Source organism: Copadichromis virginalis, linkage group LG15, assembly GCF_057382275.1.
Source record: "Copadichromis virginalis isolate Kocher_CV1m ecotype Utaka linkage group LG15, C_Virginalis_male_GT1.1, whole genome shotgun sequence".
Taxonomy (NCBI): Eukaryota; Metazoa; Chordata; class Actinopteri; order Cichliformes; family Cichlidae; genus Copadichromis; species Copadichromis virginalis.
Window position 1 is genome coordinate 5,478,346 of NC_140632.1, and position 144,179 is coordinate 5,622,524.

General features: G+C 40.6%; 7 protein-coding genes and 1 long non-coding RNA gene across 11 annotated transcripts; 4 read left to right on the plus strand and 4 right to left on the minus strand.

The window, feature by feature from the left end:
• Window positions 1-29,197: 29,197 nt before the first annotated feature.
• rps29 (ribosomal protein S29) lies at window positions 29,198-30,231 on the minus strand. The gene is made up of 3 exons (XM_085433490.1): window positions 30,119-30,231; window positions 29,542-29,641; window positions 29,198-29,301 (listed from the first exon to the last, which is right to left on the minus strand). Exons 1-3 carry the CDS (start codon window positions 30,178-30,180, stop codon window positions 29,293-29,295), a joined length of 171 nt encoding a protein of 56 aa, XP_085289616.1. The 5' UTR covers window positions 30,181-30,231; the 3' UTR covers window positions 29,198-29,292.
• A 2,760-nt stretch (window positions 30,232-32,991) lies between these two features.
• Window positions 32,992-37,338, plus strand: mgat2 (alpha-1,6-mannosyl-glycoprotein 2-beta-N-acetylglucosaminyltransferase). The gene is made up of 2 exons (XM_085431487.1): window positions 32,992-33,159; window positions 35,550-37,338. The coding sequence occupies exon 2, from the start codon at window positions 35,802-35,804 to the stop codon at window positions 37,209-37,211; it is 1,410 nt and encodes a 469-aa protein (XP_085287613.1). The 5' UTR covers window positions 32,992-33,159; window positions 35,550-35,801; the 3' UTR covers window positions 37,212-37,338.
• Window positions 37,339-41,728: 4,390 nt separating this feature from the next.
• wdr20b (WD repeat domain 20b) lies at window positions 41,729-50,513 on the minus strand. Its single transcript, XM_085431488.1, has 4 exons — window positions 50,214-50,513; window positions 47,458-47,640; window positions 43,915-45,321; window positions 41,729-43,557 (listed from the first exon to the last, which is right to left on the minus strand). Exons 1-4 carry the CDS (start codon window positions 50,460-50,462, stop codon window positions 43,501-43,503), a joined length of 1,896 nt encoding a protein of 631 aa, XP_085287614.1. The 5' UTR covers window positions 50,463-50,513; the 3' UTR covers window positions 41,729-43,500.
• Window positions 50,514-52,595: 2,082 nt separating this feature from the next.
• hsp90aa1.1 (heat shock protein 90, alpha (cytosolic), class A member 1, tandem duplicate 1) lies at window positions 52,596-57,060 on the plus strand. Its single transcript, XM_085431490.1, has 11 exons — window positions 52,596-52,818; window positions 53,632-53,781; window positions 53,902-54,268; window positions 54,357-54,490; window positions 54,609-54,914; window positions 55,001-55,166; window positions 55,292-55,482; window positions 55,599-55,746; window positions 55,840-56,108; window positions 56,224-56,557; window positions 56,655-57,060. Exons 2-11 carry the CDS (start codon window positions 53,632-53,634, stop codon window positions 56,762-56,764), a joined length of 2,175 nt encoding a protein of 724 aa, XP_085287616.1. The 5' UTR covers window positions 52,596-52,818; the 3' UTR covers window positions 56,765-57,060.
• A 335-nt stretch (window positions 57,061-57,395) lies between these two features.
• hsp90aa1.2 (heat shock protein 90, alpha (cytosolic), class A member 1, tandem duplicate 2) lies at window positions 57,396-64,535 on the plus strand. The gene is made up of 11 exons (XM_085431489.1): window positions 57,396-57,573; window positions 58,621-58,770; window positions 58,936-59,302; window positions 59,393-59,526; window positions 61,884-62,201; window positions 62,337-62,502; window positions 62,616-62,806; window positions 63,023-63,170; window positions 63,281-63,549; window positions 63,641-63,974; window positions 64,073-64,535. The coding sequence occupies exons 2-11, from the start codon at window positions 58,621-58,623 to the stop codon at window positions 64,183-64,185; spliced, it is 2,190 nt and encodes a 729-aa protein (XP_085287615.1). The 5' UTR covers window positions 57,396-57,573; the 3' UTR covers window positions 64,186-64,535.
• A 2,326-nt stretch (window positions 64,536-66,861) lies between these two features.
• Window positions 66,862-95,189, plus strand: ppp2r5cb (protein phosphatase 2, regulatory subunit B', gamma b). 3 transcript variants are annotated; one of them, XM_085431491.1, is made up of 16 exons: window positions 66,862-66,972; window positions 67,487-67,546; window positions 70,557-70,722; window positions 82,360-82,559; window positions 85,500-85,610; window positions 85,702-85,794; window positions 86,424-86,554; window positions 86,765-86,824; window positions 88,261-88,369; window positions 88,854-88,907; window positions 89,307-89,477; window positions 89,586-89,713; window positions 89,834-89,935; window positions 90,212-90,284; window positions 90,661-90,777; window positions 92,200-95,189. In XM_085431491.1, the coding sequence occupies exons 1-16, from the start codon at window positions 66,946-66,948 to the stop codon at window positions 92,332-92,334; spliced, it is 1,737 nt and encodes a 578-aa protein (XP_085287617.1). In that variant the 5' UTR covers window positions 66,862-66,945; the 3' UTR covers window positions 92,335-95,189. The 3 variants fall into 3 exon arrangements, with proteins under 3 accessions (XP_085287617.1, XP_085287618.1, XP_085287619.1); XM_085431492.1 differs by having other exon boundaries at window positions 70,560-70,722; XM_085431493.1 differs by lacking the exons at window positions 66,862-66,972; window positions 67,487-67,546; window positions 70,557-70,722 and adding an exon at window positions 77,541-77,985.
• Window positions 95,190-99,099: 3,910 nt separating this feature from the next.
• On the minus strand, window positions 99,100-102,195 carry LOC146691611 (uncharacterized). 2 transcript variants are annotated; one of them, XR_014915079.1, is made up of 4 exons: window positions 101,750-102,195; window positions 100,792-100,947; window positions 100,615-100,707; window positions 99,100-99,827 (listed from the first exon to the last, which is right to left on the minus strand). It is a non-coding gene; the product is annotated as an uncharacterized LOC146691611 (long non-coding RNA). The 2 variants fall into 2 exon arrangements; XR_014915078.1 differs by having other exon boundaries at window positions 100,792-102,195.
• Window positions 102,196-118,839: 16,644 nt separating this feature from the next.
• Window positions 118,840-122,877, minus strand: LOC146691612 (thyroxine 5-deiodinase-like). Its single transcript, XM_085431494.1, has one exon. The coding sequence runs from the start codon at window positions 122,780-122,782 to the stop codon at window positions 121,976-121,978; it is 807 nt and encodes a 268-aa protein (XP_085287620.1). The 5' UTR covers window positions 122,783-122,877; the 3' UTR covers window positions 118,840-121,975.
• Window positions 122,878-144,179: the final 21,302 nt, after the last annotated feature.

Below are 144,179 nucleotides of genomic sequence, written 5' to 3' on the forward strand. Positions count from 1 at the left end.
GAATGGAGGTGTTACCTGCAGAGGGAGGCAAGCCGGTGACGAAGTCCAGGGCGACGTGCGACCATGGGCGTTTTGGAGTGGGTAACGGTCGCAGGAGGCCAGAAGCAGGCGAATTGGTGGTTTTGTTCCGTGCGCACACTGGGCATGCTGCAACATAGTTCTGGACATCGAGAACAAGAGAGGGCCACCAAAACAAACGTCGTAGAAAGGAGACAGTGCGATTTTTACCTGGGTGGCACGAAAACTTGGCAGTATGTGCCCAGTGAATGACCTGACTACGCGCTGTGGCCGGAACATATAGTCTCCCTTTCGGGCCCGTGCCAGGGTCGGGCTCCTGTCGCTGGGCGTCCCTGACCACCTTTTCAATCTCCCATGTTAGTGCACCCACAATGCAGGTGGGGGGCAGGATGGGTTTTTCCTTCTCGTCCTCATCGGTCACGGGTGTGAACTGGCGCGACAACGCGTCTGCCTTAGTGTTCCTAGAACCGGGCCTGTAAGTAATGGAGAAGTGAAAACGAGTAAAAAATAAGGCCCACCTGGCTTGTCGGGCGTTGAGGCGCTTGGCTGCCTGGAGATACGCCAGATTTTTGTGGTCCATCCACACCACGAAAGGCTGCTCAGTGCCCTCCAGCCAATGTCGCCATTCCTCAAGGGCCCACTTGATGGCGAGCAACTCCCGGTCGCCCACATCGTAATTTCTCTCGGCCTGAGACAACCTGCCGGAGAAGAACGCACAGGGATGCAACTTGCCGTCGATCCGTTGGGAGAGAACCGCCCCCACGCCTGAATCGGACGCGTCCACCTCGACGACGAAAGGCCGGCCGAGGTCCGCCTGGACGAGGACCGGAGTCGAGGAAAACAGGTGCTTGAGCCGATCAAACGCTTGCTGGGCTGCGGAGGACCCCTGGAAAGACAACTTAGGAGAAGTTAGGTTGGTTAGAGGAAGGGCTACCTTGCTGAAATCCCTGATAAAGCGGCGGTAGAAATTGGCGAAGCCCAGGAACCTCTGCACCTCCTTGCGGGTCTTGGGAATAGGCCATTCCACTACGGCTTTGACTTTGGCCGGGTCAGCTCGCAAACGCCCCTGTTCCACAATGAAACCCAGAAAAGAAACAGTTTCCACATGGAACTCACATTTCTCCGCTTTCACAAAAAGGCGGTTCTCCAATAGGCGCCGTAGAACCAGACGTACATGGTTGATGTGCTCAGTCTGCGACCTGGAAAAAATCAGAATGTCATCCAGATACACGAAGACAAAATGGTTAATAAAGTCCCTGAGCACATCATTAATCAGGGCCTGGAAGACCGCAGGGGCGTTAGTGAGACCGAAGGGCATCACTAAGTATTCGAAGTGCCCCAGGTGGGTGTTGAAAGCCGTCTTCCACTCGTCACCCTTGCGGATGCGAACCAGATGATAGGCACTCCGAAGATCCAGTTTGGTGAACAGGACTGCCCCCTGTAATAGTTCGAATGCCGAGGCCAGCAGGGGGAGTGGATATTTATTCCTAACAGTGATCTTGTTCAGCCCTCGAAAGTCAATGCAGGGACGCAGGCTCTTATCTTTCTTCTTTACAAAGAAGAATCCTGCTGCTAAAGGCGAAGTAGATGGGCGAATAATACCTGCGACCAGAGACTCCGTTATGTAGCATTCCATGGCCTCGCGTTCCGGTTTAGACAGACTGTAGAGCCGACTTGCTGGCAGGGGAGCGCCTGGGAGTAGGTCGATTCCACAGTCGTAAGGCCGATGTGGAGGCAAAGACAACGCCTTACTTTTGCTGAATACCTGGCCGAGGTCGTGGTAGTCGGCGGGCACCAAGGAAAGGTCGGGGGGTGAGGAGCTTTTCGCAGAGGCGGTCCCAGGATTGTCCGGGACAGCGGCAAGTAAACATTGTTCATGACACCGCGTGCTCCAGCCAGTTACACACCCTTTGGCCCAGTCGATTTGGGGGTTGTGATGTTGGAGCCAAGGAAATCCCAGTACCAGTGGGGTGTGGGGGGCTTTGAATACCAACAAACTGATTTTCTCAGAGTGATTTCCCGAAATAATGAGTGTAACCTCCTGAGTGCGATGTGTGACGGAGGCTAGATGGCCGCCATTTAAGGCTGAGACCTTCAGGACCTCTGGAAGGGGAAGTAGGGGCAGGCCTAAGATGTTGGCTAACTCCTCGTCTAGGAAATTTTGTTCAGAACCAGAGTCAATGAGTGCGCAGCAGGAGTGAGTGAGGGAGTGAGACATTAATTTAGCAGGGCAGCTGAGGTGAGGGAACACTTTTGTTGTGGCGCCCGCCAGTATCCCCACAATTACTGACGGGCCGACTCTTTTACTCGGTCTGGGCAGGAGTCAACAAAATGTCCTCTTTTTCCACAAAGAAAGCACTCACCAGTCCGTTGTTTGCGCCCCAGTCTAGAGAAGGAAAGCTTGGCTCCGCCGAGCTGCATGGGTTGCTCTTCATCCCCATGTTGCTCCTCCTCACTTCTCCACATCAGAGTAGGAAGGTCCCTAGATGTACCCGTGCCCCCAGCAGGCCGCCGACCATCCCCGGCTCTTCTGCCGAACTCCCGCATGTGGTCGTCTAAGTTAATACACATATTGATTAGAGCAGACAAAGCTTTAGGCAGTTCCTTGGTTGCTAACTCACGCTTAATATTCTCATTAAGGCTGTTGAGGAAGGCTCCACGCAGTGCTTTCTCCTCCCAGCCCGACTCCTCCGCCAGGATCCAGAACTCCACGGAAAAGTCAGCAACACTCCTCCTACCTTGCTTCAGAGAAAACATGCGATGACCTGCAGCATCCGAGCTAGCGCCTTTATCAAACACACAGCGAAACTTGCTGAGAAAGACGTCATATGACACAGAGGGCTGGGTATTTAAAACTGCCTGAGCCCATTGAAGCGCCCGCCCAGTCATAAGTTGCACCAAATAAGCGACTTTAGCAGAATCAGAGGCAAAGGCACAAGGTTGCTGTCTAAACACAAGAGAGCATTGCGTCAAAAAACCCCGGCTCCTCCCCAACTCGCCGTCAAATTTTTCGGGTGCGGGGAGTGAGTACTCCCGCTGCCGCGGTGGAGGTGAAGGAGGAAGCGGACAGGCTGCCGCGGCTTCCAGCGAAGGGGCGGGCTGCGTTGGAGCCGTATTAGGTGAGGAAATCAATATACCTTTAAGCTCTGTCATGGCTTGCAGAAGCGCGGTTTGTTCCTTTGAAACGTGCTTCAGCATTTCCTCGTGTCGCTCCAAAACCTCCGCTTGGATAGACAGCTGGCGTGAAGCAGAATCCGCTGGGTCCATGGTGGTGGGATTATTCTGTCACGGAAAAGAGGGACCCAGGCGCGGTTCTTGCTCACAGAAACACAGTGCGTTTATTTACAGTGAAACAGACAAGTCCAACAATCCATTCAAAAGTGCAATTTTCCAATCGTGCTCGTCCCTTGCTCCCAGTGCGTTCCGTGTAGTAACTCCCTTAGTGTGTGTGCTCCCCAACTCGCTTCTCCGCTCGCCCCTCCTGGAGGAAGAAGGAAAATCCAGCGTTAGCCACACGCTAGCCGAATAACACACTCACACTGCTCGCACAGACTATACCAGTTCGGAGTAATAATCCCACGTCGACTGTCGCCGTGAGTCCAGGTTAAATACCCCTTTCTAGCCTGGAGGAATGATTACCAACCACTGGTCAGGTAATCAGCTGCAGGTGGGCCGGCAACAGCGAAGAGGGACTCCCAATGACGACAGTCGCCAGGACACGCCTCTCCCACGGCGCGCACTTCCGTAAACAACCCCGAGGGCCAGGGAGGGAGAAGCAAACACATATACAGAAAACATAAACACAAGCAGGGTCGTCTGGAAAGGGCCGTCCGACCGTGACAGAAGGTAGGTAGGGTTTGAATATATGACAGTGCTGTAAAAGTGAATTACCTTCCAGAACTGCACAGTGTTAAAAAAAAAAAAAAAAAAAAAGATCTTAGGTTAATAGTATGAGTTTGACATCAGTTCTGTCTCTTTATTAGCTTTTCAAGATTTCGGGTTAGGGTCAAATACACACAAACTGTGAAAATCAGTAAGAATGTTATAATACCTATAACTTTTTATAGATGATCTTCAAACTTCACAACAATATGCTAGGCCTTGGGGACATGAGTACCTAGGTTGGCTTAGCATTAGACCTTGACCTTTGTTATTAGCGTCCAAGGTCAAAGTTGACCTTGAAAAAAAAACACAGGCTAACGTCATATCATAAAAGATCAAAGTTTTAGTAAAGCCATTGCCTTCTGAGAAGTTGTGCTCTCTGAGTGCTCTTGTTTTAAATGGGCTTTAAACAGCTTTTGGATAGATGGATGGATGGTAAAAATATATTTTTTGTAATTTTTACGTTTATTCTGACATACATGAATCAAGATAAAGACAGCAGAATATAAGCCTGTTGGAAGGGTTTTAAGATTTCCTCTAAATGATCACATACAGGAGCTGTTGGCATTACAGTTTCATGAACAGTAATATATAAACAAAACCATAATCTATTTCAAGACCAAATAGTTGTGGTGTTTAGCCCAAAAATGAGTAAACATGAAATAAAATAGGAAGGGGAAAAGAATTAACAAGTGATTAATTACATATTGAAAATAAGTGCAAAGAACAAAGCTCCCACAGGGGACACAAACCCCGGCCTTCTGACAGTATTGGGTTTAATGCAACTGTCATGGGAATGAGTAAATTACCCAGGACTGCAGTTCATGTCTTCTCTCGCTGTTTTATTTTTGTTCTCTGTTTGGCTCAATTTAAAGCACCAGAAATAGTGTTTGGTGAGGATGAGGAAAAGATCAAGGTTTGTGTTAAAAATCAACCCTGCATGTTGGAAATTATGCTAAATTGTACCCACAGCATTCAAAATTAACACTAAGTGGTTCTGAACAAGCGTCCCATGTGTGACGAGTTGGGAATGAGACCAAGCTCATAACGCATAAAAGTTCCATAATGTGAGCACATTCAAAGAGACAAACGCTCATATATGCACCCTTGATTTGCTGTTTTCCATTGGTATAAAGTATAGACAGTCACATGCACCATGATATAACATCAGCTGCTCTAAATGAGGCCACTAAATGCTGTGTACTAGATGCATAATAAAAAAACATGCAACTGTGGATTCAATAAAAGTGTCCTATTTTCCTGTACTGTGGAGCTTGAGACAGGGTATGGATTAATGGGGGGAGCTCATGGTGTTCTTTTAACAGAAGCATAGAGGCATGCTGAGTGTTACCGTGATTTGCTATGACAGCCGTGCCCCAGTGCAACATTCATTTAAAGCACAAAGTAAGCTTTGTCCATTTGTTTCCTCTGGTTTGTGTGTGTCAGAGTGGGTGTGTACTGGGCAGGGCTTGGGGTAGATGGATGCAGAACAGTGTGTGCATTTCCCTGCCAGGTGGAATCAGACAGTCTCTTCTTCAAATGACAGATGAGCTGCAAGACCATCATACATACATACATCATGTTGTGCTAGACTGATCAGGAGAAAGACTGATGGCAAGGCAGAGAAATCCCTACAGGATTTTTTTTTTTTTGACTTAATAATTTCATGACAGGCTGAACACTGTGAGAATTACACCTGACAGGCAAGAGAAGCTGCTTATTTTCAGCACCAGTTGGGTGGTATTTTTGCTCAGGCTCCCTGACTGCTTTTTCTGTTAAAATGCATTGCTAGGTCAGACACACAAGCACCGCGCTGTTCCCTCCATTTTGTCCCATCTGTTTAACATGGAGCATTACTAACACAATCAGCAGATCCCAGTACAGTCTGTGCCAGTGTGCCATGGTAGTAGAACAACTACCATAGACAAAAAAAGAAAAAAGAAATCGCACATTTTCTTTCATTTCACTGCTGTGTCAAAAAGTAACCTGCAAACTCATTTCTGGTATGTTTTTATGTTACAAATACACCTCTCAGGTTAAGGTTCTGAATTTCTCAAGCTATTTATACATCCAGGCTAAGTTATAAAGTAAGCCCTTCTTAAATAGAGACCGGAGGTGTGTATCAGATCTCTGCCTTTTGGGGCCAGATTTGTTAAGCGTGAGTGCAAAGAGTGCTGACAGGTGTCAAAATAGCATGCCCATTCTGCCAAGAGACCCGCAATTTAGAGCAAGGCTGCAAACCAAGAGATGATATTCAGCTGCGCGCAATTTACTAACAGGGCAAGCGCAGCTTGTTAATTGTAATCAGAAAAGCACATAAATAAAGGTCATACACATGTATGTTAAATGTAGCCCTATGGTAGCCAGTGTAGGACTGTAAGCCGTACAACAATATTTTCACATCGAGTTCTGTAGCAGTCTTGTCTTGTATTAAGACAACGTGCATCGCTTCAAGGGATAAAACAAACCAGAAGTGTCTGATTGCCTGTTAGTGTTAAAAATACAACTACAATTTTTTGTGCTGGATTTTAAAAAAAAAAGATGTATCTCACGTACTGTCAAACTGCATGCAGCTGAATTAATGCAGGTTCACCTCTAAAACCGATCATCTGCGTGCTGTCCATGGTGCTGACACGTTCAACTAGGACAGTGATTTCCAAAGTCTGGGCTGGGGCCCCCTAGTGGGACATGAGGATACTGCATGCAGGCTGCGATAATAACAGAAATTCAGTTTGAAATTACTTGTAAGTATGTAGAGTTACATATTCTTATAAATTTGGTTGAAAGTGAATTTAAACTCATAATAGGAAGTGTTTAGTTAGTTATATTACTCATTACGCTGACCCTAAATCACTGCTTTTGTATTGAAGTTTGTGTCCCAATGGCAGGTCTACACGTTGACCTTAACACTTTGCATATGACTGGGTAGTGTTAGCAATTGATAGCAAACAGCCTGCTTTGTTTATGTATTTTGAATACACTTTTTCAAGAGAATGCATCGCTTTCTGTATTAGGGTGAAGATTTCAGCTTGTCTTCAGCTTGAATGTAATTGAGATAAAAATGTGTTTTTAAAGTTTATTACAGTATAGGGATTGCAAAAATTGAGACATGCGTTTTTTTAAGTGTTGAATATTGGGACAATTAGCAGTAAACTGCATGTGGCAAACATTAAGCATTACTAAATCAGTTTGCATGCTTGATTTAAATATTCCTCGCCCCATATTTTTCACCTTGAACATGCAAACTCCCACAAATGCATATACAAGGGTCAAAACTCTCTGAGTTCCCACCCATTACATGCAATCTACTCACTGTGTTGTCTTTCTAAAATATTGACAGTGTTATTTTTTTATTTTTTAAAACACAGTTTGTTCTGGCACCGTGCCTCAGTAAATCTGGCAGCTTGGAGGCTGCCTGGAGGAAGCAGGTGGAAGCTGTGTGGATAACTCTATGTGGTCATCAAAAATGGATGGAAGGCAACACATAGGCTCCCATGCACCTTCCCATGTTGAAATACATGTACAGGTACAGGGTACAGATTTTCCAAGGGGGGGAATAAAAGCCTAATGTGTCGTAACTTCCTGCAGAAAAAAATGGAGATGAAGAAAAATTAAGAAAGAGAGAACAAAATGAGAAACAGACCATTCTGGAAGATCATTAAAGGTTCTAACACTTGAACCTTGAACCTTGAAATGAATAATAACGTCTGTTATTAGAAGCCTTTGTGCGATTAGGTCACAGGTAACAAATGCAGATCGTGAATCTAGGATTTTTAATAATTCAGATCTAATGTCATGAGCCGAGCACGCCTAAGTCCAGCTGAGGCAGCTGAAGCAGCAGAGTGGAGCGCTATGTCTGCTCTCATCTTGTTGCACCCCAAATCAAAATGTATTCTTCTTAGCAAAAAAAACTTGTAACACAGCTACAACACGCTAACTGTTGGCTGTGTTGTCTTATGCATGTAGCTATCAACTTCTCAATAATTAAAAAGAAAATGCAAATCTTGAAAAACAAAGGCTATACTCACTAATTGAAAAGCACTGGCTTTACTACGCTTATTGACTACTCAAAGCACTTAGCCCCATTAACCCATATATTGATACAACACTTTGTCCAATACACTTTCTCTCATTTTGAGATCAATTAACATGACATGCATGTCTGTGGACTTTTGGAGGACGCTGAAGAAACCAGCACAGCTAGAAGGCGAATACTCCACACACAAGCCCAGTATTTTTAACTTAATCAAGCTAAAATTAGTGAATTGGCATCATACAAACATAATGTCAGAATTTTATTGTGGTTATTGATTGGTTAAAGACATGCTCCATTATATTCTCATTTTAAATCTCGAACAGCTTTAAGCACATTAAATTTATACCAGAGATATAAAACCTTCTCTGCCCCAAACACCACTTTACATAAACTACCCTTTCCCTTTGTTATTGTTGTTTTGTTGTTGTTTTCAGACGCAAGAGGGAGATATCAGTCTATCTAGATGCCTTCCTCTTACACCTCTATGAACCAGCCTGCTCTGGTGTAAATCAATTGCAAGAAAAAATCTATAGAGCCATCCAGTCTGAAGCAATCTGAATCAACAAAAGGTCAACGTAACATTACATGCTGTAGCATAATTTCCAAAAATAACCGTTTTAGTGGGCATAACAATGTGCAGTATTCTCTAGAGAGCCATCTGAAGTTCCCACTGCACAGTTACAGCTGCCCTGAGGCCAGACATTCTCCTGGTCACAGAGGCCACCAAAAATATCACACTAGTGAAACTGACAGTGCTGTGGGAGGATCGCATGGAGGAAGTGCAAAAAAAAAAAAAAAAAAAAGTAAAAAGACAAAGGTCCTCGGATGAATAACTGGTCATCGTCTGCCAGTAGCAGGGTAAAGTGTCAGGATGCATGCCCATTAAAGTTGGATGCAGAGGAGGATTTCTGGGGCATTCTCTTCAAGGCCCTGAGCTAACTCAGTTTCACGGAACTGTCAAGGAGCTGAACTATCAAGAATATCAGCGAGGCATCTGGGATTCAGAGAGGAGACCCAACCTGAAGTCAAGCTGTGGCCCAGTCAGCCACAGCTGAGTCACCGGTGAGAGGAGTTCAAAGACCTGAAACACGTGACCACCCCGGAATACTCCAATAATAATGTTTACAGTTGCATCCAAGGATGTGTTTTATGGGGCAGAAATGGTTTAAACAGTAGTACACCGATAAAGGCCACTTTTTTAAAATGATGTTTACATGTTATTGAAAAAAGCTTAAACATATAGCAGAAAGTGTTAATGCAAGTGGTGTCTAAGGAGAGATCCAATGAACAATGTGTTTTACTGAAAATGATTTATTGACACAAAGAGGTTTTGATCAGAGACTGACTGCAACATATTCATGATTCAGGAAATAGTGTCAGCCAGGGGGGCTTGAGAACCCTGGGAGAGAGGAAATGTGCATTGGTTTAGTAAGGCTACTGTGGAGCGATGGTACAGAATTGATCCTGAGGAGATTTTGGCTTGGAAGAGTTTGGCTTACTTAGAGAGGTGGGGCGGGCTATACTAAGGATCAAGGGACATGAGTTTGTTTCCTGAAGCCACTGGGGGACATTGGGGGCTATTTTCCACCAAAAAGGACGAACTCAACTGGAACAAGTGAGCAAATCTGGTTGGAAGATTGTCCATCACCCATAGAAGAACACAAACGTAAACACCGGGGAAAGCACTAGAATGCAGAGAAGCTCTCTCTGAGCCTGGTTACCACTCTCAGGAGGTTTGGCAATCTATTAAGGAATGGAAGCTCAAGCAGCTCAGGATATAAACTGGTCCTGCTGAGGAAGTGGGAATCAGGCTGAAAGACAGGAAGACTAAATCTACCACCCAAGGGCGGAGACAGAACCTGCCCAACCCAATCGAGAACTCTAGAGACCATAGATAGAGGAGCACACCAGTGCAGGACTATGACAAGAAGCAAGTCTATGCAAGTTTGTCACAATTTGGCTACTTTATTTAAACAACAAGAAGCAAAATCATTAAGTCGGTAGAGTAGTGCTTAGGTAGGTGTGGGAAGACGTGCATGCATGTGGCAAAATAAAAAAAGAAAGCGATTCTACACTCTAGAATGGGGTGGGTAGTTAAGCTTCCATGAGGCCCTATGAGAATCAAGGACTGTTGTGGAGGGCGGCACCAATGAGCTTGTAAAGAGATCAAATTAATATTGAGCAGAACTGGTAATATTAATTGCTCACCCCTGCCTAGACCAGCCCTTTCTCAAGTAATTTCCACTTCCACTCAGATAAACCTGCAGGCTATGTGTCATATGTATTTCTATTTATGGTTAATAGATACTCTGCTGAAAAAGAAAAAAGACTTTTATTACTCTCACTCAATATTTTTTCTGTTTCTGTTTGATTTTTTAAATTTCACTTTATTATTCCCAAGCTGTTGTCTTTTTAAATGTTTTGTGACTGATGCAAATTATTTTGTGTTTAGTGGGGGGTTTTGGCGTGCGTGCGTGCGTGCGTGCGTGCGTGCGTGCGTGCGTGCGTGCGTGCGTGCGTGTGTGTGTGTGTGTGTGTCATGTGAATTCCTCAACCTTTCCATCTCTCACGGCACTGGCCATGTCCGTGGCACTGAGATCCATTTGTTATGCAGGTTCATGAGATCAAGTGGGTGTTTGTCATTCCAGAGCACACTCCTTCACAGTGGTTGGCCGCCTGCCTCTCTGTGATACCACAGTGAGGAGAAAACAGCATGACACAGGCCACGGTCGTCTGCCTCACAGAGGAGGAATGTACAGAGGCCACTTCTCATATGTTGCTCTGATTTGCTCCAATGTTACATTGATTTGCCAGCGAGATGGTCAGGCAGACGGTATTTGCTACACTGGTTTGATTCTGCTGTCAGTCATGCAGCAGCTCTTCATGCTCTACCAGTGATAAGAAAGATGCACGCTTGGAAAATAGGACTCTCTCTCTCTCTCGCTCTCTCACATTCACACACACACACACACACACACACACACATACACACACACGCTGACACATCAGCAGCCACAGCAGGCATGAGTGTGACCCCGCAAACAGTGATGAGGTCATTACAGGCGACACAGCTAGGGCTGGAGACCGGAGCCTGGAGGCTGTGCAGCAGTAAAACAGAAGAGAGTACAGCGTGTTCCTTAGCAAGGCGAGAGGTCAGGATGTGCTAGTCGCCAAGCTTGTCCTCAGTGCGGGATACAGAGAACGGGGGAGCCAGTGACATCACACAGGGCCACTCGTAGTGACTCACTGACACTAATTATGGTTTCAACCTCCTCTCGCTCTGTTTGACTCCTCTTCACCTCACTGCTGACTTTTCTACCCGCGACATTTTGACAATCTCTCTCAAATCTCTCATTTCTCTCTCTCTCTCTCTCTCTCCCTCTCTTTCATTTTAACTTTGTCCTCTCACTTTTCTCTCATTCCCCTTTTCTCTTTCTTTCTGTGGCACACAGGCACAAACAAAATTTCAGAATTTAAATTCCCATATTTAGTGTATGCCACCCTTTGTCTGTGTCTTACACAATCACTTCCTCCCTCCTCATTTTTAGCTTCTGTAAGAGCAGAGAAGAGGTTACAGAGTGCAAAATGACTTCTCTGCTCTGTCACTTCACTTTAAGACACACACACACACTTGTGTTTTCATATCTTAGTGGGGACATCTTATTGACATACTGTTTTCCCTAAGCGCTTACTCTAACCATCAAAAATAAGGCACTAACCCTTAGCCTTAACCTAGCCATAACCTAATTGTAACGCTGACCCAAAAAACACATTTTGAGCCTCAAAAATGCCTTCAAACTTGTGGACACTGGCATTTTGTCCCCATAAAGGCAGTTGGTCCCCACAAGTATAGTGAAATTCCAATTTCTGGTCCCCACAAAGATAGATAAACACGGTACACACATATAAACACACAGGCTGGTGTAGAGCTATTTGGTCAAGTCTGTTGATATCCTGTTAAAGGATGATTCACTTCATATCCATTCCAAGACAGGTGAACAGAGTGGCAGAGTGGTTACAGACTAAAAGGCAAGCTGGGAAAGGATGAGACAGGAAAAGTAGCTAAACTCTGAGAAAAAGAGATTTATATATAGGATGAGGTAATAGAGAGGGTTTTGGTTTGCAGCAGCAGTGGGTGGGTTTGTGTTTGTGCTCCCGGTTAGCTCTCAGCTGGCTGATATGAAGGAGCCTTGGCAGAACAGTCAGCCAGCAGCCAGCACACCTGAGGAGTAAACATGACAGATGCTGATAGACCCTGACGCAGACTGATAAGCTCTCTCCCACAATCCCCCAGTGCTGTCCACAGTGGTGCAGAAACCTTATCGTGTATTGCTCCACGCCAAGCCTTTCCCCTCCTCATCACCACCATCGTAAGTCTGCGTGCGGCCACCCTCGATAGGCAGGCGTCGCTGCACGATCCCTCCCTGTGTACGACAGAGGTTGCACGAAGCTCAACCTGGCGGGGCTCGAAATAATACTCGACTGCAATTATTCATTTCATCTTGGCAGCCATCGTAATTTATGAACATCCCAAGGCTTGATTGAGTACCACGTTAACTCTAAGTGTAATGATGTAGAGCAAGCTATCAAAGAAAGGGAAGATGAATGATGAGATGCCAACGTTACACTGGTAACATGCAAATTTTCAAAGGGATGCACCAAAAAAATAACTAAAAAATGTTTAACAACCAAAATAACATCAGCAGTCTAAATAATTATTTCAACATTGTATCTGCGTCAGATTTTTTATTTCCTCTTTTTGTGCCAGAGGAACATGCGACACAACAACATACACCCACTACTTATATTATCTGTTGATATATCATTGAAATGACTGGTATATGGGTGCATCCCTTAAGATGGGATAAAGCTGTTGTTCAATTCATCTCAATTCAATTTTGTTCATACAGCGCCAAATCACAGCAGCAGTGGCCTTAAGGCATTATGTAGGCTATGATAAAATAATGAAACCAGATTCTGTTTTCACTTAAGTAGCAAAAGCCACAGTTATTTGTGAATAATCACTGATGATAAACATACTTAAAAGGCAGGAATCTTTTGGCCATGCCTACACAAAATGATTTACCTCATGTCTGCTATCCAAATTGACATTATTAATAATATTTGACAGAGATAACCTGTGTAAATACATAATTTTTTAATTGATTATTTCACTTATTAAAGGAAAAAAGCTATCCAAACTACCTGGCCCAAAGCAAAAAGGTAACTGCCTCCTATAGCTAATCGATTGTGCTATCCTTGGTAGGAAGATCTGCACTCAAGTGTTTGTAATAACTGGCAAAGAGTCTTTCACATCTCTCTGAAGGAATTATAGCCCACTGTTCTTTTCAGAATTGTTTTCGTTCAGCCACACTGGGGAGTTTAAGGTCATGCAAAAGAAGCTCAATATAATTCATGTTCAGGCTTTGACTCGGCCTCTCTAAAACCTTCATTTTCTTTTCTTTTTTCTTTGTTTTAAACATTCATTGGTGTGTTTTGAATCATTGTTCTGCAGCATACCCCAAATGTGCTTTAGCTTCAGGGCACAAACTGACTGGCCAGACATTCTCCTTCAGGATTTTCTGTTAGAGAGCAGAATTCATGGTCCCATCGTTTATAGCAAGTCGTCCATGTCATGAAGCAGCAAAGCAGTCCAAGACCATCACTCTACCACCACCATGTTTGACTGTTGGTATGATGATCTTTTTATCAAATGCTCTTAGTTTTATGCCAGATGTAACAAGACTCAAACCTTCCAGAAATATTACCTGTTGTCTCGTCCACAGCATATTTTTTATAGAATTTTACAGTCAGAACTGTAAGTTTCTATCCAACTTTAGATTCATGAAGGACTCGGAGTTGAGTCATTGCTCATCTAAACGAGTTGAGAATAACAGCTAAGTTGAGGTGATTCGGGCACCTGATTAGGATGCCTCCTGGGCACCTCCTAGGTGAGATATTTCTGGCATCTCTCAGTGGGAGGAGTCCCTGAGGCTGGTACAGGACAGACAGATGATCGTGTTCCTCTGCTCGCTTGGGAAGAGCTCCCAGAAGAATTAGAGGGGAGGGGGGGTATCAGACTGCAGACCGCATGACTGAGACCTGGATAAGCAGCAGAAAATGAATGGATGGATGGATGGCACTGAAAAGGCAAATGCAAATGTGTAATTATTATTTGCATTATTAACTGAAACATTGGTGACACTAGCTGTTTTTAACTGCTACTTACATAATGCTTAAGTAAGGCCACTGCATTAATCCAGTGAACCTCTTGACTCCTGGTACCGCTCACCGATGTTCATTCAGATACTTCTGATTTCTACTGACCTGTCTTCATTGATTTCTCTACCTGTTTGTAAACACACCTAATCAGCTGCAACCTGCATCTGACTGATCACCATCATTTTCAATTACTCAAACCAGAGTTCAGGCCTGCAGTACTCTCTGGCCTCTGAATATGTGGACTCTGCATCATGTTAACTAGCATCGGATCCTCTGGTGGGTGGACAGGCTGGAATCAATAAATCCTGAGAGATCCCTGCACAGCAGTAGCAGAGAGCCAAGAGTGGGCAGGTCATGCTGCTGCAGGCAAACAGACAGCGCATCCACAGGGAGGGACATATCTTAGCGCCAAACAACAATGCACTATGCTATCCTTTTCTGTGTGACTCCTTAATCCTACACTTGTCATTGCTATGGGCAAGAAATTATTTTGCTGTAACCAAGCCAGTTAACCTCTTGAGACTGCTGAAGTTACAGAGAATATGTGTACCACAGAGTGTTATGGTGTGGAATGATAATTCGAATTTACCTGGTTTATTATCTAAAGCATTTTCCTTTACAAGAATATGTCATTTCTACTGAATCCGCTCTGTTGGACAGACTGTTGCAGAGGCATCCTTTCAGTGCAAGTATCCCTAGCTTTAAATAAACATAATTAGTACCAAGTTCTGACAGGTCAAAATGGTAGTGTGATATTTCAAATTTGGTATCGATCGGATGCCAAGTAAATACAGGGCCAGTATTGCCAATACCAATATCGATACCAATACTTTTACCCCACCAAGGCACCTTATGTACTGGAGAGCAGTGTGTCATGACTTATTCATTTCATTTCATTTCATTTATTTATTCATTTTCAGGCACAACAAATACCTATATTGAACATAAAATACACAAAACAAAAAACAAAACTTGCCTGAAAAAGGAGTGGGACGAAGAAAACTTATTAAATCCCACCCCTATACTCACTCATCAACAAAAAAAAACAATAAACTTCCCGCAGCTACGCCCATCATTGCATACAGACCCATCAACAGCCCCGGGCAGATACAAGCATCTAAGCGGCAGCTCGCAACCAACAATTAGAGCCTTCATAACTGAATACAGAATATATAAATTATAAATTGCATTACCACAGGTAACAGGCAGTAATAACTACAAGTAACAAACACACATACATATACATACATATATATCTACACACACAAGTACATATATGTACTTATGAAATTAATCATCACCAATTTGCAAATTCTAAACACATTTTGATGACCACTACATCATTTTGACTCCCCAAAATCATTAGCTTTTGCAACAAACCTTTCAGTTTTTCATGGATTTTGAAACTCTTTTTTTTGTAGACCTAGAAAGTAAAGACTTTTGGTTCATTGCATGTTAAATGTGCTGTAGGCTATAAATGAAATAGATGTAACAATCAACACAAAAATGCTCTGATATTTTTCACTGTGTATTTTTTATGTAAATTTTTCATTGCCAAAGTAACATTATAGATAGAAACAAAGAATCAATCATCAACAGTATTGATCTGATGCCAAAAGAAGCGCTGGTATCGGTATTTGGATTGATCCACTCACTTCTACAGAATGGCCATTTGATGGCAGAGACAGTACAGGTTGGGCAACATCACCAAAACAAATGCTTGTTGATGTGCATTTCAAATGTAGCTTTGAGTGGCTACTGAGTCATTAAAAGAATGCTTAACCACACAAAACAACAGTGATCAGCCTGGTGAAAGGCTTCATCCTGCTGCATGTATGCATGAGGAAAAGCAGCAGTTTGTTGTGGTTCTCGAATGTAAATGCAGGTGGGAGCCTGTGGAAGTTATATGACTCAAACACCGCATTAGGCCTGTTTGTCGTGAAAAAAGAAAAAGAAAAAAAATCCGCTCTGCACCATCCTGCATTTCACTCAAGAGGAAAATGGCCCTCTCTGCAATGATGGTATAAGGACTGTGTGTCATATTTAATGCCAGTCATTTTCTGGCATGTTGGTCGGTCTGGGGGGATCTTGTGCGTAATAGCCAGAGGGATAATGGTTATGGTAGGAGTGGGGTTAATAAAAAAATAAGTACGAATGGCTGGAAGTGGAGTGAGCGGGGAAAGTCTGCTCTCTGTGCCTCCGTCTGAACTGCTGGGTTTTATGGCGCTTTCTCTGATTCTCCCTGGGCTGCATCATTTTTACATTCATCTTGAAAAATGGAGTTGCATCTGTCACATTGTCGCTCTGTGAATTCGGCCTCCATTTGAATTACCACTTTCAAATATTGAAAAAAAAAAGTCTTGCCTGCCCATTACTCCAAACCCAGCCGGTGGAGGTGTTGTCACGGAAACCAGCAGCCACTTTTAACAATCAAACATGTGTGACAGTTCATTTTCTCTCCTGGATTAGAAGTACTAGCGTTGACATGTGAGCAGAGAGACAGCGAGCCTGAGCCGTAGCACAGTGTGACAATTGGGTGGCAAAGAAACAGACACTTCCCAACTAGAGGCGCAGCAGAAAGAATTAGCAGCTACTAATAAGATCAGTGGCTGGCAGCTGTTCGTCATCTTGAACATCTGCTTATCATATCAAACAAGTTGGGGAATTCACAGTAACTCTGTAGGAACAATTCAGCAGCGACCCGTGACCAGTGCTTACTTGCTGCTACTGGAAAAGAGCAGAGGGATCAATATCAATGTGAGTACTGAGATTGGATCCATACTAGCGCAATAGTTTGTTTCTATCATCTAAGTTTAGTATGTAGCCCACTGTTAAATAATTAGTATTAGGTTATATTATATTTTATATTATGTATCGACCTAAAAACTAGGGGTGCAACGATACTCGTATCGATATTGAACCGTTTGATACAGTGCTTTCGGTTCGGTACGCATATGTATCGAACAATACAAAATTTTTAATTTATTTTATCAACTTTCCTTCTGACGATGCTGTCTGTGTTGAGCGCTCAGTGAATCTGCGTTCGACTACTCCGCCTAGGCTGCACTGTCGAGCGCAGATCCACTGAGCGCTCAACACAGACAGCATAGTCAGGAGGAAGAGCACAGGGCAAGCTAGCGAGACAGAAGTTAAGCTCTCAGCAACATGGACCTCCCCCACTCTCATTCAGATCTGGCGTTTGGAATTATTTTGGTTTTCATGTGAGGTATGACCCTGAAGGTAAGCGCGTCATGGACTAAAGTAAAACAGTATGTTGGATGTGCCACGCAATGCTCAATTACATGGGTGGGAACTAGTGTGTTAGCGCAGTTAGCTCGTTAACGTGTTGGCCGTCTAGCCCCACACACGGGCGATCAGGGGTAGCTCGTTAACGGAGATTTGCCGTGTTGTGGCGTTAACGTCATTTCAACGAGATTAACGCTGACAGCACTAGTGGGAACACAACGAATATGACTGCACATTTACTCCTACATCATCCTAGTGCAAAGACAAGTGGAAGCAGACAAAAACAACAAGCATGCATGCTACAAACTTTACTCGAGTCATTTAGACAGCCGTTAGCACATGATTCTCCTTATGGGGACCTGATATGTTTAATATTGTGGCGAGCTCAGACAAGGTGGAGACGGAGGTGTCGTTTGGTCTTGCTTCCCGTGAGCTAGCCAGGGAGCACAGCCGTTTATTGACATTTGCAGAAGAACACTGCCGCTAGCTAACGGCTCAGCGCGGCAGCCGCACAGCAACAACAACAACAACACACAGGGCGCCCTCTGACCCCGGAAGGACACACCGTCGCAGCGAGAGGGCGTCACCCGTCACTATGGCAACATAAACAAAACATAACTGTACAAACAGAACCCCGAACAGCCCTGACCCGCTACATAGCCCCCACCTAAGGGGTCAGTCGTCCCCGACGACCCCATTACCCCACACAAAGTCCTGCAAATGTCCAGGTGCCTTCTTCTGGCGCACCGGCCGGTCACGACCGGCGGGGGAAAAGTCACTCGGGTCAGAACATGGGGTGCCACCATCATCCCACTTCTGACACCAATGTGGCGAGCTTAGACAAGGAGGAGACGGAGGTGTCGTTTGGTCTTGCTTCCCGTGAGCTAGCCAGGGAACACAGCCGTTTATTAACATCTGCAGAAGAACACTGCCGCTAGCTAACTGCTCAGCGCGGCAACAGCACAGCCACAACAACACACAGGGCGCCCTCTGACCCCGGAAGGACACACCGTCGCAGCGAGAGGGTGTCACCCGTCACTATGGCAACATAAACAAAACATAACTGTACAAACAGAACCCCGAACAGCCCTGACCCGCTACATAGCCCCCACCTAAGGGGTCAGTCGTCCCCGACGACCCCATTACCCCACACAAAGTCCTGCAAATGTCCAGGTGCCTTCTTTTGGCGCACCGGCCGGTCACGACCCGCGGGGGAAAAGTCACTCGGGTCAGAACATGGGGTGCCACCATCATCCCACTTCTGACACCAATGTGGCGAGCTTAGACAAGGAGGAGACGGAGGTATCGTTTGGTCTTGCTTCCCGTGAGCTAGCCAGGGAGCACAGCAGTTTATTGACATCTGCAGAAGAACACTGCCGCTAGCTAACTGCTCAGCGCGGCAACAGCACAGCAACAACAACAACACACAGGGCGCCCTCTGACCCCGGAAGGACACACCGTCGCAGCGAGAGGGCGTCACCCGTCACTATGGCAACATAAACAAAACATAACTGTACAAACAGAACCCCGAACAGCCCTGACCCGCTACAATATGCTGCTGAGAATATAGCCCAGAAGAAGTGTATAGTATAGCTTTTATTTTGGAAAGAGCCATTTCTCTGTAATAAACTCTCTTTTCCAAAGATGAGTGATTCCTCAATCAGATTTATTTTTATAATTACTTTTGTTTCAGCAACATTCAATTTAAAAACTGTACTTTTGAGTTAAAATATATGTTTATAATTTTAATAAATGACAAATTAAAAAGGCATGAACATTTTTTGTATCGAAAAAATATCGAACCGTGACACCAAAGTATCGAACCAAACTGAACCATGAATTTTCTGTATCCTTGCACCCCTACTAAAAACCTAATATTATATGTGGTTTATATTAGGTTAAAAGTATCAGTATCTGTGTTGGTATCAGCAATACAGGTTATATAAGTATCACACAGAACTATTGCAAAAATGGACGTCGCATATGAACTTGCCCCTTTGTTTTTCTTTGTTTTTATTCTTCTCTACCTGCATGGACTGCTCCTTTAATATGCACTGCAGTGTAATTTTATATGCAAATCTTCTAAACTATTCAATTCCACGCAGTCTCTGCTGGCGATTTATAAATGTGAGGAATGAAAAATGTTAGCATTGGTCATGTTCATGCCGGGCACTGACAATTCAAAGGTTAACATCCAAACCGGTGTAAAAAAGAGATTGACAGACACGCTTATGAGTGGGTATTTCCATACTGCATAAAGGCTTGTGGTCATATCTCCTCATTTATAGGCAAAAGCTGTGAATATATTCACACCACTATGTGGGTGAATATATATGGTGCATGTGCATGGCTGTAATAGGGGGATTATAGCAGTAAAATAAAGTATTTGGAGCCACTGACCTGCGTGAGAAATATTTCAATTCTGACAGAACATCACGTCCTTCTAGCCTGAGGAGATATGACAGATGAGTCTCCTCTGTGACACCATTTCTCTGCAGACTTTCAAATGCCAATATGTGATCTTTTCCATTTATGAGTAATATTTTTTTTCCACTGCCCCTGAGCACTCCGGTCTATTGAGCTACCAATGGCAGGCCAGTCAAACACCGAAACAGCCGCTGACCTCCATCGCCGTATTATGTTTCCTGAGAGCAGAGTTTGATATCGTTTAACCTGCTTTAACACAGAGCTGTGACTAATACTTCCATCGCTATTTTGCATGCATTTTCAAATCAGGCCTGAAATGATGAGGTTAGTGACAAAGTGGCGCAGTCTCCTTCACCTTTTACTTATTCCCCAAATTACATTTGTTGAGATTTACAGCCTCTCTGCTACTGCAGGTACTAACAGCACATACGTAAAGACAGTACATGATGTTGGACACAGAGAAAAGATCTGGGCTGTCTGCTTGAACATTTCATGTGTTTACTCTTTGATTTGTCTTTTTTTGTTTGTTTGATGAGTGCTACTCTCCCGCTGTGCCTGCCCTACTCTGGCTTCTCTTTTCTGCTCAAGCCATACTCTCCACTTCAAATGGCATGCTGTATTCAATTAGGTATAACCCAAGCTGACAGCCTGATCAAGGTTGCTTCTAAACATTCTGCATTGCTCTCTCTCTGGTTTTGATAGTTTGTTTTTTTTCCTCTGCTGTGACTGGAGAGATCTTCCCAAGAGAGATGCACAGCACCTCCTGTCACCTCACCTTTCACTGCTCTGTGCCTGCTCTGACTGGCACTTCCAGTCTCAGCTGCGGGGCAGCACTGCCCCCACAGGCATATTTAAGATGTGCAGCATCTTTTCCCTGAACTGTGGGAAGCAGACAGTGTTTTGCACATTATGTTATATCTTATTGGTTTTTAGCACAGTTTTAGAAGATTTACTCTAGAATGTAATGGTTTAGCTAACAGGATTTGGGACATTACAACAAACCCATTCACATTTGAGCCGTAGATTGTATACAACAGGTGACATCACTTACTGGCTTCAATTATAGCTGTTGTGGATTTGTTATATTAGGAGCCAGAAGTGACCATACTTGGATGGGTGTGGAGTGCTCAAGTCATCAGCTAACAGTAGCAAGCCTGGTTAACGAGGTACCACCAAAAGACCTTAGAAACACATTGCACCAGTTAGCAGGTTTATGTTTCTGTGCAAAGTGACATAGAAATAAAATAAGTGAATCTCACTTACCAAAACTGAAGAACAGACCTACTGGATAGAAAACTTGACATTTCAAGTTTTTATCAAAATGTTCCTAAGTGCTTTTTTGATAGAGCAAGGGATTTTCAGTATAACATTTCTAAACATACTAGTTTTCTTTAGAAAGCACAAATAATTTTTTTTGCACACAATAACATAATAATTTCAGTAAAACAGCCAATATTAACAGGGTGTCCGTGTGTTTATCAGTCATTATAAATACTGATACCAATAGCTAATATCGACCTACTGACAAATCAGTAGGGCTCTAACAACCATATCTGTTTGAAATTTGGCCAATCAGAGTCATCTTTTTTCATGCAGTACTGTATAGATTTCATAGATGCTAATTTTTTACATCCCTCTTTAGGTCACCGATGTTAAACTTGCATGGAAAGAAATCTGAATTGACCCTGTTTTCACTGAAACATGCTGATGTGTCTGAGGGATGATATTCATGCATACTAGCTTCAAGTGAAATTCTAGTTGAATGGTCAGCACTGTGACACACTGCCAAAACACCAGTGCAAGTGGACAGAATGGGACTTCCACACTGAAATCTAAATTTAGCAGTCATCCTGAAAGAGCTTGAGAGCTGCACGAGAGGATGACCATTCAGATAAAATCACATTATGTTTTTTTATATTTATTGGTGGAAACCTAACAGTAAATTTTAAAGAATTAAAAGGAAAAAAAGGAAAAGGTTCCACATCCATATCTTCAAAAAGACAGATCCTCTTATGACCTTCACTGTGGACCGACTCTCCACAGATGTTTGATGAATCCCATGGGATGCATGTATAGTGTAATTCATTAAATGCAGCATTGTGCCAGCCAATACAGTACAGACTGAATACCAATAAACCTTTTCCAGACCGTCTTTTGTATTTGTCATATTTGGTAAGCAACACATTTTTCATGTCTGGCTCTGTATTTCAGCTCTGAAATTACAGAGTAAGTAAAAAAGTTAGTGCTGATCATACACCTACCTTTGCAGAGAGGTGACATATTTCTTGACCCTGGTTATTAATATTCAGCCAGCCTATTTTTATGTTGTTTCACATTTTCTGTAACTGGCATTACAACAACAGGCTGTTGTCCCATGACTGAATTTTGGTCTTGTTTATTATGCTCGAGATTCTACAGTGTCTTTTAACTGGACAACCCCCTTCATGTTTTCATTAGTGATTATAATTGATTACAACTGGTAGTTTCTCTTTGCTAGTCTTAAAGGATTTGTTTGATTGCTCTCATTGGACTGACCGATACTTAGAACAAAGCAAAAGGCCAAGGAACTCAGTGAATATATAAAAAATGAGAATCATAGATTTATATGATTCTCATTTTTTATATTGGAGACATTTTTAAATAACTGCATATTTCAGGATCATTACTTCAAATAACTGTAGGTAAGTGCAAGTTATTCAGATGTGTCACCACTTTGCCAATATCTGGAGAAGACCCAAACTGTCACTTAGAGGAAATTGGTTAGGATGTTCAGGAACAACCCAGGAACCATCAAACCTCCAGCCTTAGACTATTGAAAATTTGTGGACTGTGTTTAAAAGCCAAGTCTCTGCCAAGAAACGAACCAATTTAAATGAACTCTACCGATTCTGCCAAGTAGAGTGGTCCAGCTGGAATTATGCCAGAAGCTTGTTGACAGCTACCAAAAGTGTTGACATGCAACTTGCTAGGGGACATTTAACCAAATGTTCATAGGGTGTATGTATATATATCTGAGCCTGTTTGGTTAGAGCAAATCGGGTGCACCCAATTCCTCCTTCTCCAACTCTCCAACTCCTTCTTCCCCACTGTTATCAGACTCCTGAACAGCTGACCTACCTCAACTGCAATTTGCACACTAAGTTCATTTCGCACATTAAGCTCCTTTGTACATCCTTTTACATTGACAACTGCATACCTCATTTGTCTTCATTTACTTATTTTTGTGCTTATTTATTTATCTTTCATTATTTTTATCCTTATTTTTACCATATTTATCTTAATATCTTGTCTTATTTTTATCCTTATTTATCTTTGTTCCTTCAACCCTACCTAACTTGGCATTTGTGTATGGACAGCAAAGGAAGAATTTCATTGCACAGAGAAATGCTATTTCTTCTGTACACATGACAATAAACACTTTGAATCTTGAATCTTTGAGTCTTGAATTCCTTTTTAATAAAGTCATTAAAGATGTATGCTGTATAATCATTTCACCTCGAAAAAGAAATAGTTCTAAAAAAAAATTAAAAGCTCAAGATTAGGATTCATACCCATGAGTGTATATGAACTTCTGATCAGAAGTGTGCATCATTCAGCTTGGAAATATCAGTTTCCTGAAGATTTTGGATTTTCATTGTCTTTATAGAAACGCTCATGTAATTGGATTAAGTTTGGCTAGTTTGAGCTGCGCTCCATCGGCAAACGCAGCATTCGGTGCTCCCACTCTGACATGTCAGTGCATCTCTGCCTGCTGTTTGAACCCCTCCGCTATATCATGTTTGAAGTGAGCAGTGAGCTCAGAGGATTGTCACAAAACTTTAACAAATCAGTCGTTTCAAACACGAATTGTCTTATTTTCTCAACGTATTTCATTACAGGCCAACTTGCTCTTCTTCTCTCCTCTCAACAGCACGTTTGAGTTGTCATTGGGAAAGCGCAGGTGTTACAAATAACATTAACCATCGTTCCTTTCTATAACAGTGAGCTGTGCTGTGCACGGGCATGGCTGCAGTGTTCACTGACTTCTAATTAGGAATTTGTGTTGTCCAGTTCATAGAAATACTGAAAGCCGAAAGTGAAAATATATATATATATATTATTTTAAGCACCATCTTCTTTCATGAGGTGTCGTGTGGCTCTTGCCAACCTCCGGAGTCGCAATGAAAACAAAGTGAATGTCTATCAGCCTCCTCTGGCCTAGCAAAAACACCATAATTGATCTCTTTCACAGCGGCGCTCATGACGGCTTTGTTCATTTAAATGTCCCACTAAGCAACAGCTCTGAGCCAGACTGCAGCAGGATTCTGGCAATACAGCATCTAAATGGATGACGGCCATTAATAATTACACCTGCGCATTTCCTGTGGTGACTTGTCAGCCATGGGCTTAGCATGCGATTTCCATTTAGCCTTGGAGACTTTCACAGCCAGCTGATGTTACTTTTGGTTTTATTTAATATCTGCCCGACATTATAGGCTGCACATATCTCTGTAAGTCTAATATTGGCCACACAGCTGACTTTAGGTAAACAAAGTCTGCATTGCTGAGGCAATTCCCTTGAAATTTATGGAGAAATTAATGTTTGCTGAAGTCATCTAAGCCTAAATTGGGGCTTTGCAGCACGCTTATTCCATGGAGGCTGGAGAATTAGCTTCTGTTTGACTGGAGCGATTGAGTCAGCCAGGTGCTCCGTACTGGACTGTAATAAAGCTCAGTGAAGTGCGCAGCTCACGTCTCAAGGGAGTACACTGAAACAGAAAAATATCTGAGATAATAATGTAGTCAGGTGATGTTTGTGGGTAAATATATTGCTGTTTTATAGCAACTGTGGAAAATAATAACAAATATGTTTTATCTTCAGTCCTCTAGCTTACTATAACATAAAGAAAAGGAGAATATCAGGAACAAAACATCCTGTAATTATCAGCTATTATTCTTAGGGCGTCTTACACAATAGCCTGTTAATCATTGCATAATTTCACAGGTTCTGCTTTTACTATTGCTTCTTTCTTCAATTAATCTATTTTTTTCTTTATGTCTCTGGCTGCTGCTCTTTTCTTCATATTTTTCATTTGCCATCCCTCAGTCAACATCTTTCCCAATCTGTGGAAACTGGGAGAGGGGGAGCATGAATGAGTTGCATGTTTGCCCACAGCCGTTTGGAGTAACCTAGCAGAGAGAAGTGCCTCTTGGTCTAACAATCAAAAGCAGGTAAACCCAGAGGAATGTTTCCATGCCAACAGTGTGCTGTAACGTTTTCAATTCACCTATTTTTCGCTATAATCTAGGAGATGGATGGCAGACCTCTGCAATGTATCTGGCAGTCAGTCACAGTAGCTCAGAGACTTTGGGTCCCAAGCCATCACACCAACAGCTCCCTTCTGGTTTGTTCAAACTAGTGTTCCATTCAGGTTTGCTTTCGGCGTTAAGATCTGGCTGTGACCACAAAGTGCACACAATAACATATTTATGTGTGTGTACAAGCATGGCACACATGAGCGATCACAGAGTCTTTTATAGCCACAAACAGTCGATTTTACCAGCACGTACATCACTTAGGGATAATAATATTAACTGCTACTCCCAGTAAACTGTCGACCAGCCCCTCCATGTACAGATGCAATTATCTCATCAGGTCACTAAAATAAAAGAGACTTCACAAATTTATTTGCAACATTGTTTCTAATAAAACCCATAACTCTTAACTTCATTCAGTTTAGTTGTATTAACAATATATCAAAAGAAAACGTATCCTTACCCCCTAAGTAAACAGTTAACTGACCTTATTGTCATATTTTAGTTATATTGGTTTTATAGTTGATAACTTTGCTGAGTAGATTTTTCAAATAATTTCTAAAGGGGAACCCCTAGAAAGAAGAAAAGAAGTCAGTGATTATGAGCTACTAAAGATCCAGTTAAATATGTTATCCATCCATCCATTCAGTTTCAGTGGATTCAGTTTTTCCATTTTATTTAAATCTATGTGAAAGATGATCATAGCTTTTGTGATGTTGCCAACACCACTGATTTGAGAAGTCTAAGTTTGAGCATTGGCAATAAATGAATTGGATTTATATAGCACTTTTCAAGGCACCCAAAGCGCTTTACAATTCCATTATTCATTCACTCTCGCATTCACACACTGGTAGAGGCAAGCTACGGTTGTAGCCACAGCTGCCCTGGGGCAGACTGACAGAAGCGAGGCTGCCATATCGCGCCATCGGCCCCTCTGGCCAAATGTGTGAAACAGAGGGACACTGCATCCTCATACAGTAGCAAGGTGCAAGTCCCAAGGTAGGTATGTACCCTGCTTTACCATTTATTTTGTCCAAAACGGGAGCATAATTTGCAGAGCATAACCATTGTGCTTATTCAGGATTCTCTCCCTGCCAGCTACAGGAAATAAATGCAGCTTTAAGGCACATCTGCATGGGCTTCCCTTTTCAGACCAGGGAACCAGGTCCATTTCTTAAACACTGTCTATGTTAAATATGCCTCTGTGGTTCTCCTCCCTTTACAAAATGCAAGACTAAAGTTGAAGCAGTAGCCCAAAAGGAAAAGTGAACTACTGTATGTGCTAAACCATTACTGTTTGATAATAAATGCGTAAATTTAGATATCTACCCAGTTACTGCTACTCACTGTGTCACCAAAACTGCATATGTCTCTGGGGAAACTCCAGCTCTTCACACATTTGGATAAAGAGTTGACCAACAATAGGTTTCCACTCAGTTGGTTTGTTACAAATTTTAACAACAAAGGACTGATAGTCAAAGTTAAAATGTGGATCGTCATGTCAAAACAGCATTTCTGGTAACAATATTTCAGATTTGATAAGATTTAAGGTTTACTTCCTGAATCATTAACTTTTATAACTAAAATAAAAATGTGAAAAATAAGTAAAAACTATAATTATTTAAGGACATGGAGGCAATTTCTTAACAACTCTATTTTCACTTAAGTCAACTGCCCAAATTCTTTTGTACCTCAGAAAATGATTGTCTGATTCACAAGCCACTGTGTACTGAGGACAAAGGACTTAAACAGAGCTATTTCCCAAACACATGTGAACCTAACTATATGTAGGCTACATATATAAAAATAGCACAGTGTAAGGCAGAAAGTGGAGCTGGAGCAAACTGTGTGACCACACAAAGCCAGTGAACGGTAACAACGATGGGAGACTTTTTGAAAAAGATTCAGGTTGGATGAAACTGATTTTTCACTGAGTCAGTTGTCGTGGAAGTTGTGTACTGAGGAGACAGCACAGCGAGAACATTGATGCGGTGCAAAGAAGAAAAAAAGGCAGTTGAACTGAACATCAAAGACAACACCTTCCACCCGCCAACATGGTGCAGTGATGCAACAAGGAGCGCTTGTGTGTTCAGCTCCAAACTGGCCTGCCCGTTCCTGCACACAGGCTCCTTTTATGCATAACTTATTGGCCTACTTTTAAAATACCTACAGATCTGAGGTAGACATCAATACACCCCATAAAATACGCCTTAGCCTTGCAGAATGTTTTGCACACGCTGTGCTTCCATTTCTAAAGTTCAGTCAGACAGTTATGGCCACATTTGTTTAAAGTAGCTATATCGCATATATTTACTGCATTTGGCAGGAAGTACCTTTTATTTATTTCCTTCATTTAAAAAGTTTCACTTGTTCATTTTGTGTATGTACTGGACTTCCGAAGACTCTTTATAATGAGGGGTGCTGCTCTACTTTTAAACATCTCTATCACTATTCATTCATCCTTTTATTTCTAAGCAGTTTGTTTTGTTGCTAGAATTATAGGTTTGAGTGTTTGTGTCAATTTCATTTTTTTGTCATTTTGTTTCTTTTTTACAATTTCCCCAATGGGAGCATTAAAGTTTCATCTTATGCCTGCTGAACAAAAACAGATTTATTATTTGTGATACGCTAGCACTTCCCAACCATATTTTAGTTATTGCCTTGGATTAAACAGATTAAAATCTGAACCTCGAGCATAAAGGAGTAGATTGACTATGCTTTTTAAAAAATCTAAGTAGCTGCACAACTACAATGTATTTTTAGACTTTTCAATCTGCCACAAACATCTTTTAACTGCCCACTTTAGACCCCATGAAGCTTCTCTAGTACCTGATGGCAAAATGTATATAATTATGATGAATGAAAGATTTTTTTTTTTTTTTGAGGGGGGGGGGGGCAGCAGCATAAATAGCATTACCAGCAGTCAGTGGCATCATCAACGGCACTGAGCATGATGTGCTGCTGCCATCTAGTGCCTAACACTTCACACTATTTTTTTTAAAGGTGAGAACAATAATGACAAATATTTTATAGTAAATCCTGGCAAAAAAAAAAAAAAAAAAAAAAAAAAAAACAAGAAACAGAAAAACAACTCAATATCAGATTGCACAGAATCCCATCTACCTGGGAACAGCCTTAAACAAATAGCTTCACTTTGGTAGCTTCAGTCACGAGGCGCTAAGCAATTAGGCACACTACAGGGGACTTATCAAATTTCATTAACTTTGAGCAAGACTATTATCTCAGCATGTTAGCAGTCCTTGGATGAGAGCTGGGGGTATGTTGTTTTACGTGAAGGCACGCTGAATTAAAAATTAATCAGCTGCACTTTACGCCGCTGCCATGATGCACAACTGTGAGGATTAATTGCACTACTTGACTTCTTGCAAAATAGCTCAGCGGATGTCCCATTAAAGGTTATTAACAAAGAAATGTGACCACTCAACCACAAAGCAACCTTAAAATTGAGTTTCCACCTGAAATATTTTACTTCCATGCTCCTGGTTTGTTTTCAAACGACAGGCACAGCCGACCTGTCTAAAAGCTTCCCCACCCCATTATCAAGGCTATTCCATTCCTATTGTGTTTTCTTCCCATCAGTCTTTCCCCACGCACCAGTTTCCATGGATACAAACCATTTCTCTGCAGTTATCTACCTATTACAAGGATGTCTACATTTCACCTAAATGAAAAAAAAAGCTATAAGGCTTGCAACTCAATGTTCATGGTTTACTACACAATTATAATCTAATGACATGAAGTCACTAAATGCTGCTGAGTAGCCATAACCCCAGTTAATATCGATCAAGTTTCAGTTTTACTCATATTTAAAACCTCTTGCTATATAAAACCTGTTTGCTTAACTCTTAATGAACAGCAACTCAAAGTAGGTGACCAACTAAGTTATTTTATTTAAAATGGAAACCTCTAACTGCCTGACCAACATGACTTTGCTGCTGAGCAAAACCAAAGGTCATTAATAGTGTTTGATCGCTCATCTAAAAGTCCTTTTTATCCATTGTGGAAAAAAAATATCAAATTCATGCCAATTAATAACCACGCAAAAATCAATCAATTGGACAAAATTTATTTGCAATGATTAATTATCCCATCATGGCCAGACTTCTGACAACTTGACCCATCCGAGGACGTCAGCACAAGACATCTTAGTCCAGCTGTAAGAACACAAAACAGGTGTTAGTTATTGTAAAGAGACGGGCATATAGCATGCTTGTGAGGAGCAAAAAGCAAAACAGCATGAAACTCATGCAAAATTAAAACATTTAATTCATGGGCTTCATCCTCAAATCAGTAAAGCCAGTCCTAATGAAACTTTATACAGTGGGAAATTCAGTTGATGTTCTGTGATGTAAAGTTATGATCAATTTGAGAGGCAACAGAAAAATACAACTTACCTTAACGAAGCCGATGTCTTTAGCGTACTGCCTGAAGCACTGGCGGCACATGTTGATCCCGTATTTACGGATCAAGCCATGTCTGTTAGAGCACACTCGGCTGCAACAACAACAGAGTAGGATCAGTCAACGTATATATACGCTTTTATGTACCAGTTATACAAAACCCTGGCGCCGATTGTCGTAAACTATGAGCCGGTGTGCATTTGGTGTGCTCTTCTGAACACCGGGGCTAACTTTTAACAGTCCTGTAATAATGCTATTCTCAATAACGTTAAACATTTGTTAAATTTCTTCCGATCAAGCGACGGAAGAAATTACACGCCTAACTCATATGCATTAAGGGCTTTCGGTAACTCTAGCCGTTATAAAACCAAATCCGGTCAAAAGACACACAAGGCTGATGCTAATAGGGAAGGAGAGAGTATTTGCCTCCGCCATATTAGCTCAGGTTCAGGGCACATGCGGTGCACGTTTGGTAGCGTTTTTTTTTAAAGATGGGGAGGCCAGAAACACCTTATATCACCTCAACTTGATCACGTTAACCGATAAACAACGCAACAAAGTAGACACTGACCAGGAGCGGGATCCCTGTCCGAATTTTCTGGGGTGACTCCAGTAGAGCTGCTGATGGCCCATCTTGTCTCTTTTCGCTCGAGTGTCGGAAAGGAAGAAGAACGGGCGCGCGTGCGCAAATAGGCTTTCTGGTGCTCTATTTCCGGCGTCGGGTTGTTGTGTACCGCCTCCTAGCGCCTAACTAAATTTAAAATACTAATTTTTTTGTACATCGCCAAAACTAATCAATTTGAATTAATAAATCCCACAGCCCAATGGGTAACCGTGACATCATTTAACCCTCTTACAGCTCTAAGCCCTGCATTTAAATAAAACCATGTTATATTAAACTATTCAGTCTTCATCTCGGAAACAATTGTCTGTTGACCATAAGCACTTAAAACAGCAAAGTGCTGGCTCTTTCTGTTTAGCGTGAGCATCTGGTTGCACACATAATCCTTCAAATTAACTCGTGACATGTACAAATGTACTGCAATAAAAAATCATGCAAACCACAAATGCCTGAAATTGTTCATTGATTACCCACAAAATGCGGTCTAATCTTCATTTAAGATTATAACCAAACGCAATCAGACTAAACAAATAATGTATTTAGCTCCAGTTTCTTAAAAAGCTATTCACAAACAGATACATAGTTATTGTATATTCTAAAAAATAAAAGAAAGAAAGAAAGAAAGAAAGAAAGAAAGAAAGAAATATACAGCAAATACAAACTTTAAATAATTTCATTATATGTAAATCTTCCAAGTAATTTCGTGACATAGGTACAACGTCAGCTTTAAATTAAAAATATTGATTGGTACATTGAGCTTGCACCTTGCATTTTTGCATGATTCGTTCTTTGAATAATTCAGCCTTTGATTTTATATATTTCAGTTGCATTTTACTCAGAATTATTGTGTCATTTTTATCATGGCAAAGAATCTTTTTTTTTTTTTTTGTATTTTTAATAGTATGTTTCAAATTTGCAGAAGATCCCCTGCTGTTTCATAACATCTTTGGCATCATCTTTTATTCTCAATAAAGGAGACAAACACTGAACTACTGAAGAAGAAGGAAACAAGCAGGTTTATAAGGAAAATGCACTGCATCTTAGTACCAAAACCCCATGTCCTCACTGAGGGAACAATGCATAAATCTGTCAGGAAAATTTACCAAGAGATTATTATGGCAGCTGTCCATGACCTATCTTGGGAGAGGTTAGGTGATGGGACAATAGCTACACAAAGGCCCAAAGTGCACAGGTAATTCTTCAGCAGAATAGCTGGGAAATAAGAAACTGTTTTTTGAATGGCAAAGTCAGGATATGTCTGTCAAGGGAGGCCATCTGTGGAACAGTCTTCCTCAACCCATTAGAAAATGCTCTACACTCAATTTGTTTAAGGCAAAGGTTAAAAACTGGTTATGGACAAATCAAGTGTGTGATCATGTATGAGTTGTATAGTTTTAATGTTTTATTTGGGAACAGAATGGTGTGTATGTGTAAGTTTGGTGATGGAGTTTTTATTATGAATGAATGATGAATTTTTATGAATTATTATGTCTATTTTTTATGCTTAAGGACAACAGATGGAAATTAGCCCTTGGCTATAATCTGGTATGTTTACATTCATGTAATTTTTTTTTTTACATTTATGTTCATTAACATGCACTGTCCTAAATAAAATAAATAAAATAAATATGTTCACCTTAAACCAATTGAGATGCTGTGGGATGACTCGAAGAGGGATGTTCAATCAAGATCAATTGTGGGAACAGTTTCTAGGGAGGATTGATCCAAAATTCCTCTTCTATGTTGTACACATCCTACATGGAGCTACATGTAGCATCTAATGGAGGTTGGTATTGCTGAAATAGGTTCCACGAGTTAACAAAATTCAACACTTCCCTTTTTTGGGTCTGCACTGTGAGTGATCAGTGAAGAAGAAAAAAACAAAAACAAAAAAGTAGCAATTAAGGCAGTCTGTGTAGATTTGCAACACATTGTATAAATAATCAAGAAATCCCAGTGTTGTGCCAAAAAGTGATTTCTGGTATTTGCCAACAAATAATTGCCAGCATTTAAAATGTCAATGAGTTGTTGGCCTGCAATCCGTCAAACATAGCTATTATTAGTAGTGATTATTAAACTTGGACCCTCTTTCACAGTGCACCTTTTGGTCTCCCTCCCCTCAACCCCAGGAGGTTGTGTCAGATGGCAGCCTCTCCCTGGTCCTACCAGAGGTTTCTTCCTGCTAAAAGGGAGTTTTTCCTTTCCACTGTTGCCAAGTGCTTGCTCATCATCTGACTGCTGGAATTCTCGCTCTATTATTGTAGGGACTTTACAATATAAAGTGCCCTGAGGACACTATTGTTAAGACTTGGTACTAAACACACTGAATTGAATTCAACTGAACTTAATTGTAAATGACATCAAGTCATTTAGAGCTAGAAAGATCATTCTAGTCTGCGACTTAAAAAAACAACAACAACTTTGATATAGCCTTTATTCATCCAGGTTAAAAATGACACTGACATTAAAATTTTTTATAAAGTCTATAAAGTCAAAAATGACTGAATATAATGTAGGTATAATAATGCAAGGTAATAAACAAAGAAACAAAAAACAAGTAATTTCTTTATTTTATATATAACCCCTTCGTAAATCTTGTTTACCACAGACTATTTACCCCCAACAAGCACAGATTTTAGACATCAAAAAAAGCAAATCACACATAAAAACATGGGAAATTACTTTTGGGGGGTCAATCACATTTCAAACAGGCCCAATAACTTTTCCTAGCCACTCAAACCTCATCAGGTCAGTTTAGAGAGCAGAGTATCTGCAGCAGCAGGAGCAGCAGCGGGGATTCAAGATATTTCGGGTATCTCTGGTGCCCCCCGCTGGCCCGTTGCATTGTGGGACAGCGACAGGCAGTGTTTTCACACAGCTAGTCGACAGTTGCGTTTGCCGTGCATTTTGCAGAACGGTATGGAGGAGAATGGGAAGCCACCGTACTGACTCTTCACAGTGAAAGCTCCGCACGGATTCTGCGGTTTTAGGTAAACTACTGTGAGCGTGGTTGTTGTGGTTCGACACGGTGTTGACGGTGGTTCGGTCCGGGCGGGTTACTTGCAAGTTGCTAGCTGACGCCGTTGCTAACTTGCTATTAGCATTTCCGTGATGCTGGCTGTCATAAAAGAGCGAAGCCGAGGCGCCCGCCGTTGTTTTCGGCTGCTTTCTGTGGGTTTTGTGTCAGTCGGCGAAATGCTAAAAACTGTATCTCGTGGTTTTAAAAAAATCGATTGAAGCCGCCGCTGGCTCGGTGTTGTCCAACGGCGGCCAATTTAGGACAGAAAAAAAAACTGATGGGGTTTGTGCTGTAGGCTCCAAGACGAAACTGCACATTTACATGATAGGCGCTTGTACTGCTAGTATAAACCGGTTTAGGTCACGATAAAAGAAATTAAGTGGATTAAAATGGGAAATACTTTAAGCTGTAGACCAAATATTTGAGTTGATTTGGCAGGAGGCGTGTGGAAAGCATTTAGCACGGAAAAGCCGAATGTGGGCATGCAAATTACAATAATTTGAAGAATGTGGGTTAGAGAGCTGTATCGTTTTACTCCTGCATTTAGCTGCTTTCCTTAAAGTACACATCACATATTAATACATTTCTGTGCACATTTACTAATAGCGTTTGGGGCTTACTTTAATGTATATGTCTGTGTGGGGCAGTTACAGGGAATGTGTTTACTTCTGTTATCACAGACTCTAGTAGGTATCAGATACCTTTCTCAGGCAGTGTCGGTGACACACTGCAGTCTGGACTGGATGCTACCATTAAGTAGAGTTTTCAGGCAACCAGAAAACAGAATAAATGGTCAGGTAGTCAGCCTGAGAGACTACTAATTTAATAACGAATAAAGTATGGAGGTTTGCTCAGCAGAAATGAGCGATCAATATTGATAATGCAGTTAAGGAGGAAAATAAATGGAGGGCAAATTAGAAGCATTGAGCTTTAACCAACATTAACGATATAAGCGAAGATGAAGTATGGGGTAAGGGTGAGGATTGGATGAAATCACAATTGTGGCGTTTGTGATACTCTTTGTAGGGGCTGGCTGGCAGCCAGTTGCATGTATATTTCTAATAAAGCTCGGTGATTATCATTTATTGAATGTCTGTGAAACCATAATATATACTTTTACATTGTCATCAGACTAAATGCATTTTATTGGATTATGTTAACTGTACTCTGCAGATAAGGGAAGATAAGTAAACTGGAGGTGCTTTCAGGTATTAGCTCAATGCAAAGTACAGTAAATATACAGAAATCTGTATTTGATATGGTCAATGTTCTGCCTGTAAAACAGCAGCAGTTATGTTGACAGTTTTTGGTGGCACTTGGCAGGTAGCTTGTTTTAAGCACTTTGTAAAATCTGCTTCTTTTTCATTTGAATTTTGTCTTCCTTGATTGTAGCCCCTGTCTAATAATCTAATCTGATTAATTCTAACTAAACTGATCTCAAAGCTATATGATAAAAAACTGTCTCTGTACCAAGTACAACATTTTCAAGAAGGATAGACTCTGTTTCATTTAACTTTCTCCTGAGTGATCATTTTACTTGTAATTATAAGAAAAAAAATTCAGCTTGGTTGTTATGCGATGTGTATGTTAAATTTGTCCATTGTGATTATAGAATGAGACGCTCTTAGGGAATAGTTCCTAAACAGGAATTTTTTCCTGGCATCTCCTACCCTGATAACATTATTTTGTGAGTATTGCTTTACATTTGGTTTGGAAGTCAGATGTCAGAGCTGAGAGTGAAATCACTCCATAGTTAGTGGGTTCTGGCAGTAAAGTTGGAAAAACAAGAAAAAAACCAAGATATTTTTGGTTCACAGCCAGGTAAAGCCATTCAAGTATCACTAACAATACAGCACAATGCTTTTCTTTTATGTGCACGTCAAAACTCAGCTGCAGCACTTTAACAGATAGACTGGTCAGTGTTCTGCATGAAGTACCTAAAACTTTCATAGTACTGCACTGTATGTTTGAATAGAAGAAGTTCAAACCGATTGACATGGTAACTTAAACTGCAGGTCTGATTATTAGCCATTTACGGAGATTGATGCTGTTTCCTACAGTTATCACCATATTAGTTTTGCGCATTTGTCGTGTAGGTGGTTCAGTTGTTACCAAGTGACCTACCTTATGTGTGTGGGATGGCAAAAGCTAATGAGTGATGATTACTGCACCGAGTTTGGTCTTGCGTAATTTGCAACAGTATATGCTTAAACATCAATTGATGTCTTTTTCCATGTTCCAGCATGGCAATGTGCTTTATATACTGTGGAAACAAATTTCTGTCAAGATTTTCGTAACATTGCCTTACCCCCACCTGTCACAATGCACTTAATTTTATTTTCTGGTTTATTTTTCATTCAGGTGGTGCACGCACACTGCCACTCTGCTGCCTCTCAAAAACCGCCATGCCTTATGGAATATTCATTCAGCACCAGTGACATTCCAGTGGGATCCATGTTTACAACAACAGTTAATTTTGCCAACACTTAGCCTGATAGCACTTTCTTTTTAAATCGCTCCTGTTCTCAGTGCAAAGCGTAAGCCCCCCATACAGCTGCATCTTGAGTCCCAATTATCAACTTCTCTCCCTTTACAAGAGGATAACCCTCTATCATGAGATTCCGAATCTACAAGAGGAAGGTGGTGTTACTGACTCTGGTGGTTGTCATATGTGGCCTGGCTTTCTGGAGCAGTGGAAGGCAGAAGAAGAACGACAGTGGATCGTTACCCAGGGAAGTGGAGGCGGTGCGGAGGAGCAACATTATCAGCAGCAGCAGCAGTAATAGCGTCAACAGTCATAACCAGGAACAAGCAACGCCAGCGGTCAGTCGGGCACCTGTCCCAGCACCTGTTATACAAGCAAATGACACACACCAAGAAAAAGAAAAGGACAAACCCAAAATATCCAAGCCAGATGTGGATAATACCACTTTAGTCTACCGTGGCATTGTCTTCCAGCTAAACTTTGATCAGACGATAAGAAATGAAGAGAAATTTAAGACGACTCGAAAGAAGGACGATTTGGTTGTAGTAGTTCAGGTCCATAACCGACCAGACTATCTAAAGCTATTGGTAGACAGTTTACGAAAGGCCAGAGGTGTGGATAGCATACTGCTGATATTCAGCCATGACTACTGGTCCCCTGAGATTAACAAAGTGGTTGCCTCTGTTGACTTCTGCCAAGTCCTCCAGATTTTCTTCCCCTTCAGCATCCAGCTGTACCCACAGGAGTTCCCTGGAAATGACCCCAGGGACTGCCCCAGAGACATCCCCAAAAAAGACGCCTTAAAACTGGGTTGCATTAACGCAGAGTACCCTGACTCGTTTGGACACTACCGGGAGGCCAAGTTTTCCCAGACCAAGCACCACTGGTGGTGGAAGCTTCACTTTGTATGGGACAGAGTTCGAGTTCTCAAAGACCATAAGGGTCTCGTTCTCCTGATCGAAGAGGACCACTACTTGTCTCCGGACTTTATCCATCTCTTAAAGCAAATGACTGCTCTGAAAAGGGAGCAGTGCACAGACTGCGATATCCTCTCACTGGGGAGCTACAGCCACATCGGCTACTCCAGCAAAGCAAATAAAGTGGAGGTGAAAGCCTGGAAGTCCACCGAGCACAACATGGGGATGGCTCTGAGTAGAGAGACGTACCAGAAACTCATCCAATGCACCGACACCTTTTGCACTTATGATGACTACAACTGGGATTGGTCTTTACAACACTTAACTGTGTCATGCCTGCCCTCCTACTGGAAGGTCATGGTGAGCGAGGCACCACGGATTTTCCATGCCGGAGACTGCGGCATGCACCACAAGAAGGCTTCTTGCATGCCCATTAACCAGAAAACCAAGATAGAAAACATCCTACAGAGCAGTGGGAACCAGCTGTTCCCAAAAAACCTCCTGATCACAAAGAGATTGCCAGCCAACGGGGCAGGAGGAGTGGCCCCACATGTGAAAAATGGGGGCTGGGGAGACATCAGGGATCATGAACTCTGCAAGAGCTATGTTCGATTACAGTGACCTTAATTGCTACTATTATATATTATTGTCTCTTTTGCATCCTATATAAAGAAAAAGTAAATCTTTATGGACTATTCTTAATATTGCCTGTTTTATTGGCTTGTTCCAAATAAAGACGAATGTTGGATTTTTGGCTTCTTTAACACAAATATGTCTTTACATTGAATTATTTAAGTAATTCCTAACAAGTCTGCAATGTTTTGTATCATTGATATACTAAACAATATATATTGCTGTGTTTTCTATAAGAAGATTTTAAGATTATTATATGCATCATTTGATATTCAAAGTCTAAAAACATACTGATGGGAAACAAATTAAAGGTAATGTCAACATAACTTAAGCCACTGGTTTCCACTGACCTGTTGCTATTGTTCAGTCTGCACACATACACTGGAAAAAAGGTCAGAACATTGCCTAAAGGTTGCCGGGAGTTTCTTATGACAGAAAGAACTACAAATTTTTCCTACGCAGCTTATCGGTCCGTTTAAAAAATGCACCAAAGCGAAACTAGGACCAGCACTACCCTGTGCTCCTTTTCCACGGACCAATGGCCAGTTTCTAACTCATAAACGTCTGTTGCTAGTGCCAAAAACTGGTGTCAGTGGGTATGGAAGGAGCTATCACAAGAAATATACCAGTGATTGGACTGAAAGGCAGCCCACGGATTCTATCCGCCCTAATTTTCCATACAAGGAAATGATCCCAACATCTTATAGTACACACTAAGAAATGATAAGTTCAAACCTATGAAAATCTGGCCTACAAAAGGTGCCAAGGCAGAACTGGGTCCAAATTAACAGTAGCTTAAAAATGTCTGAAATCTGGCTTAGGAATTTGAGTTGAAGCCTGGTGACTGCCCACCGTTATCTCTCCGGTCAAAAATTTTTTGTCAAGCCCTAAATACTCTGAAGAAACCCTAACTTCTCACATCCTGTGCTTTTGACCACTCAATTTCTGCTCATCAGGGTGGAAATGTTTGTGGAATAAAGGTGACTGCTCAGAACAACGTTTTATTGATGAGTAGGGATCTCTTCCTCTTAAGTTGACCAGTGACCCTTGCAGCATAACTGAGCTACAGCATCCCCTCACTATAGCACTTACGCATTCAGGTGTTCCCGTAATTTGTCACCCATCTGTATCTCAGTAGGTGGTAAATTGGGAAGAGCAGGCAAGTGCTCACTGGTGCAGTCACGAGTTTGGCAAAACTATGGACTCGGAGGTCCCGCTGTGCTCACATAATTAGTTTGAAGATATTTATATCTCACAAATTTGCTGAGATCAAAGTAGATCCGTTGAGACACCTCATTCTATTTAAATAATTTCCATTTAGCTTCAACGGGTTATTAGAGAACACCAGAAGACTCGATATTAAAGTGACTGCAGCAGTTCGGAATTCAATTCCATCAGTGCTTTCAGTAACGGGGGCGCGCAGAGCTACAGTTTTCATCGTGTTATATCTGACAGAAGTGATGGTGATGCACTGCAGCTAAATAAAACTGCAGGCCATTGTTTTGTTGCAATGCATCACTGCCCCTACCCAATGTAGTATAACGTTGTGCTACTGTATCTGCAGAGATTCTCACAGAGAAATAAACGCGATGCACCTGGAGAGCTCCCAAGGCTCTGACACTACTTTCTGTTTTCTGTTGTTCCTATTGAAGATGCATTTACATTTTAAGTGCTTAGGCCACAGCTCAGTATTGATAGTTTCCGCTGACGCCCGAGCTCACTGGCTTCTCTGGCTGCATTGATCCCCTACTCCCTTTCCATCACTCCATCCCTCAACCATCCTCCTGGCAGTGTTCAACAATCAGTTCTGCATACTTTTCAAAATCTGGAATAAGTTATCAGTGACTGAACTCTTCAAACAGTTCACATTTAAGGCCTCCTCTGGTAGACTCTGCCGGTGGCCTTTCAGTAACACAAGTCTCAGCATAAAGCACCACATGAATTAAAGATGAAATACTTTAATGTATGTAGAGGAAGTTGTTTCCTTAGTGTGATTTTTTTCTATTTAGATTGACACAAAGCCTCTCAAATGTTCCTCTTCGGTACAAAAACAAAGCAATGCAATCTCTGCAGGGTAAGCAGTTCCTGTTAATTTCTTATTAGTAAACTTCAATTCATAATGCAGTGTGAAGACATGCAGTCATACTGCTGCTGCTTCTCTGAGGTCATGCAACTGGCAAATTGTGCAGCTGTTCCCATGGTGCATACTCAGAAATTGGGCCTGTACCACAAGGGAAGCATGGCTTAGAATAGAACTGAGAATAGAAGAAGTGGCACATTGTTCTTGATACGTGGTGACTAATGGTTAGCTGACATTGGAGCGTTAGAAACTGTTATGTGTTGGATTTAAGGTCTGTACAGCCCAAGACCATTATCCATACCTCTCCCCCCTCCTAAAAATTCCCGATACACAGTTATCTAAATTGCAGTTGAAAAGGCGCAGAGGAAAAAACTGCCTATCCACTCTAGAATCCAGGCCAATTGTCAATACAGCCATCCTAATAAAGCAACTTTGTATTCCATGTTGCATTTAATTTGTCACCCTCTTATCCCGACTTTGTAATATAACTCATTCTTTAATGTCTAAACTAACCACAGGTCTTAGCAGCGGGTTAAATAAACATCCCTGCAGAGCTTGAAAATGAAACTAGATTAATGTGATCCTTTCCCCAACTTGACTAGACGTGTACGTTCAAATCTATCACTGACATAAAGGCATGAATTAATTTTTTCCCCCTCCCTCCCTTCTCACAGTATCTTAAGATGTCAAGTTTCTGCATCACATGAAATGTTGCTCAGTCTGGGCTTCTAGCCCCCGAGAGGCAATATTAATCATTCATAGACGTTGCACACATTGAAGGTAAACAAAACTCTGGGTCAATATATGGAGACATGCAGACGAGGGAATTGCATCAGTGTGAAAAGATGGTCAAAGAGGGATTGTGCAGTGGGATTCGTTTTCAAGCTATTGAATACCTATCAAAGAGGGCCCATTTCCCTGAAGGTGTAAGATAGATGCAGCTCTTTTCAAGCCTGTGCTCGACGCTACTGTAGTTTGATTGCCATTCAAAGGTGATAGGGTTTGTAAACAGCACAGAAAGCACAATAATAGCACATATATTACAATCAGTGGGGTTTTTGTTTTTTAAATGTAAATATCTCACTAATTCTGATTGACACTTGCTCAAGATTGATGTTGCCAGCCCAGAAGAGATCAGTAATGCAGTCAGAGCTGTTTTAGTGACAGCCTGACGGGATGATTGTGCCAGTCTATCCTGCTGATCACACCTTTATTCCCCTCACATAACAGCGATGCCACAGGCTGCCGGTTTAATGGCTATGAGTGCTTGTGTTTCTCCTAAAAGTAGCTCATAAATTATGGAGAAGCAGTTTTATTCTGCTCTTTGAATATAAAATATATATGAAGTGGAAGCAATACATTTGTGATGGGAGACCAAGGGAGAGACAACAGGATATAGGCTACATATCACATAGACAGCAATTTCCCCGTTTGATCAAGTGATTGTTATTGAAAAAACATTCCAAAAGCTCTCATTTGCCTGAACAAGACTGCCACCTGCTGGTTAGCTGCAATACTAATACTTCAGTGGTCAGGGAGGTAATTCTCAAAATGAAGTAAAAGGAAATTTTAGAAATCTCCTATATAAGGTGTGTCAAACTTAAGGCCCGGGGGCCAGAATTCACACGGTAAATTCGGTCCACTGGATGGTTTTGGAAAATGTGAAGGAGGGCATCAATTTTTGACTTTTAACTGTGTTTTCGTAAGTTTCACAGATTCTTCTGCTAATAAAAACCTCCCCCATGGCTGTTCATTCGTTCATGCTACACCAGAGTAATTCATTAACATTTAAATAACAGAAATCTTCCTATTTTCTCACAAATTATTTCAGAAATGTCTCTTTATTTGGTTTTGTTTTTTAGAATTGGTCCACAAAAAGGGACATTTGCAGTGAATAAACAAAAGCTTTGTTTTGCAATGACAGGACAGTCTGTGTGATGAGCAACCAGAAGTTTTCCTGCTATCTTACACATTTATTTCTCACTATTTAAGCCAGATTTCATTCATTTACCGCAGCAGGATTTCTTTGTCGTGTTGAAAAACTGAGATGTTGTTACAATTGCAAAGCTTATAAGATATCTCTGCAATTAAATCGAAAGAAAAGGGAATTTTACTCATCCAGGTTGCTTTAGATCAAAGTGGCTCACAATGTCAAATGAGTTTGCCCTAGAACCCTGCCCTGGAACCAAGCCATCATGGGAAATTATTAGTTGTGCTAGTCCTTCATTATGAAGTGAAAAAATGTAATACTTCTTTCGCTATGCGATAAAAGTAAAGGTTAACAATGTAAGAAATTCACATTGTATTGAGCCTGACCGCTTAACCAGGCAGAAGAAAGCATGGAGGTTGCATGTCCAACTAATAAGTGTTGCATGAACGCGTAGTTTCATGTGTAAATAAACAGTGAACACAAACAGAACAGGTAGTCTGTCAAAGCTGTTTTAATAGGCGTCACATGGAGGAAAAGGCTCCCACTGTTAAAATCCTTAGTTCTGTGTGGGTGCCTGAAAAAGCACCCCTCACCTCAAGCACCTAACCCCCCAACACCACCAGTGCTGACGCATGTCAGCTAGTAATTCAACACAGTGTCAAGTTTGTTCACAAGTTCAGCATCAGTTACTGGCAATATAACAGAAGTCACAGATTTCAGTCCTGTGTGCAGAACAAGGTTGTCAGTCTTATTTGTTAAAGTGAGTTTCACAAGTATTATGACGGATGGGACTGCTGCCTATGGGTGAGGAGAACTATGCCAGCGTTGGTCTTCCTGTGGTTTACCTGAGCTCGAAGTGATGGCTGAATTATAGACCACTGCCTCTGCGCCTACCTGTCTACGTAGTAAAAGGAATCTGCAGCGACAGGCTAGCTAGCATTCAGCACTACCTGTTAGACAAAAGGATAGACATTTCCTATACCAAACGTTTCATTAATAAAAATACACCTGAAATTTCTCTATGTACAACAGAAAAGAAACATTTTCACCTGCATATTCAAGATTTGTTTTAATATTAGGTATAGATTTTCTGTATTAGAAATATCACTATTTTCTGAAATGAGGATTTTCAATTAATGTAATATGATCATTTCACTCATAAATCACTGATGTACAATATTTACATATATTACAGAGCCCATTTCATCCGAAACAATATTAAAATAAATGCTCAATAGATACAAAGTTTGTTTTTTTAAATTCTATTTATATAACAACCTTGTCAAGGAGTCCTTACACACTCCAAAATGTAAAGCCATACTCCTCTAACTATTAAGTGCAAACAATTTTTTTTTATATAAAAAACTATGATTGCAGCATCCAGCGTTGAGACAGAACGATAACAAGCCGTTTCCCCAAGTGCTTTCAAAGCGTTTTGAAAAACTTGTTCCACCCTCATGAGTTCAAAATATACAAGGGAAGAAAAAGAATGAAAGAAAAACAAAACTGTGCAAATAAACTCCTGAGTTTGACAACTCGGACTTAAAAACGTTTCAAAAGGAAGTAAAAGGCAGTCTCTCTTGGGCAGGTGTTTGACAACCGTGACTGCACAAGGAATCACCCAGGAGGTGAAAAATAAGAGACTTCGCTTTGGGGATATGCTGCTGTCGCTCCAAAACAGTTCCTCATCTTATTCCCTTTATCTGTGAATATATTACATTTATTTTATCTCTTTCTTTTTTTTTTTCTTTTTTTTTTTAAAAAGGGATTTAATTAAACCCACACAAAAAGGTCAGGTTGAGGCATCATCACAAATGCTTACACCGTATCTAGTCTTTGAAGATTTACAGGCACAAGAGATTGGGGGATTAGTTTGTTATTGTTAGACTAGACACGTTCTGATATGAGCATAGATGCAATAATGAAGCCAGTCAAACCTTCCCATAAGCCTCCTGGATGATTTAAAACTTGCCATCTAACTTCCAATAGAACCCTTTAAACCCACTCCACCTCCCCCACACAGGCGCACGCGCACACACACACACAAAACAAAGGGGGTCAAGTTTCTAACTCTGGCCTTGGCCAAAATTCTTAACATGAACAGTAACACAAAGAGAGCATCTGGGTGCTTGTAGTGATGAGAATGAAAGGAAACACTCGAGGTCATGTGATGTGTGACTGTGTGTGAAGAAGCGCTGCAGGGCCTCGGTCGTGGTCGTCCCCACGTCTCTGTTGCGTGGAGCTGTTATTAGCAGCACCAGCATCGACTATACTACTGTTCCACTGGGGGAATTGGCTGGGTTGTTTTGAGATGATAGCAATCCCTGTGGAGAGACAGATAACACACATTGATAATAAAGGTTTTTACTCAAATGTAACACGAGAGGTAGAACAGTGAGGCCGTGAGGTTTGCTCTCTCTTTTTTTTTTTAAACAAACTGTCCTATTTATAATCAAAAATGATGCAGGTTTATAATATATATATATATATATATATATATATATATAGAGCGATAGATAGATAGATATATATGAGGTGTGAACTCAAACCCAAACAAACCCAAACCCAACTGCTCCTGAATGCAAGAATTACTCAAAAACAAAACAACAACAACAACAACAACAACAAAACATAACTTTAAAGTGTCACAAGAGAGTATTCTCATGAGGCCCGTCACTCACCACTTTCCCAGGCCTAGCCCAGGTGCAAACGAAACCCTCCTGACAGGCTGTTACCAGACAGTCCTCCAGGAAGATTAACACAGTGAGTCTTTCGTGAGCTATCTTTTTGCACACCAGCGGTTCCAGGAGCGGCACCTCCTCCATGCGTGGGCACAGAGTAGTGCCTAAAGTCTTAGCAGCGTCAGCTTTCGCCATCTTTGACGAGCTGAGCTGGTTTAGCTTGTCGCTGCTCTTGCTGCTGATGTGACCCATGCTGTGGTTTCTCTTGTGGTCCTTCTCGTGGCGCTCCTTCCGCGAGTCGTGTAACGACAGTGTTGCAAACTTGCTGACGCTGGTGGCGATGAAAGCGCTGTCAATGATGCTGTTGGCCTTGGTTGTGGCGGTGGTGCTGCTGCTGCTGTTGCTGCTGCCTGTGTTACTGTTGGGGGTGCTGCCCCCCGCTGGATTTGAGGAGTGAGGCAAGCTATTGGACCGAGGCAAGGTGCCGGGGAGGGAGTTAGTTGGGTTGCCGCTAGTGCTACTATTGCTCAAATTGTCTTTACTGTTGGTGCCACCGGAACTGGTGGTCGTGGACAGAGTAGAAGGAGGTTGTCCTGTTGCTGGAGGGCTTGTGGCACTCATAACATTAGTGTGTGTTCGAGTGCGGGACAAAGGGAGGTGAGGGAAGAGAATGTCCTCTGTGAGATCCCACAGGCACAGCTGGGTGTCCTGTCCCACTGAGCCAAATCTGTAGGTCACACTAACCGGTCTACTGTCCGTAGAGTTTCTCTTAGAAAGCCGAGAATGAGAACTGTTTGCTCTGTCTCTGCCTGCACTGAAGTGATTCTGCTCGTGAAAGTCCTCGTCGCTGCCACTAAACTCCGCAGGCAAGTCGCCATCCTCAACACTGGTGGTACAGTGGTCAAACGCCACCACGCTCACCCATGACTTGTGGCCATGCCCTCGTGCAATGACTCTACAGTCCAAAAATGACCAAACCGTCACCAGGTCGTCCTCCCCTCCTGCCACAATATACCGTCCATCGGGGCTCCAGCACACGCACAGTAAGCCACCGAAGTAGCTCTTCATAGTTCCGTGTAGCTCTGCGGCATCAAAGCCAAAAACCCGCAGGAAGCCATCCTGGCTCGCACAAGCTAGAAACTTTCCATCTGGGGAGAAAGCAAACTCATTGAGCGCCCCTTCGCCCACTGTCCACCGCAGTAAAGGGTTACGAGCCGATTTGCTCTTGCAGGTATGCACAGCATAATTTTCACCCTGCTTAAGGAGCTGGTAGTGAGGTGCTGTGGTGCCACAGGTGTTTTCCACATTGTACAAGTACATGCTGCCACTGGAGTGAGCCACAAGAAACAGGCTCTCTGAACCAGGAACCCATCGCACACATGTTACTCTCGACTTGTCGATAAGTCTCTGGAAAGAGAAGAATAGAAAAAAGGAAAAACAAAGCAAAAAACAAGGAGACAGGTCAGCTAGTGGACTAGATCAAACATAAACACAATTTCTTTAAGGATTAATAAAGTATTCTGATTCTGATAAACATATTATTGGGAGCCTGTACAAGGAAAGTTCATCATATCCATGACACCTTTTTTCTATTTGTCACCACTTACCCCAAAATCAGCAGTCAAGCTAAGGGGTCACACAAAGGTGATTAACAACATGCTAAGTCAGGTTTCTCGATCTAGCTATGAGGATGTTCATATGAAAGAATATGACCAATCAGAAATGGGGTAAGACTAAGGGAAGCAGAGTGATATACACTATGGTATTATAAAAATAGATTTTAAAGACATAATAGAGGCTTAAAAATTAAACTAACACGTGCATGAACACACACTCGCACACACATGCGCATCAGGGCTAAAGCTATTACACCAGAGAGTTTGTGTGTTTGAGACAAAAGTACAATAAAAAAAAAAAAAAAAAAGAGTCATCTAAATATGTCTATGTAGTTATCTCAGTCAGAGAATGTCCAGGTCATGGGAGTCTGGACTGCTTGAGAAGAAGGCAACTGGTATCTTTTGTGGTTTGTGAAAATGAGCCACCATATAATTCAAATATGAAGGTTGCTACAGACTAAATATGCGCCATGGCTTCCCCAGTGTAACCAATTTTTGCATAGAGGAAGTGAAAAGTAACACTGTCTGATCGCCTTCAGAGATCAGATGGGCAGATGACACCTGTGTCACAATAGAAAACCTATAAAGCAGAAGCCTGCATAATGACTGAAACCAGCCCACTGAAGGAACAATGGGCTGGGAGGTCGTTTCAGTCATTATGCAAATGTACTGTTTATAAGATTGGGGAAACCTGCAGTCAGCTGAGACTGAAGAAGCTACTTTAATCAGTGATGAAGCGTTTCTCCCACTGAAAACGCTACGTCCAGATGAACAGAATCAACTTTTGGAGACACCTTATTAATATGAGAATAAATGCACCAGAACAAACCTCAGACATCCACCAGGGATAGAGAACAACAAAGGGAAATACACTGTTGTCCAGTATGTGGCAAGTTTTTTTAGATAAGTTCCAAAAAATGTTCTCCAACCATTAACATCCTAGTACACGTTTCACCATGGAAAACCCTCAAGACAAAAACTGGCACATTCCAAGGCTAAAATACTCTAACATAAGCTAAACAACACAGTGTAATTCAGTAAGCAGTGTTCAGATTTTTACATGGGAGGAACCAAACACTCACTCCACAAATGCATTACACAACATAACAGAGCCACCTCAACAGGAAAAGGACAGGACAACACCAAATACCTCATATTATGATAAAGTGAGGCAAAGACTCATAGAGGATTCCCACCTTGGCCCTGATTACAATAATGACCAAAGCCTTGTTTCACACCTTGGCTCATGTGACAACTCACATAATTAACAATGGCTCACAAGACCTCAGGACAACCCCCACTAGGGATTAAGTCATTGAGATTCTCCATGAGTTGTTTTAGAATTTTACGAAACCTCTTCGATGAGAGGGGAAACTCTTCATAAACCAAAAATAAAGTTCCTTTGTTTCGAAGCATTCATGATGCTGCTTGATTATGTGTGAGCTTCATCTTCTTTGGCCAGCTAGACTGAAAAAGCAATATTAATAAAGTTTAGTCTATTCAAAGTACAATAAAAGTTTTAAAATGACTTACAGATAGCTTGGACAAAAGGAAGAATTTATATTTATTACTAATGCTCACCAGAGAAAAACAAAGATTTTAGATTTTCTTTTTTCTTTTTTTTTTTTAACAACCTTTAACTATCTACACACTTGGATCACAAGGATCATCCAGGAATGGTGATGCTTCATTCCAGAAAACTGAACATACCTGTTTATCTCTTACGTCAAACATAACCTGTAGAGCAGATTAGGTCTACGGTACAAATTATGTTGGCGATGTACCCTGGTAAGTAGTGGACCACATTTGGAACACTGAAAATCCAGGGTTAAACCCGAAGTTACATTACTAAGCCTCAAATCCTTCTTCATAGTACAAGGCTCAAGAGAGGCAAGTTGTCTTCAAAACAATGATAACTGCTACCCACCTCCTCATTGAAGAGTTTGCTGGTTTCCTTCTTTATTGGGTCTATGAGCTGCACCTGGCCAGCTGAGAAGCCCACCAGCAGAGAGACACTCTCTGCTGTAGCTGTGAGGGGGTTGAAGTCATGGCACGTAGGCTGCGTTCCTTTGTATATCCTCTTGTCTATGGGCTTACTAAGATCAGCAGCCTGCAATTACAAACACATTGACATGACTAAAAATAAATTAAAGAAACTGTGATATGTTGTTACATGTAGAAAGTCATTATTCCGAAATAGAAAGAAAGAGCAACAAAGCCTGACTAATGCAAATCTAACATTTGTGATAGCTTCATGTCTATCGCTTTCTTCAGGTCTATTTTGGGGCATAAAACAAGTCAGAGAGAAAGGTTAGGAGTTGCAATGCTTCTAAAGGTATCAGTGTTGTCAAAAAGGCAGCTCAAAATAAAATGAGATAAAATAAGCATCTATGGCTGCCTGACAATACAAGTGCTACGATGATGCTGTGGCTAGACTGTCATAAATCATTTATACAAGGATGCTTCATATTCCACCTGGGTTAGACACAGAAGACATATTACCAGGGATGTTCAGCTGCTAATATTAAGTTTAAAGAGAAATAAATACCTCAAACAAAACTTGCTTGATCCCAACTGTTTGCAGTGGATCTGTCTAATCCTTGAACAATAAACTTTATGTACAACAACTCACTGTGACTTGTCATCCTGACATACCCTGGTTAGGGTTTCAGGTGACAAATGTTTTACTCACTTTTGTCAACAGACAAAATGGTGATTTTGATCTATCTGTCACTAATCTGAAACTGTGCAAAATGTGTTGCTGTGCTTCAATTTCTTTTACCCACTGTCCTGTATATGGCTGAAAAACTTTGAGATGTTAAGTGGCAATCCCATTGATTGTAAGATTAGTGGTTTGACCATTAGCTCCTTCTTCATGCACATCACTGGGTCTTTGAACAAGACATTTAACCCCAAAATAATTGAGATAGTCAGGCCTTCACCTTGTAATGTGTGTGTTATCCATCTATGTTAGCTATCTTTGTGAGGACCGAAATCTGCATTCTACTATACTTGTGAGAACCAACAGTCACTTGTAAGGACACACACACTGGTCCTCACAAGTTTGAAGGCCTTTTTGAGGCTCAAAATGTGGTTTTAGTGTCAGGGTTACAATTAGGCTATGGTTAGGTTTAGGGTAAGGGTTAGAGTTAGGCATCATTTTTAATGGTTGGGGTTAGGATAAAGGGCTAGGGAAACCATTATGTCAATGAAGGTCCTCACTAAGATAGCTGAACGGGGTTTTGTGTGTGTGTGTGTGTGTGTGTGTGTGTGTGTGTGTGTGTGTGTGTGTGTGTGTGTGTGTGTGTGTGGCTGCACTAGTTCAGTCCGTGCTCTGGGATTCCAAAACTTGATGAGGAAGTTTTGAGAATTGCTGATGTTAAAAACCACCCGAGACGTCCCTACATCAGGAAAATGAACCTGAATACAAATGCTGTCCCTAAAGCTAATGCAGCATTTACTCTGGTTCAATTTTGTTGTATCAACAGGTTAACATTGCTGTTTACTGGCAAACAGTTATAATGGCTAATATTTACTCCCTGCAGTTTTGATTAAGTAGCAAAAGTATCAGCATTTTTATCACTATTCGAAAATTTTCTCTAGGATCTCTTTTCCATAGACAGCAGTGTTGTTAAATGTTTTGACATTGCAGTTTTACAGTTGCTCAGTCAATTTGAAGATTTTTTTAATCATAAGGAAACGTCAAACACTAGCCTCAGGGTTCAAAAAATGTAAAATCGAACCACACAATTCTGTAGCTTAACTTGCTGTCAAATAACAGACTTCATAACTTTTCAAACCTAAAGGTTGCCCTTTGCAGGGTAGTACACCATATTAACTTAGAATTATCCAAAATAAGTGTTCCTCTTTGCACTTTACTTTTGTTAAAGACGACAGAAGAACAGCTCTAACATTAACGTCAATATGCAATGTTAGAGTTTTCGTGGAAAACCAAAACACGAACACAAGTGTGAGTCCTTATTAGGATGCTTGGCCGCTACACCCAGCTTACGGGTCAAGCACATGACCAGCATGATCACCGCTGTCACAGTCACCATCTCTGCTTAAACGTGTCTTGCTGCAATGACATCACCACTGCACGCAACCTAAACAGTGGATCACATTGCATCACAACCCAGTCCTGACAGTAGCGTGCACACATCATTACACCATGAAAAACAACACTGTTCACTTCCATGCCCACAGCTTACAAAGTCTAAAGCTTACATGCAGTCAGTGGCTTCTTTAACAGGAACAACAAAGTTGTTTCCTGTCTGTATTGCCACCGACAGTGTAGAGGTGCACTTTCCACGTAAAGAAACGAGGATAAACAAACACCACATGACATGACAGAACAGGAGAAGCCTTTTCTCGTATAGCACAGTTCACTGGGTAATTTCATGTCACAGCTTTTCGCCGAATTAACTAGTGAACCTTGGAGGGCGCACAAATCTAATCGAAGCAACAACAACAACAAAAACAACTGTGGCGATGTTAGCTAAGAATGCTAATCAGTCTCTAACTTAGCTCGGTTTGCTACATGGCCTTCTCTTGATAATCTGCGCACTTAAATAACAGAAGCCGAGAGAGCTGACAGCTGGTTTGCAACGCATTTAAATATGTCAAATTAACGGACTGCTCCCGAACAGCGGTTACTTTGCCTCCTCGCTCAGTACTGTTTACCTTTCTCACGCCTTTGTAGATATAAAAGTAGAGTTCCCGGCCCACATTGAAACAGATCCTGTCGCCGTTGCCGGACTGGTCGTTTACATTGACGAAGGAGACCTTGACGGGATTGGAGCCCTGCGAGTTGAAAGGCACCCTGTTCGGGCGGCTGTATTCAGAGTGCGTGAGGAGTTTGTAGACACCTTCTCGTGTGGTGAACTGAGTTTTAATTTCGTTCATCTCCTTCCCTCCTCCCTCCGCCGCCATCTTGGAAATCGCCGTTCATCCTTGTCCTGGCCCCGGATGTCAGCGAGAGCGCATGCGTTGAACCGTTGCGGTCGCAGCCATGCGTACAGTGAATTATAGAGTCCAGCAGAAAAACAGAAGTGTATGCGCGTGTAAAACGCGATTAATTTAAACAATAAACACATCGACTTAAAATAACTCGCTGTTATTTAATATTTTTTATTGCTAAAATCAATGTTTTTTTTACAACTTTTATGGACCACCAAAGCAATAAATAAATTATATTTATTTTGAATGAATACAAATAAAAATTCTATGTAATAATAAGAAAACCTATGGTGAAAAAGCTTTCAATTGAGTATAAACAGAGTAAACAAAAATAAATATTATTAGTAAATAAAAACAAAGGGGGAAAATCTCTCTGTGCAATAAAATCTTCTATAGTCAAGGCAAAGACAGAAAGTTCTGAAACAGAAAACCAAGACTGAAACTCATGGTCACTTCTGTAATCAAAGCACCAAAGTAAGAACCATCCCAGGATGTAAAAACTACCTTCTGGCACTAAGTTCCAGAAACATTGCTATTATTCTCATTCTTCCATTTCATTAAAAAAAGGACTGACTCACTGTCTTACTCAAACAGAATAGTGGAACACCGAGAAATTTGGCTTCTCTCTTTCATCAGTTTACACTGAGGTACATGAGTATTCAGCTTCTAGTAACGTCTGCTACCAGCTGGAAACATTTAGATTATGTAACTGATCCCTAGAAAGTGCGATACACTGCCCTCCTCTGGTAAGTAAAGCCATTACCGCTCAGATCGGACCAGAGTATTCTAGTCGTCTGTCTTACACAAGTCTGACTTTAATTATTTTTTACATGTAAGTGCAGCCTATTCCAAGTGTTATGGGATGAATGGGTTTTTGCAACCTCTTGCTAAACCATCACAAGCTCTCATCAACACACTGTGTCTTTGCATACACATATTAATGTGTTATAGGGAAGCTTATGATTTCTGCGAGAATTTAAGTTTGGCCAATGGCCACAGAGCATAGTCAAAATTCAGTTTGCTTCACTATAAGTCTCTCTCTATCACCAAATACTTTGGATGACATATTCTGTTTGCAATCCACAAATGAAAATCAGGAAATTAAATGGAAAGTTCTAGACATTCCTAGTAAGTTGGTCTGCAATATGCATTATGCAAATAAAGAAAAGGTAATCTAAACTCTGACAATATGCATATATAGATGTGTAAATAAGGCAGCATATGGGTTTCCCTCCAGAATTTCTGTTTGGTGAATGTATTAATCAATAAATTTATTAATAGCCCAGAACAAATTCAGAAGTGTATGAAGGTATGAGCTAAACCAGGCCCAGCCCAGTAAAGACACCACTCTGATTGTGAAATGTGAATGAGTACACAGATTTTGAACTTTTGACTGTATTTTCATTAGTTTTTACAACTTTTCCTATTGATAAAAATCTCCCCCATAGCCATTCATATTATACGAAAGTAGTTAAGTAATAGATAAACAATTAAATTGCAGAAAAGTTCCTGTTTCTGTGATATACTATATAAATTTGTTTTGGGTTTTTTTTTTTTGTTTTTTTTGTTTTTTCTTTTATTAGTTTTCTTTTCTTTTCTTTTCTTTTCTTTTACAAGAAGTCCATTTTAAATGTGTTTGTGATGTGGAAAAATTGAGACACACTGTTAAAATTGCATTAAAGACATCTCAGGGATTAAATGTTTAGGTAAATGTCTTTCTCTGGTCCAGCCCACTGAAGATCAAAGTGGGCTGTATGTGTCCCACAATGAAATGAATTTAACATGCCTAATCTAAACTGTGAATGGACAGCAAGTTGCAAACAGCATCCCAAATGGCTTTAAATATGAGCATATGTGGGTGCAGTGGGGCACCATGGCAGCTGCTGATGGCAAAGGCAATGCACAGCTGTGGTGCTGGGTTATGCTGTCTAACAGCTATACAAGCTATCAGCGAAGCTCTCATTGTGACTGACAGGCACTCCTTGTGACTCTGCAACCCTATAAGGGCACACCAACTTTAGAGCGCCAATGTCCCAATCGCAACCCCCTTCCAGACCATTCCTCAGCACCCCCCTGACTGTAGTGAACATACAATCTGGAAGCTTCTGAATGGGAGCTTCGAGAAACCATCCCGTAAGTATAAAAACACGTTGTCATGTCGTGTGGTCTGCATAGAGTCAGAAGACGCTCACTAGAACACAACCAAGAGAGACTTACTGCCCACAGGAGCAGCAGAGAAGCACACACTTGAAGTTCTCCAAGAAGAGAAATCAAGCTCAGTGATACATTTGTCTACTAAAGGTGACAGAAGACAAAGATTAAATCTAAGGTAAGAATGGAATCAATGCAACAATCATTTCAATTTTAGAGCATACTGGGTGCTTGCACGGTTTTATGTAAAGTGAGTGATTTAATTCACAAGACACTTACTGCTCACAGGAGCAGCAGCCAAGCACACACTTGAAGCTCTTGAAGAAGAGAAATCAAGCTCAGTGATTGATTTAACTATACAAAGTAACAAAAAATAAAGATTATATTCAAGGTATGAATTAGAATTCAAGGTAAGAATTAGAAAATTTAAAACAACTTTTTCTTTTTACAGTATATTGGGTGCTTTTGTGATATAATGTAATTAACTTTAACCTTTACTATCGGTTAGAATCAGAATGGTATAGTGTATGTGCTTTTCTATCAGTGTCTAAGTAGGACTGTTACAGGCATGAAGCACATGGCAAGCAAGGTGACCCAAGTATGGGACCAATGGCTTCTCAGAATCTATTCTAACAGCTGATGCAGCACATTTGCATCTTAGCTTAGTAAACTGTAAAGGAATTATTGATTCTGGATTAAAGCTTTTGTTTAATCTATGAAATGTTCTTAGAAGGCCTAAAAAATATATGCAGTAGCATTAGCCCCCCCCCCTCCCCCCCCAAAAAATGCCAGTTCTCTGATTGACAGAAGGAACATGTGCGTATCAGCAGGCCATGTGGCTGCCTGAGAAAAACGTAACCGAAGAAGTTCAGAGTAAATAAATTTAAACTACAGGTGAAAATATAATTATTTGAAAACACAAAAAATATAGAGGTACAATTTCAATTTTGTTTTTCTGAAAAATGTTACCCAATATGTTCTCCCCCTTTAGATGCCTGAGAGCTCTGCACACATTATGGAGGAGGAGGTGGAGACCTTTGCCTTCCAGGCTGAAATTGCTCAGCTGATGTCCCTTATTATCAACACTTTCTACTCAAATAAAGAGATCTTCCTTAGGGAGCTCATCTCCAACTCCTCAGATGTAAGGGAAATAAACACTTCCGCATCATGTTTTCCTTTTTTTTTTTTTTTAATGTAAAACAAGCCCTTATATTTTTTGCCAAAAAAAAAGTATTTTAATTGAGTTATCTATTCTCGGCAGGCCTTGGATAAAATCAGATATGAAAGCTTGACGGATCCCACCAAACTTGAGTCCTGCAAGGACCTGAAGATTGAAATCAGGCCTGATCTGCATGCTCGCACCCTGACCCTCCTTGACACAGGTATCGGCATGACCAAAGCTGACCTGATCAACAACCTGGGCACAATCGCAAAGTCCGGCACCAAGGCTTTCATGGAGGCTCTGCAAGCTGGGGCTGATATCTCCATGATCGGTCAGTTTGGTGTGGGTTTTTACTCTGCCTACCTGGTAGCTGAGAAGGTGACAGTCATTACCAAGCACAACGATGACGAGCAGTATGTGTGGGAGTCTGCAGCTGGAGGCTCATTCACAGTCAGGCCTGATACAGGTATGTCTTAGTCCCCTCATTTACAGAACAATTGAATCAGTCATTTTAACCCTGTCTGCCACGGTTCTAATTTTGTTGTTGATTTTAGGAGAGCCAATTGGCAGAGGCACAAAAGTGATCCTTCACCTCAAGGAAGACCAGACAGAGTACTGCGAGGAGAAACGCGTCAAAGAAGTTGTGAAGAAGCACTCACAGTTCATTGGCTATCCCATCACACTTTTTGTAAGTTTTTAATTACACAGTAAGAACAATTATTCAATCAATACTTGATAATAACCACACATTGACTGTGATAATGGCATGGCAAAGCAAAATGTAAATATGCCTTTGCATATTTAAGGTGGAGAAGACAAGAGAGAAGGAAGTAGACCTGGAGGAGGGAGAAAAGGAAGAGGAGGTTGAGAAGGAGGCTGCTGAGGACAAGGACAAACCTAAGATTGAGGACGTTGGCTCTGATGAGGATGAAGATACAAAGGATGGCAAGAACAAGAGGAAGAAGAAGGTCAAGGAGAAGTACATTGATGCCCAGGAGCTCAACAAGACCAAGCCTATCTGGACCCGTAACCCTGATGACATCACCAATGAAGAGTATGGCGAGTTCTACAAGAGTCTTACCAATGACTGGGAGGACCACCTGGCTGTGAAGGTAAGCTAAATCTTCTTGTGATGATCATATTTACCAACACCAGTTGCAATAATGTTATGCTAATTAATACATATCTACCCCCGCAGCATTTCTCAGTGGAAGGCCAGCTGGAGTTCCGCGCCTTGCTCTTTGTACCCAGAAGAGCTGCATTTGACCTCTTTGAAAACAAGAGAAAGAGAAACAACATCAAGCTTTATGTGCGCAGGGTCTTCATCATGGACAACTGTGAAGAACTGATCCCAGAATACCTCAGTAAGTAACAATGAAGTAACGCATAAATCTTGACGCATTCTCTCAAAATTCATAGTTATTAGTAATTGTTTTTGGAACTCAACTCCTGGCTTTGGGAAGCTGACCAGTTTATTTTCCCTACTCAGATTTCATCAAGGGTGTGGTGGACTCTGAGGACCTGCCACTGAACATCTCCAGAGAGATGCTGCAGCAGAGCAAGATCCTGAAGGTCATCCGCAAGAACCTGGTCAAGAAGTGCATGGAGCTTTTCTCAGAACTGGCTGAGGACAAGGACAACTACAAGAAGTTCTATGAGCAGTTCTCCAAGAACATCAAGGTAGGTTCATCCATCTGAATTTCTTCAACTCTAAAACTTCAGAAAAAATGTCTGATACCAATCATCTTGCATGGATTTTAATACCACGAAATGACACGCTGTTTTTTTATGTTTAGCTTGGAATCCATGAAGACTCCCAGAACAGGAAGAAACTGTCTGAGCTGCTCCGCTACTACACCTCAGCCTCTGGAGATGAAATGGTTTCCCTCAAGGACTATGTCTCTCGTATGAAGGATAACCAGAAGCACATCTACTACATCACTGGTAAGTTATTCAGTGTGGTTTATTTTCCTTTGTTTTCAAGTATTCCCCAGTAGTTTAAGTTCATTAAACACCATATTGAAATAACTTTAACAGGTGAGACCAAAGACCAGGTTGCCAACTCTGCCTTTGTGGAGCGTCTTCGCAAAGCTGGCCTGGAGGTCATCTACATGATTGAGCCCATCGATGAGTACTGTGTCCAGCAGCTGAAGGAGTATGATGGCAAGAACTTGGTTTCAGTAACCAAGGAAGGCCTGGAGCTGCCTGAGGATGAGGAGGAGAAGAAGAAGCAGGAAGAGCTCAAGACTAAGTTTGAGGACCTCTGCAAGATCATGAAGGACATCCTTGACAAGAAGATTGAAAAGGTAATTTTTCTCCTTCAGAAAATGATACAGTTATTTTAGTTAACATTGTTAGGGATGGGAAGTTGGCTTGACTGTGTTCAAACATACTAAAAATACTGAATTTCTATCCTGACAGGTTGTGGTTTCGAACCGTTTGGTTGCTTCCCCTTGCTGCATTGTCACCAGCACCTATGGATGGACGGCAAACATGGAGAGGATCATGAAGTCTCAGGCACTGAGAGACAACTCCACCTTGGGCTACATGACAGCAAAGAAGCACCTTGAGATTAATCCCTCGCATCCAATCATTGAGACCTTGAGGGAGAAGGCAGAGGCTGACAAGAACGACAAAGCTGTGAAGGACCTGGTCATTCTCCTGTTCGAGACCGCTCTGCTCTCCTCAGGATTCACACTGGAAGACCCACAGACACATGCTAACCGCATCTACAGAATGATCAAACTTGGTCTTGGTATGTATATCTTTTCCTTTAAACATTCAGGTAGTAGTTAGGTTATTATACATTAATTGAGGAATTTGTTTTTTAATGGCTGTATTTCTATACACAGGAATTGATGATGATGATTCTGCAGTTGAAGACATAATTCAGCCCACTGATGAAGATATGCCAGTCTTGGAAGGCGACGATGACACATCAAGAATGGAGGAAGTTGACTAAATTATTTACTAGACTTTTTCTGGCTTTCATTTTTATTTTTGTAATTTATGTTCCTAATTTAAATGTACATTATTTTTTAGCAGAATTTCTGTTAGTAAACAATGTGCTAGTCAGAAAAAGTTGATGGAATTAATACAGACCACAGTGGCTTTAGTTTATATTGTATCAGCCACTTGTAAAACTTCTGACAATCACTAAGAGTATTATTGAGTCACTGGGGGTTTGACTTGTATCTCTTTTGTAACATTTTTTATGAAAAGCAATCAAATTTGTAATAAAATATATTTTAAAAATGACACCTGTCACTTTTTATTGATCTACTGCACTTTATTTTATCACTTGTTCTTGCTTCCTGCAAACAATAATACTGAAAGGTGAAAAGTTGTATTAGAGAAGCGCATTATACAGCTGGCTTACATTTATCAATTACATCGTTTGATTTATCATGTATTCTGGAGTTTTCAGTGAATACAGCATGGTTCATTTTAGTTTCTGCTCTCACATGCCTTACTCATTAGGCTCAGCGACCCCTCCCTTAATCCCGCCTCCTTCTGCCAAGAAAGGCAGAGAGGCACGTACACGCACCATGATTGACAGGCCACCGGGCCAGTGAATGGCCACCACCGAGCAGGAGGATTCCAGACGGTTCTGGAAGCTTGTGTCAGGAGGATTTCTCGAATGGTATAGAGGGTATAAAAACCGCACCGTTACACCAGTTTCCGTAGGAGCATTAGCAGTCAACGAACCTGTGAATAAGGAAGGATCTCTACACATCTTCCTCAGGAGGTTTTGGCACACTGCAAACCAAGGTAAATACATTAACAGCCTTACCACAGACATTTGGGATACGAAAATATTACACTCCCTGAAATTCAGATTTAATAGTACTAAATGTTAGCTTATTTGACATTAATTTATAAACAAAGCTGACATTTTTGTCATGTCTGGATAAAAAGTGAAGCTAAAGTGAAGAAAGGGTGAAGTCTAGTTACAGCACTTGGTCTTTAAAAACTGATTTAAAAAGTATTAATATCTGCTCTGAGAATATTAATGTCAGCTTCATAAACGGTAATAAGAATTTGATTCCTATTGTGCCTCATTTCAGAATTCAAACCTGCGGGACAGTAGCCACATGGCAGGATGCTTTAGTGATGCATTTGGGAGGAAGGTGTTATGTTAAGCAGGGGTTTAACTGTTTGAACCTTAATCAAATTTCCTGTGCTAAAATTTCTGCAAGATTTTTGGGCCACCTTATCCTTGTACCAGGTTTTAATTCAGTGCAAAATCAGTAGGTACAGAGTGTGCATTCCTTTAATCTCGTCAGCTGTATGAGAGGCGGAGCTTTTGATTCCTATGGAAACTGCTAGAGAGTTCTTCTTGCCTCCTCGTACCTTCTAGAAACCTGCACTTCACCTGGGAAACCAGCAGGTGGAGTCATTTCTGCTGACACGGATATGCAATTCAAGCCACGTGTTAATCTCTGATTAGCCAATAACCAAGCAGAGATTAAATTCACAGTCCAAGAAGGGGAAAAAAAAGGTCCTTGTACCTTTTTAATACAAAATTATGAAAGTAAGCAAGAAAGAAACCCAGGAAAGTCACTATATACTACACATCTACAGAGAATTTGCTTTCGTTTGACTGCTGTTAATTCCTTAATGTAACATCGAGGCTACTTAATAAGGATAAGCTGTAACTGCAACATCTTACATAAGAAGGATTGGCAGTGTTTTTCAAGTGTACATTGCTGGGATGCAAACATTTAGTGTTATAAAAATTGTATTTTATATTGTGTTCCAGTCACTTTAGTCAATGTGTTTTCTAAAAAACAATATTTGTTCTCCGTCTTCACTCAGATGCCTGAAATGCATGACCAACCAATGGAGGAGGAGGCAGAGACCTTCGCATTCCAGGCTGAGATTGCTCAGCTTATGTCCCTGATCATCAACACTTTCTATTCCAACAAAGAGATCTTCCTTAGGGAACTTATTTCCAACTCCTCAGATGTAGGTTTTCAATATTAGTCTGTGTTGCTGTGTTTATTATTTAAAAAAATTAATTAATTAAATTACATGCTTTTTTTCCCTTAAGAAATTTAATTATATTATTATCAATACAGAATAAATTCTGGAATTTGTTTAAACAATTAACATTTTGTTTTGCTCTGTCAGGCACTGGACAAAATCCGCTATGAGAGTCTCACAGATCCTTCCAAGCTGGAAACTGGCAAAGACCTCAAAATTGAGATCATTCCCAACAAAGAGGAGCGTACTCTAACCCTAGTTGACACAGGTATTGGCATGACCAAAGCCGACCTGATCAACAACTTGGGCACAATTGCAAAGTCCGGCACCAAAGCGTTCATGGAGGCTCTGCAGGCTGGAGCTGACATTTCCATGATCGGTCAGTTCGGTGTGGGTTTCTACTCTGCCTACCTGGTAGCCGAGAAGGTGACAGTCATTACCAAGCACAACGATGACGAGCAGTACGCCTGGGAATCATCTGCTGGTGGCTCATTCACAGTTAAAGTAGACAACTGTAAGTGATATAACCCCGAATTTGAAGTGAATTATTAATCATTTAACCCAGTGGTTATAAAGTATACTGACCTATAGTCTTCCTCTACAGCTGAACCACTGGGACGTGGAACTAAAGTGATCCTGCACCTCAAAGAAGACCAGACAGAATACCTTGAAGAGCGAAGGGTCAAAGAGATTGTTAAGAAGCACTCACAGTTCATTGGCTACCCTATTACGCTATTTGTAAGTACTTAAGTCATATTTAATGATCCCATAGAAGAATTACATTTGTAACTATTGCAGATAGCTTCTGCACTTAAGACTTCTGAGAAAGTTGCTCAATTAATCTCGGAAACACTGATATTATAAAATAGTGACTCCCTAAGGCCAGGGCTGGATTGGGACAAAAAATTGGCCCGGGCATTTTGACTACAGACCGGCCCACCAGGTATTATAGGAAAAACCATAAAGCCTTTGAATGAAAACAAACGCTGTTGTGACAGTGATGTACACTGTCTTGTTGGTATATGTATGATTTCAATACGTTGTACATCAGATAAAAACTTTGGTTGTAAGATTCAGATAATTATTTAATAAAAGCTAGATATTTTAAATGAGAATAAGAAAGAAAAGTATTTCTTTGTGCCCCCCTCTCCCTGTTAATGCCCCACCTGGGCCCCTGGCAAAGCTTTGCTAGACCCGCCCCTGCACAGTTACCAGCTGTCAGCTACTTAGAAAAGGAACCTGGTGTTATTTGTCTCTCAGAAACAGTTCATAACTTCAACTCATTCATGTCACCTAAAAGGTAAACCTGTTTCTCCATCACCTGTTCAGCTCTGATGATTCAGTAAGGACATCTCCTGGTTTCAACTTCATGCTTCCCTCTCCCCAGATAACCAAACCGACATAATGACCAGCAGCTTTTACAGCTGTGACTCCAGCAAACATCAGCTGATACTAGAAATTAATATTAAATAAATTCTAACAACAGCTGATCAAGCTTAAACGTGCTGCTGTTGCTTAGTGCGACATCTGCTGGTTTCCTCTTTCTGGCGCAAAGTGGGCGATAAACAAGCAAGAGAGCCGATCAGCTGATCATTGATCAGTTTCACGATTGAATGAGAGAAGAAGGCTACGTTCACACTGCAGGCGAAAGCGCATCAAATCCGATTTTTTTTTTTTTTTTTTTTTTTTTTTTGACCCTATGCGACCCATATCCGATCATGGTATGACAGTGTGAACGGCACAAATCCGATATTTTCAAATCCGATCTGGGTCACTTTCATATGTGGTACTGAATCCGATACACATCCGATGTTTCAGAAAGCGACTGCTGTGTGAACGGTCAAGTCACATTAAATCCGTCTTTTACGTCACTGACACAAGACAGACGCCAATTATCAGTGCCGGAGAAGCGCCCGATAAGACATCGCGAACGCTTCCTGGCCATCTGGTGAAACTGCTGGGAAGACAACGTTGGAGAAACGTGAACATTTTATTTGTACTGCATAATCTTCAGATTCTGACAGAAATCTGCAACTATCCCTTGAAGCACCGCTCCTCTAAAACAGCAATAAGGATAATGATTAAGTTATTTACATTATTATGGAAATAACAAAATAACTTAAAGCAAAAATTGGGAAACATGAAGTCCGAAGTCTTTATATTAAGGGCCATCAGTCAAACGATATTGTTTGCTCTGTGTCTAAACGGAGCGCGTTGTGTGTGTGACATCTTCTTTTGCGCATGCGGGCCACTTTGAACGTTCACACTAGAGCGCGTTCGCTGTCGCATTTTATTTGTAGTGTGAACGAGCAGACAAAAAAAATCGGATTTGATCAAAAAATCGGAATTGAGCATTAAGACCTGCAGTGTGAAGGTAGCTGAAGAGACAGCTGACAGCGTAAAGACAGAAAAACTCCAGCTTTGTGTCTTTTTCCATTCTAGCTGAAGTCCGGGACAAACTGTTCCTTTTCAGCTCAATACGAAACGCGTGATATTTTCTCTGAATACGGGACAATTCCATTTTTCAGGGGACGGTTGGCAACTCTACTAACTAACCTTATGAATAGAATAAAGTTCACTATCAGTAACATAGCACCCACTCAGCTGTAGAAACTCTGTCATGCTAGCTAGTACGCAGTACAAGTTATTGTAACTGACGGTAAAAACTCAGCACAACGAAAATAAACTCCACCTAAACTTGGTTTAAATCTGATCCAGATAGACTGCAGGTCATAACTTCTTACCTGAAGTTCAGTTCACCTGACACTCGGACGGGCGGCCGCCTCGGGTCTCTGCTCCTCCTGCCTCCCCTTTCCCTCATCCACCTGGCCTCTTGTGGCAGCTCCGCCATAGCCACCACCAAACAACTGAGTTCTTTTTACACATCTGCCAGCATCTGGCCAATCCATCACCTTTCATTGTTTATACTGTTATTAAAAAAAAAAAAAAAAAAAAAATCATCGGCCCATAAAAACGAAAAATCACCATCGGCCCACCAAGCAAATGCCCTGTATGCCTGATGGCCTGTCCAGCTATGCCTAAGGCTAAGGTGTAGGGAAATTCTTTAGTGTGTGACCAAATGTATTTTCCTTCAGGTGGAGAAAGAGAGGGACAAGGAGGTGAGTGACGACGAGGCAGAGGAGGAGAAAGAGAAGGAGGAGAAGGAGAAAGATGAGGAGAAGGATGAGGACAAACCTGAGATTGAGGATGTTGGATCAGATGAAGAACATGACCATGACAAGTCGGACAAAAAGAAGAAGAAGAAGAAGATCAAGGAAAAGTACATTGACCAGGAAGAATTGAACAAGACCAAACCCCTGTGGACCCGAAACCCAGATGACATCACGAATGAGGAATATGGAGAGTTCTACAAGAGTCTCACCAATGACTGGGAGGACCACTTGGCTGTTAAGGTTGGGCTTTTGAGATGTTATTTTAAAAATACCTAAAAATGTAGCAGTACTTTATAGGAGGAAAATTATGTCTGATATAATGTAGTCCAATATATAATCACTTTAATTTTTAATTTTTATTTGTTTGCCTAACAGCACTTCTCAGTAGAGGGTCAGCTTGAATTCCGTGCCCTGCTCTTCGTGCCTCGGCGTGCTCCTTTCGACCTCTTTGAGAACAAGAAGAAGAAGAACAACATCAAGCTGTACGTGCGCAGAGTCTTCATCATGGACAACTGCGAGGAGCTCATCCCAGAGTATCTCAGTGAGTATTAAAGTGTGGATTACAATTTCCCTAACAATAATAGAATTATCATAATGAAAATGACACAATGGAATCTTTAGAGTTTTAACAGTTTCCTTTCTGCTTCCTATCAGATTTCATCAAGGGTGTGGTGGACTCTGAGGACCTGCCACTGAACATCTCCAGAGAGATGCTGCAGCAGAGCAAGATCCTGAAGGTCATCCGCAAGAACCTGGTCAAGAAGTGCCTGGAGCTTTTCACAGAACTGGCTGAGGACAAGGACAACTACAAGAAGTACTACGAGCAGTTCTCCAAGAACATCAAGGTCAGTATCCACAGCCTTGACTGAGTGAGGTGCAAGGTTACCAGATCTTGTCTTTAATTCTTTTGCTTGAATAATTTAGCTCTAGCAGTATGAATATTATAAAGTAGCTTAACAACAATTGAATGCAGCCAGTGGTAGCGCCTGCAATTTTTTTTTGCACATTCAGCTGAATAAATCTGCACTGTTGATAACAGTTGACTGTTTTCCTTATTACAGCTTGGCATCCATGAGGACTCCCAGAACAGGAAGAAGCTTTCTGAGCTTCTGCGGTACTACACATCAGCCTCTGGAGATGAGATGGTGTCCCTGAAGGACTATGTCACACGTATGAAGGACAACCAGAAACACATCTACTACATCACTGGTGAGGACACTTTTAAAACTGCCAATCAAAAGCATGCGTTCGGCAAACAAAACTTGTCTCATGTGGGCAATATGGCATGAATGAACAACATTATCATGCCTGCATTTCAGGTGAGACCAAAGACCAGGTTGCCAACTCTGCCTTTGTGGAGCGTCTTCGCAAAGCTGGCCTGGAGGTCATCTACATGATTGAGCCCATCGACGAGTACTGTGTCCAGCAGCTGAAGGAGTTTGAGGGCAAGAACTTGGTTTCAGTAACCAAGGAAGGCCTGGAGCTGCCTGAGGATGAGGAGGAGAAGAAGAAGCAGGAGGAGAAGAAATCTCAGTTTGAGAACCTATGCAAAATCATGAAGGATATCTTGGAGAAGAAGGTTGAAAAGGTAAGCTGATGAAACCAAATGACAATATAACAACGGAATTTGTTTTCTTGTTCAACTGATTGATACCGGTGGCTTTTGTTTTCCTCTGCAGGTCACAGTCTCCAACCGCCTAGTTTCTTCCCCTTGCTGCATTGTCACCAGCACATATGGATGGACGGCCAACATGGAGAGGATCATGAAGGCTCAGGCGCTGAGGGATAACTCCACCATGGGATACATGGCAGCAAAGAAGCACCTTGAGATCAATCCTGACCACCCAATCATGGAGACCTTGAGGCAGAAGGCAGAGGCCGATAAGAATGACAAGTCTGTGAAAGATCTGGTCATCCTTCTTTTCGAGACCGCCCTGCTCTCCTCAGGATTCACACTGGATGACCCACAGACCCACTCCAACCGCATCTACAGAATGATCAAACTAGGTCTTGGTGAGTATCTGTTAAATCTTGTATCTTTTGGTGGTATGTTTGCCAGTAAACGAGTTAACCCTGCTTTGCTGACTGATCTGCTCCTATTTTCCTTCCAGGTATTGATGAAGATGATGTGACATCTGACGATAACACCTCTGCACCCACTGAGGACATGCCCCCTCTTGAAGGGGAAGATGATGACACATCTAGGATGGAAGAGGTGGACTAATCAGCTTCCATTTCCTGTTTAGATTTAAAAAAACAAAACTAATGTTATAAAAAAAAAAAAATTAATGTTACATGTTGTAAATGAGCCTGGAATGTCTGTTCCTAAACACTTTTGATGACCATCGTAACTTTATTTCCACTTGCGTTGACCACATGCAGTTCAGTCATTCCTTTAGATGTTTAGAGTTTTCAGATTGTTATTTTTGTTTTTGTATTGAGTTGTATTGATGCATTTGTTCTTTTTGTATTTGACATTCCAAAGTTTGTTCTTTATTGTAAATATAACAAAACACGATACTGTTATTTGAAACGGTGCAAAAACCATTAATAAAGGTTTACCATGTTAAGCTATTTGGTCATTGTTACTGATGAGTGAACACAAGTCTCGTGTTTTATGTATAGTATGCTGCATTTTTAGATTGGACAGGTGGGTTAACCTGTCCACTCTGTCTATCTGTCTATCTATCTTTCTATCTATCGAGAAAATCAATGAAACTTAGTGTTCACTTGTAGTCGAAGAACTGCTTTAGACTTTGTTCTCACCAAGTAGAAAGCTATGTCAAAAGGGTTTCTTAATTCAGCTCAAATGAAGTACAAACATTATTTTAGAACCTTTTTTTTTTCTCACCAGGATTTTTTAAAGACATTCTTTATCCATCATTTGACAGAAATTTATATCTTGATAAATATAAAGTGATGATGTGACATTGTAATTTCCATGTTTGAAGTATACTGTTTTCATTTAAAACCAGTGAAGTCAACACTGTTTATGAATCATAAGCTACCAAACCAATGCTTGCTTAAACATAGAGTGAAAGAAAGAGAAGAACCACCCCTTTTTTTTTTTTTCTTTGCTTCATATGAATGAAGCATTGCCCTTGGGCAGATTGTTTGCTCTCCAGTTGCCTTTTTAGTTTCTCCATGGAAAAAGCAAAAAATCTTGTGTAATAAAAAGCAAAATGCTTGAGGGGAAGTCAAGAAATAGCAGATAAGTCTGATAATTATGCCTTTATTGGGAACAAATTGAAAGAAAGACAAACGGGGAAAAGCCAAAAGAACTCGAGGCTTCTTTTTTTGGCTATAATTTGGGAATTTGTTCATTTTTACGTAACCTCACTGAAGTCTTTTCCACAGTACTGATATTTCTTGCCAGATTGAAGCTACAAGGATATAGATGTTTGTGTTGAAAAAGTAAAAGTGGACAGAGAAACTCCTAAAGAGGAAGGAAAGGTTTATATAATACATCATTGCTGTAGTCAGATTCATCCAAAAATAACTTCCTTTTTTGTCTCCTCTTCTACTTTTCTGCTTATCTATCTTTAAGCTTCTTCTAAGATACAAATGATCAAATTAAGGCTTACCCATTTTGTTATTTGTGGAAAGGCACATGTTTAACTCATAAGTCTGTGAAGGTTCTCAGTCATCCAGGTCATTGTAGTCTAAGGAGCTTGGGAAGAAAAGAGTCTGGACTCTCCACCATTTTACCCTATAACTGAAGAAGCTTCTCGGATGAGTAGTGAAACGTCTTCAAGCAACCTAAAGAAGTCCAGACGCTTTTTTCCCCAAGCTCCTTAGACTTAAACTCATAAGCTTAAACATCGATTTAGATATTTTCATGCATTCCGCACTGCTTTTATCCTATATGTCCAAGTCATTTTACACGTGTGGGTTCCTGTTAACTACCAGTAGATGGCAGTCGTTGTGCATTCAAAGAAGGTTCTACCAAGCTGTTCAAATATTCTAGAAAGCTCCGGCCTAGTAGGGGTCTCAACCAGCTGAAAGAAGAAGGTAGGTGGCGGAGCCTCACCTCTGTCAGTGCGCCCCAGGGCAGCTGTGTAGCTTGCCACACACCAGTGTATGAACGATTGAATGTAGTGTAAAGCGCTTTGAGGTCCGTAGGGACTAAATAAAGCGCTATACAAATACGGGCCATTTACCACTGGTTTTACAGGTGCGTGAATATATTTAGCCAAAAATATAACTATAAAGGAAAATTATTTTGACACATAACGAAGATGGTTCAGCCTGGTATAAAATGTTATAATTTGTTTTCACCATCCGAGTCTACCCAAAATTCTGCAGTATATAATACTACTACTTCTACTGCTACTACCACTATAATAATAACAACTTTATTTATATAGGATTTTTTAAACCTAGTTACAAATTGCTTCACAGTTTGGATAAAATCACTTATTAAAGATAATTCTACATATTCAAACACATTAGAAGAACAAGAGCCAAAAACACTGGGAGAAACATTAAGGAAACACAACTATGGAGACGAGTTTTTAGCAGATTCGCTCCTGAAACTATGGTATGTGCCAGGATTGGGATGCTCAAAGATTTTAGACGAAAAATTGAATGAAAAGGAATAAGTAAAATAAAAACTGTACCTGAACATGTATCTGTAATAAAAAATATATATATATACACTGCCAACTCATTATGAGGGGGTCATGTGGGAGGCACTGATTGATTTTCCATGGAATGACCATAGGAAGTATGCTGTCGATGGCTGTAATCCAAAGTATCGGGAGCCTGTAATCCTATGTGTTGCTGTCCTGTCACCGGCAGGGTGCGCTCTCGGTGCCTTTACACTGGCCATCGTTAGCGTGACGCGCCAGAGTCAGCTGACTGAAAACAGCCAATCACAGCGTAAGGGCAGACTGAACCGCCTTGCAGTGTGCTGTCCTGAGAGTTGTCAAGGTTTTGGTTGTGGAGTATCCGTGAGGGGAGCAAGGGCGGTTACGCTTGTACAATGCCGAATAAAACGAAAAAAGATAAGGTGAGTTAGACAAAAGCTAGCAGGCCGTGTCCATAGTGAACAAACTTTGCACGAGTTACATTTCATTGAATTTATTGATAACGTGCCGGGTGTATAATACGACATTTTGCTACCAGCGCAGTGTCCCATCACACAAACGTTAGCCAGCCTGCAATCATTACCTGCTAGCCCTATCCTGCCGTCATGTTAGCACTTGGCACGTTGTGCAGTGTTATGTAAATAGAGTACCCTTATCTTAAAGTGATACTTACATTGCACGTGTGTGTTATTTTGGTGTAAATTTAAGGACTTTTAGAAGCTGAAACCTCGGGTCGTGTAACGTGAGCTAGCTAACAGCAGACTTTACAGTGTGGTTAAACAGGAGTGCGAGACTGGGTGGGCAGGCGTGCTATATTTAGCTTGGATTTGTGCAAGGCGGCATTCACCAATTGCATTCACCTGATGTTGTCAACCAATATAAACTTCATTTAATTAAATCAAGTTTATAATCTTTTGATTGAAAATGTTTTTGCAGGAGTCTCCCAAGTCTGGCAAAGTGGGGAAGAGTGGAGGACAGGAGAATTCAGAACATGAGGTATGCTAACAAGGAAAACCACTCTAAGAACACATAACTTTATTTTTATTTAAAATGTATTTAACCCTCAAATTGGGACTTTTGAGATGTCAGATCTCGTTTGTGATAGTCCCCTGCCCAAGAGAACAACTCAAATAGAATGAGCATATACATTACCAAAGACCCTAAACACAGAGCGATATATAACATTAGATTAGATAGAGGAAATAGAAACTTGTAAATGATATATTAAAAGCTAAACAAGCAGTTAAAAAAAACCAACACACCCTAGACTCATCACAGATCAAACAGAGACCGCAAGGGTTGGGATAACCTTTTCAACTTGATGTAATTACCTCCAAGTCATTTAAAATTAAATGGAATTTAGTGACACCAGCTTTGCAAGAGGAGTATTACATTATAATTGGATTATTACTGCATGATAGTGGTCTCCAGTATTAGTGATTGTGGTTGCAATACAAATGAACGTACATGCTGAACTTATTTTTTCAATTTAAAAAAAATGAAGAGGGACACGATAAAGCTTAAGTTTTATTGTGTATATCTAGTTTATTGTCTTGTTATCAATTCAGTGTTTTGCAGATTACAATTTATAATGTTGCTCCTGAAGTGCCGATTCAGAATACTTAAATGCATCACAAAGGCCTCCACAAACCAGGATGCCTATGTTATATACTTGTGCAGAAATTGTATATTTTTCACTTGACAGCAAGTACTCATGCAAAAGGACAGGAAGCCTCCTGTGGAGTGGAACAAGAAAAGCTTATTCTGTTTTAGGTCTCATGATTCTTTGAACTCATCAGGGGAAAATTCTTCTTTGTGACCAAATTTGCTGTAGCGAGCTAACTAATGATGGATGTGAGTCACATGAACACCATAGTGAAATATGGGAGTATGGACTACTTGTGTTGGCCATCTCAATTTGAAAATCTCAGTCCATCACAACTGTGGACTTACTGTAATATTGGAAAAACATGAACTTTCTGTCATTTAATTGTTTATCTCTTACTTAATGGCTTTGTAGGAGTATGAATGGGAGTAGGGAGTGATTAATCAATAGGAATCTATGAACTCCTTCATATTTTCTAAAGCTGTCTGGCGTGCAGGATTGGAGTCTTTGCCATGCTCATTCTGGTCTGCTGGCCTTACATTTGACCTCCCTGTACTAATAAAACTAGTAAAATGGGATGATGATAATGACTGAACTCAAACAACTAGAGGCGCTTTAATTTTTTTTAAAGGAAGGCAAGCATTTGAATGCAGTTATGTCGCGTGTGGAATGAGAGCTGGCAGCTGTTTGTGCTGCCTAGAAAGCAAAAGGTAGTCCTGCTCTTGCACAGATTACAATGTTCTCAACCAGGCTGTATTCCGGTGTCACCACAGATGGACTGAGTTTAGGTGGCAAGGTCTTTTGAAGTCTGTCCGAGTACACTTGACTCATTTTAACATTTACATATTTTTCTTTTCATCCTTTCAAGAGATCTCCCCCCCCCCCGTGTCCAATTTGCATATAAACCACAAAGGCACACATACACACAGATTATAGTCATGGCACAAATTTTGTATTGTATACAATATGCAACTTGAGTTTTTACAGTAGTCATTCACACTGGTTCAGAGTTATTGTGCCAAGAGATCAGATTCATTTTTATAAGCTTCTGGACTTAGCCCCGAAGCTGACATCCAGCATGTCACACTGACAACAAAAGCTTATCAAATGCCTATGATTATGTTTTTACCATATTATAAAAACATGAAATGAAAACTTTAGGCCATGACTGTACAAGCTAAATCTGTGGGAAACACACTATTTTATTGCCTTGTGTTATATACACAGTCCAGTTTATTGAGTTATAAAATCCACACTTGTCAGTTAGCAGATAATTTCATTAAGCTTTATATCTATTTCAGAGCTTTATGTAGTTACCAGTTTAATATAATCCCTATTATTTTCCACATTTGCGTTGTACAATTACAATAAAGGCCTTATCTGTTCTATTTTAAAACCTGTCCTTTAATAACAGCTGGCTAACAGCTGGCTAACAATTACATATATTAGTCATCCTTGCCGACCTACTGAAATTTATTTATTTATTTATTTATTTATTTATTTATTTATTTTTTCAAGCTGAAAGTTTCAGGCTCTGCCAGCATTAGACTTGCGTGTCAGCAGCCATGTATTAGATCAGCTAGTGCACCAACCTGTGTCAAATTAAAATCGCTGGGCTGCAAGCTGTTGTCACTGCCCCCACCCTTCCTTTTTTCCCATATGCTCTGTCAACCAGAAATGCATAACTGTAAAGGCTGTTATGTAATATATATGTAACTTTCATTTGGCTTGTTGTCAGCAACCATAACTGACAAATGAAAATTTGAAGCATTAAATGAGAAGAACCATAGATGACAGATGTTTCTACTTTGGCCTAATATACTTACATGAGTTAATTCAGATCTTTCCAGTACATTAATATGTAATCGAGTTCATAGCAGAAGTCAGCACAGCGGCATTTTCCACTTCACACAACAGCTTTCTAGTGGCACAGACTGATTGTCTGTCTTGTAGTGTGGCTCAGACTGTGGCCAACTTTGTCTGGGTCTTAAGCGAATTTGATAAATCTCTTGTGACTCAGACTCCACAGCTGCATCAGGTGAATTAAGCTCTGTGTCATCAGGTCCACACTGATAAATGGATCCTAGTAGGAAGGCTGGATCAGTTGAACTTGCTGCTTTCAGGTGATCCCACATCAGGATGATGCACTATTGTAAAGAGTAATTGTACATTTGGTAAACGGGTTTGTTTTTTTTAATGAGCATTTTGTCAAGTGGATGGCAACTCAGTGTATATAATTAAAAGTACCAGTTGTGCTCCTTGGCTGGTGGCTGCATGCACACATTTTTATTAGATTTCTGCAGAGGTTCATTCGCCCATATTTTATACCTGCATCTTTTTTTTTTAGTGTGTCTTTGCTCTTATGTCCGTGTAACTAATGTGTGTTTTCTCTTGTTTCAGCAGAGCTCTAACAGGAAGGCTAGCAATAGTGTTCCTCCAACAACTCAGCTACTAAAGGGGAAGCAGCCAGGTTCCCAGACACCTGTCAAAAAGGACAAGAGGCAGAGCTCCTCTCGCTTCAGCTTGAGCAACAACAGGGAACTGCAGAAACTTCCTGCTTTTAAAGGTATTCACCTGTGTGACAGTCTGAAATCCATTTTATGTAATCACATAATGAACTACAGAGTGCGCTCGATTTGGTAGAATTTGCATTTGTTATATATTCATAGAGAACGGAGTTGAGGTAATGTTTTCACGCTTCAGGGTTTTGCACAGAATTCAAAAATCAAATCAACCAAATTTGGCAGGTGGAGAAAACTACCTGGTCTGCCTGTGTATGTTTAATATGTAAGAAATGTCTCAAATGCAGATCTAGATAAGTGCACACCTCACAGAAATATGTACTAACAAGCACGTACTCAATTATTTAGTCACTCCTTCCCCACAGAAGTTCCCATGAGCATCCCTTGCTGCATCACCCCCATTTTAATACCAGGCTGAACATGACATTATGCAATATGTGGAAACAAACAGAGGACATGCATGGCATGGATTTTGCTCTGGATTTAACCCAAGCATCTATATTTAGTGATAATCCAGAGATAAAGCTTTAATTCCACGGCCCTTGTGTTTCCGAATGTTGCCAGTGAGCAGATAAGACATGTCTGCCAGCTATTACTATTCCTCCTCCTGTCTTTCCTCGTGAACTTTACAGATGTATATGGATATTTAGTGTCCAAGTTCAGTGCCAGATCCAAGAGCAACGAGCAAACACTGCTGCGACACAATAAATGCATATTGTCAGCATTGTCCTGTGTATACATGGATGACTGCACGCATAATTTCTCAGTACTTTAATTATAGTTACCTAACATAGTGGTATGCTTTACAGACAGTTATATTGACATTGTTGGCTGTTAAATAATCATGTAATTAAACTTCAAAAACAATTTTATAACTGATAGTGGCAATGGCACAACAGGAATTGGTTATACTGTTTCTGTTTCTTTCTAAATGTTCAGACTCAGGAAAAATAAGAATCTCGTAGGAAAAGGGTATTTTAGTGGTCCCCAGATGACTATTCTGTTTAGTAAGTGAAACAAAGTTGGGACATTGGAAATGTGCCCGACACTTTCAGAGTGGGTAGGGAGAATTATCCATCTCCTTTCAAGGACAGATATTTCCTGGATTGTTAGATTATTTACAGTTGATGCAACAGCAGTGTAAAGTTTATGGAACTGATGTAACCCCGAATGGTGGTGAATGCAGTCTCGTTGGGTTACTTGCTCAAAAGTTTCTGTATTTGGTAAAAGATATTGTGGACGTTCTGGCACTGATGCCGTGTGTGCAGAAAAGAGCGCTTTTGTTTTTGTTTTTCGTCATCGGTGGGAGGCTTGTAAGCTCACAGTAGAGCAAAGGCAGCGTTCTTCAAGGAGAATTTACGAATGTTATTTCTGTCTATGGAAACCTTGGCATGTAGAGCAAAGTTGGATTTCCTAAGGTGGCAACATGATAACAGGCCATTTATTGTTCATTGTGTCTTTATGCTCTGCCATAAAAAAATGATTGTGTCTTTATCTTAGCTAGCCGTTACCTTTGTAACGTGTGAGGAAACCAATAGGCTTAACTTCATTTCTGATACAGCCTGCTCACTTCCCACACCCCAATGAGAGCTTTGATAACATTCTGCAAAACATTATCCCACAGTGGCCAAGTAGATGTTATCACTTAGTCCTGTCCAAACAGGCTCCTCGCTTGGCCTGTTTTCATTCCAGGCATGTTCACCACCTCCTGATGGAAACACATGTCCGTGAGCCTGTCCCGCAGAGCCGCAAAGTTGAGGCGAGACTTAAAAACCCTGACCAGAAGCAGGCCTTTCCCATGAACTTCCAGATTCGTGTGTGCTTTCTTTGACTGTATGGTTCAAATTTTTGCATTTGTTTGGACGATAGTTTGGTTTCTGTTGAAACCCGATGTGGTGAGCTGCCGTTTTTTTTTGTGTGTAGATTTTATAAGACAAAATACACAAATCCAAACTTGTTTTTTTGTGTTTGGCATAATGTTCAGCTGGAGATCTGTCTGACTGAGGCAAGTAAACAGGAGATTAATTCCTCTTTCTTTGTCTCATTGCAAGTGTTATATACATGTGCCAAAAAGCACAGAACAACAACAGTTGCTCCCTCTGTATGGGTTCTCTTTTAAAGCAGGAGCTCTCCTTCATGGAGCCTTGGTCTCACAGGGTTTGGTGCCACCTTGTGGCTAGAGTGTCAAATATGAGAGGTGATGTTGAAGGACATGAGTATATCTACTTGTAACCAAAGTTTTAAAACAGATAATACTTTTTAATCTGATTTTTTTTTTTTTTTTTAATTGAGGGTACAGTTAACATAGTGTATGAAATTTGCAGTCCTTACCTTTTTAATGAGACTATGCTTAATGGCAATGCAAAACTTTCCCATGTTCCTTTATAAGTTGAAACTGTTTTAAGGGGCACTTTAATGGATATAACTAACAGTCGGCAGACCGCAGATATGCAAACATTGTACACAATGTAAAAAAGAAAACATAAGGAAAATAAAACACTTAAACAGAAGGACACCAGGAAAAGCCTTACAAAAACAACATAATGAAATCATAATGACCGAGAATGTTTATTAGTCTGTGAACAGTAGTTCGTGCTAACTCTGAGATATGTTTTATTGAGTAAACAGTTGGATGAGAGAGAAATTGTGTAGAGTAAAATGTTACAGATAGTGACGAGGCTAAATGCCTATGTCACGGCAGATTCTGGTGGGTACTAAAATATTATTTTTATTGTCGCAGGTTAAGTTGGGACATTTCTGCTCTTTTATAAACATGTAGCTACTAGTATTCAAAGTAGTTTGGATTTAGTTTATGCGTCACAAATTGTTATGTTTCTCCCGTTGTTGTGTTTCTCCTGTTGAATGAGCGTAGTTCATTGTAAATTATTAATTGTCTGAAATGAATCTTATCAGTGAGAAAGGTACACGGGCTTCAGCACTAGTCAAAGACACAATGGACACAAATGACGAAGCACGGAGCAGGGACAGCTGGAGACAGTGGGCTGTCCCAAGTCTAATAAGCTGCAGTGCTTCTGACAGTTCTGACTATTTTTTTTTTTTTGGTGTCACACTGTGTGCCAACAGCTAGTTATGTTTGACTTCTTCAGTGTACAGTCATCTTCATTTTGAGGGATAAACAGTAAAGATGACAGAAGTTATATGGTCAGCAGTTATGTTTTTTTTTTTTTTAAGCATTTTTTCAGCCTAGCACTAGGGAGACAGGATAATGACAGCAAACGTGAAGATGTTAAAACTAAATAAGTTGTGTGTTTAGTTCTGTTATTGCTACCTGTAATACAGTTGTTTAGTAGGTGTCAATGACTGTTAGCAGAAAACACAGGTCTAAGTCAAACTACTAAAGTGTACGTCAGTCAGTTTTTATTTTTATGAATCGAAATGTTGCTTTTACTGTGGTTGTCTTTTAGTTACATTCTAAAGCTTCCAGGAAGTAATCTTAACGTTAAATCACTATTTGTCATGTCATGTCAGAGAAACGTCTTTAACTTTGAATACATGTGGGAGCAGAAAAAGGCCCCTACAACTCATGACAGAAACTTCCCGGGTCAGACATTTCATATGAATAAAAATACAAAAAAAAGTCACTGGCAGTGATCATGGTGTTAAAACTGCTCAAGCTGTGCACTGGTTTTGCACGATTGGACTTTTCAGCATTGCTTCTAGAAGGGTTTTGTAGCTAGAAGTCAGAGAATCAGACACATTGCTATATTTAAGCAGTGAATATTTCATTTATGCATCAGCAACATTCAGAAATGACAGGATCCTACTAAAAAACATGACACTGTATCTGAATTGGTGGTCTTTTGTTTGGAAGAATAGTAAATATTGAAAATGGTATTTAATTAATTCACACACGTTTACTATATCTGCAGGTCTAAAACTTGTTTTTGAACTTTGAAAAACGTTTTAAGCTTTTAAACTGTTGTACATATTATAATAACACATTCCTCAAGTTACCAGGTTTAAGCTGCAACATTAAATGCGATCTCCAAGCGTGTTTATCTTGCAGTCATCAGCCACAGGTGTTTTCCACTTGTGCAACATTTTTAGTGGCACATTGAACAAATCTGGGCTTTGTTTCTTAATATATCTGCTTCTAATGTGACTAATACAGATCAGCATGTATCATCGCTTTGTGATTCATCTTTGCGTTACGAGAAGAAGAAAAAATAGGTTGGATCTTGATAAAGATGTCCCTATCATTGGAAGCTGCCTAAGTTCAGCCACTGTTGAAAGAGCCTGTGTCCTCAGCTGCGTCGATCAGTCTGTTTCTCCAAATAGATCTGAGCCTTAAGCGTTTACAGAGGACCGTGACATTGAAGATCAGCAGACCTGTGAATGAACCACTTCGTTGTGTATTTTAGGCAGTGCTGCTGATATCAATGATACGTTTAGAAAAAGCTCTGAAACCATGCTTGTGTTATAGCAATCTCACAAGTTTCTTCGCATTTAAAAAATAGCACAGACACAGCAGAAAGCTCGAGTTTGGTGAATGCATGTGCCAAAGTAGCATTTGTAATGAGTAATCCAGTATTTTCTTCTCATGGTCATGGATGCACTATGCCTAAGGTACAAAATGGCAAGAAAGAGCCCTTTATATGCCCAGATTAGTTCCTGCTGATGAAGTGCTCCATTATCGTATATATTAGGACCAACTAAACTAGATGTTAAGTATTACATCCATTAGGGGTGTAGTTGTTCCCATTTTGTACAGTTGACTTTAGTGTAAGACTTTTTACATCCTCTAACCTGCAGACAAACACGTATACAAGCTCAAGGTTGTGTAGCAGGAGCAACAGTGGCAATACAAGAAGTGTGCAAGAACAAACAGCAGCCGGACTCGAACCACACCACACCTCCTGCACCTCCAGCGGAGAAGTGCAAACCCACAGGGAGGAACCGTGACACCATTATGTGCTTTATGAAATACCACACAAAATGCATTTTGCACAAACATTACATTAGCCTAAAACAGTGTTTGTTTGTTTTTTTGTTTGTTTGTTTTTTTGAAAGTGTGAAACTTCCAAAACACTTTATGTATTCTATTTTTCTTTTTTGAGCTTAAATGGTAAATGGCCTCTATTTGTATAGCGCTTTACTAGTCCCTAAGGACCCCAAAGCGCTTTACATATCCAGTCATCCACCCATTCACACACACATTCACACACTGGTGATGGCAAGCTACATTTAGCCACAGCCACCCTGGGGCGCACTGACAGAGGTGAGGCTCCCGACACTGGCGCCACCGGGCCCTCTGACCACCACCAGTAGGCAACGGGTGAAGTGTCTCGCCCAAGGACACAACGACCAAGACTGTCCAACCTTCCGATTACAAGGCGAACTCCCAACTCTTGAGCCACGATCGCCCCCAGCTTAACCAAACCTCTGTATAGAGTTACATCTGCTGGACAATATTATCCACAAATAATGATTCCCCTAATTACTTTTAAGCAGTCAAGAGTATATCAATGTCTTCCTTCTTTGCACATTATGCAGAAACTGCATAGAAAAAACAACCCTGTTGCCTTGCTGTAGTTGCTCGGCCAGTTTTATGTAATCTTAGCTAACGCTGCCAGTCACTGAAATGACAGCAATCATAGTGCAAAAAAATAATGTCGTTTTTTGTCCTTCACAGAAGAGAAGTAATTGCGAAGGCTAGTATGCCATACACACATTTTAATAGAAATGTTTGTGGGTTGTCACACAGCTACGGTTATGAAATGTTCATTCTAATGGGGTAAGCAAAGTCTTTTTGTGCAGTCTTTTCTCCTCGGTGGCTTTCTTATGCAGCAAAAATTATTAGATTATATGTGACTGTAGTCCAAATCTGTTTAATTCACACCCATCTACACTGTATTTGCGTGGTTATTCTTCGTGCATAGGAATGCTTATGACTTTAGCTGAATCACTGTTTCGACACCTTGTCTGTATGTGCTTACTGTACTTTCAGTATGATGACACATATGGCATGCACAAAAAAAAAAATGTCGGTGTATGTTCTGATTGTGTTTGTCTGTGTGCAGAGTTTTACAGAGCCCTATTGTATTCTAAGGGTGCAGTGGTTACTATATTTGGGAGTGCTACGCCAGTGACTGGGAGTATGGATTTCTTGCTTTTAATTGTCTGTGTCACCAATGTGCCCGCAAAGGTTTACAGTGCAGGCTTTTGTTCCCCAGTGCTGCTGATTCAAAATGTGGCTTTCTGCATATGCACATCCTGTGTTGCTCACATTGAGACTTCCTGCCTTCCTGTTTCTCTTGTCACATACACCTGGGCTCAGGCTGTGCTGCTGAAGAGCCATCTGTCATGCAAACACAGACACACGCGCACAAAGTTGGCACGCATGCTGGAAATGGCAGCAGACATTAAAAAAAGGTCCACTAGTTGATGACCAGTGTAAGGTGACATTAAGCATTGAACACCTTGTTGTATTTTGTTTTATTTAGGTTTGCCAATATGGAAAAGATATATATAAATCTTCTAAAGTTTGTATCTGTCTTGTGTGAAACTTGTATGAAAAGCATATAAGAGTGAAAACAGATATAAGATCCCTTGAAAAATTATATAAATGAAACTTCCATGTTTTGGATACTTCCTAAAACAATATATGAAAGTAATGAGAAAGTGGCCACTTTCATGAGTATATCATATAAGCGTTATATGATTAAGCAAGCTAAAGCTGATGCAAGTCTTTTATAAGTTTTTCTTATTTCTTTTCCATGTGGGTGTTGTTGGGAGTTAAAGACTAAAAGAGAAATAAATGGTTTCCTTTGTCCTCTGCTTCTTACAAGCAACCTACATGTTGTACAGTTATTTGTATTCCATGGTATTATTATTCCATTTGTGGTTATTTCAGAACCGGTTAAATGGAATTCAGGCGAGTTGTTTGTGCTTTAAAAACTCCTTGACAGATGTAGGTTCTTTTGGCCCAATCACAGTAACTGGCCCACCCCTTTTCTTCCCACTCCAATAGCCAGTCTCTTTCCTCATGTTTATTTATTCTGACAGCCCGCCCATGTGATTGCAGCTAACCAACCAGGTTGCTTCTGTGTGGGATGACATCACTAACTAGCTGGTTCCCTCCAGCAGCAGGGGAGCTTCATTTTCTGCTCAGTGTTCGTGCTAAAATGGAGGCTGGCTCCTCGCCTTAGCCTGGGCTACCCTCTTCTCTCCTGTTTCCTGCCTCAGCTCACTGATGTTGGCATGTACTAGAGCTGCCGGCGGGATGGTTCTGGATGGACCGAGCGCCAATGGGCCTTTCCAGCCTGTGGCCCTCATGCATTTTAGAGGTGAGAATAGGAAATCTGCTGCTGTGTACTGGTCTGTTTAAAGAGGAGGTGGGCTTGAGTGTTAAGCAGCCACAGCTGGTGATTTAAAAAAAAAAAAAAAAAAGAAAAAAAAAAAAAAAGCTTGATATTATATGTATCATTACTTTTGTGGAGGCGAGTTTAAGAGTTTTTTTTAGTGTTGTTTGCACGAGGGTTTTTGAAAGAGAAAGGAGGTGATTGTGTTTGTATGTCAGCAAGGAAGGGTTCTGCCAAGACATTGCAAAGCTTAGCTTTAGTTTAGGGGGGGGGGGGTGTAAGATTGGTAGTTTTGAGTCTCCCCTCCCCCATCAACACTATTGATGTCATAGGAAGTGAGGTCAAAGCTTGTTGTTAGTTTGTATATGTCTGTATTGTATTGTTGCAATGTGACTAACATAAGTAGAAAGGTTGTTTGATGTTGTTGTAGCTCCAGTGTTCTTTTTGAGTTGACGTTGATTCGGACAAACTTAAGGAAGCTGGAAGCTGTCTCTAGATGAAGTGGCAGTGTGTGTTTAACATGCAGCCAATTATTTCATATGCTTGCTGCTGTCACAGTGATGTCAGTATCATGGTGTTGCTTATGTGGCTGTTAACATGGTCTCGTGACATTTATATGCATAGTGATAATTACAGCAAGTTATGGCAGAAAGCCACCGGTCCCTCCTTCGGATATCCTGTGTCTGAAGGGACAGATGGTAAGCGCACCACATTTGCCATTAGGGACACTTTATTAATCAGTTATTTTCATATTCCGTAGTACAGAATGTCTGAGTCAAGAGTTGTGCTTAGAAGCAATTTGTGTTCGTGGCTGGCTTCCTGTATGCATGCTGGAGCTTTTAGATGAGTAAAGGTTATTCACTGATCCATGCAGAGACGCTCGTGTGTGAAGTCTGCAGTTGCACAGCAGGTCTCTTAATATTTTAGGTCTGTTCAGAAACCCTACTGCTGTTGTGTAACAGGAGCTGGTAGACCTCTCAGCACTCAGAGGCTGATGAGTCGAGGTGCTCATGAGTCGGCCTGTAACAGTAATAGGAACAAAACTTGATGCAGGTGTACCAAGCCTCAAATAACTCAGCAACCGTTTTTCTGTATTCATCTTACTCTTTTCGCTATAAACACCACATTTGACCACCTCCCCTCTACCCTTAATGACAAGTTTTGACACCTCAGTGTTTATCAGTAAAGATGTTGTTTGATGACCATTATGATAGTTTCTGGGTTTTTCAAAGGGTAGCTGAATAAGCAGAGACCACCCTCACGAATCTGCACACCCAGTCATTTTGTTCTATAAGCAGCTCAATTCAGAAAAGACCTTAAAGGGTCCTTGTAGGATTTCAAGCGTTAAAGAGTTAAGGGTAAAATTTTGAGACTTCCTAGTAAAACAGATGCTACTATATTAACTTAACACTTATAAATATTTTTATTAACTTGCATGCATTTAGAGGGGATTGTTCATCATTTTGACAAGTATTTGTGCTCACTGTCCAAACAAGGCTTAATATATATATTTTTTTAAACACACTGTACGCACTTAAGCAGAAGCAAGCTGAATATTAGTCATGAACACAAAAAGTGGTCGTGAGTTTTACTTTCACAGTTAGTGCACCTCACTGGAAAGGAAGACACTCTTATGTAAACTTGCTCCAGAAATACAAAATGGATGTTGTGGCAAAAGCTCAAGAGCTTGGCTGATGTTTGACCTTTTACTGTGCTCAATTGGATCCTGTTTGCGGATAGTAGTTTGAATATGGCAGTTAGTCTTCTAAATATAAATTCAAAAATCTTCCAGTTTTTTCCAAATATCTTATGGCATGTATAACTATTTGTATAAAAACAGACAAATGTAAAACAAGAGCCAACAAAGAGCTATTAGATAAGAAAGGAAGCAGCAGTAAAGTAAGGAAGCTTCACCACAAAGCTTTGACACTGTAACAGTGTTGGGGAATTATAAAGCAAATACATTATTGATTCAAAAGGGTAGTCTACCTAAAAGAACTCATAGGACAGCTTTGTTTCATGCTGTTTTAAATGCTAACGTTTCCTCTGTGACTAATATGGAGGTGTGCTGTCAGTCGCAATTTGAGGTTCTAGTCTGTGAGCATTGCCTCCATTACTGAATCTTTTAGAATTGACCTATTTTATTGGTGCCAGCTGTTAACATTTTGTCTGGTATCAACTTATGCAAAGCAGGGTCTGCACAGAAAATACTGTAGATATATAATTACAGATTACCGTGCTGTTTTAACTCTTTATTCCAAAGTGTTCAAGAAAGCCACTGGACGCTTATAAATGTATCTGTAAGATTACTGAGTGTAGCAGGGAGTGCTGACTGACTTATTTTACTCCATGATTCATGTTTTGCATGATGCCTTTGGCTGACACTTTTTTCAGCCATAGCTGATGTGATCAGCAATTCAGCGGTCTCTTGATTCCAGTGTAGAAGCAGCAGACATGCGTCTCTGATTAGCAGTGGTCACCCCCTGGTCCAAAGTCCTGTCTCTGCCTGCAGTCACCATGGTGATGTAGGGTACACATGCAGATTGTTAATGGGGAGAAAAGAAAGACTCAAGAATCACAGACTGTGATGAAGAGATTAATGCTGCCCCATAGGTAGGTTTTATAAGGTGACATTCTGTTTTAAGACACTAATCCCCGTGTTGGATGAAAATGAATGAGCACCAATCCACTTCTCTTGGTTTCATGGTATTTTCTGGAGCTTGGGAATCGGATGAGCTCAGGCTAATTCAGAGGAGAAGCTTCCTTTCTGTGACTCGTGTCATTTATTACAGGCTGCTACTGACAGTTTTGATCATTGTAAAGAAAAGGGAAATAGCTGTGTCCTAGTGAAGGCCCCATCACAGTAGAGTGCATAATGCTGGGGTTATTTGGTGCTATATAGGCTGCTTGTAGTAATGGCGTCCTTTCTACTTTTGTCAAAAAAAGGTGAAAGTAAGTTGCACTTTATTCAGAGCTCTTCTTCCTGAGTGCTGATAAAGGGAGAGAGCACACATTATAGCTATTTCTAAAATTGCTAAAATGGTTACCTGTAGATTTAGAGTAGGTCTTGTTTATAAAAACGTCCGTACTTTCATACCTTGCACTGTTGCACACCTTATGATGTATGGAGTGTGCAAACCCTTCAAGCTCTGTTCAGGTTCCCTCTGAGCAGTCCAGAAAGTTGATTGAAATTATGATCTATTTTAATATATAATAATTCTGTTTAGAAGCTTTGTTATTGTCACTTAATTACTTAATTGCAGACAAAAAATGTTTTCATACTTTTCTCTAATCGTTCATATCTTTAAGGAAGCTGTCAAGTGGTTATAAATCATTTAAACTGACACTGATTGGAGGTTAGCTCATTGTGCAAAATTCATTGGCTGCAAAAACATGTAATTTTTTTTAATTGCAAGCTAATAATGATACACGGGTAGGTGTGGCCCCACATTCCCAGAGGGTGATTTAGATCTTTTGCATCATTGATGTGGCGATAACATAGCAGTCATTACCTCACTAAGTTGAATTGGTTGCTTTTTGCTTTAATAACTAGAGGAACGTGTGTATGTGTGTGCAGAGTTGAGTTTGAAATCATTTGGATGAACAGTTTTCATTTTTTACCAAAGGATTTCACAACAGTTGGCGCACGGATACGTCAGCTGCAGGGCTGCTCTACTCTGTGATTGGTTATTGCTTTAAGCAGCTGTGATTTGTTATTTGGCTGTCAGCAGGCTTTCATCACCGGGTACACTGGCAGCACAGAGAGAGCTGCTGTGCACAGTTGATGCATGGGGCACTGGTAACTTCATTATCTATCATGTGACGTGCCACCCGGATATATTCTGCTTTATCAACTAAAATGCTTATCTCCAAGCAAACAGCTGAGCTGCTGTGCACAAATTCACAGTTCCAGTGAAGTCTGTAGAAACAATGCAGTCGTGCCCAGAATAAAGCCAGCAAGTCGAAATGTTCTTTCCTCTGGAGAAGCACAAAATATGTGTATCTGGTGTTTTTATTCAAGAGTTTTCAGTAGGAAATCCAGCATTTCCTGAACTATCAAATAAATGAAAACGCACACACAAAAGCTGCAACCGTTCTGTCTCAAACAAGCACAGCACAGCTCAGTAAACCTAAAGTTATTCAGAGACATGCCTTGCAGTCTATAACATTATAAGTCCTTTGTGATGGATCACAGCAAAATAAAATATGGTTGTAAAATGAAGAGATTGCTTAGCAAAACATTTAAAAGTAAGTCAGCCTGTCGGTATCATTGCTGCTCTAATGTTAAAAATCATTGACATTTTGCTTCGTGAAGAGAATTTGAATTTAATTCCAGCCTTTCTTCTCTCTGTTTCACAGATGTTCCCCCTGCAGAGCAGGAGAAGCTGTTTATCCAGAAGTTGCGTCAGTGCTGCGTTCTCTTCGATTTTGTCTCAGACCCACTGAGTGACCTGAAATGGAAGGAGGTGAAACGAGCCGCGCTGAGCGAGATGGTGGAGTACATCACCCACAACAGGAACGTCATCACCGAACCGATCTACCCAGAAGTGGTTCACATGGTCAGTGTTACAGTAAACAGTGGAAATGAGAAGCTTGGACCAGTTGTTTTTATTTTATTATTTTATTTTGACCTGGCAAATGTTTAATAAGTAGAGAGTATAAGTGAACATAATTAACTAAACTTAGTTAGCCATCTTTGTACTTTGTATCACTCAACTCCTGGAAAAAAGTAAAGCCTTGCATAAAAAGCGATTTGGTTACTCATATTGCAAAAGTATGTGTGGACTTTGTCTCGAAAGGCTACATCTTATGTCAACTTAACTTTCAAAATAAGAGTAAGGGAATTTTCCAGTTGTAAATAGGTCACATCATTGTCGGAGATGGAGGAAAAAATTAGAAGAAAATGCAAAGTATGTTGCCAAGATACATGGGACTCCCACCCAAGTCAGGTTTAAGTGTGAGGAAACTCTGCCACCAGTGTTTCCATGAATGAAAGCTTTAAATGATTTAGAATAGAACATTAAAATCTGTAATGTCCTGTGATGTACTAGTGCTGTGGTTCTATAGCTGATGATATTTCTCATAAAGCTTTTTATCCCATAGAATATGCAATGTGTAATATGGTTTGGGGAATGTTTTAGTAGTTTAGGTCTAAAAATATTCACTTACACAAACTCTGCATTGTTCCTTTATAATTGCTTTATTTCGTGTTAGCGAGATGTCACGTGTCACTTCTCTTACTGTAAAATTGTGTAAGTTGTAATTGTGAAAAAAGGCTCAGTGGAAGCCACATGGCCTCGGAGAGCCATCTCACCCGGTAGATTCCCTTTTCTTTCTTTTTTTCATGTTTGTGATGAAGCTGATTTGTTTTCTTCAGTTTCATTTTCGCAGCATGGAACGAACATTTTGTGGTTTTCACTTGACCCATTTTAGTTTTTATTTTGGTAGTTTTTTTTTTTTGCCACAAATCTTTTAAGATCATTTAAATAATTCGTATGCAACCAGGTGATCTGTTTGTTTTCTTCAGCATGTCTCTTGTTTGAATTCGTCTAAAGATTGTTCGTGTATTGCACACCCTAAATTGTTTGTACCCCTCAGTGGTGTAGGTCTGAAAACTGCTCGTTTAATCAGGGTGTTGCCAGTGCAGCTGTGTTGGAGCTCCTGCTGTAGATTGGAGAGGTGTTCCTCTTAGGTCGTGGTCTCAATGTGTTCCTGGTGCCAGATTTGCTTTCCCAAGCCAAATTAAAAAGCCTTTGATGTTAATCAAAGGCCGGCCTCAATGCCACATGGTAAACTGCAGATGATCAAGGTGCAAATTTCCCCCCGTCCTCCTTTGCCTGGGCTTTATTTGATCAATGCGGCAGAAAATGCAACTGAGCTGTCAAATCAGCATAAAAATATACTCTTACTCCTGGCAGCGCCTGTCCCCGTACCCCCTTAAAGACAAGGGCTCTTTGAAGTCCACTGATGGCTTTTATGATCAAAGTAAGTAAAGAGTGACACGACATTTTCCTTTATGGTAATAAAGTGTATTCTGATGCTAAAACTTTGCACATTATTTACTTCCGTAAGGTTTCTGTATTTCAGAGCATTTTTGACATCTCAGTGTTCAAGCATCATTATTTAAACAGGCATTATTTGCACTACATGGCACTGTAACAGTGGTTTCGTTGTCCTGATCTATTTGTTGAAAGTAAGGAGTGATTTCTGCTTGGAATAATAACCTGATGGTGAATGAGTGTTTTGACCTCTGATCGACTGGAATCCCAAAGGAGTTCTGAATGCGCCGTCTCAGAGGCAAAATAGATTCTTCACAGTCTGGGGTCTGTACAGTCACAGAAATAGGCCAGTATGGACAACTAGCGCAAGAGACTGTTGATATCCACTCACCTACCACCTTTTTATTAATTCTTTAATACAAACAATACCTCAAAGTTGATGTATTACACTGAACTTGTTAAAAAACAGTTTAAGTCTGATATGTTTGCACAATGTGTATTTAAAATGTAATCTCAAAATACTTCACTGGTCTTTCTTTCCACAACATTTTAACGTCTTTGCCCCTTACAGAGTCTGCTGTATTTTGCAGATATTAACTTATCCATATTGCACATTTTTGGTGATGAATCAGTTTCACAGCACTGCTCTTAATCTGAAGAAACGAATATACACCAATCCCCAAATCAACGCTCACTGCCTTGTTTTGCCTAGTATACCTAATATGTGCTGTGGATGTAGCATGAAAAATGGATACATTTCAAAGCACAGTCAGTCCACAGATACACAGATTCATCGTAGTTAAATGTATGAAATATTAAAAAGAGGAAGATACGAGCTCAGAGAACAGAGAGAAGCAAACAAATCTAAAGGCTGATTAAAAAGCAACATGAAACACAGTAACCTACACTCTGTTCTTGTTTATTGCTTTTCATAATATCTGATTTTCATTACATTACAGCATTCCAATTTTGACATAACTGTGGCTCGTAGGAGTACACTCAAACCTAAAGGTAACATTAGCCACAGCAGCTGCTCATACTGAATTTAATAAGGCAGGTCTCCTTCACAGCCGGGGGCGGTGCTTATCAGGTTTTGACGTCTCAGTTGGTTTTAACCTCGAAGGGCTCAAGAAGGAAAAGGAAGGAGAGGATGTAGTCAACTCATAATTTGTGGATCTAGACAATTTTTAAAAAATGGCAAAAAGTGGATTTTGCAACATTTAAACACGTTTATGCTGATAGAAATATTTTACTTGTCTTTTAAAGGCAGTTTGGACAGTACATGGTCCAATGGATTTGATCTATTTGTTACTACAGGTTACTGGCAGCCTACGTAAACAAAGAAATGGTGATGTTTTAAATATTGTGTTTTTATGCAAGTAAAAAGGGCAGAGGCCACCGCTTCCTTGAGCGGTTTGGATTTCTGTGGGGGAAATGTCTTTTTCAAGTTTATATTTATCTGGCATGTCCGATTGTCTGTCCTCTGTTTTTGTTTCCCAGTTTGCTGTGAATATGTTTAGGGCATTGCCGCCGTCATCCAACCCCACGGGTGCAGAGTTTGACCCAGAGGAAGATGAACCCACTCTAGAAGCTGCGTGGCCGCATCTACAGGTACATGCATCACACCCACATACATGGTTTAGTCAGAAAGAGCCTGTTCACCTATTTCTGTTGTTTTAAAGTCTTTGCCCCTCTTCCACAGCTCGTCTACGAGTTCTTCCTGCGGTTCTTAGAGTCACCGGACTTTCAACCAAACATAGCCAAAAAGTATATTGACCAGAGGTTTGTATTGCAGGTGAGCATGTTGCTAGAGCACAGCTTCTTTCTCTGTAAAGAGGAGCTATGATGCTCATTTCCACCTTGATATTTTTATTCTTAACTAGACAAGCTTTGCATGATTGATAGTTCAAAATAATCCTTGTTTATCGCATACCAGTGCTTGGTCCAGCCCCTCTGTTCGTGCACTGTCTAAAACAAGCTGTTTTAGCTCCTCTGCCTTTATGCATGTGGGTGAGGCATCTGCGTGTACAGCTTTGACTGTGCGCACAGATGCCTGGAAAGAACATATTGAGGATATCTGCTCTCCTACACGTCATTTGAGGCCAATGTTTGTCTGAAGTTTAGTGACTAAAGCAGCCTAAGGCCTGAAGTTTTGGCTTTTTCAGATTAGTTGCACATACACTGAAATCATTGTTTGAAGCTTTAGCCATGTTTAGTATGAGCATGCATTTCTGCATTTCTGTAATAGTATCAATGTGACAAAACAATAAAAACCGTAACATGCCCACTTAAGAGCATTGTATGTAGTACTTGGTTACGTTTAATTTTATTGTCCCAGTAACCTTCTTTTGTGTGTGTGTGTGTGTGTGTGTGTGTGTGTGTGTGTGTGTGTGTGTGTGTGTGTGTGTGTGTGTGTTTCTTCAGCTCTTAGAACTTTTTGACAGTGAAGACCCCAGAGAAAGAGATTTTTTAAAGACCACTCTCCATCGCATCTATGGGAAGTTCCTGGGCCTTCGAGCATACATTAGAAAACAGATTAATAACATATTTTATAGGTGAGTGTGTGTCTTCCATAGCTACATTAATGGTGCTTGTTTTGTTTATGGGTTTTTTTTTTTTTGGTTTTTTTTTGGTTTTCTTTAACCCTCAGGGCTCTATACTGGCCACTTGTGGCCACGAACAAGCTGAAAGGGTGGTGATTTTTAACAAAGCCTGAGGGTTAAAGGAACATTATTGCTAACTTGTGTGTGTTTGCCCTTTTTCAGGTTCATTTATGAGACTGAGCATCATAATGGAATTGCAGAACTACTGGAAATACTAGGCAGGTAAGATACTTTTAGATTTGTTAAAGCAGCTGCTGTTCGCAGTATAGGGCTCAAAATATAGGTTTGTTTTTTGTGTGTGTGTGTGTGTGTGTGTGTGTGCGTGCGTGCGTGCGTGCGCGTGCGTGCGTGCACGTACACAAGTGGTCCGCAGGTGCGCATTTGCTATCAAAATAAAAGATGCGCACCAGATAAGAAGTTTCAACATGCGTTTGCATACATATTAAAGGCACTGTTTTGGTCCACTAGAGTGGGATTTTCATGGCATATTCTGCACCACATCTCTGTGCGTTCATCATTTGTTTGAAGCCAACTCACCTCCTCCAACCACTTCTCCGAGAATATGCGCTTCTTTTGCGGACTCCCTCTGACATTTCTTTGGAGGTGAAGGAACACCAAAGTAATTGCTTAAAGGAGCTTCTTCGACATCTTTAAGAGTTCTAAACAAATGTCTGTCCTCCTCCAGAAAATCTTATGCACGCAAATGTGCGTTGCAACTTCTGATCTGGTGTGCGTCTTTTATTTTGATAGCGAGAGTGCACCTGCGGACCACTTATGTACACCCCTGTGTGTGTATATGTGTGTATATATATGTGTGTGTACGTACACACACACACAGTATGTGCAAAAGTGTTGAGCTACCTCTTTTTTTCTTTGTAGTTTGCTAGGATAATGGCTAAAGGGTGCAGTGATTTATACCATTTGCAAATTTAAGTAGAAATAGAGTATATGAGGCAAAAAGTGAGTTTGCATAGTTTTAGTAAGTTTGAGAGTCAATATTTAGTAACGCCACCTTTATCCTTCAACACAGCCTGCGCTTTCTTGTGATTTCTTTGAGTTGTCTTCAGAAATAGTTCTCTGGGCTTCTTGAAGGACATTCAAAGCACTTCTCTGGATGCAATTGAAAAATGAAGCTGTTGGCAATCAGATGCTTTCCAGATGGAGTTGTATTGTGGAGGATACAGATTTCGGTGCCATCACTCCATAAGACTTGTTGCCACTGATTTCAGTCCAGTCCTTGTGTGATTTGTCATTTTCATTAGAACATTTCTAATGAGGCTTCAGTAAACAGATAATGGGTCACCTGAAAGGCCACATGGTATTTGCAAAGTTGCTATGTATGGACATATTACTGGTTCATCCCATGAGTTGAGAGATTATTTTGTGTTCGTAGGTCTGTGCTGAAAAAAAATTTCTCTGATAATGTTCAAGTACAAGGACTGAAAATGAGTGAAAGAACAGTGTCCAAAGAAAGTCTTTGAAAGAGCTTCAGAAATCCTGCAGAACTATTGTTCAAGACCATTTCAAAAATGACAGGCTGACTCCTTGGAAGAAATGTATAAGAGCATTAGTGGTGGCTCAAGACTTTTATTAATATTTAGATGCCGAATTATTGTAAACTGGAGTAATTTCTTCTATAATAACGGTCTTTCTCACAGCATAATCAATGGATTTGCATTACCTTTGAAAGAAGAGCACAAGATATTCCTGCTGAAAGTCCTCCTGCCTTTGCACAAAGTCAAGTCCCTTAGTGTGTATCACCCACAGGTAGGAATTTTCTTATGCCTTGCTCTGCCTTCCTCTGCTATAAGCAAAACGCTGTAACAAAAGTATGTCTCGAGCAAAGTCTTTTCACTTGGCAGACATGCAGGTAATGCCTCAAAGCAGTTATTTTGTCAGTGAAGCGTGTATCCAATGATAAAAAATGTGGAGTTAGTCACAACTTTAACTCTCAATGTTCACCAGATAAAAATGCACATTTCAACTTAACAATCTGGTCCTTTTACCCCTAACTAATGTTTAAAAATAGTGTACACATGCAAAAACTGACATCTGTGCTCATGTGCCAATGCAGCAACATTTTTTTGCCTGATTAGAACATTTAGGACAGCCGCCATCTTTGATGTTACTTTATTATGTAGATTCTGTAGTTTGTTGAGTGCAATCTCTCTCCCAATAATATTTATGATACTTCTGATTTTGTCAAAATGAAAACAAATGCCGTTTCCTGTTTTTCCCTTTTATTTCCCAGCTGGCCTACTGTGTGGTACAGTTCTTAGAGAAGGATAGCACCCTTACAGAACCGGTAAGATTTATTTATTTTGATATTGATTTTTTGGCTTTTTTTTATTTTTTATTATCGATTGACCTTCAAGCTCTTTTCAGACATACGTCATTCAAACTCCTCAAGACAGTATTCTCTGTTTGTTTTATGGTGGGTAAGGTCGGAGCAAACATAAACGCGCTCACAAGTCCTCACAAACCTGCTGGAAGGTGTTTTGGATTTTGTGTGCTTGCATTAAGGCCCTGAGATCAACTAAACTACTTTATGAATATGTTGACTACTGTTTCTGCTTCTACTGATAGTTTTTGTAATGTAAGCTCATGTAATCCACCATCAGCAGATTAATAGCTGACCAAAATCGGCTGTCCAAACATTCCTGCTTCCTCTTTAATAAGCCTGGTATCCTGTCTGTGTGCGTAGACGGTAATGGCATTGTTAAAGTATTGGCCAAAGACCCACAGTCCAAAAGAAGTTATGTTCCTCAACGAACTGGAGGAGATACTGGATGTCATTGAGCCTTCGGAGTTCGTCAAAGTCATGGAACCCCTCTTCAGACAGCTGGCCAAATGTGTGTCAAGCCCGCACTTTCAGGTCTGAACCACATCCCTGTTTATTTTGATGCGTGTTTTAGTTAATCGTACAGTGTGCATTCTGTTTGTCTGTGTACGCACGTAACCCTGTGAAAAACTGTGTTGTCAGGTAGCAGAGCGAGCGCTGTACTACTGGAATAATGAGTATATCATGAGCCTGATCAGCGACAACGCTGCCAAGATCCTCCCCATCATGTTCCCGGCCCTTTACCGCAATTCCAAAACCCACTGGAACAAGTGAGGCTCCCCCCCCCCCCCCCCACCCCCTCCATTTATCTGTTTATCTTTATGATGAAGTGTATGAGGATAGTACGTAAGCAAAGCAAGTGACCTGTGGTAACCTTTTTGTGTCTGTAGGACGATTCATGGGTTGATTTACAATGCTCTGAAGCTCTTTATGGAGATGAACCAGAAACTGTTTGATGACTGCACCCAGCAGTTCAGGGCAGAAAAAAGCAAGTAAGTAATGCAGGGAGACATCACACCCATTTATACAGCGCAAGCTACAGTTTCCTTGTTCTCATTACAGTGTTAGAAACGTCATGGAAAACATTGTTTAAACATCATTAGAAGTGGAAAAGATGACTAAGTAGATACAAACTAAAACCACAATCTCTTAACTTGAAAGAGTTTGGGTATATAACTTTTTTTTTTTTAACATGAGTTTATCTTTCAGCAAATCTTCTCTGTTTTGAAGAAGTCTCTTAGGACTCTGTGTGTGTTTGTGTGTGTCAGAGAGAAAGCCAAATGGAAAGAGAGAGAAGAAGCATGGGTGAAGATTGAGAATCTAGCAAAGGCAAACCCACAGGTGAGCAAATAAATAGTAATAGCAATTCTCACAGTGCTGCAACCCTCTCAGTGGTTTGCAGGGTATCTCAGTGCGAATCAAGCAGGGTTTGATGTTTTGGTGATGAACATCAGTTGGTGTTTTGACAAACACTCCAACTGAGGGGAAAAAAGGAAAAAGAGTTTCTAGTTTTTCTTCTCTTCTTTTTTTCTTTTGTGTATGTGTGGAAGCAACAGATGGAAAGTTACAGGATGGATTGTGGGGAAATGTATATCCAAAAGCTGAGGATTAAAGTCATTGAGAAAAGTTCTGCTTAAAGCTAGCACCTCTCACAAACCTGTATATTGGATAATGCGATTCTTTGTGGTTAACTTTTCTTTCTCTTCCTGTGCTGCAGTTTGTCGTGTATGTGGACTCAATAGGATCAGGGAGTCCGATGGACATGGAGACAGATGGGCCACTGCTAGACGATGTCAACATGCTAAAGAAAGCAGTAGTTGAGGAAGCCACACAGGTCAGTGTGTGTAACATTTAATATGCATGCCTATATCTGAGGGGTACCACACGTTCTCACTGAAATGTGCACAAGCTTTGATGAATATCGCTTTAATATGAGACCTGTTTACATTTCAGTCTTAATGAAATCATATACGTGGTCATAAAAAGCAGAAATCTGGACACTTTAATTTATTTATTGATACTGACTTTGGCGCCAGGAATGGAGGTTTATTTTTGTTTGAAAACAAATAAATGTGGTTATGTTAAGTGGAACCACACAGCCACAGTCCAGCAGTCCGTTTTTTTTTTTTCTTTCATTTTGCTTCAAAGCAGCAGAAAACTACAAGAAATGTTAATAATGAAGAAAATGTGTGAAGTGAAAAAAGCTAATATGAAATGAATTCCACTAATCACAGCTCATTTTGCAGGATGCTGTGGAGCCTCTCTCATTAGTTGACATAAATACAAAAGCAATTTTAGGACATTTAAAATTGTGAACTGTGCAGCTCAGGCTTAGCGACATTTTTCTCATGCCGTGTGCCAGTCACTTTGCCTAAATCGTCCAGTTTGGTGTGTCTGTACTGTTTTAGCGATAGCTGTGCTGTAAATAAAAACCACGTTCAGGCCCATAAATATCTGTGTGGCGCGTGTGAAAACAGCAGCACTATCAGGGGACTTTGTAGTGGTTACTGTGCAACTGCCGCTGCCACCAGCAGCTTTTCAGAAGCACAAAGACGAATGCGGATGTTCCAATTCTGCGCGATCGATGCAGCTCCTAATGCGTCCTGTCATCACTTTGTTTTTTTGTTAATATCTGTCAAATGCTAAAATGAAGAATGCTGTCGACCGAGCAGCACAGAACCTCTAAGCTGTCTGCACACTCCTGTTTGTGTAAAGTATGTGGGTGTAGGACTGTTGCAGACAGCATCTTCACATTTGTATTGTTTTGAAACAGTGGTCATAAAATGCACACATACAGTGAATTTGCAGGTTGTTGGTTAAAAAAATATTTCTTCAGAATCACAAATGAACTTGGTTTATGACTCAGCTGTTTGGCCCCACAAGTAATTCCTGAGCAAAGATGGTTATTCCAGCTGCTGAAACGGAGACAGATTACATAAATCACTTGAGCATCCTGTCTGCCTTCCAAACCCAAACAACAGAGACGGGATGAACAAAGAGTGTTAAAGGACAATATTGCCAGAGACTTGTCCATGCTGCACTATCACATTTTTCTTTATTATACAGTTTTGAATTGTATAGCTTATCAGTTTTGTCATGTAAGTGAGAAAAAGGTTTGAAAGGAAAGCAAATTGCAGGAATTAAAATCTTGTTCGGCCTGTAAAACGGGCCTCCGTGCAGAAGCTTAGGTTCATGAAGTGGGGCTGTAAATGCATTAGTTCTGATTTTACTGATCCCTCTTTGTGTCTGTGTCTAGATCCAAAAAGACCAGCGCAGAGAACGCCCGTTGATGCGGAGGAAATCTGAGCTCCCCAAAGACATCTCCACAGTCACAGCTTTGGAGTTGCACCGAAGAGCAGAGGAAATGTTGACGCCACACGATGGCCATTAAGAGACCATCCCAGACCTACCATAAACCAGCAGCATCCACAGTGGAATCACAAACCCACGGAGGGCCAGCACAAACCCCCCCAAAACAAAACAGAACTGTGGTATCTCAGTCCAGCCCAGTGCAACACAGAAATGAACGATCCCAGCTCCACCTGACACAGAAAATGTCTAAAGCCACACATCTAAGCCAGGTCCGGCTTTGCGAGACAAGCGGTGCTTGGTCCTTACTGATCCCCACCCCTTCACCTGGTTCTTGCTTGCGGTGCTGGGATGTCCTGCATGACCACAGCAACCCGCCGTATACTGAACTTCAAATAAGAAATTGTCATAATCTCCTTTTCTTCTGTTTTTTTTTTTTTTTTTTTTTTTTTTTTTCTCCTCCCCCTGTCCGCTCAACTTGTGTTTTGGGGTGCTGTGCTGCCCCCTTCTGGTCATTTTTCTCAGGTGTTCTGTTCTGGTGTGTGTGTGTGTGTGTGTGTGTGTATGAGCCGTCTTCTTCTCGTCTCTTCTTTATCAACGTCAGGTGCTTGTACAAATAATAAGAGCCCCCAACTATAACTTCAATGGAGGCCATCTACAGTGGGGTGAGACTGTGTCAGTTCTTTCTGTATATTTAATATTGGCTGTTTTTTCTCATAAAATTTAAACTAGATAGCTGTTTATATTTTTCCCTTCATGCTATATTAGGAGCTCTTCTAAGATTTTTAAAAAATCACGTCCTATCTGAAGAACTGTTCTGTTTCTTGCTATTATTTTAGGATTCATTCATTCACTCCATTCATCAGGACTGGGCCACTCCTGAATTCAGCAGGGGTGTGTATTAAGGATTGGGGGGAAAAAAAACCCTTTTAACTCAGTGCTGTTCATCAAACACGGCCAACCCGACTGAGGTTCCAGGTTTTTCTTCTGCACATCATTATTCCCGTGTAGAAACCTAGTTCGGTGCCAACTTTCTCATTTAGTTCCTGTTTTTAAGAAAAAAAGATCTTTTAATTTTGAAGGCAGTCAGTTAGCACGGCTCCCAAAGCATCTATGGCTTAAAGTTTACCACATGTTCAGAGCATTTTTTTATCGGTCACAGCGATGAGTCCGCGGCCCAAGCATGTTTGGCTGCCCGGTTACATGAGAGCGGATTGTGTCGATTTATTTTTAGTTTCCTATTTACGTCCAGCCATTGTGTGTTTAACATGGTTATTAGCATTCAGTACAAGTCACTATCATTCATTTAAGGCTTATGAGAGGTTAAAGAGATGTACTAGGTTGTTTGGGATTAACACGATGTTACTGTGTGTTGAGAGAAGTTAAACAGGGGCAGAAACCGTGCCGATAATGAACTTTGTCTTTTTTGTTTTTCAAATCTTTTCAAGCAAGATCCTTTTATTTGTACAACAATTGGTAGAGAATAGATTGCTCCGTAGAGGAGGCATGTTTGGTTTGAAGAGGTCAAACATAAGCCTTTCTTTTCACAGTGCCTTTTGTAGTCGGAGAGGGTATTTACTCAACTGAGAACAGAGTAGCAGCATGACATAAAATGTCAGATGATTTCAAAGGTTATAACAGTAGTTTCCATAAAAAACGTATTCAGGTCCATTGTTGGACTTCTGCCTTGTTGAAGCTACGTAGTTGGATCCGTTTTGTTTTTTTGAGTTCAAGGCTAAAGAGCAGAGATGGCGTGGTTGCCCCAAACCACTTCAGCAAAGAAGCACTTCCTGATAACACTTGAAAGACACTCGCAACACAACTGAAACTAAAACAAACTAGTAAACATTTGAAATCCGTGATGCTGTCTGTCTTGGTGTGTGTGTGTGTGTCTATGTGTGTGTGTGTGTGTGCGCTTGTTTGAGTGTTTGAGTCCCCTCCCCATAGTGCCTGTTGTTAAGAGCTAGCCTATACAGGAGAGGAAAATCACCTCCCATCCCAACTTTTCTTCTTCCATCCTGTGGCCCCTCTATTCCCGTTCCACTTTTTCTGATTTGTCCCATAGTCTGATCCTCTCTCGTCCCGCCCTCCACCTGCGTGCCCACACGGTGCACGCCCTCTTCAGTTTAAAAACACGAAACAAAACCTGTAGGGCTCGTTATTTGAGCACGTGTTTGCTTCTGGATGCTTGCAAGTTCTTTTTTTAAAAATTTGTTTTGTTTTGTTATGGTTTTATTCTTCCTTTGCTCGCAGAACCTCTCTGTCAGTGTTTTCAACTGAATGTGCAAATTTGTAAATAGTACTGCAACCACACTGTTCAGTTCTCTCCATGTTTGTCTTGAAGAACAACAGTCATTCAAGGCTTTCACCGAAACCCGACAAAAAGGAAAGCGATTCCATCCCGGCTGAAGCGCAGTGCTGGCTCCCATTGGTGACTGCTGTTCTTCTTCAGATGGCTTTAATATTGGCTTCTTTGGAGCTCTCTTCATTTGACATAAGCTTTTTGTTTCTTTGAAAAGAGTTATATTTGCAAGTGTCCTTTAGTATGCGTCTGATACTAAATGGCTTTGTCTAATATTGTACATACAATGTACTTTTGTGTTATAGCTATTATTAAATGGTAGATTTCATATTTTGTACAAAATATCCCGTGTACAGATTACAGAGGTTATTAGCAACTGCTGACAGTTGGTATGTGGGACAGAGTTCAACACATGTAACTATTTACAGTTAGAAACCATATAGAATTTGGGTAGTTTTTTATCTTTGTAATTTTGACATCGTTTCCATTTTTTTTTTTTTTTTTTTCACCTCCAGATGTGTTGACCCTACATACATGAGCTTTTCGTGTGTGCTTTTATCCAAATCTCCAGTGGTGTACATCTATCTATATACAGCAAATAAAGAGAACATGTGTTTTATATTTTCATCCTAAGAAAAAAAAAACCAGTGTGTCATCTTTTTTCCTTGCAGTGCTCCTGATGGTCACAAGTTCATGCTTGGACTAAATAGTGTTGACATTTTGTAACTTTTTGATCCAGATGATCATCTGCTCTGTTCATCTGCTTCATCTTTTGATTGCTCTGTAAATATCTAACACTCCACAAGCTAAAATAACAAAGATTCTGTCTGAGTGGTGCCCAAAAAAAACGACGTGGGCTTTATAGATCATTAGGAAACCTTACGGGGGAACCCAGAAGCATCACCCTATAGCAGAAAACTCGTAAGCTGGAGAGCATCTCAGTGATTTAGAAGATCATAATTTAGCCTGAAGTTTATTTAACACAATTCAGTGGGCTACATACTGAACTTAAAAGATAGATCCAAAGAATCAATGCTATCAGCAGTGGTATCAATACTATTGATATTTAGATCAATCTTCCAAACTCTAGCTGCCAGTAATTTCTTTTAAATGTACAGCCAATCTTTGGTTTGCGTCGGGGTTAATTGTGGAACTTAATTTGATGCAGTGTGTTTAGTGTTTATAGTAAAACTAAGACAACCAGCTCTAGTGTGTTGAAATTGATGTATTTCAGTTTAGTAAAGTTTAGTAATTTTTTAAAGTTGGACAAGAACAAATTAGCTTTGAATTTGAAGTCAGAAAACCAAATAAGCCAAACTGTATGAGCTTAGATTACATGGCCTAAAAAGTCTCCAAAGACTGCCTATCCAGTATATCCATTTACACATTAGCAATGACAGGTTGTAACACACACATTTTTAACATGTCTTAATGTAACTCATCTTCTTTATTAATGATTGATTAAAAAATAATGAAAAACACTAAAAGAGGAACCCCAGATCCCCAATCCTGAAAAAAATACCCTGATGCATCCACAAGTTACTAAAGAAATAAAGTGTTTTGCTGCCACCTGCTGGAGAATATTTGAACCTCAACACGCAGATTAATTGTCTTGTCAAGAAGCTTAATCGTGAATTGATGTGGTGCTTCACTTGCTTTCACTGCACTCATTTCTCACACTTTTAAGATGCAGACTTCATGCATCTCTGCAGACTTTTTCTACCTCCAAATTAAAAGATGATTTGGCATTTCAGAAATAAGAAATAAGAGGGGTGCGCAAAGTATTACACTAATGAAATGCACATCAGCATGCCACCTTTGATGTTTTCAGCCCTTTATTTTTAACATTAAAAGCTCATTTTCAAAATAGAATCTCATTTGTTGTTGTCGTTCCCGTTAATTATTTATCATTCTGAAAAAGTATATAATCCAGTCAGTTAGGTTTCATAATTTTACGCTGGATTACAATAAGAGTAATCTATGTTGCATTTTCTGAATGTTTGACTGTTTTCATCCTTTTTTTATGGTACTTTTACCAACCAGTTCCAGCCTAAAATGTGATCATATCCTCTTTTCAGATCAGAAGCAGTGATATTCATTCGGGTATCATCTGAAGGACACTGCTTTCTTTTTCTCCTCTTGTCTTCGAGTGTTGCTAGGTGCTTCCATCGGCCATTCACAATTGCCCGAACGCTCTCTAAATTGGCTTGTCTGAGGTCACTCAAGTTTCACCTATGAGATTGACAGACCACGTGACTTTCGCGCATTGCATTGTGGGTACACGTGGCAACAACATCAAGACACTGCATCAAACACTAGCATTTCCAGCACCAGTAATCATCAATTCTGCAGTTTTAATCCCTACTTTCATTTTATTTGCCCCAAAAACAGTTATGTAAAAAACGACGGAGAACACAGCAGGTCCGTACAAAGACAGACTTAACGAAAAGCCAAAAAAAAGTACGAGGAAAAAAAAAATCAAAGGAGTGAAAGGGTGAGACCCATACGAGCATACAGAGTGGACTAAAGACGTTAGCGTGCTGCCCAACTTTCATCACGCACATATTTATTATTATATGATCCTGAGTGAAGTGTGAGTGCAACACTCACAAAATGTTTAGTAACTTCAGATCCCTGCAACAAGCCCAGGTCTAGTTTACTTTGGTCATTTCACCGCTGTTGTTACATTTTTGTTCTTTATCTCCTGTACAGGCCAACGCAATCTATTTGTTATTTCAGGTTGTAGTATTACACAACATTTTCAGATCTAATAGAAAAAAAAGAGTGTTTTGTAATTAATTCAGTTTTTCTTTATTTATAACTGGCATTATTGTTTCATTCTATTATAGAATCTTACACGAAAGAGGCAAATTGTATTCCATCACGCTTTATTAGCTGCTTCGGTGAAAAACAAATCAACAATGAAAAAAAACAACAACATACTGGAAAACAGTTATTCATCACTTGATTCCTTCAATACAACACTTGGACACATATATGCAGACCTTTCGTGGCTGTTTTGATCTCGCTCTCTTTCAACCGATCAAATCTCGCTGTGGTAGCAGCTTTAAACTCGGTCTGACCCAGGTTGATAGAGGGGCCCCAGTCTGGATCACATTCCAGCATTTTGTAGGCTGTTTTTTTCTATAAAACACATCAAAAAATTGGCAAACATTGGCCCGCAAAGCCACAGTGAACAAAGCAGCATAGCACAACAAATTAAATTCAAATCAATATAGACTTATTTGTAACCTACGTCAACAATTATGTTACGATAAATTACGTAATAACTGCAACAGAAGACTTGCCTTTGTGGAAATGCTTGGAGCAGACTAACATGTGAGCTGCAGTGTTCTGAAACGTCATATTTGGTCTTCGAATGGCTGCAATCCAGGCCATCCGTTGGCTCTTTGTTACTTCGGAAACGTGGCTTAAACAATTTCTCTTCGACGACGTAATCCGATAACAACCGATCTTTACCCGTCGGCTTCCCGTGGCTGTCATGCGACCGGCTATTGCAGTTAATAATACAACAGCTTCTTGCCATTTTTTTGTTTCTTTTTATCGCTATGTGACTGTTTTCTTGTGAAAGCCTGCGTGCGCTAGTACCGCTTGCCACTCGTTCCCAGAATCCTTTGCGGTTTTGCCCCTGAATGACGTCACATTTCCAATCTCTATTCATTTGAAGACAACAGTGAGGTTTGGCACCCACCCTCTTGTGTCTAGCACCCCTGCTGGGATTCATCTGCTGAACCCACACTCAAAAAAATAAGTCATTGGATGAACTCAATTGGACTGATGGCAGGTTTTCCACGTAATACATCTATTTTGGTCCAACCTAATCTACATACATCATGACAATTCAATTAAATTGAGTCAGTAGAACACAATTTCGTAAATACTGCTAAAATGAAAAAAAGTACATTAAAATGATGTGAAAGGTTTTGGTTGGTCCAACTCAATACAATGTCATTCACTTGAGCTAGATTTTCATTGCATTGAAATCATTATTTTGAGTTCAACTAAATCATAATTTTCATTACCAGAAAACTAATTTAATTATTAAAATAATGACAAAATGAATTTGTTTTTACAACTCAGGTTTATTCACTTGAATTAAAAGCAGAAACAGAATATTTTGTAAATAAACATACATGTCACATGGTCAAATCAACCTTAACAAAAATCAAAGTGCTCACAAAAAAGTGCTGACGTACATTTGTAATGAATGTCAAATCTGAATAGCACACACCTCTGTACTACTAGGCAATACTGAAAACAAACTGGAATCTGTAAAATCAGATTTCACTTCAGAATCATTGTATATATTTATAGTGACACTTGCAAATTCACAATGATAACCTACTAAACATTGCAATTCACACCATAGTATGGCAGTCACTGAAGATTTGAAACAACCCAACAATACATAAATACACACACATATACATAAATACACACACACACACACACACATATATATATATATATATATATATATATATATATATATGTGTGTGTGTGTGTGTGTGTGTGTGTGTTTTCATGACGAACATTTTTCTGTTACCAAGGGGGAGGTATTTTAATAAAAAAAAAACTTTCAACTTTACTTCTCCAAAACCAATTACATGTAAACATTTACAAGCTTATAAGAACAGGAAGACCAACTTTAAAACACTGGAAGACACAAAACTTGTCAACATTTTTCTATTACCTTTGCAAATCCCAAAAGCAATCAAAAAGAAAATGGTGGTTACAACCATGAAACTTTTTCTGAGCTAAATCCCCAGTCTTTTCATCCATCTATAGTAGTACAGATTAAAGGTCACATCACTCACAACATAACAGCAGACAAAAATACACAACTTCCATTTGGCCAAAAAAAAGAAAGAAAAAAAGGTCACAGTTTGAACAAAAGATATAAAAAGGCCAAAATCAACTTTTGTGCTGGGTCTTGTTTGCCTAAGCAAACATCTTCATTTTCATTTGCTGCATCTTTGTACTGAGCCTTTGTCCATCCAGATTCATCAAAATCTTCTGACAGAACTCAAAAGTGTACTTGTGGTCATTTGGATAGCTCAGATCAAGTGCATAAATCAGTCCAAAGAGGACGATGAATGCCATGATGACACTACCGAGGTTGTTCATAACTGTAGTACCTTCAATGACAACTCCAACATCCTCTGGCTCCTGAATCCCTTCTCTTCTGATGGTGTAAATACAGTGACAGTTGCTGCAGTGGACCTCAACCGTTCATCCTCAGTGGAGGAGGTCTGAAAAACAGGTTGTTTCAGGTTTAAGGGCTCTGTCACTTGGAAGGGGACATATTATGCAAAACTCAGCTTTTGTATCCTTTTGTGCTGAAACATAGGTCTCTACCGCCTCTATAAACACTCCAAACATAAATAAAACCCGTCAATCTGTTTCCTATCAATAGTTTGGGTTCAGGTATTATGTACCTCCCTTTGGGAGGGGCTTGATATAGAGCAGCAGCTCCTCCAGTGTCTATCAGTGTGTGTGTGTGTGTGGGCTGGGTCAATTTCCCTTATTTCATCACAATTGGGAACCTTTTGAAACAGCTTGTTTTATGCACATTATTCCTGAAACCAGGAGATTGCTGTAATGGCAGTGACACTAGTTAGTGTCTTGATGCAATCTGCTGTGTTCCTTATAATGAAGACTTTTTACTAATTGGCATAATAAACTGAACTCCACTGGAGTGTTTACTTTCTGAAGTGCCTTGAGATGACTGTTGTTGTGATATACCGCTATATAAATAAACTGAATTGAAACACTGACAGAAAATGGATGAATGTTTTGTCCACATTTACTGTGTTTATAGAGGCAGTAGATACCTACATGGCAGCACCAAAAGAATGAACAATTGAATTTTTGCTGAAACTGTCCCCTTAAAAAGTGCTCTCCAGTGCAAGTTTCAACAATGACTATTAAGAATAATACTATTTCACAATTATATTGTCTCTTTTGAATATATGAGGATTTTGTGTGCGATGAACCTAACTCAAATTGAATCTAGAAAAGAAGGTGTGATAAGCGTACCAGATACTCCTTGAACAGTAGGTCTGGATCTTCATTAAAGTAGATCACCAGGCTTTTAAGAGTATGCTCCCTCTTTATGTCGATGTCATCATACTAATGCAAGGGTGGAAAAAAAATGGTGAAAAAAATGGAATTGATTGATTGCATTTAATTGATGGGTTTATCATTAGTACCGACCAAACTACTGATCGCCATGATATCCTTGATCTTTTGGCCCTTTGCTCCTTTGCTCCCCTGAAAATTTTGCATCAGCTTGTCTGTTAAATTGTCCAGCTGAGCCAAGAACTTCGCCTGCAGGGGTTTTGTAGTGATCTGCAGGAACTCTGCATTCACCTGGAAATAAAACATACACAAATATAATAAACTAGAAGTTTAAATACAGACTGCTGAATCAACACACTGAAAGTTGCTAAACATTTGAACCATCAGTGAAGTTTGTCAAGACCTAAACTGTTTTTAGCTGAGTTTAGGAATATATCGCCACCTGTTGCTTTGGCATGTTCCTAGCAGCGTTTTCCTTCATTTTTGCGTTTACCTGTGGACGGGATTATTTTTTAAAACGAAAACGGAAAATCTCCGTTTTCAAAAATACCTGTGTAAGTGTGGACGTAGCCGAAATCTTTTATAATAATAAATAGGTTTGAACGTCATGGGAGTGCGCATTGTGCTGCCTGCAGTTACTCTTCCGGCCACATGGTTCGCTTTTGGTAGCACCCTCAGTAAACTATGTAGTGCTTTTAAAGACACCTCAAAACGATACTTTCTACTAGAAAATGGCATATAATAATAAACACAGAATACCATATTTTTAGATTATAAAAAGAAAACAGTAAGAAAGAAGTTAGCTATAGGACATCATCTTTCATTGAGCACAATGGCTAGCTGCTAATAAGCTAGCACACGCTCCGACTTAAAAGTTGGCAGCTACACAATTTCTCCTCTAAAACAAGGCACTTTTGAAAAGACCTGGCTATATTGTCAAAAAAAAAATAGTATTCAAGCAGAGAAGAGAATGGTAGCACCACCAAAAGTTCAAAAAACAACTGTTACAAGCTTCTATGATAAATAGCATTATAGATTTAGCTGATAAAGAAATACACAATTGGATATATGGAAAAATAATATGTTACCTTACCTGAAGGTGTAGTTTTATCCAAAAAGTACAGAGAGGCCAAGAGCAGCTGGATTCATTTAGGTGATCCTGAAAGAGCGCAAAATTTTCAAAGAAGGCGGACCGTTGTGTAACTCAGTAACTTTGTGTTCTTGTGACAAAGACTGCTTTGAGAGAAAATAATTTAGGTTCACCAAACGAATAATAATTGCAGTAACGCTGGAGTGCTACATTTGCGTTGAATGAGATTAAAAATAATGTTTAAGCTTAAAGAGGGGCTTGAATTGATTTCTTTGAGTTTACAAATACTTAAGTGCAAAAATGTACTCCTCCTACCCCCAGTGCCCCAACAAACTCATTCATTTTGTGTTCAGAATCAGCCTCTGCTGGTTTTGAATAATTTTAGGTTTACACAAAGAAAATCAAATTAATTTGGTATTTTTTAATTGCATTTGTGAACAACTAACATAATTTGCATGTGTTCTTTGAAAGGAGGACCTGAATCTGTTTTTTGAGTGCAAATGAACCAGCTGGGATTTGGAAAACAAATAGACTTGCATATTTTTCGCTCCAAAAACACACAACTGTTGGGCTGCTGGCATGAAAGCAGAAGGGAAAGTGTGTCAATTATTTAATTTATTTATTTCTCGCTTTGTTGGCGTTTGATCTTGCGCCCTTGTTGCAGTCAGCAAACTTATTATTCACAGATTTCTATATTTACTCTGAATGGGCATAATAACCCTTGTTCCTAAAAGCTTGCCCTAATGAGGATGAAAAAACAAAAACTAGAAAAAAATCCCAGTTGGGCTCATTGTCAACACGTTGTCCTCCAATTATCTAAGGAAATATTCCTCAGGGCTGCGTGCGTCATTGAAAATCAAAATACATCAGTGGGTTTTGTGGGTGGCTAAAAGGCTCTGTGTATCTCTCTCTCCCTCATCTCAGATGAGGTCACATGGGTTCATTGTTTTTGCCTGCAGTCACACTCTTGTACCACACGTCTCGACTTCAAATATGGTGTGTTGCCCCCCCCCCCTTTTTTATTTCACTCTTTTTTTATTAGGATGTTCTGACAGCGTTCCTTGACTGTCAGTGCTCAAATCTTGTTGTGCGAACCCCCCCCCCAGTCCTTGCAACCAAAAAGCATCTCGTCACGACAGGAGATGTCAGAACCTATTGCCATGGAAACAGTGCTCCAAAGTTTGGAGCGTCGACCCCCATTTTGACTATATCCAATCAGATTTTAGGAAAAGCTTTCGGCTGTGCATTACTTTAATCGGAAGTCTGTTGTGGGCACATCTGTGTGGACCAGATATTACGTCTGAGTGATGCTTGCGTGTGTCTTGTGTGTGTGTGCATATGTGTGTGCATATGTGTGTGTGTGTGTGCGTGTGATGTTTGCAAGCCAAGAAGTGACTCATCATATCACACAGGGGGTCTGGGATTTAGCTCTGTGTCCTTATATCCACTTCATCTTTTCCTCTCGTGCTGGTGCTGTGCAACACCTGAAGTCTTTTTCTGGAAAGCGACGAGTCACACCTCGCACTCCAGCCGCTCTCCCCCTGAGGATGGAGAGCTGGGGTGCAGCCCAGGCCCGCTTTCTTTGATGCTCGACACTCCGGCTTCAAAGTCATCAGCATCAAAGCCAAGGACTTGGGATCAGGCCCAGGAGCAGCCCAGTATCCTTACGTTCGCGCACACACACAGGCAGAGACAACTTCACTTCAGGTTCGTCCGGCTTGAACAAAGCAAACTTCCTTACAGGGACACCACAAAGTTTGGTAAAACAGCACTTTGCTTAAGTGTTTGAAGATATAACCCTGCCAGTGAAACTAGAAACAACCCTCATGTTCTGTAAAGACTTTTATTTATGAAGTTAGACCTCATCAGTATGACTCACAGCTCATTCTTTGGGAGAAATCCATTCATTATTTGACAGAAATGATTTCAAACTTGAACAAGAAACCTTGGAAACACAACTCTAAACTCTTACCTATGATTCTTTGACCATTTTCAGGAACTTCTGCTGCTTTTACTCACTGAAATGATGAGTTTGTCCAGACCTGTAAGGGCCAAAAACGGGATTTGTAATTTGGCCTGAAACAAATTATTTGCTCTTTTTACTTTAAACCATACTTCACCATGTAAACCCAGAAAATTTTAATTGTTTCAACAATTAAAAATGAACACATTAAATATCGATTTGCATATATATGTTTTCATTTCTATAATTTCTCCAAAAAATCCCGCATTTTTCTGCAGTTTAGGGCTCACAGTAGCACCGCATGTATCTGATTGCCTACATCAGGTTTCGTTAAGGCGGAAGAAAATCACACTGATGATGTAGAAGTCTCAAAAAAATCATGCATAAATGTTGTACACTTGGAATCAAAGCGTTCCATTTGAAAACGCAGGCTGCTGGCTTTCTTGGCTGTCAGTAATAAAAAAAGATGAAAACTTCATTTTACTGTTATTATTTTCTTTATTTTTTTAAGCACAAAAGCAAACAATGTTTAGTTGATTAATGAATAAAACACAGAGGCTCGGTTCAGCTGTGGTCAAATTTAAACATATATTGATGTTATTAGTTCTGAAAAGAGGAAAAATGTCATGTTTCTATTATCTTGATTACTGACTGTGTACTCTCAGTGCTGCTTTTAAATTAGGTTTGAGAAAATGAGTCCAAAAATTGAATTAATCTTCAAAGTATTTTTGAAGGGACATTTAAAAAAATAAAATAAATAATACCAGACTAAGAGCTGTGGCCTGAGGACAGCATTCACGTGTGTGTCTTTAAAAACAGTGTGAGGTTTAAATAATGAGCCTGGAAAAAAACTGATGTGGAAAAAAAAAGCAAAGGTATGAAAGTCTGAATTCAGATCAATAAAACCAGAGTCGAAATCCAACCCCACATCTGCCTGATCAGAAGACTGCGGAGTCTTGACATTATTAGCCTGTTCTCTCTCCACAACTAGTTTCCTGCCTGCTCCACGTGCACGTGGATGCACGTGTATGTGCGTTTTGGAGACAAAACTGCGTTAACCTCTCCAGCAGTAATCCTGCAGCCTGCCACTCTGGGCACAACAGAGTCGTACCAGGACAGCCTTCCATGTCTGTCTGAGACACACAGAACCTTTATTATCTTGCAGGGATTCAGGGGCATCTGGGGACGACCTGATTGTCTGCTGAATCCACGCAGACGCATAAAGGGCTCGGTGGTGTACGACGAACCCACTGGTAACTGTGTGACGATGTGCTGGGGAGATGAACCAGAACGGTGTTTGGAGACGGCAGCCTCACCTGACTGTCTGGAGCCTCACTGCTCTCAGCACACAACGTCAGAGCACACTTGAGGGAGTTGAAGGGCAGAAAAGACTGTGCAGAGCACCGAGTTGTATACTTGTATTTGGAAATATGTCAAAAAGGACGAAGGAAATTGGAGGAAGGAAGAAAAAAAGCCCAAGCCAGGCACACACACAAAGCTTCTTCACACTCTTTGCTCTTTTTCCACTTGGCTGAGCAATAGCTGAAATGATGCAGGGGCAAACTTCTGCAGAGGAGGATGTTCAGATGAGAAGCGTTATCTAAACAGCACTGCTGGAGAATGATTTTTTCTCAGCATGTGCATGGCTGCATTCACGTGCTGTGCATTCTTTTTTTCAGGGTTTTTTTTGCAAGAAATTCAATTTTAGGCACATCTTTCACAAACTATAACACAGGTATAGCATGTCTGCAGATGTAAGTGCATGAACTATGACTTAATTGTGGAAAAGCATATTCTGCAACTTATACATGATTCTTTGCTTGAAAGTCACACAGGCTCTTCCAACTTGCAGTGCAGGGTAACAGAAGGTAAATGAATACAAGCTTCTTCTGATGGTTAACAAAAAAAAGACGTGGGAGTGTCTGCATGTTGGCATTGGGGTCAAGCTGATTTTGGGCGGCTTGGTCTCCAGAGTTTCTTATAGAAACACAAAAAGCTCTGACTTCATTGATTTTTGCTGCATGTGGCCGGGGATGGATAGCCTGCTGGAGGTCGACCCTCGGGAAGAAGGGTACACATTCATTCTAATGTTAAACCAGCTTTTTAACCTCTGAAGTTCGACCACGGCACATGGTTGTTTGCACATGCTGTGTAGACCTGAGATAGATTTTCCTTTAGAGCAACTGTAGGGCTCCTGTGAGAAGAAATATGCAGGGCTGTCAGCTAACTGCCCATTAACATCTATAAGCAATAATAAAAAAATTAATCAAATAATAATCATGCACGCATGCATCATGAAGAACCAACAACCAAACATCCTCATTGTGCATATGCGGTTTTAGCAATGCCACTGCATGTGCAAGCTGCTGTGACACAAGCAGCCTCGCACACATATTGCTGTTGCTGTTTTTGCACATCTAAAGCTCAGCCATCACCTGAACATACTTTATCAACTGTGGATTTTGCAGAGAAAACAGAAATGACAAAACTAAAAAAGGCTGTTACTATTTATGGGTAACATTAAGATGATGGCAGAAGAAAAGAAATCCTAGAAACAGTCTCAGTGATCTTTCTCTCTACAGTTGGTATTATTTATTCAGAGTCTTCTGCCAAATTTCTTATTTTCTTTGGGCGTTTTGTCTTTATTGGAGACAGAAAAGCGGAGAGAGCAGGGGGAAGATACACAGCATGGGGCTTCAGGTCAGAGTCACCTGCTCAACCCACAAATTAACCGATACTAGAGGTTGGCAGCTCAATTAAAATATCATTGGTACTGATACCAATGCTGGTATTGGTATCAGATGGATAGTAGTGCAATAAAACCAATACTTTGTTTCTGTTCCCTAAGCTCAGTATGCAGCCCACTACACTTTAGAGACAGTCACATTTAGATTCAGGGGCTCCAAAATCAAACAAACAGAAAATCACAAAAAGTAAAAATCACAATGGTCATTAAAGTTTGTTCAGAATTCGCAAATTGATGATTAAGCTCACTATATAAGTTAAAAGTATCTGTATTAGTGTTGGCCCTATATTTAGCTGACATCACTTTAATACCAAAATGTGCAGTAATGCACAGCATTTACATAAATCAGAATTTCTTATTTTCTACCTGCATTATGCACATACTTACAGAGCTGGGGCCATTTCTGATAGCATGGTTTCACTATGAGCAGGACAGCCGTTTGCACGTGTCGGAATTCCCCTTGAAGAATAATCTATGCACATTAGAAACGCAGTTATCTTAATAACATCACTAACCAGATTTTCAAAGAACTCTAGGAGGGAAAAAAAGACTGAAAATCTAATTCAGCAAAATAAGAACTTACAAAGATTCGCATTTGACTCTCTTCCTCTGCTTTGGTCTAAATATTACGTTTTTGGAAGCTTCGATTAATCCTATTAGAAGTCTGAAATCACACCAAGTGCTGAACTGTCAGTTGAGTGGAAATAAATGATTGGTATGTAGTAAACAAACAGTCAAAACAATCTTAATTCAGCTCTGTCTGTTTCATAAGAAGTTACGACATGGTAAAATTGGAATGATTAGGAAATCATTTCAAGGTGAAAATTAGAAATGATTTATTTTATATACATTTTTATATCACATTTTAAATTTGTAAGCCAACAGCCTGTTCATAAAAAAGTGGAAAGAGGGTAAACAGAAGACGAGAAAAGCTGTTGGACATCTCAAAACTAATTTGGTTAATTTGCAACAGCACAGTAACTTGATTTGGTACATAAAAAAAAAGCACCACAGAGAAGCCATTTGACCACGGTGAACTCATTGTCATGTTCAAGAATGAACAGGTCATTTGAAATTTTGGACCTGCTGTAAGCAGCCAATCACATTGTGGGTACGCTTCGGTCATTAAGGGATGGACATGGTCGGGAACAATACTGACACAATAGGCTGTGGTGTTTGGTAAATGGTAAATGGCCTGTATTTTTATAATCTTTTACTAGTCCCTAAGGACCCCAAAGCGCTTTACACATCCAGTCATCCATCCATTCACACACACTGGTGATGGCAAGCTACATTGTAGCCACAGCCACCCTGGGGCGCACTGACACTGGCGCCACCGGGCCCTCTGACCACCACCAGTAGGCAACGGCTGAAGTGTCTTGCCCAGGGACACAACGACTGAGACTGTCCAAGCCGGGGCTTGAGTTTGCAGTTTGTCTTGTAACCGGAAGGTTGCTGGTTCAAGCCCCGGCTCAGACAGTCTCAGTCATTGTGTCCTTGGGCAAGGCACTTCACCCACTGGTGATGGCCAGAGGGGCCAATGGCATGATGTGGCAGCCTCGCTTCTGTCAGTCTGCCTCAGGGCAGCTGTGGCTACAACTGTAGCTGCCTCCACCAGTGTGTGAATGTGAGAGTGAATGAATAGTGGAATTGTACAGTGCTTTGAGGGCCCTGAAAAGTGCTATCTAAATGCAATCCATTATTAATCACTGACCCAGAAACCTTTAACCAGTTCAATAACAGTAAAACAATATACTTCTTTATTATACTGGAATCTTGCTCAAGAGTACTTTAATCTGGCAGCTTAACACCATTCAATTTAATTAACTATAGGCAGTCAACAAAACTGAGTTTCTTTGTTATATTAATTAAACAACCACCAATCCTGAACAAAATAAAAGACTCAGGCATTCTTGGATGCATGCATTTAATTCCTAACAGCTGATTATGTATAGTCATTAGCTGTTTATCAAACTACTTAATGTTATTCGCTGTTAGATAAGATTAGAGTAGCTATGGTTTACCAGGCCACTTCTTAAATAGCTGTAGTTCACTGATCATTTACAGTGACACCAGGCAGTTAAACAGCTCCATAAGCCCATAGAACAGGGGTGGTAAACAGAAGGTCTGGGGACCAGAATCAGCCTGGCAAAGACTCCGGCCCTCTGGATAAAAATAGCAAGGCATTTGTAGATGAACTCTAATAGGTTTACAACTTTGGCTGATGATAAAGATCACCCCAAAGCCATTCACACTACATCAGAGTAGTAAAGTAATAGATAAACAATTCAATGACAGAAGTTCCTATTATAGACGGGACAGTCTGGGCAGTGAGCTACCAGAACTTTTTTTACACATTTATGTACAAAACATGAGATGTGCTGTTGAAATTGCATTTTTTTTTATATTATATTATGATATTTCAGGGATTAAATATGCAGTCAAATTTCTTTGAACTGGTCCGGCTCACTTAAGATCAAAGTGAACTGTATGCAGCCCTTTATATAAAATGAATTTGACATCCCTGCCATAGAACTAAGCCCATAGTCCCAAACCCTAATTCAGACATCACACAACAATATAGCTACATTTTCAAGCTAAAAGCATTGGAGTGAGAGGGTGATCTCTATTGCTTTGCTCCAAAAAAAAAGAAAAGAAAAAAAAAAAGCCTAGAATCTTCCAAAATGATATCTTCCCCTCTGAAAACAAAGAGTTCAAAGCCACACTGACCACAGCGCCACAGTAACAGGCTTCCCTAAATCTGTTCACAAGATACACGATGCTTAATGATCATCCTGCTGTGGATTGCAAGGAAAGGTGTGTGTGTGTGTGTGTGTGTGTGTGTGTGTGTGTGTGTGTGTGTGTGTGCGTGAGTGAGTGAGTGACTGGGGGGCTCCCTATTCAACGAGAACATTGATTCAAAGAGATTGAAAGACATTTTAAATCGGAACAGAAAAATGACCAGAAACGAAACACTCAGGGATTTTCATTTTCTTCTCTCCTTTCTCTCCCTAACACACTGGAGGGTCTGAGCTTGCCAGAAAATCAGCTGGAAATTTGCAATTTTACCCCTAGAGGGGCTTCACACCTCATCTCTCTTAGTTAAAAACATGTCAGGAAGCTGAGGCGAATTAAGTGCAAAACTCGCCTTAAATCCAAACATCCTTGCTTACCAAGAATAACTGTGTGCCTCTCATTTCTCCAGTAAATGATCTGGATAAGAAAAATACATTTCTCTTTTAAGAAGACTAGCTGAAAGCCTGTCATGTGAAGAAAATGGCAATCAAATAATGAAACATTACTATTATTTATCCTTACCAGGACCTTTTATTTTTTATGTTTTCTGGTGTTTTTATCCTCCTAGGACCTGGCGTCCACATATGTGGACATCACATTTTGCGTTATTTAGACCAAAATACTCAATTTTGCTCTACAAGGGCCTGATATCCACTTACGAGGACATTATACTGCTACTGTTCTATCAAAATTTAAACGAATATCTTCATATGTGGCTCTGATTTTTCATAAAAACAAAAATAAGGTAAAAAAAAAAAATCTGGTAATTCTTGGTTTTTACATTCATTGAGCCCCAATATGCCCAAATATCAAAGAGAAATTAAAAATGCATGCCGTGGAAGAGTTCGGGTCTTAGGAGGTTAAGCCATAGATCCTAGAACACCCTAACGCATCATATCAGAGATAAAGTCTTTGCCAGCACATGAATGAAATTAGTGTTAATTAAATTTCTCCCTATTCAATAAAGTTTGTAAAATCCAAAAGACATTAAAAATAACATCATGCACAGTTTAATGTTATTCTTGTCATGTGACAGCACTGCTGTTCAGTGACCGTGAATAGTCCGGTAGTTAGGCAGTACAAAATATGCTCTGTGAGAAAACAGTGAGTAAACATTTGTATCATATTCTTTATCAAATCACAACTTATTGTTTTCAAGTGACAAATGACAAAACTGCTGTTTTACAAGAAAATCAAGCCGTTTATGTAGTTTAACAGGCAGGTGGCAAATTTAAGCCCGCGAGCTAAGACATGCATTTTACAGAAAATGAAGCATTTAAGGTGAAGAACGTTTAAATTAAGTGAATCAATCTTTTATGTTGTGATCATAGTGTGTTTTTGAGGCCACAGCATCATTTAATTGCTCATTAATGGAGCTCTTTAAATGTTTTTTAACCATCATTTGAAGTGCTAGACAGTCATTCAATCAAGAAAGCTACCCAGGAGCAGAGATATTACATTCTATACTTAAGCACAGATGTTCAAACTCACCACAGTACAGCAAGCTGACATGTTTATACTGGACAAAACTACCCAGTATTTCCGTGCAAAATTGAATAACATAAAGTTAGAATACTGATTCATCAAAACATATTACATACAAATCCAGTATTTGATTAAAATGATGACATTACATGTCAGCTTTAAATTTTCAGTCTGTAAAGTACCACTGAACAGTCCTTAACTTTAAATCTGACCTCTTCTTCCTCTCTGTCCTGTCTTTTATGGCCTTCGTATATCTTTCTCCATCTGTGGGTGAAGTGAGCTCTCATTATTTTCTCTCGCAGATAGGAGAAGAAAGAACATATTTGTGTAAAAATGTAGGGAGTAAACGTAAAAAGTAAATAAAGTACAGAAAACTGAAATTCTACTTAAGTACAGTATACAAGTATTTGTACTTCATTGCTTCACATCTCTGCCCAGGAGACACAACTCAATTATCTCTTGTCCCAGAGACGGCAGCATATAGTAAATATTTGTACACCTTTGCTTGATTCATGGTAATTAAATCTAGAAAGGACATTTACAGGCAGGTTTCTCTGGCAGATTGTTTTAAATTTGTTTTAAAACTTCATGTTCTCTCGTGGTTCATTTTTCGAGTCATTGCCTGCTTGGATTTTTTTTTTAAAATCACAAATCACAAGCAGTGGCTCTGACGCAGCCACTGAGAACATTTTATGACTTGTCAGATCAGTCACACCCAATAGCCCACCCTGATGTATCATCTATTTTGCTCTAAATGGGACACAAAGAAGATACTGTGGCATTCATTAAGACTTAAGCCAGACTGAAACTCATCAGGAAAGTGCTCATGGGGTCCCCTGCTGGCCATTAGAAGAATTCATGGCCCCTCTGCACTGGTTTCACTTTACGGCTACCTGAGGTTTTAGTGCAGCTCACCTCACTTTCAGCCTGCTTTGATACTAATGTACCTTCAGGCTGTAGCCCATTACTGCTTCTCTCTAACACTGTAATGAGGCTCAGCTACTGTTCACAAACAGCAGGCGATTTGCTCTTGCCTTTAACCGCTTCACATCCTTTACATTGCTGACGAACTGCGTGTGTGTGTGTGTTTTCAGAACTTTATATTAAGTTAAGTAAGCAAAGGCCGCACATTGGAAAACTACCTTCCCACTTGTGCCACATACCCCACAGAGTACATACACTGACAGAGCACATATGAAATTAAGTAAAATAATTCAGGCTCACTTAAGTAATTTGCCTCAAAATTCCTTAGCAGGAATCTATTTTGTTGTTGGTGGGGTTTTTTTTCCAGGACATTGCTGGTGAGATTGCCCAAATGTGTCCTGTAGCTGACATCCTTGTGAGGACATTGTATAGTCTTACAGTCACTCCCTCTTATCACTTGTGATAAATACAGGCTGACATAAATGAAGACATATGAGCAATAAAGCAATTTTCATATGACACTTATGGATATTAATTACTGAATGAAACTAGAGTAGGTTTGGCATCTGTGGCATTCATCTGATATATTGAACACCCGAGAGTGTGCATTCGGGTCACAGTTTTACGCAGTTACCGGAGGAGAGTGAAGTACCCAAAATGTCCCGACTACTTTATCGATGCTTTCAGTCTTTGTTAAACTCTTTTCTGTCAAAGTAAGTATCGACTGTAAACCTTAAATGTATGTAATTTAGCCAGGGCATTGTTATTAAAAGCAGCACCCAGTGACATCTGCAACCGCCAGATCTCCAGATAAATTGATCTCATAGCAACCATATTCCTATGGCAACCAGGATACAGATGCCACGCTGAGGTGATATGCAGAGTAACTGGCTGCCACAATGACATTTTTTTCCATAAGAGAAAAAAAACTTGGCTGAATGATTCATCTAGTTTCCATCCCAAAATTATTGCCTGCATCATTGGCCTCCTACGATTTCCTGCCTATTCTTCTTACTTTAATTACTTTTTACCATTTCTCCAAAGCAGCCTCCTCTCACTGTGATTGATGTACCCCCTGAATTATGGATCAGAGACATTTGAAAAAATTGATAGTTTTTGCTATAAGTTACCCTTGGAAAAACTTTTAAAAATAATTGTAGATCCCTACTAAATCCCTACTAAACTAAGCGAGATGTATGAATATATGAAGTTTTTTGTGCACACTAAAAACACAAACAAAACCAAGCAAGTGGCCTAAAATGTCAGGAGTAAAAGTTCATTTCTCCCTCTTTACATGCTCTGAAATATAAAGAATAATAATCATTAAAATTTAGGTTTGATTATAGGTTCTGTTTGTGATGAGTTGTACTTGATGCTTTAGAAATTTAAATGCAAGACTTTTTTGAATCCATCACATTGACCATTCAGTAACTATATTCAACACCCAATCGTTCATCCTTATAAACATGCAAAGATAGGCACGAATGAGCATTGGCCCCAAAAAAGAGAGACATACAAAAGACTGATATATATATATATATATATATATATATATATATATATATATATATATATATATGTATATACACACATATATATATATATACACATATATATATATATATATATATATATATATATACACACATATATATATATATATATACACACATATATATATATATATATATATATATATATATATATATATATATATATATATATATAACGGTGGTCCCCGTGGTAATCGGAGCACTAGGTGCGGTGACTCCCAAGCTAGGCGAGTGGCTCCAGCAGATCCCGGGAACAACATCGGAGATCTCTGTCCAGAAGAGCGCAGTCCTGGGAACAGCTAAGATACTGCGCAGGACCCTCAAGCTCCCAGGCCTCTGGTAGAGGACCCGAGCTTGAAGGATAAACCGCCCGCAGGGGCGTGCTGGGTGTTTATATATATATATATATATATATATATATATATATATATATATATATATATATATATATATATATATTTTCTGAGTCTTAAAACAACCAACATTTTCTTTTTTACTGAAGTCACAGAGCAGGAGCAAGGGGGGGGTTTCCCCCAAAGGCTTCCATACAGCTATATTTGCAACTTGAGAAATTAGCCCCTAGTGGTCATTAAAAACAATGCAGGTTTAAAGCACTTCCATGTTAGCGTCACTTTTCACGCATCCATCTTTTATGTTGTCAATGGTCCAGATAGATTGTGGTGTAACTTAAAAACCAAAGGTGTTAACTGACAGATGCTAAAATTTATGTCATTTGGACCTGAATGGACCCTAGGGGACTCGTGGTAAAAAAGCATAAAAAATGTTTAATTAAGGTTGCCATGGCTCCCATTTTAAAATGCCAATCTTCAGTGCAAAATAACCACAATGTAAAAAGATATGGACTGTATGGTTAGTTTCCCCTTTCATGTGGAATTGCTTTAGAACTTACCTATCTACATTTTTATTTAGTAAATTTGCATTATTACAATTGCAAGTTTGCTACTTTGAATGACAGGTGAATGCTCACAGTGTCATTAACTGAACAAGAGGTCTGTAATCCAGTTTTGGGAAGTGGAATTCTAACATTTTATCTGTATGTCACTTGATATCGTATCAAGTGACATACGGTTACTAATTACTATACTAATTATAATTAGTGTCTGTGACTTTGTGATGCACCTACACGCACAATGCTATGCTGCATTAATATGAAATTTGTTGCATGAGTTGATAAAATAATTTGCCAGCATGATCATCACAGGGATTTTGGATGAATCAGCTGACATAAACTCGAGGCAATAATCTTCTAAGTTGAAAGCTTGAACCTCTCTGTTAGTGTTAAATTGATGAAACCAAATGACGTGAATCAAATGCCATGCTGATTACTAGTTTTGTTAGGAAGGCAATGAAGGCATGTCCCAAGTGTGGCTCACAAATATGTTCTTCTTTTCCTGGGATGTGAAGGATCCAACTGGTATATTCTTCATAACCCTCCCTATATATTGTAATATATAAATACCGGTATTGCTTTTGAGCTGTCTCACTATGTAATTGTATTTCATCCAACTGTTGAATGCTCAATTTCAGCCTATGTGCTAAGCTGTGGTTTTCCATTGTTTGAAGTCTGGGAAGCATTTCCCATCTTGATAAGGTATTTCTATCAGTAAACTAGTCATTTATGTGTCATGTGTTAGGTGTAAACTATATGATGACACAAGCTTATATAAAAGTCTGATACCAGCATACAGCGATCTGTGGTCACCTCCTCACTGAAAATGAGTCCTCACTGCTTCTGTGATTCTTTTAATCTTATTATTGCCTCTGATGTTTGCATAGTTTATGAAACTGAGTCAAATCTCCCTAGTGTTATTGTCTAGCCATTTCTTTTTTTATTATGATGTGTTGTTTCCACAGTTTGTATTGTCTGCACAATTCTATACACTATATGAGACTTTGCCGTGTGTTACAAGGCTCAGACCTAATTATTTAAAATTATGGCTTGCTCATTGCAGGTATGTTTCCCAGCTTGAGTCTCACAGCACTAAAAGAAAAAACGTTTGGATTCTGCCTTTAATGGCAGCAAAATTTCTGATTCTAGTCTTGTACCAAATCAAAAGCTTGATAAAAGTGATAAACATGATAAAAGTTATCCAGTGGGGTCACTAAGGTAAGGTAAAAATTTGTCATAGACTATCGTTTCACATGGCTACACTGTCCCATGGTCACAAACCTTGTTTTGTACATCATATGACTTCAAGGGCTTGCAGCTAAATGGAAAGTCATGAGATTGGCAAGATGAAAAATGATAATTTCACCAACAGATTTGATGTCTTCCTATACGTCACCTCATTTCAGATAACATAATGATTCATCACATATCAGGAACTTTACATATTGTAGGTATGTAAAGCGCTATACAAATACAGGCCATTTACCATTTACAATTTACCATGTATCGGTATGTTCTGGGATTTCTTCTGTTCTTTTAATGCCAAGTCAGTGCTTCATGCAGAAGAGGTGGCCCTATGCCAAAAGATGGGTTCCTGTGGTTTCTGGAACTCACTGGAACATTAACTTAACAAAATGCTCACGGATTACATGGATATCTATTATAAAATCTTTTTAAAAAACGCTTTTGCCTCTGCTGGAAGGGATAAAATGAATACGATGATATAAAGCTTAATAATTTATTTATTTTTTGATGAAATACTGCTTATAAAATGTGACAAGCATAAAAAAGTACTAAATCAACTTTTAAACTTAGTTAAAGTTCTTAACTAATGGATGCAACCAACCGATGCTGATCCACTATAGCAAAACATTACAGCTCACCTTAAACATAATTTCTATCAACTGGCAAGTTTACCAGTTAGTTGCTAACTTCATATTTGGTCAGTCTTAACTGCAGACCTGGGCATTCCGCTAAGGGTTTGAGTTTTTGGCATGTCTGGCTAAGGGCATGTCTGTGGTGCCACAGCAAATTTTGATCATTCGCCGTGATATTTTCATTTGCTGTCATTCACAAAAGCATAATCCAAAGTTTGATAAGGGTATACCCTTGAATATATTTCAATTGTAATATTTAACAATGGTTACAGCACCACCTAGTGGGAACAGGAAATGGCATGTTTTACACTTTGAGATACAGCTTCAAGGTGACTGACCTGAGCCACCCAAAATAACTCAAGAAGTTGGTCTTGGGTTCTGTGAATTTTTTGCCAAAGGGCGTCACCCTGGTGGCACTGCGAATTTTAATGTTTCACCATGAAGCATGAAATTGCTATAACTCAAAGACACGTGGTCCAGTCTCTCCCAAAGTTCACTGGCAAGATGAGAGTCCAGCCCTGAATAGACTGATATGATACTTGTCAACAATAGTTAGAACTCCACCTAGTGAAAACAGGAAATGTAATGTTTTAATTTCATATTCTACTCCTCCTAGATTGACCACATGAATAAATATCAGACTTTGATGAAGCTACAGTGTGAAAATTGGGAGATTTCATTTAACAACAAACCCTGGTGCCATGGTGATTCGTCTTGAAACAGAAGGTAATTGTTGAGGTCTTGAAAAGCCTAAAAAAAATCATAAAATTTTGAAGAGACGATCAAGATGCACAAAGACTCTTGAAGCCATGGACTAAACTCCAATGGTAGTGAGCCATTTTGAATTTAATGTATAATTTTGCCAGCATTTTTGAGTTCATAGGCATCTATGTGCCAATATTATGTCACACTTATAGCACCACCTGGTGGCAACAGGAAATACCCTGCAGGTTATAATCATCAAACAATTTATATGGAATTTTAATTGGTTGTTCCAGCCATAATATACAGCAGTTGACATGTGGGTAGTCGATGTATTTAGAGGTAGTCCTCCTTATTCATTTGTCAGTTTACTCTCTACATCGTACCTCTACCACTGGGAACAAAAAAAGTTTCAGAGCATGATGATACCACCGCCATGCGTGACAGTGGTACTGTGTTCTTAGGTTTGAAAGCTTCACCTTTGCGCCTCCAAACATATCTTTTGTCATTGTGGACAGATAGCTCAATCTTTTTCTCATCTGACCATAAAACCTGTCTCCTGAAGGCATTTGGTTTCTCTAAAAAGTTCTTTTGCAACTGCAAATTTCAGTTGAGCTTAAACATTTTGGAGCAGAGGCGTCTTTCTTGGATGAACCCCTTTTAGTTCCTTGGGTTGCTCATGAACATCCTAACCAAATCATCTAAGGATGACAGTTTGGGTAATCTTTCAGACCCTTGGAAAGTAGGGATGCATCAGAATAACATGTAGTAAAATACAGTTGTTTAAATTGATGAATCTGCAGCTGTTTGGAAAGGACCCATTAAGCTTCTGGAATAAACTTTCCAAAGCCCCAACTGACACCCTACTGAAAATTTGTGGACTACGCTTAAAAGCTTGTTCTGTTCCAACAAATCAACTATGTTAAATGAACTCTACCAGTTCTGTCAAGAAGAGTGGTCATATATCAGGTCAAAATTATGCGAGAAGCTTGTTGATGGCTGAAAAAAGGATCTAATCAAGGTGCGATTAGCCAAAGAACATTACCCATATATTAGCTAGGGCGTATTTTATACTCTTGACCCTGTGTGGATTAAACAAAATCCAAGTTCTTGTGTTTTCTAAAGTCAATAAAGCTGTACAATCATTCCACCCTGGAAAAAATAACAGCACAGAGGAATCATTAAAAGCCCTTCATACCCATGATGATTATATGTAAACTTCTAAACACAACTGTATCTAAAACACATGAACAGTGTCAGAAAGTCATTTGAAGAAATAAGAAAAAACCCCCAGCAAAGACCTGACACAGGACGATGATAAAATTTATTTATTGTCTAATTAATGTTTTTGAATATTATTGAGACTTTGAGTGATAGGTGGATCTCAACATAGGCAGTTGGCTAAATGATGTAACCTCAACAAATATGAGTCACCTGTCTTTGTGGTCTTGGTGGCTCCGGGAACTTTTAAATGCAGCTGTCAGACAAATAATATTCCTTTCTCTGTGATCAACTGAACATGTCATTTACAAGTCAATGAAATTAATAACAGTAGCAGGAAACAAGTATCTGTCTCTGTGAAATGTACTCATACAGTCTATTGATCCACCTTGCTAACTAAACTGGCAATCTGCTGACAACAAAACTTAAAAGTGGTCGGACCTGAACTTTCGTGTCCTGCCTAAAAGATGGGTGTGTACCTCCCTCTGCAGACTTCACTGTCACTTCCTTTTAAGTTGAAATGCCTTATTTTATTTTAAATGTCAAGAAGAAACAAAGGACACATTTGTTTAGCTGCAGGACTTATAGAAAAGTACTAATCACTGCGGCTTGGGGTAAAGAGAGTTGGGGTGGAGGATGCAATAAGAGTTTAGATGAAAAGGTACTGCACTCGCAGAGCTTAACAAATGAACACCTACGTGACCAGAAGATCTTATCTCTGGCTTTTTGTTATAATTGATAGTTCCACATTGCCCCTCCTTGGAATTTCCCAACATTATACAGGAGGGATTATGAGTTTAGACTGTTTTGTGTGTTATTTGATTGTTATTGTTAATAGCTTTATTTAACCAGGATACGTAATGCCGAGATTAAAAACCTTTTGTGCGCTGGCCAAGACGGAAAAGAAATTGACAACTTGAAACAAAATCACATTTAATAATACTCGCAAATGTCTAAACAAGGATATTCTCGCAACCTTGACTTGGTGCTCGTTCGTCTGGGAGATAGACGCAGAAATGAAGCCACACAATTAGCCACATCTAACAAAAGAAAAGGAAAGAGAAGGCAACTACTTCTATAGATCATGTACATGTACTTATGCTAACCTAACCGTCGCCATTTTTGTTTTTGCCAACTTCAACTGATCTGTTTAGATTTGTTTCCCTGAATTTGACTCAACAGCAAAACCCAAGACTTTGCACAGAGTTTTAGACAATTGTTGCCGACACGTACTGTAATTCAAACCTTCACGCTATCTCGAGTAAAATGTCAATATTTAAGAACTTTCATACTGGTAAAGGTTTTTGGCCTATAGGAATATAAACATTTACAGTCTTTGCTACATCACCTTTACATTCCCAGTTTTGTAATTTATAGTTGTTTAAAATATCAGATTAATTAAAGAAGGAAATGGGCAGTCAAAGAAAGGGAAAGTAAACGAGGAAATTATGAATGAATACTTATGGTGAAAATGAATTATTCGTGGTTCATTTTTTCCAAAAGCAGGATGAGCTTTCTGAAAGGCAAAGCACCACAAACCACAGTCTGAAGGAAGCAAACACATGCAAGTCACACTGTGTGACTCACGTATTACTGTTAAAATACAGTCAGTGCACTACTGCTTACAAGGAGAATAACTATTTCTCAAGCTTCCTGCTAAACACACATTCTGTTGTCTTCTAGTCATTGAATATTTAGCACAACTATGAACCAGTTTCATTTTTCACCACTGTGATTAAAAATGAGCTAAAAAAAAAGCCTCCTATCAGCAAGGAGGGAATCAGCTTAGACCATGTTGGTCACACACAGACTCTGTAAGCCTGTTATACTAACAGGGATTGAAATGGTCTGCATCCATTATGCACTTAATACCTCAGTGTTATGCACACGGATCTCTGTATGTTTCGAGAGACCACTTAAACCGAGATCATCCTCTGACTGTCACTGAGCATCACTTGGTCCCATAGAAATAAGATTCCCTGGAAGACCGAGTCGTCTGACGCAAACAGTGGTGTGATCTGATAAAACTGAAAGATGTGTCATCGGTGTTTGAACCCTCGGTCTAATGGGCCCTTAAGCAGTCTGCTTGCCTCTCTATTCATTAGTCAGTTTGCCAGATAAGATGAAACTAATATCTGTATGGCACACGGTAGCCAAGCAAGTAATTCAACAAGAGATCAGTGGTTTTTTGTTTTTTTTTAAGTCTTGTCTGATCATGTTGTTTGCATTATATTCAGAACCCAAAAGAAAAAAAAGAGGACTGGGACACTAATGAAAATGTCATTTTAAAAAACAAACAAACTGAATGCTAGAGTCAGTGCTCGACAGTGACGGCCCGTTTGGTAGTTTTGACTCGTGAATCTCTCTCAGGTGACCAGTGATGTTTTTAAAAAGCTCTGTGGTCAGACATTTCTAATTGACCGACCTTTTTTTCCCCCTCTGTTTTTCCTGAAAGACCTGGAATGAATCAGAAAGGGGAAGTTTAAACGAACACTGACTTTGTTCCCCACATTTATCACTGAAGCGAAAGCAAGGACACATCAGTTCCCCTGCTGCTGTACACTACATTAATGCCTAAGGACATACAACATTGTATAGCACATACATGAGAATCAACCTGAATACATTAAAACTACAGAGAAGTAACATTAGCCACAACTGACCTACAGTATTACACAGCACTCCCTAATCCTGATTATGTGGCAGTGTGTAAATGTATATGGGGGAGACTTATTAAGAACTAAAGATGCATCTTAGCTATCTCAGTTTCTTTAGAATAACTAATATTCCATTTTTTTAAAAAATTTTTTTAATATGCAGCTTCCATATTGAGAGTATAAAGTTTGCTTTTCTGTGCATTAGTTGATCTGGTGAAGTCAAGACAATCTCTGATGAGCGATTTTTTCTGCCAAAATGCAGATTACATGAATTCAACAAAGAGAATAATTTATGTTCATGACTTCCATTAATGTGTAATATTAGACAAATTCGGTTAAATTCAGATTTGTTTGGGGTTTTTTGTTTGCTTTTTTTTTTTAATCTTTTCCTCATTGCTTGATCATCATATCAGTTTCTCTTCACTGTCATTTCTCATTAACCGTCTTACACAACATGAAACAGGCCTCTTCTTTTGAACTGTCTAAATAAAACTGAGTAGCCTTTTGTTTCCTCCTTTTCCCTCTCACTGACACACAAAAAGTTCCTTTCTTGAACTGGTGAATGGTTTACAGATTAGCCACAAGGACAGATTATGTACCAAATTAAAAGAGAATAAACAACGTCATAACAGAGAGATAAGCAATCATATGAAGCTCAGTTCTAAATCTGTTCTTTAAAACTACACAGCAAGAAAATGTGACGACTTACTTTTTCCTTTCTTTCCTTTCTCTCTGTCTCTCTTTTTAGAAGTAAACAGAAGCAGTAAAATAAAAATGGATGCACCAGGATGACCAAAGGAAGAGCTTTAAGGCGTTTTCAACACTCAAAAGTGCGTCATCAGTGTGTAATCTGACATTTATTAAAAACATTTGTTCAGTTACAATTGCTTCAACGTTACACCGTTAGGCAGTCGGTCACCGAGTGAGGCGTCCCGCTAATATGGACCCGCTACCAGTGTCGGAAACATCAGTGTCGGTTTTCTGGATGAGCCTTTTAAAAACCGAACTTCACAGAGACACCAGAAGGCGATATTAGCGCGCGCGCGCGCACACACACACACACACACACACACACACACACACACACTAGAAAAATAGAGTGATTACCAATTGAATCCAATTGAGACTTTTTCATACAAAAAGAAGAAATAAAGAGAATCGCTATGCGCAATCAATGAAAGTCGAGACAAGCACAAAATTACAGCCTACGGTCTATGCTTCAACATGACTTTAGGCTATTTTGACAAAGAGTCCTGAAAAAAAATTCTTCATGTTTTTTGCAAGAAAAACAACAATGTGCCATGGGTGAACATCTGATAGCAGCATCTGGATATTTTGCACTGTGGGTTGGATACTTATTAAGCAGAGTGGGCAGAGCAGCGGGCAGTTCAGCATCTACACATGGAGTATCGCTGTTTGGGAATTCAGCAGATCGTTCCTGTATTGTTCCAGCCAGTTTCTAAGCTCGGAAATCCGGTATCCCTCTGGACCCCTGCCCCCCTGATACACCACTTTTTCATCGCTCACGATGTAAAGTCTCTCAAAGTAGGCTCCATACGCGGCGTTACATGAGTTGTCCATATTATCCACCACCACGTTGGTCTCCGGCACCTCAGTGAGCATCAGCTGAGCGGCTCTCAGTCTGTCCTCCAAACAGCGATGCTTGGGGATCTGATACGGCGCGTCCGAGCTCACCCAGCCGTCCGAGGGATGCGCCTCTTCGATATATACAACTAAAAAGTCCGCAATGTCTGCGTACTGACTCACGACGCGCTGAAACGCCGTCAGACGCGTCATGAATGGCGGTCAGGAGCAGCTGCCAAAGTTAAGAATGAGCGGTCTCTTCCCTTTCACGCAGTCCAGGATTCGCACCTGCTTCCGCTCCTGGACGAGCACCACCTCGGTGTTGGGCGCAGGGCGCCCAAGGTGCGCAGATTTGAGAAAGTCCAATTTCTGACCATGCCACACGGCCCTCAGGGACTCCAAGGTGAACATCTTGTTAGAGTCAGAGACGCACACCGGCGGGTCGTCAGGGCTCTCCTGCCTCTCTCCCATTTTCAGCAGCACTTGTTTCCTAATGCACAAGAAATCCAGGAGCCACAGCATAACTGCGGCCAGAAGGAACCGGGGCAGCAGCATCAGGCAGAGGGCTGCATGCTTCAGCGCCTTCGCCATTTGGACACCGCCGGAGTCGTCCATCATCTCTCCCCCAGCTGATAGGATGAGACTGTGCCGGCAAACGAGACAACTGGTATTTAGTCACCTTTACCCATTGGAGAAAACTATCTGACGCACGCAGGCACTCTTTTTATAGGTACAGCAGCGTTTGAATAATGAGGGGGGGGGGGGGGGGGGGGGGACACGCCTCCGGTACCCGCACCGCCCACTCACATGGTGGGGATTACCTCCCGTCAACTCTGGGCTTCAAAGATCCACAAAGACATGGGAAGCGCGAGAGGAAGATATATTGAGAGGTTGAATGTTGATAACACATAACAGTTCTCTATCTTTTGGGGTTTGTTTTGTTTATTTATTTATTTTTTCTTTTTTGTACTTTATTGGGCATGTAGACTTCGTACGGTTAGTTCAGAAAGTAGGCAAAACATTTGATTCACTTCATGCTTCAGCGGCCTCTACGGCCACTAGACGGCGCTGGATTCATACAGACCATCTAGGCTGGATGAGTCATTCGCTTCGTCTAGGGCCCCTCAACATATTGTTAGGAAAAGGAGGCAGCATAAACCTGCCATCACCAGTTTCAAAATTGAAGTGCGTGTGTCTGTGCCCGTGATCATGGCAAAACATGATCCCAAAGACAAACTGAAGGAGGAAATAATCACTGTGCTGTTTTGAGCAACATTTGGGCAGTGCTGTGTAGGTGAGATTAAAATGAAGGTTCGTCTATGGGAGCTATGAACAGTGAGTAGGCCATGCTGAGCTGGGCTTTGGGGTTATTGTAAGATAAAATTCTGTTATTTTGTCAGCAACTTTTTGTTCCTGACTGTCTGGTCTAGTAAAAGATGATTAAACTAGAAAATGAAACGTGGAATTTACTGTATTGTCATTCTTAAGTTCCTCCTATTTACGATGATTACACAGAAAAAAGAAATGTGGAATTACTGTATTCTCATGCTTAAGTTTCTCCTATTCCGTATGATACAAAAAGGCCAAAGCAAATCATGTTGCCTCACCATGAAATTTCCTCCTCATCTCGGGCGTTGATGACATGGCATCCATGTGACTGCTTGGATCGGTTTCTCTGATGCCATAACACTCCCAGCATGTGTCCAACCTTCTTTCCCACCCCTGAGTCTGTCCCCTGAGTCTTTCTTTCCTCCTCCTACCTTTTTCATTCTACCCCATGGCTTGTTTCACTGTGTTGGCTGTGTCATACACCGGCTGTAAAAACAGATAGGAATATACAGTTTCTTGTCACCTACAGAAATTCTACTATGCTGTTCACTATTTATCATCACCCATATACAGTTACAATGTTGGATGATCATTTTAAACATAATATGACCATTCCCCCCCCAACATTGGCTTCTTTTTACTGGCTCCCTGTTAAATCCAGAATAGAAACCAAAATCATTCTCTTCAAATATGGGTATCAAATAACCAGGCTGCATCTTATCTTAAAGATCTAATAGTACCGTGTCACCCTGTGAGGTAGCTTGACCAAAGTGGCTGAAGAAGGGCAGGAGACAAATGCTGTCCAGTGCAGCAAGTGATTTATTCACCATCTTGGTGATAATTTTTATTTTTATTTTTTTTTAACCCCCCCCAAAACCCCCCCCCCCCAACTCAACTCCAAAGTTAACCCAGTTGTTACGTTCCCCCCGAAGGGGTCTAGGCATATGAGTGAGGGGACCAGTAACAAATGAGTCCGGAATCAGAATGAAAAGGAAAACAGACAGAGTTGTTCTGTATTAATAGAACTTTATTACGAAATGGTACAGGTGGATTACAAACGACATTAACATTAACTTAAAGGGCCGGCAACGCCGTCTTACCAACAACGCCAAAGAAACAAAGAAAACGCTCGCAGCCACGAAAGGCAGGAAGACTACCAAACAAACACAATAAAAAAGGCGGCACTTCCCACACTTCCTACCCTACTCCCCACCACGGGGAGACACTCTCAGGGCCCACAAGCCCGTCTGCTCACTGGTCAGAAAGAGGCTGTCTGTCCAACATCTAGCACCGAAACGCGTAGAGCCACCGAGGAAAAAAGCCACCCTGCTCACAGCTCATCCCCAGTTTAAATAGCCTCAGAGGATGATTGCTGACTGAGTCAGGTGGCAAACGAGGCTAATCATCAGCAGCTGTGTCCTGGGGAGAGAGGAGAGTGAGAGAGACAGAGAGGGGTAGGAGTGGCAAGAGGGGTGGAGGCGGGGAGAGTGGGCAAACACCCCACCCACACACTCCCACAGCCTCACAGAACGTAACATTCCCCCCCCCCCCCTTACATTGAAGCCCAACAACAACAACAACAACAACAACAAATTGCGAGCTGCGTGAGAGTGCATCAGCCACTATCATCAGATTGTAATCCTGGGCCAGGAGTGCCCAGCGCATCAGTCGCTGGTTGTGATTGTACATCCGGTTCAGAAAAACAAGGGGGTTGTGGTCTGTGAACACGGTCACCGGGGAAGCGCTGGAGCCCACATACACTTCAAAGTGCTGCAGAGCTAGAAGCAGAGCTAAGGCTTCCTTCTCTATGGTAGAGTAGTTCAGTTGATGGGGTTTGAACTTTGCAGAGAAATAACAGACCGGATGGCACACACCTTCCTCATCATCCTGCAGCAGGACTGCCCCGGCTCCGGTGGCACTGGCATCGACCGCTAGCTTAAAGGGGCGAGAGAAGTTTGGAGCTGCCAATACAGGGGTGCTGCACAGAAGAGATTTTGCCGACTCAAAGGCATGCTGGCATTCAACTGACCATTCAAAAGGCACCTTTGGGCTACACAGTTTGGTTAGCGGGGTCACGACCACAGAAAAGTTCTTACAGAAACACCGGTAATATCCGGTCATCCCTAGGAACCGCCTTAGTTCCCGTCTGGTGGCTGGACTCGGGTAGTCCAGGATTGCAGCAACCTTCGCCTCCACTGGGCGGACCTGCCCAAACCCCACCTGCTTACCTAGGTAAGTGACGGTTGCCTTACCAAACTCACACTTAGCGAGATTGAGGGTCAACGAGGCCTCGGCTAGCCGCTGAAACACTGTCCTCAGAAGGGACATATGATCTGCCCATGTGTCTGTGTATAGCACCACGTCATCTAGATACACATTGCACTGGGGCACATCTCCCAACACCAACTGCATCAGTCGTTGAAAAGTAGCTGGGGCATTTTTCATGCCAAAGGCCATTTCTGTGTATTGCATGAAGTGGTCAGGGGTGACAAATGCAGAAATCTCTGAAGCTCTGGGAGTGAGAGGCACCTGCCAGTAGCCTTTAAGGAGATCGAGTTTGGTGATGAATTTGGCAGGGCCGATGCTGTCAATGCAGTCTTCCATACGAGGAAGCGGAAAAGAGTCAGAGACCGTTACAGCATTTACCTTCCGATAATCTGTGCAGAAACGGGGTGTGCCATCAGACTTAGGTGTTAGTAGACATGGGGAGCTCCAGGGGCTACAACTAGGTTGTGCCAAGCCGTTTTCTACTAAGTACTCAACTTCTTCTTTCATGACCTCACGTTTGGCGAAGGGGCAACGATATGCATGCTGCTTGATTGGGACTGCGTCTCCAACGTCAATGTCATGCTCACAAACGTGGGTACGCGAGGGTACGTCACTAAAAAGAGACAGGTAGGAGTGCAGCAAGTCAAGTACCTCTTTACACTGGGACGGAGGAAGGTGAGATAGGTTGGCCTCGGCCTTAGCTAAAAAAAAACAGAATTTGACAACCGCCCACATTGCTGTCCCTCAGAAAGGGTACCCAGATCATCATCACCCTTAACTTCAACACTTAGCAGGGCAACAGGGACTGAACCGGGGACAGCCGTCCCAGCAGTGTCTGATGATTCTGTCATGCTGGTGTCTCTGGTATGGTATGGTTTCAACATGTTGACATGGCATAGGCGAGTCTTCCTTCTGCGTTCTGGGGTGTTGAGAATATAGTTGGTGCAGACACTTTTTTCACTATCACATAGGGGCCTGAGAAACGAGCCATGAGGGCAGAACTGGGCACGGGCAACAACACAAGAACTTTGTCCCCAGGCTGGAACTGTCTTTCCACTGCTTTTTGATCACATCGTTTTTTCATGTTTGCCTGGGATACACAGAGAGCCTCTTTTGCTAACAAAGTAGCCCGTTGCCACCTGTCCTTGCATGTTTTTACAAACTCCACCACAGTAGTTTTAGGCACACAACCACTGAGAAAACTCTCCTTCAGCACCTTTAGCGGACCCCGCACGTCATGTCCAAACACCAGGGTAGCTGGGCTGAACCCCAAAGACTCCTGCTTCGCATCACGTATAGCGAACAATACAAAAGGGACCCCTTCATCCCAGCTTTTTCCGGTGTCATGGCAATACTTACTCAACATCGCCTTGAGAGTTTGATGCCACCACTCCAGTGCACCTTGTGACTCTGGGTGATAAGCACTAGACACAGAATGAGAAACTCCAAAGGACCGTAGAGTCCGATTAAAATCCCTGGACATGAAATTGGTACCCTGATCTGTCTGCACGGTTTTCGGGAGGCCAAAGGTGGTAAAGAATTTGACTAGTGCTTTGGTAATGCTTGCTGTCGTGATTTTCCGCAGAGGAATCGCCTCTGGGTATCGAGTGGACACACACATTATGGTTAACAAGAACTGATTCCCTGCCCGCGTCTTTGGTAAGGGGCCAACACAGTCTACCAGGATATGCTCAAAAGGTTCACCGACAGCAGGGATAGGACGTAGGGGGGCGGGGGGCACCGCCTGGTTCGGTTTACCCACAAGCTGGCAAGTGTGACAGGTGTTACAAAACTGCACTACATCTGCTTTCATTGCCGGCCAAAAGAAATGCTGCAGTATACGGTCATATGTTTTAGTGACACCCAAATGACCTGACCATGCGTGATCATGTGCTAACTGCAGCACATGCCACCGCAGACTGGTCGGAACCACCAACTGCCGCACTACGCTCCAGTCTTCTCCAGGCCTTGGGGTCCACTTGCGCATCAATAAACCTTCCCAAACGAAAAATGTCTGCCTCTTGCTCCCCTCACCTCCCTTATCCTGAGCTGCTGCGGTAAAACACTGAACTAATGAAGGGTCTTCTTTCTGAGCCTTCACAAGTGCTTCCCGGGTGAGCAGAAAAGGAGCTCCAGACACAGGAGCTGGCTCAACCACACTGAGCTAACTCTAAGGCTCCATTATCTCCCTCATCGGTGCAGGGCATCACATCCTTCTCTAGAATAGAGCCGATCACTGATTCTGACAAATCAACCCCCCCCCCCCACCTTGTTGCTGGGCACGTGAACGAGTCAGAACGCTCACCGGGAACACATCCGGGTGCTGCAGGCTGAGGGCATCTAACACAGGCTCTATAACAGGATTGTTGGTCACCTCAGGGGTAGGGTAAACTTTCCCACCCGCGATATCATTTCCCATTATAAAATCCACCCCATTAATCGGGAGAGAAGGCCGCACACCCACTGAGAAGAAACCACTCACCAGCTCACTCTGTACCCAGATACGATGGAGGGGAGCAGGCACAAAGCTCATCCCAACACCTCTTACAATGATGCTAGAGTCACAGTCAGACTTCTCATTAAATTCAAGCACACTAGCTAGTGTGAGGGACTGTGAGCCACCAGTATCACGCAGAATGGTCACTTCACGCTTATCCTCGGTCTTACCAGAAAGCGAAACTATCCCCTTAAAAATGAAGGGCTTAAAACACTCATCCGGGGTCTCAGGGGAAGGGGGCCTACTGACAGGGGGCATGGTTTTAATCAGCCCAACCCCTTTTGGTTTACGTGAAGACGAGACTGATTGTTTCCGTCTGTAAGCTTCACAATCTGCGATCAGGTGGCCAGACTTAAAACAGAAAAAACACTTTCGGTCTGCCTTGGGACGAAACACAAGTACCTCACTCTTTGGGTGCTGTGCAACTGGTACCTCGCTAGCCTTCACTGGGGCATCGCGCCGGTCATACCTACTGACACTGGTTTTATGGACGAGCGCGAACTCATCAGCCAGCGTCGCAGCCTGCTGTAGCGAGGAAACCTTCTGTTCATTAATATATACCGCGATGCGCTCAGCAATGCAGTTCTTAAATTCCTCTATGAGCATTAGTTCCCGGATCGAAGCCAGGTCAGTGGCTTTGCAGGCCGCACACCACCGATCGAAAAGAACACCTTTTTCCCTGGCAAAATCAAGATAGGACTGACCCTGACCTCTTCTCAACCCCCGGAAACGCTGCCTATAGGCTTCTGGGACCAGCTCATAGGCCAGCAGGATAGCCCTTTTCAGCTTGTCATAGTCCAAGCTGTCCTCAGCTGACAACGAGGAACAAACTTCTTGAGCCTTACCCGCCAGCTTACATTGGAGCAAAATGGCCCATGAATCCCGTGGCCAGTGCAAGGCCGTGGCTATTCGTTCAAACGACTCGAAGTAGCTGTCGACCTCAGTGTCACGGAACATCGGAACCAGACGACTGTTTTTCCCTACGTCAAACGGGGTGTCCGCCTGACGAATGGAGGCGGTCGGAGGAAGGGAAACCTGCCGGAGTTCCAGCTGTCGCAACCTCACAGCTGTCTCTGCCTCCACCTCCACCTTCCTCAATTCGACCTCTCTGGCTCTAGCAAGCTCTGCGTCTAAACGCCTAAGCTCCAGCTCTTTCTTTAGCTGGAACTCCCTCTCACGGTCCTCCTTTTCTAACTGGAGACGAGCCAGGCGTACACGGAGCTTAGCATCCTGCTTCGAGCCTTCACTTGATTCAATGGAGAGGGGTTCGAAGCGAGGCAATGTCATGGGTTTGTCCTCAGGCAGCCCCTGATCAACAGGTGTCGACACCAATGGACCTACAGCTTGAGCTGACGCCTGCGGAACAGGCTGAGACGCTGCCCCATGCTCAAGTGGACTGGCAGATACTGGCAAGGCCACTATCCCTTTCTCCACCAAGCCAGACACAAGAGCAGCTTTCAGCTCAGCCTTACGCAGAGCTGTGGAAACAGAAATGCTATAACCTGATGCCACCTCATGCAAATCCCTCTTCCTACAGGCGTCCAGTTGGACAAGCGAGGGGTTTTTCTTAAACACGGCAATATCAAAGGTAGCCATCAACTCTAAAAACAAAAAACTACCTGAGGCTAACAATAACAACAAAGAAGCACCACCTCCAATACACAAATGAGAAAACAGGCGGGAAAAGTGTGGCCAGAGGTTAACCAATAAATAAAAGTACCGCCGACCCTCTCCCCAGACCTGCCTACTAAAATCTTAGCCTAGTTAGCTTCTGGAGTGTACCAGGCTCGAGGCAACTTTAAAGGCTAAGCATCAAGTGCACAAAGCACCGACAAGCCTACCCCCGACAGGGAACTAATCCCCACCCGGGATTACTCCGAAAATAATAAAGGAAAAATAAAAAATGAGTGCCTGAAGGAGGAGCTTACGCTCAGCTAGACACTCCCCTTTTGCTAACTGGAGAGGGAGCGCAGCCGATACCATACAACTAACCAGGCCACCGGCAAACAACTCACAAAAACTCTATTTTCCTTCCATTCATATCCCGGACGAGCCCCCACATTGTTACGTTCCCCCCGAAGGGGTCTAGGCATATGAGTGAGGGGACCAGTAACAAATGAGTCCGGAATCAGAATGAAAAGGAAAACAGACAGAGTTGTTCTGTATTAATAGAACTTTATTACAAAATGGTACAGGTGGATTACAAACGACATTAACATTAACTTAAAGGGCCGGCAACGCCGTCTTACCAACAACGCCAAAGAAACAAAGAAAACGCTTGCAGCCACGAAAGGCAGGAAGACTACCAAACAAAGACAATAAAAAAGGCGGCACTTCCCACACTTCCTACCCTACTCCCCACCACGGGGAGACACTCTCAGGGCCCACAAGCCCGTCTGCTCACTGGTCAGAAAGAGGCTGTCTGTCCAACATCTAGCACCGAAACGCGTAGAGCCACCGAGGAAAAAAGCCACCCTGCTCACAGCTCATCCCCAGTTTAAATAGCCTCAGAGGATGATTGCTGACTGGAGTCAGGTGGCAAACGAGGCTAATCAGCAGCAGCTGTGTCCTGGGGAGAGAGGAGAGTGAGAGAGACAGAGAGGGGTAGGAGTGGCAAGAGGGGTGGAGGCGGGGAGAGTGGGCAAACACCCCACCCACACACTCCCACAGCCTCACAGAACGTAACACCAGTACAAATAAACATAACTGAACTTAGACCAACAAAAATTAAGGTCACGTGCACTCAGCTACACTGACCTGGTCCTTTCCACTTGAACACTTGAGTTCTTCTGCTTAAATAGTCAGCTATCCAAACAATTTCTCCTCTGGACTATTCCATTCAGTAGGTAAGACAAACATTCCCATACTCATAAACTTATGATACTACTCTTTACTAGCAATAAAAACACTCTAAGGTGTAACCAATACATATTACATCAATGCATCCATTTGTCAACAAACAACATAAACTTGACTTTATTAAATTACACCAATTCTCCCCCTTCTTCACCTGGTCCCTTTCTGTGACCTCAGACTAAACAGGAAGCTATAAATACAGGAAGTGAAGCAGCACTTCCTCCTTCTACTCCTGGAACATAGGTAAGTAAGGTGAGTTCGACAAACTAGACAAGCTGGAATAAATAATACGTTAACTTAACAAACATGTCAGAGTTGATTTAAACCAAGATGTTACATTACATAATCTGTGAAACAACAACAACAAACTTTATTTATATAGCACATTTAAAAACCAGTGGTGTACCAAAATGCTTAACATGCAAGAGAGTAGGATGAAGTAACAGGGAAGGATGAGGGCTATGGCAAGGTACCAAAACATGCTAGCAGGTTGAATGTCATTAAAACACAAAAGCAAAAGAATTTCATATAAAAGCATAAAAGAAAACTAAGTGTAAAGGATAAAACAGTCAAAAAATTGAAAATGATTAAAAGTAATTAAGAATAAGCCGAAGATAAGAATAAGCATTAAGCTAACTAACAAGCAACTGGTAGAAAAGGCAAGGCTAAATAAGTGTTTTTGTTTTTTGTTTTTGTTTTTTTAACCGCGATTTGAAGGAATGGAGGAATGGTGAAAGTGCAAAACAAAAACAAACCCGGTATAGTAAATGTTTGCCCACAACAGAATAAAAAAAATAATGTATGGCTAAATCAAACCAAGAATGCTAACTAAGAATAACAAGCTTCAAATATGGACAAATGGTATTCTCACCCACTTTGTCACACACCCCAATAGAGTACTTCACTCACAGACTGCAGGGTTACTTGTGTTTCCTAGGCTATATAAAAGGGAGGCAAAGCCTTCAGCTTTCTGACCCCTCTTCTTTAGAACCAGCTGCTAGTTTTGACATGGGAGACAGACACAATCTTTGATTTTAGCATTAGTTTTAAAACTTCACTTTTTAATAATAGTTAGGGTTGGATCAGGTATATATTTTGCATTGTTTCTCTCTCATCACCGGTTGATTATGGCAGGTGGCTGCCCCGCCCTGAACTTGGTTCTGCTGGAGGTTTCTTCCTGTTGAAACAGAGGTGTTCTGTCCCATTGTCGCCAAGTGCTTGCTCATAGGGGATTGTCTGATTGTTGGTGTTTTCTCTGTATTATTGTAGTTAGGGTCTTTACCTTACAATATAAAGTACATTGACGTGACTATTGTTGTGATTAAGTGTTGTATGTGCAAATAATCCCTGTGCATCAAATGGTCTCCACACTGCTGTAAGCGTTCCATTTCACACTCTCCTCTCAGAGCTACATGATGTCAACAAGAGAGGATATATTTAATATGGTCATCTGTACCATACAGCCCTTACTGTGAGCAGAAAAGACCCAATGACCTGCTGTTCAAACTAGGGACAGGATCGATCCAATATATAGTATCGGTCCAATCCTGACCTAGGACATAAAAAAGGACACCGGATTAAATATCAAAGGCACCTTACAAAACTTGTGACATGGCGTAATCCAGGTATTGCCCTTAGCATATTGGAGCAGTATGCGTCACGTGATAGAGCGGCTGTTGCGTGCGAGACCTGTCAGTGGTACTTTACACTGAAAGCATCTAGAGCCTCGTTACGTGCTACCAAACCAGCATTTCATCTCTGAGCAAGCTATCCCAGAGAAGTAAAGCAAGTGTAAGTTAATCTCTGAATGTTTGTAAAGCATTCGATGTTAAGCTTAACATCGCTAAGTATGACTGTACAATGGATGGACTCAAGTTTTACTTTGAAAAAAAACTGTGTTGCAGGTTAAACAGTTCTGTGGTTTCAAGAAAAAAACTATGAAAACCACCTATTTTCATACTTGTCTTAAGTTTTGTATAGAAATTACACAAAATTCAGTCTCAGGTTAAACATCACAGAAACGGCTTACACTGACCTCAATCTTGATAAAAGATGAGTGTCATGAAGCCATGTCTGATTTATTTGCACTGCTTTCCACTCTGGATGTCTATTTATGTTAAACTTGAAAAAAGGGTCCATTCTACAACTATTTTTTTTTTTCTTTTTGAAGATTGATTGATTCAATTTTATTTTGTGCAGATTGCGCTTTTTTCAGAACCAAAGTTTTTGAAATCTGCGTGAAACTGCATTTTAAATTTTTTTAATATTACTTTAAATAAGATTTAAAGCTCCGCTAAATGGTTAAATAAAAAGTTAGTTTTGCTGAACTGCGAAATATTTTGGGTGCAGCATATCTTTTTGTAATAGAATAGCTTTAGTGTTTTGTCTTTTCAAATTTGAGTATGAACTTATACGAACGGCAGCAAGATATAAAAGAAAACAGTTTTATTGACTATAAAATAGACTATCGGATTCACATTGGTATCGGCATATCCAAATTTATGATATCAGTATCGGACAAAAAAAAGTGGTATCTCTAGTTCAAACCTGTTCTACAGTAGAGTAACCATAGCCCACCTTTATATCAATTGATTCATTTATTAAAGATTTGGTGTATTCTTTCAATAGGCTTTATATTTTATTTTTTGTTACCAGATGGCCACAGAATGTCCCTATCAAATACACTACCAGTAAAAAGTTTGGACACCTTCTCATTTAATGGCTTTTCTTTATTTTCACGACTATTTACATTGTAGATTTTCAATGTAGGCATCAAAACTATGAATGAACTTAAGATTCTTAAGCTCCTTAAGCATCTTTAAGATTCTTCAAAATAACCACCCTTTGCTTTGACACTTAGCACTTGTTGGCTTTTTTGCCTTCACTCTGCGGTCCACCTCATTCCAAACCATCTCAATTGGGTGTAGGTCGGGTGACTCTGGAGGCCAGGCCATCTGACGCAGCACTCTATCACTGTCCTTCTTGGTCAAATAGCCCTTACACAGCCTGGAGGTGTGTTTGGGGTCATTGTCCTGTTAAAAAAATAAATGATCCAACTAAACACAAACCAGATGGGATGCCGTGTCGCTGCAGGATGCTGTGGTAGCCATGTTGGTTCAGTGTGACTTCAATTCTGAATAAATTCCCAACAGTTTCACCAGCAAAACACCCCCATACCATCAAACTTCTTCCTTGCTTCACAGTTGGAACCATGCATGCAGAGATCATCCGTTTCTGCATCACACAAAGACACGGCAAGTGGAACCAAAGATCTAAAATTTGGACCAAAGCACAGATTTCAACTGGTCTAATGTCCATTCCTTGTGTTTCTTGGCACAAACAAATCTTTCCTGCTTGTTGCTTTTCCTTAGTAGTCGTTTCTTGTTTGACCATAAAGACTTGATTCGCGCAGTCTCCCCTGAACAGCTGCTGCTGGAACTTTGTGTGGCATTTATCTGGGCTCTAATCTCAGGTGCTGTTAACTTGTGATTTCTGAGGCCGGTGACTCCTCAGCAGGAGAGGTGACTCTTGGTCTTCATTTCTTGAGGCGGTCCTCATGTGAAATGTTCAAATAATTATAGAAAGGACTTTACGCCAAAGCAGAGTGTAAAGTTTTTTATGAGCCAGCCGCTGCGCTTCCTGGTTTTTGCAACTGCACCTGGGGACACATTCAAAGTTTTAGCAATTTTCCAGACTGACAGAACTTCAGTCCTTAAACTAATGATGGGCTGTTGTTTCTCTTTACTTAGCTGATTTTGGTTCTTTCCATAATATGAATTCTAACAGTTATCAGATAAGACTGTCAGTTGCGTACCAGCCTGACTTCTGCACAACACAACTGATGTACCAACCCTATTAAGAAGGTAAGAAATTCCACAAATGAATGCTGACAAGACACACCTGTGTAGTGAAAACCATTTCAGGTGACTACATCATAAAGCTTATTGAGAGAAGGCCAAGGGTTTGCAGCGCTGTCAACAAAGCAAAGGGTGGTTAATTTCAGGAACCTAAAATATAAGACATATTTAGAGTTATTTATCATTTTGTTCTTCCTACAAAAATCCATATATATTGCTTCATATATTTCATGTGTTCAGTATGTATCTGCAATGTAGAAAGTAGTAAAAATAAAGAAAAACCATTTAGAGAAGGTGTATCCATACTTTTGACTGGTAGTGTACAAAGGCCCATTTTAAATTAACAAATGCATGTTCATGGCACTGTATGTGCATATGTAAGCTATGCATCTGTTTCAGGATGTGCACTATATCAAGCTTATAATGGGTTATCATACTGCCTAATGACTGCACCCCATTAGACTACTGGGGCTCCTTAGCACAATAGGTTTAGCGTGGGATTTATTATAGTCAGGTCATGAGTGTGTGCAAATCTACTTATACAAATTTAACGTGAATTTATTTATTTATTAAAATATGGCCATTCAAATAATATCTAGTATGAATTGGACATTCAACAGACTCTGTTTTAAGCCAGTTTTGCCTGATTTTAGTTTGGACAGCTCCAAACTATTTAAATCTATTCAATAAGAAGCTGCTCAGTGAGTTTATACATCTTTTTCTACGCATTCTTTCAAGACTCAAACCTTTCATGTTTTGTTAGTAGTTAAGAGATGTGGAAAAGTTGACTTAACATCTTTTTGGTGTGTAATTTTACAATTTGCTGCTTCTGCGATCCAGTCCAGTTTTCAGTGAATATTATAAGAATAGATCTCAGCAGGTTGTGGACCGGCCTCCCCAGAGCTTTGAATGTCCTCTAAAAAGCCTGGAGAACTCTTCCTGAATGTAATGTATTATTACTGGACATGACACACTACATGTATTAAAGGTTATTTACACCATGGAGCCTTACGCTAAAAGGAGTCTCAGATTTAACACTATTGGTGAAGCTGGATTCTTAGAATCAGTGTTACGATAGCTGGGATAGAATACAGCCCCCCCACGACTCTGATAAGGACAAGTGGAAGAGATTGGCTGGATGGACTGATGGCAGCATCTTGTCCGATTGAAAAACGGGATGTCAATGGGAAGGTTGATTGGTTTGTTGCTGACAAAGAAAGGTAACTAGAAAGGTTGACTAAGAGAGTTCAGGTTGTGTCGATATGCTGTATTTCCACAATGCTTGCTCTTGTTTCAGTAAATCATTGCATGTATTTCCCACTTTCCTAGGAAAATTGAGCTGGCGTCCACATATGTGGTCATCACATTTTGGGTTGGCTAGACCAAAATACTAAATTTTGCTCTACAAGGGCCTGATATCCGCTTACAAGGACATTATACTGCCAGTGTGCTATCGAAATTTAAAGCGAATGTCCTCATAAGTGGATCTCATTTTTCTCAGAAACAAAAATCAGGTAAAAAAAAAAAAAAAAAACCAAACAAAACACGTAATCACGTAATTCTTTGGGACCTGATGAATGTAAAAACAATCAGCCCAAATAGCACTTAAAAATGCATGCCATGACAGAGTTCGGGTCTTAGGAGGTTAAAGCCTGAACCATGAAAAAATTACTAGAAAATTTGACCTTTACGATTTATGTTTATTGAACCTTTTCATGTTTAAAGTGCAACTCAAAATCATAAAATACATTTTACTCACGTCTGACGTCAGTTTGCTTCCTTCATTAAATCAAGTTATTTATAAACAACATCAGCACATTCCCCCCCACCAATGGCCTTCACCCAGGAGACTGGGTTTCGTGCCACTGTGGAACCATTATTTTTACACTCAATTTCATATCATTATCAATCTTTTGTTACAAGTCATTGCTTAGTTTAATTCTCAGCCACTACCTGTTCACAGCCCGTTGAATCTGTCATCAGACGTTATTAGTCCGAGACACATTTCCCGTAGGTAGTCTTCTCAGCTTTAGTTAGCAAATCGTCCTTTAGTGGTTCCTCTACCCTCCTGAACGGAAGCAATGGGTCATCTCTTTTTAACTGTGTGCTGCCAAATTATTTTTGTGGTTTTGTTTGTACTCACAGCTTTTTTTAAAACCCTCTGCAAGGATTGGAAAAAGAAAGGAAATGATTCAATTTCATTTAATTTAATAAAAGTTTCCTTTCTTTCCTGCTTGTACTTGTTATTTCTAAGTTTCATTGCTTGAAATATAAGGCAGCACCTGCTTGAAATTAACTGCCAATTTTTCTAATGCATTTTAATTTTTTATGCAACATATAGCAACATTCAGTACAGTGCAAAAAGATGCAACAGTCAAAGCTGATCCAGGAAGCTAGCTTGCTAACTTTGCAACACTGTTTCTTTATTCATTTTCTCTTTGGGTGTGTTCATACATAATTTAAACTTTTGCAGAATTATAATCACCTTATGATGCTGTTGTTTTGTTGTTGTCCTGTCAATCTCACTTGCTCTAATTTTCTTTAGCACAGAAAGATGGATACAAAATCTAGACAGTTCGAATTGCTTTCCTATTTTGTATTTGATTTGTTTTTTTTTGTTTGTTTGTTTTGTTATCAGTGTGCTTTTTGTTAGTTTCGCCAGTTCAGATTTTTGACTGCCACCTACATCAAACGGAGCTCTGTATGTATGCTACAACAGAACTGGAAATGGTTTTAGTTTTGCATCAGTGCATTTACCTCCTTGAAGCAGCTGTCAGAAAATTTGTTCACTGTGGTCGTAAAGGGACGGACATGGTCAACAATAATACTCAGGTAGGCTATTGCATTTCAATGATGCTCAGCTAAGAGGCTCAAAGTGTGCCAGGTGTATTCACCCTACACGTTACATCACCAATAGCAGTCCGAATTGTTGATACAAGGCAGGATACATCCACGCGTTCATGCTGTTTATGCCAAATTCTGACCATACCCTCCAAGTGATTTAACATGGGGGTTTTCTGCTGCTATGGTCCACTCTTTGAAGGTTTCACATTGAGATGTGCATTCAGAGATGCTCTACTCTATACCTTGGTTGTAATGAGTAGAAATTTGAATTAACTGTTTCTATTCTCCTCTGACCAATACTAGATACTAGAAAACTTGTTTGTTAGCAAGCTCTTGCCAGCTGACACGGATGTACAGTTGGTGAATTGTAGTGTAGTGCCTCAGGGATGAGTGAGCACTCACAAAAAACAAAAAACATGAAAACCTTGTGACCACCCTTTGATAATGGTATTTATGTCACTAGGATCCCATGCTAGTGAATACAGAAACCACAACACTGATTAAACATCATATTTGCTTTCTTTCTACATTTGTTGCATGTTGAACAACTAGAACTCCACCAATTCTTCATTCTGGGGTTGCACCTATCCAATAACAAGCATAAAGATTTGTCTACTATGGCCATAATTTCTGTTGTGAATATAAGAGAAAAACACAATCCAGTATTCCAGCAGTACATAACTGCTTCTGTTTATGAGGGCCAACCAATCAAAAGGAATTTATCTTAAACCAAAGATAATTTTAAAGCAAGTGGAGGTCAAACAGCTTGTTTCAGAGAGTGGATGACCTGAGAAGAAGGCCAAATATAAGAAAGTAAAGCTTATTTTTAACCACAAAACCACATTCAGACTCCAAGAATAAAAATATGCAGCTGGAAAGTTGCTGTTAGCAGCTGAGTATACACCTGCAAATACAGCCCAGACGCCCTGGCTGTCTGAAAGCACCTGTAACTGTTTAGCAGCTGTTGCACTGGAGGCCTCTGATGATGTTTTGCAAAATCTCTAAAACGAACAGAAGACAACCTGCTGAGAAATGGCTGTAATAAACCAGATGTTCCCAAAGCCAGATGTGTGTTTGTTTAGAAAAATGAGGGGTGGAAAGAGATGCCAGGTGCCACACACTGCGGAAGACCATAAACCTGCAGTGTTTACTCAAACAGACATGTTATCAATAAGTTAGGCACATGCTTTCCATCCAGTAACTCACCTTTAAAACAGTGTTTATTCTAATTGCAAGTATATTAAATATTATAATTAAACATGAAAGCGAACCTTCTTTGTTTTAAATAGCAATTTGGAAAATGAATAAGAATGAACACAATAAGCGCGATATTAAAAGTAGTTTATAGCATTATTAAAAAAATCTAAAACAATTCCGGCACCTCTCTTTATCTAAATCTAAGCATTAAAAAGAGTAAAAGCATTAGAGTAGACTTCAGTAAATTGATGTAATTGATTGAATGTTATGCTGGTGAATTTAAATACATTCAACTTTCAAAATCACCATAAAAAATACTTCTGGGAATAACATTTGTGCTTGAACTTGCAAAACGCATTTTCCTGCAAGTCCAATTTCACCATTTGTAATTCAAAGAAGGCTGACTGGAAGTGGAAAAAAAAGACATAGTTAAAGGGAAGTGACTCAGATGCTGCTACTAACATAATAGCTGCTGACATGTTGACACTCTTGTGTCTTTATTCTTTACCGACACTTGATTAGTTTAAACACTTACATAATCGGCTAACTGATCTAACTGCCATTCAATTCATGTCAGTCTAGTAATGAGCTTTGGCCAGTGAATAGCCTGAAAAGGGCACGATGTAAAAATATGCTTTTTGAGAAATTATGCAATGTGCACATGTGGACTTTTAACAAGAAGTTGCAAATCATTAAAAAACAATACCTGAGATGATCAAATGTTATATCATACGATATTGTTTAAATGCTTCTAAAAAGGTGTTCGCCATTAATAAAGGAAACAGCACCAAGCAGAAGGATTTCTTAACCGCTTCTGTAAGAGAGAAGCAATTGAAACACCGAGAAGATCAGGAGTTACTGTGAATTTGGCTTCTCCACATCACTCTGGGAAACTGCCGCTGTGATCTGGATTACTCGATTGGACTAAGTCTTTTGCTTGTTTACATCAAGGCTAAAGAAGGAAAAGAGCATGTGTGCTGGCTTGCAAGGAGCCCTCGGCCAGTGTCTTTGGCTGAATCAGATTTTCATGGAATAATTAGGACTTCTAAGACAGGGTTTACCCTTGTGTGACTCCACAGCCCAGGAGGTCATCAGAAATACTGTTGCATTTAAGCTTATTAACTCTAGCGACGATTGTCAACTTAAAACCACTCAACATGGGTCGCTCAAATCACGGGCCTTACACATGCACACATACTGTGACCTCTGAAAACCCTAAGCACCTGATTACAAATGCAATAGGATGAGCAGGACAAGAGCTTACCTTCACTTTCACTTCCTAGATTAAGATAAGATAAGATAAGATAAGATAAGATAGAACTTTATTAATCCCTCGGGTGGGTTCCTCTGGGAAATTCGACTTCCAAAAAGCACAGCAACGACCGAAGTTACAGTTACAGAATTGTTATATATATATATATATATACACACACACACACACACACACACACACACACACACACACACACACACACACATATATAAATACAGAGACAAATATAAATAAAATATACAAAGGGGATAAATAGAATAAGTAGGAATAAAAAATAAAAATACAAGTGAATTGCACATTTCAAGTATTGAGTCTTGATTACACTAGCTCTTCTGGATGGTTCTCTCTCCCGATGTTTTGCTGGTCTGTGTTTAGAAAGTCCACGTTTGATTTTGGTGCAATGACTCTGTAGTAAGGGTAGAAAAACCCTATATAAATACCAGTCCATGTTATTGCAGCTTAACAAACAAGAAGAATACTCCAATAAATTATACCCAAAAAAATGGAGGTAAAATTGTAATTTTTCCTTTATGTCTTTAGGGTTTTTCTGATTCACTTCACCTTTTCTTCTTCATTTTCTTTAGATTGCAACAATTTATAACCTACTCTAAGCAATCTGAAGCCACTTTACATTTCACTGCGAAAACTTTACAATATTCAATGCTAACCAGAAAAAAATTTCATCTTCGCTTAATAATAATAATTTAGAGAACAAAATGGTTCCCCTTACACTGTGAAAATATTTCTTTTCCTTTAAACCTTCCAGTCTGTTATCACATTCCCACATCTACTTTTCAAATTCTCAACTACTGGCTTGACAAGTATTGCTAATGAAACACTGTTGTCCTGAGCTTTGATTCTTTTTTTTTCTTCCCTTTTTTTTTTCTGAAATAAACTGCTGGAACCCTACTTTCATTAGACACCGCCTGGATCTTGGCATGGGAGTATGGGTCATACAAGGACATCCCAGAATAGGAAAAACAGCCTGGACAGAGCCTGAAGCAAAGCACTAAAGGTGGCAGAGATCCAGCTGAAACCACTATAGTACACCGGCCACTGGAAAGTTATTGAATACACATGCCGCAGGTACGTATGTACACCGATTATTGCAACAGAAGTTTCAGGGCTGTGAGGTGATTCTCTTGGCACATATGTTTACATCATGCTGTGTGGAGTTCAAGGTGAGGTAAGGCTGGAACATAAAGCACCTTTGACTATTCATTATTCATGGTCAAAATGCAGCCCTGCCCATAATGTTCGCCAAGCATTTGAGTAGGTTTGTAGTTACTAAGCAACCATCATGTAGTCCCTCTCAGGCTAATCCGTCTAGGCCACTTTGGCTGCATGGAGTCTTCGATGCACAATGGTACATCACCTTGGATCACCGGCATCCTTTGTCCGCAGCATCCTTTGATACACCTGCTGAGGTCTTTAGAGAGGGTGACTTCTTTTCTTTATCGCAACACATATCTGGTCATTTGGTCGTGAAGAATAACTAATCTGTTGTATTGATAAAGAGTCAGCAGCGAGAAGATAGGTCTGTTTTACAGTGTGCCGCCGTTTATCAGCGTGCTCTGAAATGAGTCGTGCTGCCTCTTTTGACTTTTCAGCTTGAAGCTACACCAAAAGTTAAAAGAGATAAAGCCAGAACAAAGTACGTCAGCGACACTGGTGTGAAAATGAAAGACTTATTTTGAAATGTCAAAGGACAGATTTATTATCCAGAAGAGATTTCCAGCTGGCCTACTAATGTGATTTTGATTTAGACAGGAATGTTACTCATATTTTGTTCATTTCACCCGGTTCACCCAAGACAGTCTTACTGGAATTGAACGTTTATTTAACCAACATGGAACATAAAATGCCATTAACAGAATTCCCACATTGCCTGCATGTTTCACCAGAAACAAACAGCATTGGCTTGTGAAGCTCACATCTTTAGAGAGTATATAGGACAGCTATAGGTCGCTGCATGCCTATGCAGGCTCCCTCTCCATAAAGTGCACATAAAGCGAGACTATACCATTTGGAAAGAATGCAGCAGCATTAATCTGATTTATGGTTTGTTTTTGATTTTTTGTTATGACTTCTGACAAAGGCCATGCAGGCAGCACCTCTAAAGCTCATTTACTAATTCACTAATTCAATTTATAGCATGTGAACACAGACTGTGAGTATTTCGCAGAGTTTGTATTCTTGTGAACATTATTCGTGTACAGATTACAGTGCAGATAATCTGAGCACATTTCTGCCCAGTAGGTGTGTTGTGATACCGCCCCCTTGTTTTCAGTCTTTGTGCTAATCTCAGTCTGCTCGTTGTAACTGTATAGGGGCATGAGTGGTATTATTTAACTCTTGGAAAGAATGAATGTTTCCACAAATATTTCCTGTGTATACTTACCTGTGCATTAAAGGTCACTTCACTTATAGGTAGTGCTGGGAAGTAATGGAATACTGTACCGGCATTACATTTTTAAAATACAATCATATGAGTAACTGTATTCAGTTACAGTTACCGTTTAAAAAGCTGGTATTCAGAATACAGTTACTTATTTGAAATAAAGGCGGTGGTCTTTTCCTGTTTCATATGTTGTCCCCTCTCTATTTCTGGTAATTCCACGCCGGTGGAAACCCAAACAAAACACGCATTAAGAGGCTCTAATGTTCAAAAAATTATTTAATATGAAGGCAATAGGCAGAGTGTTACAGACATAGCCTTATGGGCAGTGTAGCCCAGTTAAAAGTAAGCTATCTCTCTCTGTCTCTCGCTAGTAAAGTTGACCCAGACAGCAAAGTAAAACTAGTTTTCGGCTACACGACATATTATGCAATGCAGCCTTATCTAATGTTCACCCTACTGTTACTCGTTTTATATTAAGATTTAAAAATCTAGTTGGTATTGGTATGGCAAATAACCTTCAGTAATAGTAAGAAATCACACAGCAATAGTACATTCATGTAGTTGTAAAAAACTTGATAATATATTAAATAATCCAAAGTATTCAGAATATGTTACTCTCATTGAGTAACGTAACGGAATACGTTACAAAATACATTTTGGGGCATGTATTCTGTAATGGAATACATTTTAAAAGTAACCTTCCCAACACTGCTTACAGGTTCTTTTGATAAAGTAAATGCCACTGTGTGATTTCAGATAATGGTTGGAATTTTTTTTTAGAAATGTTAAAAGTAGTTAACAAAATGGAATACTTTAAAGTGAGCCTTTATTGTGCTAAAATAAAGAGGAAGTGTTACTGTGCTCCACTGTTTTTGCATTTTCAGAATTATTTTATTTTGAATAAGTGACTTTGTGACTTTATTGTAATACTTAATCTATTTTTTATTCAATGCTATTAGTAACAAAGTTTCAACTATCACTTATTTGGCTTTAAATTTTTTGTTTGAATGATTACATATGTACAAATAGTTCTTTTAATGTTGAATAGATTATATTATTACTTCATATCGTGTGTCATAGATTTACTTTGACTCAGTCTTCAACCTGATACAGTTACACACTTAATGTATCTGACTCTGCTGAGTGTTTCTGTGTATTTGCGATAAAACAAAATGTTGAAAAATGGTTTCTCCTTACACTTCCCCCCCCCCTTTTTTGGATTCATGCTTTAAGTTTAAGCCATTGCCTCAGAATGCCTGAGCAAATATTTGCCAATGTATGTCCAACCCCCTCACCAGTATCAGCTCAACCTATGCACTGCTATCTGTCTGAAAAGTTACAAGGACCGTAATGGAGCATGTTGGAATGCTAACCTGTCAATAAACAACAAGATACGTATACGGCTCCCAGAAACCTTTGCACTTTAAATGCTGATATGATGTGGAAAGAGTTGAGCCGACCAAAGTTTTGCATTATTCAGAGTGCACTTTCCT

What these genes read in the sequence shown, in the direction of transcription:
- hsp90aa1.1 (XM_085431490.1), top strand. Translation starts at nt 53,632, where the DNA reads ATGCCTGAGAGCTCTGCACACATTATGGAGGAGGAGGTGGAGACCTTT. An exon ending in CACAGTCAGGCCTGATACAG is followed by an intron (nt 54,269 to 54,356) that starts GTATGTCTTAGT and finishes TGTTGATTTTAG; the next exon opens with GAGAGCCAATTGGCAGAGGC. An exon ending in AGTTCTCCAAGAACATCAAG is followed by an intron (nt 55,483 to 55,598) that starts GTAGGTTCATCC and finishes TTTTATGTTTAG; the next exon opens with CTTGGAATCCATGAAGACTC.
- rps29 (XM_085433490.1), bottom strand. Translation starts at nt 30,180, where the DNA reads ATGGGCCATCAGCAGCTCTACTGGAGTCACCCCAGAAAATTCGGACAG. An exon ending in GGACAGGGATCCCGCTCCTG is followed by an intron (nt 29,642 to 30,118) that starts GTCAGTGTCTAC and finishes TTGTTGTTGCAG; the next exon opens with CCGAGTGTGCTCTAACAGAC.
- hsp90aa1.2 (XM_085431489.1), top strand. Translation starts at nt 58,621, where the DNA reads ATGCCTGAAATGCATGACCAACCAATGGAGGAGGAGGCAGAGACCTTC. An exon ending in GCTCATCCCAGAGTATCTCA is followed by an intron (nt 62,503 to 62,615) that starts GTGAGTATTAAA and finishes GCTTCCTATCAG; the next exon opens with ATTTCATCAAGGGTGTGGTG. An exon ending in AGTTCTCCAAGAACATCAAG is followed by an intron (nt 62,807 to 63,022) that starts GTCAGTATCCAC and finishes TCCTTATTACAG; the next exon opens with CTTGGCATCCATGAGGACTC.
- ppp2r5cb (XM_085431491.1), top strand. Translation starts at nt 66,946, where the DNA reads ATGCCGAATAAAACGAAAAAAGATAAG. An exon ending in TTAGTGTGTATCACCCACAG is followed by an intron (nt 88,370 to 88,853) that starts GTAGGAATTTTC and finishes TTTATTTCCCAG; the next exon opens with CTGGCCTACTGTGTGGTACA. An exon ending in TGTCAAGCCCGCACTTTCAG is followed by an intron (nt 89,478 to 89,585) that starts GTCTGAACCACA and finishes CTGTGTTGTCAG; the next exon opens with GTAGCAGAGCGAGCGCTGTA.
- wdr20b (XM_085431488.1), bottom strand. Translation starts at nt 50,462, where the DNA reads ATGGCGGCGGAGGGAGGAGGGAAGGAGATGAACGAAATTAAAACTCAG. An exon ending in TCTACAAAGGCGTGAGAAAG is followed by an intron (nt 47,641 to 50,213) that starts GTAAACAGTACT and finishes TTGTAATTGCAG; the next exon opens with GCTGCTGATCTTAGTAAGCC. An exon ending in GCAAACTCTTCAATGAGGAG is followed by an intron (nt 45,322 to 47,457) that starts GTGGGTAGCAGT and finishes TTCTCTTTCCAG; the next exon opens with AGACTTATCGACAAGTCGAG.
- mgat2 (XM_085431487.1), top strand. Translation starts at nt 35,802, where the DNA reads ATGAGATTCCGAATCTACAAGAGGAAGGTGGTGTTACTGACTCTGGTG.